Source organism: Nyctibius grandis, chromosome 4 (assembly GCF_013368605.1).
Source record: "Nyctibius grandis isolate bNycGra1 chromosome 4, bNycGra1.pri, whole genome shotgun sequence".
Classification (NCBI taxonomy): Eukaryota; Metazoa; Chordata; class Aves; order Nyctibiiformes; family Nyctibiidae; genus Nyctibius; species Nyctibius grandis.
In genome coordinates this window covers 37,199,194-37,343,372 of record NC_090661.1, presented here as the reverse complement: position 1 = coordinate 37,343,372, position 144,179 = coordinate 37,199,194, and the positions used below count along the sequence as shown (strand labels likewise).

Sequence of the window (144,179 nt, the reverse complement as noted above, 5' to 3'; positions counted from 1 at the left end):
TTTATGCATCCACTGATTGTTGTCACAATAATATTTCTTCTATGCGACAAAAAGTACAGTAGCACAAAGAGGTATATTTCATATCTCCTTCAGCACCTCATCTTGCAGCTTTACATGTTTTACATCTTTTGTGTACTTAACACAAAATGCACACTTCATTCTTTGTTCTCAGATCCCACCCTCCCTGCTGAGATTTGGTCTGTTTCACATATCCACCCACTTCCACTGGACTTCTTTTTCACTAGCATCATGATAGATAATGGGGCAATTTGTAATAGGATGACCTTCTGGCTTATTTCATTACTTTCTTTTCCGTGATGACCATTTTAAGAGAGACACATTTCTTCCTCTCTACTCACAGAACTTCTTCATACCTAGATGTTGTCTTGTGTGCTCAATCACTTCCTCTCTGTGGTAAATTTGTTAGGCACAGATACAGTCACTTATGATATTTCTTAAATTCCGTTGAACATGTATTTCTGACAAATGCTACGTGTTCACTCCAAGGCATGATGCAGTGTTAGTCATCTTTATGTATTCATACTAAAAATAGTCAACCCCACAGCCAGCTACCTCTCTGTTAGTGGAAGCCAGCTCTATGACTGTGGAAGGGTGACTAACTCCTAGAGCAAACATTCTCCAGAATGCCTCCGCTTAGTCAGCTCAGCTAGAACACTTCCTCCATGCTCTGGATGATTAATGTGCTAACCATTGTCTTAAACATTAGCTTTGTATTGACAATGGTAATGAGAAACTTTTAATGTGAAACTTTGCTCCAAATTTAAAAGACGCTCTTTAGCAAGTTAAAGGGGATATCTTTATTGTTGGTGCTGCCTCATGTTCCATTTTTGCTGAAGCACATGAGATCAAAGCATGCCCTAAGGCATCTTACACCCCTGCTGCAGCTTAAAAACTGTGCATTGGCCAGTAACTAGCAACAATTGATTGCTGAGCATCCAAAGCCATGACTGGATCACCCTCTTGCTATAAAACTAATGGTGTTTTTTTAACAGCTTTGTGGAATCAGTTGCTGATTGTCACCACTTTGCATTTGTCCCACAGAAGACTGAAGAGATAATTTGACCCTAAATACATTGGCTAATAAAAAATTAAATCTGGGTAGGAAAATGTATAGCGTTTCTTCACAACTACTTCTGGGAAAAAGCAGAGTAAAACAATAAAACTAGAGAGGATGTTTGCTAACTTGTAAAATAGTTCAACTTGTAAAGCAGAGGGAGGTCTGTCAGATTTCACCAGGCACCACAGACAGGGTCAAATTGATAGAAAATTTTAATATCTGTCAAGAGAAAGTGAGAATCTTCCTGGGAGCAGAGAATTCAGCTGCTACAGACTTTTCTGTTCTGGACTAAGCTAGATCTCTGCAATGCCAAGTAATGGTTACAGTAGTAACAAAATGTAAATTGTCACGCCTATTATATATATATGCATGTTTGTATACATAGATATACACACACATATGTTTGTGTGTGTAAAATATTTTGATATAAATATATATAATATAGATAAATCCATATACATAAAAGAATGTGAGTACGGACAAAACTCCACAAAATATCTGAGGTTCTTATAAATGTTGGTGAAAACATTTTTAATCATCTAATTGAGCTGATATGTGTGGTCTCCAGCTCTTATCTATGGCAAACTACATTCCAAGTCCTAATTCTGAGCCTAGTGCTATAGGTCACTATTTAGCTGAAACATATTGTCAGAATCCAAGCTAACAGACGTCAAACCAAACTGATTAAAAGAAAACACCAGTTTGAACTTTCATCCAGAACTTTGACAGACCTGAAGCACTAGCTGTAGGATTAGATACATAAAAATAAGAAGTTCAGAGGAAACAGATCAAAAGTTATCCTACATGCAGGAATGTGTTGATGAAGGGTGGCTTAAAAGATGCCAGCATGAAAAGAGGACTGAAATTTTCATCCTTACGTTTAAAGCTAAGTATCTCTATCTATACTATATTATTATTTGAAATGAAGGCTTGTCCACTCCATGAATCTTGAACATTTTCCTTCCAGAATTTAAACAAATAGAGACAAGGAGAAACTGTTGTTAGGTTATTTTGTTTCAGTGCTAGCAGTTCTAAAAACAGTTATTGCCACAAGGACCTCAGAAATTAACAATTACTGCTTTTTCTACATCTTCAAAGTAATTATTTTTTTATTGTTTCTAAGTGTACTTTTTGTCAAGGACACACCACTCTTGACTAGTTTCTGGACTGCAGCTGACACAGCAGAGATCTAGAACAACATTAGCATGACAAACAAAAATAACATCAAGGGGCCTGATATACAAAATAAATTACTTGCTTTTACCTCGTTGACTGCCCAGAATGTCTTAATAAGTAGTAATCTGGCTCCCATTCAGCTCCCTGCTTGTGGCCCTAATGATGTCAGAGACTGTGTTTCAACGTATATACTGAAACAGATAGACACTCAAGCAAAAAGAAGTTGGAGATCAGTATTTAGCTGTCTAAACAGAAATAATTTCATTTCTAATCTGGCCTTGAAAAGAGGTGCAAAAATATCCCTCATCTGGTATGTACAACACAGTTTTAAAGTAGTATACTCCAGAGGACCAAATTATTCAGGCAGCAGAAAGAGAGGCAAAACAAGCAGCCAAGGATTTTGAATAAATACTACAGCTGTGGGAAATGAGTTGCAGAAATAAAAGGAGGAGGGACCAGCTAGTTTTGAGGGTAATAAGCATATGAAATCTAAAGGAAACAGAGCAAAACTGACTCTGATTTATACCCTAAATAACTTCATTGAATTCATTAGAGTTCCATATGATACTGAATACATCATCTCAGAAATTGGTTAGTATGTGATGGCTGTGAATAAGAAAAGGGAATTCTGCAGAAATACCACTCCTTTTGTCTTAAGATTTTTATATTATACTTTTTTAGAAAACTTGGAAAGTGACGGTCTCAGAGTGGTAGCTAGCGCCAACAGTATTGCAAGCAGGTGTTACACAACTCCCCAGCTCCCACAGCTCTAGCACTCTGCCTTCATCCACAATTCCTCTGCCGCTCTCATTTTGGATCGCTCATGAATAGCTCTGGGCTGTTAATTCTGTGATGAACTGGGTAGTGCTTTTGTTATGCATACAGATGTGGAGCACTGATTAGGAACAGATCTCAAGATTGTTTCCACTTTAGATATGTTGACCTTCTCTTGTCTGAGCCTTTCTGCATTTCCATGCTTTCCAGTCCTCCGTGTTTGTAAGGTGAAAAACAAAATGGGCTGAGCCACCCAAAAGTGATTCTCACCCGGGGACTGTTTCTGTTTCTGCAATTCTGTTTCATGTACCCTTCCTTCCAATTGACTTTGCTGCTTTGGACTCCCAAGCTAGTTATCTTACTGCCAGAGAGAAGATTTTGTTGCCTTCCGTAAGTCTTACCCCACACCATCCCCATGTAAGTATATGTTTGGGCATGACTAGGACATGAGTACTTCTTCATACAGAACCTTGCCTCCTGTCTGTCACAAAAAGAATGCATTTCTCTCTTCATCCAAAAAGCAGAGAAACAAATAGTTAATCCCAATTCACAAGGAAAGCATGTTTTATTTAAGATACTTTGTGTCTGAAAATACATACACAGCAGCAATTGTGACTTCCTACAGCAGACATAAATGTCTCTGTGCCTGAGCCATCCATCTGAAGTGGTCCTTTAAAGTTTTAATTATTTTAATTATTTCCTATAAGCTTCTACAATTTTTCCTAGCTTTAATGGAGACTGGAGATGGAAATCTGACATAATCCCAAAGGAGGCCTACCATTCGGAAGGATCAAGAACTACCTAGGCTTATTTTGAGGTGTTCTCTTACCTGATTGTTAAACCAAAAAGGTGGAATCTGTACGAAAGCCCCCTTTTCTTGTTCAAAAGATCTCTTGGTGCAGCTTCATCACAATCCTGAAGTCCTTCGTTACATTGTATTTGTTTTTTGTATACAACTCAAGCCAGGTTCAACTCTCCAAGGTTGGTTAAAAACTAAAAATACTTCAGGAAAGGACTGTATAGAAATAAAGCTTGGCACATTTTCAGCCTGTGTCCTAAAGGTTAGAAAATGTTACACAGTTTATTTGAAAGCAACAGTCTTTCAAATAATGTTGTAATCTTCAGTCTACCTCAGACTGGATACCTCCAGAAGTTCCTGTGTTTAGAAATATATGGCTACTTCAGCCTTATGGTATATGTCATTTGAAAGCTCCAGGCAAATTTATAGGGGTATTTTATCAAAATTGAGAGCATAAAGTTTTTTTTTTTTTTGAAAAAAAATAAATCATTAACAGGGAGCTAATCACTGGGAAAACAGACATAGTACCTGAAGCATATCCCAATCTTTCTGGATATGGTAAGGCTACGCTGTCATTTGTATTAAGAACAGGCAATAAAAATAATATGTTGCCTTGGAAAGCAGGGTTGGGGAGGACATACAGTGGGAGACATTGTATTGTTGATGAAAGACATAGGAAAAAACCCACGAGGATGAGAATCTGAGAAGTCATATTATTACTCGTCCTACTGCTATTCAGTGGCAAAACACTTTTAGCTTTTGCTAATTCCCTTGAATTTCAAAAAACATTCAATATCTGCAAAGCAGACAGGGGACATACATACCTAGGATGCCTGGTTAATGCTGGTGGTCCAGGTATTTTGGCCAAAATCCACTACTGGTAAGTCTGAGAAAGGCTTAAAATCAGATGTTTCTTACTGATTCACGCTGCTGTTGTATTTACCACTTGCTGAACACGATGTTCATGAATATTGCTACTTGTAAAAATCCTCTTTTCTATTAGTCTGGCTTTACAACACATGGAGTAAACAGTGGGGGCAGTAGGAATGGGCTAGTGCAGGGAGGGAGACTTCACTGCTAACATCGGGCAGTGCCGATAGTCAGCTTAAACTGTTATCATTTAGAGTACAACTAGTCCACGCAGGAGATTGACTCGGCTTCAAGTGCCGAATGTACTGCAAACAGAACCTAAGTCATGTAATAATGTGTTGACTTTTGCATGCAGTTTCTTCAGAATGGGAATTAACTCCATATGCGATACTTCAGTCCCAGCCATAAATACTGGGAGTCCAATGTGTTTGGCACTCAGGGGAAGGGTTAGCAAAAAGAACAAATTAAAATAGAGGAAAGGATAAAGAAAGAAATGTTTTCTGCTTATCACCCACATTTACAGAAGATGAGATTTCAATAAAATGCAGTGAAAACATGATCTGGAAGGAAATTTTTTCCTCACTTGAGCTATTTATTTTCTGCAATAAACTGCTAGAGGCAATATCAGTAGCATTAGGATCCTAGACAGCAGGCAAAACAAGCAGTTGTAAAGTGAGCTGTTTAGGTGGGAAGATCTTTTCAAGAAACACCAGCAATCCAAGACATTTGTCATTAAGGGTGGAAATCAACATAAGGGATGGAAAACAGTATTTGGTGAAGTATCCTTTCAACGCATATCATTGCAGTGACCTACTCTCATGAAACCAAGATTAAATCTGTAGCAACAATGAATATGCAGGACTTTTAGGTCCTTACTTAGATGCTTAAATGCAGAAATACAGCTTTGAAAACTTCATGTTTTTTACTATGATTCATTGAAAAATATCGTGGATATACTTGGAAAGCTGATAGACAGCTTCATGCCACTGGGTTCTTCCACACATCTTGTGACATTTATCATCTTTAACTACAGGTCTCTTTATACAGCATTCCATCATGACTTTGGGAGAAGGCGAAGACACCAATTTTATCTTCTTTTCCTTCCAGGGGCTTCTCTCCCAAAGCTGGATGTGGTCAGTATTTTGGCAGAAGTTGCCAGTTTCTGCCTGGTAGGAAGGAAGGAGGAGCCTGTATCACATGTATGAAAGGAAGTTATAAGAGCTTTTTTTTTCCAAGACCAATAAATGTAGGGTTTCTTTTGTTATTCTTTCTTATGCTGCCATTTTAAATATTATTATTAAACACACACATACATGGAGGAAGTTTACAGTCCACACATGAGAATTTGTTCATGGACCTCAAAAAAAGGAGAAAATACTACTGTCACATCTGGCAGTCATTTGTTCATCACAGAATTGTGCATCTGAAAGTATTGCATAATAGATATGCAGGGCCAAAATCATCCTGGGTGTAACAGTGCTGACGTCAATTCCCTTACACCACAAATGAATTTTTTGTGCAGAATGCAAACTGTTTTCATGAAAGATAGAGAAACAGTTTAGTGTGGCCACTTCTTCTCTTTATTTTCTTTAAACAGCTGGCAGCTGGTAGACACTGATGTTCTGGCCAAGTGCAATAAATGAGACGGACCATGAAGGAGAACAACTACAAGGAAAAACTAAGAAGGTCACTCAGATAGGAATGGGACTGTATGGAGTTTTCCTGCTAGGAAGGAAAAGGAGAAAATGGGAGGATGGTGCAGAAAAATGATAGCATCTCATCTTTTTTAGGAAGCAATTATAAAATCATGTTTTTCACCACAAACAGAAGCAGATTGTTAGAATCCATTGCAGCCACTTCCAGACTAATCTTTTTCCTCATGTGATCATACAAATTAGTGCTAATGCCCCATATTGTTTAACATCTTCATAAATGATCTGGATGCTGGGGCAGAATGTACGCTCAGAAACTTTTCAGATGAAACACCAGATGGTTGTGCTGCCATTAAGAGAGATCTCAACAGACTGACAGGAATCTCATAAAGTTCAACAAAGGGAAGTGCAAATTCCTGCACCTGGGGAGAAATAACCCCATACACCAGTACAAGCTGGGGGCCAACTTTCTGGAAAGCAGTTTAGCAGAAAAACACCTGGGCATACTGGTGGACAAGTAGTTGAAGACAAGCCAGCAATGTGCCCTTGCAACAAAGAAGTCCAACAACCGACATCCTAGGCTACATTAGTAAGATCACTGCCAAAAGGCCGAGGGAGGTGATCCTTTCCCTCTACTACGCATTGTTGAGGCCATATTTGGAGTGCTAGGTCTAGTTCTGGGCTCCCCAGTACAAAAGACATGGGGTTAGTAGAGCTGGCCCAGCAAAGGGCCATGATAATGATTAAGGCACTGGAGCATCTGCCATACAAGGAGGAGCTGAAAGAATTGTGATTTTTCAGCCTGGAGAAGAGGAGGCTCAGGGGGCATCTTATCAATGTGCATAAATACTTGTGGGCGAGGGGCAGTAAAGAAGACAGAGCTAGTTTCTTCTCAGTGGTGCTCAGTGAAAGGGCAATAGGCAATGGGCAAGAACTGAAATACAGAAAATGCCATTTACACATAAGAAATTTTTTTTTTGCTGTGGAGCAGGTTGCACAGAGAGGTCATGGAGTCTCCATCCTTGGAGATACTCAGAACTCACCTTAACAAAGCCCTGAGCAACTGCAATTGTTGCTGTAATTGACCCTGTTTGAACAAGGGGTTGGATGGGATGATTTGCAGAGGTCTCTTTCCACCTCAACCATTCTGTGACTCTACAAGATTCTGCTAAGGTGTATATAAGCCACTGAATGGCACAGGGGATCATTACAAAGTTGTATGGGTGTGGCCAACACATAATATTGGAAGAAGATTTTATTTATCTTAGACTGAAATGTACAGCTGGATCTGGGTGGCTGCAGTGTTAATCATGATTAATACTGACTCTTTGCCAGATAATGTTTTTAGCTAAAACTGTATTCTTATCTTACCTATAGTTACCTACAGTTTTTGCCTTGAGAAGGTATGCATTGTAAGGGGGTCAAATGACACACAGAAGTCAAACAACCATGTTTTCTGATGCTTTGTATCTTTAAATAATCATTAAATCTTTCTGTGCTTCTGTTTACCCAAGTTGTACTATGAGGATAATCATAGCTACCTGTACTTTACAAAGCAGTTTGATTACTGCAGGTTTGTCTGAAAATACAGAGTACTCTCTTGTTAGGCATGTGGAAAGGTTTATGAATATCTCAGAAGGCAGGATTTTCTCATCTGTATATTATATGGAGTTGATATTTGACATTTTGACATTCAACAGCTGACAATTCTATTCGCTTTATCATCCTCAGTCCTCACTCCTGAGGCCTTCTCTCTCCATTTAACGTAGGTGACTGAGGAAGAGTAGCCCTATGTACCCCTAAAGTCATCTTCTGTGAGCATGCCCCATAGTCTCTGCTAAACAGTTGACCATTTTGATTAGGAGCAGAGCTAGATCTCCAAACATCACAGGGTTCGTCAGTAGCTGAAAGAGGCTAGAGGCATATGGATGAGGAAGAAAAGGTCATGGCATAAATCTGAAACAAATGCAGTGGAGCAGCTGCCTAAATTGGGTTTTGAAAGAAAGCTGACAAAACAATTCTGATTTGTTCAGAGCTAAAGTTGTTACCAGTAAGTGGGGAGACCAAAAAGGAGCAGGAATATGGAGAATAAACCGAGAGGATTTGAAATACTGTGTGTATTTCAAGGGATACTGTTTCAGACTATCTCTAGACTGGTCCCTTGAATTGAGTACATACTATAAGCTGGAAAACACCAGGTGTGCTCCTGAAATGCCTAGGATCTTCCCATAATTAACATGCTTGGGTCTCCTGGAAACATGGATCATTTCCTACTAACAAAGGGTAGAATTTTAAGGAGTACCTACGTGACTTAAACAGCAGACATGTACTCTTGAAAATGGCAGGAGCAATTTGAAATTCTTATCTGTTACGTGGATTTTATATCTCCAGTTGTATCACCTCCCTTGTTTTTTAAGGTTGATGGTCCTCACTGCTTGTCAGCAGAGAGGTTCCTTGGAGCACTCCCTAACTCACAGTGTTAAAAACAGACAGACTACTTTAGCTAACACTTGAATTTACCTCCTGGTTTTGCCTGATGTGGACTAGGAAGCACCCCTGTGAACCATTCTACTGGTAGAGAAGCAGGAAGGAGAAGTTCCTGCAGAGAGCTCATAACAAACTTGGGAAAAATAATATCTGGGAGCACTGACTGTTGGCTGCAAAATTAATATTTCTCTAAGTTTTCTGATGTTGAATTCTGTTTTGGAAAGTCAGAGTTTTTGTGGGCAATCCTTTGTGTCCTAAGAAAGGTACGTGTTGTACATCCTACTAAGAGCAACCATGCTGTTTATCAAAAATCAAAAAAATTACAGTAGAAACAAATAAGACATTATATAGGTGTAGGCTCCACACACATGACAAAATTATACAAACACTTATTAATCACACATGTCAGTAAACCTTAGCCACAAAATTTCAGGGTACCTTTGTGGCTTCAGTGCAATAAATAGAATCTTTGATAAAAACAGAACTTTAGCCTTAGCCCAAAATCCATTTAAATTGTTTCATGGCTCACCTATGCTTTTTGCAAATAATGCCTATAACTTACTAACTGTATTGTCCTGTGCAGAGGAAACAGCATGATTCTGCTTCCTTCCCTATGCCTTTGTGTCTCTGTCCTCCTGATCCTGCAGAAAAGGAATTCCCGAACTTCCTTGAAAAGAAGCTGCAATTGTTGCTGGTACTTACAGTAGCCACAAAACTGAGAGGAGGTTATGGCAGTCACAGCTTAACCCAAAATGCTAAATCGGGTCCTTGCAGCTAAGAATACTAGCAATTTAAAAAGATTTTTTTTAAAGCTGTATAGGTCTTTTTAAAAGACATCATTTTAAATGTACCCACTGAATAACTTTTGTGTGTTTTTCTTGAACTTCTGTTCCTTTACAGTGTTCTCGGTTTGATTCTATTTAGCGGGAAGAAGATCAGGATACAGTATCTGCATCTGTAGACATATATGTAAAGAATATACTAAAGATATATCCTTAATAAAGATTATATTGGAGTTGGCTGTGAATTTATATTTTTACATTGTTCAGCTAGTTTGCTTCAAGAGAAATTTAACTGAATTAAATTGAGCTACAGCAATATAAACTAGTCACCAGAAAGTTGAAGGAAAAACCTATGTGTTCGTGTGCATATGCACAGCTTTGAATTAAAACTGAGATTATTATTTCTTTAATTGAGCAATTTCAGACTGCAAAAAACAATGTTTGCAACTTCAAGCACAAAAGAAAAAACAACATCCTCAGTCTAGTCACAGTTAACCACATAGTGACTAAATATAGCATCAGCTAGTCTTCAGGATGTGTCCACAATAACAGATTACTCAAAATGTTCTGCTGCTATTCCCTACCTAATATTATGCCTACAACAAAATGTGGAAGTTTAAAATATCTCTGTAATTATGGTAAACAGACAACAATCACTAAAATTGCAGAGTACTGTCTGCTGTTCCTAACCTACAGGCTGTATATAGAAAGCTAAATTAAACAATTCTGCCTGCCACAGGTAGTCAAATACATACTAGATTCCAGGTGCTGGTGAAGCATAGGGAAATAATATTTTGAGTGGGATACAAACTCTAACCCAGATTTTCATTAAGATTTTTAGACAATTTCTGATTGTGAACAATTAGTGTTTGTTTCCTTACTAATTGTGTCAAGAATTTTCACAGATATTTTAAAATGTAGGGGTCATTAGATATAATGACACTATTTCCTCTTACTTTCTTACTTTGGAATTGGGATATTACTTAGTGTCCAAAAACCTTTATGCTGCACTCATTCCTCTTTGAACTGAACACAAGAAGAGGCAGGTATCTTCTTTAAGCATCTCTCCTCCTGTGTTTTGAGGAAAGCAGCACTTATTTCCGGGCATGGCTTCCACCCCTCCCTGCTGGTGACCCCACTGATGACCTTCTGCTTACGTATGACAGCCTTTGAGTGAGAACAGGAAGAGGCGAATCAAGGAAGCAGCTGTTCTCTGAATCACAATCCTCTCTGGATTTCTGTATAAAAAACTAATAGGAAGATAATGCAGAGCGGAAGCATAATATTCCTTGAAGCTACCTCTGCAGCTGCTATCAAGAAGACTCACCATCATGGTGGTAAAGATGGATGCAAGTGCATGCAAAGAAGTTTTGTCTTCACAGATTAAAGGTCTCTTTGACTTATGGTTTGCACAATCTACAGGGCTGGATGGCTACAAATTCAGTCATCTGTATGAACGATCTATTAGAAGCTGCCTTAGTTTAGCTCCAGAGGTTTCCTTTCTATCCCTCCTTGAATAAAGACTTCCCAATATGGATTGATGGGAAATTTAACCTAATAATTGACGGAGAAAAAATTCATTATGGATTTCTGTGTTCAGTGATGAAAGGGGAAGTCTGGTTTGGTAGCAATTCATATTCATCTTATACAGGAATAAATGGCCACACTTTACATAACAGAGAAATAAAATCTTGATTCTAGCACCTCAAGACTGAGCATGCAATATATTGTTGGTAAGACTTCCATATTTACTGACATATTCCATATTGCTCTGTCTAGTCATTGGTAGACATTATCAAAAAATATTAGGGTACATTTATATGTGGAGAGACAAATTCCTGGGTGTTACATGTGCAGATAGCATCCTGTTTGTGCTTTCTTGTAAAATTTTCAGAATTCTTCAATGATGTGGTAAACATACATGACTAAAAGCTAAGTCACACAAACACTTGATCTATGAAGGATGTATAGGAGACATGAAGGAGTACACAATTCTGGTTCCTGGAAATCCTTGAGGTGTGTTACGTACTCACTGTACTGCAGAATTTTCCCAACACTTTCTTAAGAGGCTCCATTTTCAATATTTTCAAAGTTTGTATTTAAGAAACACCTCTGTCTTAGCTATTCAAATACAAATCCATTCATCAGTCTACTTGCTTGCCTGTTTATGTGAGCATGTAGAGGCCAAAATCTAACATCAACAGCTGTGAACAGTTTTCTGTCAAGACACCTACAAAAAATGTATAGACTTGAATAATTATTCTTTTGCAAATTTAGGAAAATCTGTCCTTTTTCATTTTAGAAGAGACCAACTTGCACTGTGTTCTTCTGGAGGCAGATTATCTGTTTCTTAATTACTTCAGATGCTTATCCTATGAATGGGGCTGTAAGATATACTGAATTTCAGAGTAAACCTTTCTTTTGTCTTTCATCTCACAGATGAACTAGACCATTTCTGTACCAGATACTCTCAAGTTATTTGTAAAATAGCCAAAAACGTGAGCCATATGTTCTGAAATGCTTAAAAACAGGACTGAAACTGTAATCTACAAAAATGGCTCAAGTTTTCTGGTCTGAGACCTGAGCTTCTGTTCAGGTTTTACTTGGAATTTTATCAGCAATTAGAGGTAGCTAGCAAGAGCTAAGATAGCAAAATGAATGTAAGCACTCCTACATTATCAGAGTTATAAATGATTGTGCTTTTACGTCTTCCTCCAGTAAATTGTACCAAAAATTGACAAGTACGTTCATTCACAACTGATCAATTCCCATGCAAATTCCCGAAAGCTTCTTAGACTTAATTCCTTCTCTCAGCTGCCATTTCCCTTGAGCTATTTTGAGAAAAAAAAAAGCTATTAATGGCTCTCCTTCCTGGCTCATAGTTCCTTCCTTTCTTCCTGCCCTTGCTGAGAAATTATCTTCTGCGTGATCCTCTTGAAAGCTAGAAACTCAGTCTTTATATCATTATGTATAAAATCAGATGCAGACTCACTTAGAATAAGAGATTTTAATGTTCCCTAGTAGTGCCACTTGTTATGTGCTTCCACAGTACAGCCACATACTGAAGTTGTACATACAGTCTCCCTCTTTCCCATTTAACTCAAGGCTTTTTTCATGGTCTAATACATTTTCATTAAAGGAATCCAGGAACTCCTTTCAGTGGGTCAATATGAAGAGAACTTCTAGAAAGCAGGTACTCAAACTACAGGAGCAAGTTAGTGTACAATGACACTTAGTTTAATAAATCCCTGACACTTAATTTAGCAGCCTCTTCAGTAAAACTACATTCATTGTGCCTTCTTGCAAAATCTTTACATATCTTCAATGAAATAATAAATGCATATGACTAATAGAAACAGTTGCATTGTAGAATACTTGTTCTTTTGAGCACACAGAACGGGCTTTTTACACATTGAGGACAAAGTTTGGCACTCACATTTTAGATTTACAGTGTCTGACATGAAACCAGAAAAATGTGACCACAACTTACTTGCAACATGTTCATGGACAGCATGTAAAATACATAGACTTCATCGGATCAGGGAAGTGCCATGTTCCACCATGACTAGAAGTGAAAAGGAAAGCAGTGATACCTAGAAGATGATGAAATTGGACATTTGCTACCTTGTTGCTTATGGTCATTAAAAGTCACCATGGACCTTTGGAAACCTTTACTCCCCACTCACTGTGTTTTTAAACATGGATATTAATAAATTTCATAATATAGAAGATGGTGAAAAAACAAGTCTCTCTGTTCTGATACTATTAAAATTGTATTTTAAGTTCCCATTCTGGTAATTTCTGTAGACCTTTTCTCCATGCATTTTGCATGCAGTATTAATATGGGTAGAAAAAAGCCTTTCCTACAAGTTTAGTTGGTGACCTTAGATGACACTTTACATTTCAGTGTGAAAACAGTCCTAGTTAATTACTTAAAACATTTATTTCCTTGATTAAACATCTCAGGAATACATGACACTAATTTTCATTGGAATTTAGGCTTCTGAATGGAAAAGAGCTTAGATGCCTGACTTGGATATTTTTTGAAAATCATCCTTTGTTAGGGTTAGCATTAAAAAAAATGAAGCACACATTCCTGTAATATTTCATCAAGTTCTGACTAACAGAGAATCAGAAATGTTCTAAAATGTACAATTACAAACTGGCATAAACTTTGAGACATTTTTGTGGTTTCAGAGAAAACTGACTTGAGTACATACGTCTGGAAAGTCCCACCAAGAAGCCACTTCTGTATTTTCAGGAAATTAAGCAAAAGGGCCTACTGCAATTTTTCTGTTGTCCTTTGTTTATTTATTTTAAGCCACATAATAAGCAGAAATTTGTGATCATAGGTACACTACTTAGACCAAAAGACATTGTTTGAAGATAAAAATGTTGTTTATATAAATAACTGTTCTTAAAATTTTTGAGACCAGTTGTAATGGTCTTATATTCTGTGTGACTGTGAACAGTGGGGGGGTTTCAAAACTTTGCAGCTGTGGAACCAAGCCACGCTCACAGTCATTCTCCTAAGTACTCTGCTTTTACTTCCTTTTTCTGGAATTCCCCACAGAGATTACTTTACAGATGAAAAGTACTAGGATATACCAGAAGACACCTCTGAACGGTCGTGATAAAAAAGGTGATTGGAAGAGTAGCATCCTGAATTAGATTGCTGTTCTTGAGCATGAGAACAGCTATAGTAGATCCGAAGCTCCATGTAGCCCCACATCCTGTCTCTAGCACTGGTCAACAGCAGGGACTTACAGAAGAATATAAGAACAGGATGAGTATATTGTCAACATTCCCTGGTATTTGGAAGATCCTTCTTTACATAAGAACAGAAGAGCCTAGAGTCTGCCTAGCCCCATATTCTATCTCCAACAATGTCCATAACTAGATGCACAAACCCAGTAAAAACAGATCAAACATACACTCTCTAGCACTCTCCTAGCCTCTTGATTCTTTCAGATTGGAAGAGTTCCTAAGCCTGATACCGTTTGTCCAGTAATCCATCAACAGATCTCTCTCCCAGTTAGACAACATTTCCCTGAAATCCTGTAAACTTTGTGCATCCACAGTGTCCTTTGGTAACAAGTTCCAAAGGTCTACTACCCATTCTGCTTTGAACTTGGCTGCTAATACCTTCATTTGATGGCCACTACTTCTTGCATTCGATAGACTGTAAACAGCTGGTCCTTGTTAATAAATGTTGGAAATATTAAAATTACAGTCAGTTGGATTCTGATGTAGCTCAGAATCACATTTTCCCTTCTCAAAAAGCAAATGGTTCCACCAGGTGTACTTCCTGCATTGACAGAAAGGACAGTCTCTTTCCTTTCTCTAAGAAGGTTTTCCAGATCAAAGGCTCTTCCCATTCCTTCAGAGTTTCTGTATTTCAGCAGTGCTTTCTGTCTAATGCCCCTGGCAATTCAGAAGCCAGGCTGTCTGCTTGAAAGATCGCAAACATGAGTAATGAATCTTCTTCTGATCCTGAGAAAACAGATCTGGAAGACTTGGAAACAAGACTTTTTTGTAATGATATTGATATCAGAGTGTTAGAGACTCACCACTGTCAAACTGAAGTCTGATCATTGAGGACACTTTGACTCTGTCCCAGCTGACCCCTCAGCAACACTGCAAAGCCCTGAGACTTTGAATGAGCCCTAAGCTGCAGTTAGTGATCACGATGGAGGGATCACAAGGTAAAGCATTAAAAAGGAAGTATCCATTTCATATAGTTGCTGTGCAATCTTTGGTACTTTGTGGTGAGGAAAATGGGAGTTCTGTAGAACTAACAGAAAATGGAAGGAAACAAGAATATTCTTCCTAATGGCATAACAAGTACCACTTTAGTTCTGCCATGTTTCTCTCACTGAAAGAATGATGTGGTTACATACTTCGTACAGTCACATCATACGCATGTTGTTGAATGTCCAGCAGCAGTTAATGACATCGTTGATTTGTTCAGCTGCTTCTTTGGTGTTGTGAAAGCAGCTGTCTTCTGATAATGTAGGATGCTTTTTCATATTAATACCTTGCACTTAGTTCTTGCTTTCTGTTTTTAGGAAAAAGAGCCCAGTGTCTTACCTTACTAAAGGTAAAAGGCTGTATAGAATAGGCATTTTTGTAAGGTTTTAATTCTGAAAAATGTAAGCAGTGACAAGGATTTACAGCAGAACCATCCTGTCATACTCTACCCTGCTACTCCCACATACAGCGCAGTGCTGCGTGCAGTGTCATGTCCTCAGCTCACATAAGCCTCCAATCCAATAAAATACGACAGCTGAGCTTGCACACACTATTATGCTTTGCTGAAATATTAGGGTTTGTTGTGCGTAGTGACATGCTGATAAACTCTTAATTAGCTGCTGTTTATGAGTGTCTGCTTTTACAGTAGTTCCTAATTCATTGGCCTCTGCCTATACTATGTCTCTATATGCCAAATATGGATTATATTGCCACTGGCATCCTCTTGTGTATGCATATACAGAGGATGATTAGCTGTAAAGCCTTCTGTGAGACATTTTATATGGAAAACTACTTACAAAATATATTGGGTTGCAGCAGACAGCTGCCTAAATTCTGGAATTAATATCTGCTAACCAATTATATGCCCAGATTGTCATATCTGCTAACCATTTATATGCCAAAATTGTCATTCACAGTTACTTTGTAACTGTATCCAGACCACTAAAGCAAAAACATTATTTGGCAAGTACCATTTTTCTGATCCACAGTTCCACTGGTACTAAATAGTATACCAGCCTAACACAAGCATGTTATTATGCTTTTTCCTCACTTTACCAATCTCTGTGGTCTACCATGCCCTCACTCGAAATTTCAGATGTCTGTTTCTAATTGGATGCTTCCTTTTGTGATAATAAAGATGATTCATATAGTGTTCTAAACATTATACAGGTTTTTTTCAGAACACAGTGGACATTTTTGCTTTAAGGCCACTCAGGACTGTTCCATAATTACATGCAGTTTTCTCAAAAATGGGGTTGGGAAAGGCTGTACTTTCCTGAGAACTCCAAATAACATGATCTCTAAAGAGATCTATGTGAAAAAGATATAAATATAAATTTGTTCTCTTTGCAGTGGAATCAGTGAAAGCACTTCTGACACAATTCCTTTTGTGACAGTACGTAATATTCTACAGTGTCTTCCCTCTTTCAAGGAAACGTGACTTTCTTTTAGAACACATTCTTCTGTAAAGATGTTGAATAAAACTAGGCTGTACTTAGAAGCTCTTGGTGGCAGAGATACCTGTTACATTCTCTCTTTGAGCAGCAGTGAACACAGCAGGAATCTGTGCCTCCGCTGGGCTCCCTTGTAGCTCCCACAATAAAAACAAAAGTGACTGTGCTGAGTAGATGTGACCACTAATTTTATTTATACTTGTATTTAAATTTCTCTCTGCTTTAAACTTCTCTGCCATAGGTCATAATTTATGTTTCCCCAACCTGTCTTTTAATTTGCATCCCAATCATAGTAAAGCTTGTGAAAGAGAACCCTGTAGAAATAACAGAGAAACAGTGCAGGCTGTTTCACTAGAACAAGGGAATTTCTCCCTCCAGATACCAAAAGGCTTTGTCTGTGAAACTAATGGGTGGCCTTATCTCTAAAAATTTACAAATACACTGAACTCTTGATTTCTCCCACTTTAGCTTTAACAAAGTAGAAAGAGTCATCAGATGATCCTTGTGGCTTGTGATGTAATTTATCTATCCAGTGATTTCTCTCAGGACTTGAAAGGACAGGTAAAAATAATATTCACCTCACCTTACCACCCACCTAAATTGCCCTTTTTTAGCTCTGTGCAGCTTTTCCTTGTCTAACGGACACGGGAGTGATTGCAGAACTTCCTTAGTTCAGCTGCCAAACTCTCTTTTCTTGTGGGAGTTGGGACACCTGCTAGTTAAGGTACCTTCTGCATATTCAGAATTGAAGGGCATTATCTGGCTTTGTGTTCAAGATATGCGGTAAGCTTAGTGCTGCTAGTATGGGATCCCTTCTTTGAAGCTTTAGCCCAAAAAGACACCATTTCCATTTGGCAGCAGTATCTGATTCACATGTTCACTGAAGTCAGGCTTCCTCTTTTGAGAACTGGAGGAAACTAGATTTATCATTTGAAATGTCAGCAGGCTTTTACATAGCAAAAAGAAAGAAAAAAAAAAAAGCATGGGAAGTAAAGCCAGTAGTTTCTACTTCTATTATAACAGTGGCAAGATCTCTGAAAACAGGAACAAGAACAGGTCTTGGGATATTTTAAGTGTGGTGCCAACTTAGTTTCAACCTGTATCTATTAAAAACTACAAGTCATCAGAAACATAAAACACTGTTGATTTATGTTCCTTATTCTTCTTCCAATGCCATATTATTCTCATTATACAGTTGGCTTTGCGAGCTCCAGCAAAGGACTGGCATTACCAAGAACTATGGAAGGCATTGTATACCTACACACACACACAGGGAAAAGGAATGTCTCCTCCCTAAAGAGGAACCTTGCCTATTTCGCTCAGTGTGAGATTGGAAACTGTAATGTACTCAATATTGCCAAAATATGCTCTAAAAAGAATCAAAATTCCACACAGAACTGTCTTTTATTAACTATTTTGCAAACAACTTGAGGACATTATTATCATGTGGACAGAAAATCAGTTTTTGTCAGAATAAAGTTAATTACAAAATGTAAAGCAATATTTACATATGTACAAGCACAACTGCTTAATGGCAATGCAATAAACTTCTGTGGGGGACAATTTGTGATCTGTTGTCTATTAAAATGGGATCATTTGGCCTGTTCTCAGGAAATCTGCCTTGAATCAGGTCAGCAGTCTGGTGACTTCACCCATTACAATCACATTTTAGTGTATCCACTGCAAGAGACTGAACACATGAGACAGACAGACATGAAACTGAAGAATCAATAAAAATAAAATCTGTGGAAAATGTAGTCTGAAAGCAGCACTCAAAAAACCAAGGTGAATGAAATGTTTGTAGATATAGGAGTGCCACTTCTTTGACACAGGATGGCAGATGGGTAAAGGCGTGATTCACAAGCATTTACTGAATAAAGAATTAATCTTAATATTACAAGTGAATTTGTGCTGCAGAGGAAAGTCTGAGACAGACCATATGGCTTTAAGTCATGAAAATAACAGGTTTGCTGCCTTTTAAAAAAAAAAAGTTGTCTTAGTGAGGTATGTGGTTTTGATGGCAGATTTAGAACATGATTGGCACACTATAATAGATTGTAATTTTAAGACCTACTGAATTATCCTACATTGGTGGTACATGTCTTTTATTGTATGGGCTGAAGACTCAGCCTGGCTTTAAATGTTTATGTCTACTCGAAGTGCTCTTTTTTATATTCATTATTCATTTTTTTGCACAGAAGATATTTTTGTTTGAAGAGATGTGTCAAATATCATTCAATTTATCCAATGAATTTATCTTTATTTATTTGGGAGACAGTATCTAAAAGCAACTTATTTCCATTTGGAAATGTGAATAGTTAAGAAGAAAATTCTGCTAGTTGGACAAATTTTGTCCAATTTTGGAGGTGAGATCACTTTCCTTCACAATACCTGGAAAAAAGAAGGTGAGGGAAATCACTAATTTATTCTAAATATGTTCAGTGGGAAAAATATCTAAATTGCATCCTGTTAAGTATTCATGGAAACTGGTGATGACCACTTTCAAACAGGAAACGCATGATAGGGGACAGAACATGACGAAGTGGCTTCCAGGAGTCATACCTCAGCTGCTCAAGTGAATTTACACTGTGTTTTGACTAGAGAACAACCAGACAACAAATGCATTTAGTCCTTTCAATGGAGAACAGCCACATTGCCGCCTTCTCCAGTAACAGTACCCAAAATCTGACGGAGCTCCAGTTGTGAAGTTGGCCCTGAGTCAGCCGGCTAAGAGTGTGGACCCACAGACAGCAGCATTGTGTGGAAGAGCAGAGGTATGAGGGTACAGTGTTCAATGCTCCCCTACCAGAGGGCATTGCCAATCCCCGTGCTGCTACGTTTCCTGCTCAGCTAGGGCCCCGTCTCTCCTAACCATCCCTACACTAGCAACAGACCTGAGCAAATCACATGTGGGAAGTCCACCTTTAAGCAGAATCCCGGAAGCAATAGAGACATAACTTGTGACGCATTTTCTCAGTAATTCACCCGAAAGCAGACCGACCAGCTGAGGAAGAGAAATGAGCAACAGCAATTCCCCTCAGAACATTTGCATCGTCTTCCCAGTACTTCCTCATGTTCCTCGTTGCCATCTTTTCTTTCTGAATATAGAACTTCAAATATATGCATGCATAATTCAATTCTTTATTACACAGCTTCTTCTGTGATTTTTCCTGCTATCCTTTTTCTGCTTTAGCAAGAATCTTTCCATGTTCCTCAAACTTGGGACTAATCAGAGCCCTTTTTTTCTGGGAGTAACAAGGAAAAATAAATCTGAAGCACTTTCCAGCAATTTTGGCATTTCCAGGATGACCTTCAGTCTTCTGTGTAGCTCTGAAGAGCCTTTATCTAGTTTCTTAAAATCTCTTTTGACCACTTCTATAAATCTACTAGGGGCACCAACTTGAGCCCATAACAGCAGTCCTAAGTGCCCCTAAATTACCTTCAGAAAATACCTGAGATGCCTCTCTTTCATTTACATCCCTGATTAAGTGCTTATTTGCTATGTAGAGCAAAGCTCTTGCTTTGAAAGTTCTGTTTACTTAACAATTATCTTTTCGAACCAGAGCAATGCTAGAGGTTTCTACTCTGGTATTTCCAAATCCCTCCTTGGCATGGTTAATCAACCCAAAAGTCTTTTTCTTCTTTAAATAGAAGACTGGATTTATGAAGGCCACCAGGTTTCTTTACTTGATGTAATAGTTTGAGCAGTCTCTGAATTTCTTATTCATAATAAGAAGACACTGACCCTCAGGCCAGCTTAGAAGCTCTGCGCTAGTCCAGTGAGACAAAACAGTTTTAACAGCTGATAGGCTTTATATAAAGAGAATTCTCAGGTGGTCAGAGAGTAGCTTCAGTGGCTACAACATCTTCAGCTTTCCCCTTTTCCAAAGACTTGGCATAAACAGTTCTATGGGAGCAAGTGGGTATGTTCCTGTCAGACTCATCTCTGCCTGAAATACGGTGTTTAAGAAGTGGTCCTTTAACTTCTCTGAATGAAGTTTTTTCTTTGTCCACTCTTTGTCCTTTTCCAGAACCACTTCATTTGAAGGAGAATGCGACCTGTCACCTTCTGGTGTGACTGGGTTGTATTCTAGCCCCAAAATTTAGTAAACACAAAGACTTTTTTTTAGCTGTGTTCACCTCCCTCTTAAGCTACCCTCTCTTCTTTGCGATTTTAATCATGTTTCGGTATCAGCCAATACATGAGACACAATATGTATATTTTAATTCTTCCAAAAATAGCCAAGTATTAAATAACCACAAATCAGTCAGAGACTTAGCTGAGATCATAACTCAAAATTCCAAAACTCAAGAGTTTGAATGTCCAAAAACCAGTCCAAAACCCAGTGTTTGAATCTCTTCTATGCAAAATGATATAAATCCCTCATGGAAGTGGCTAAAGTACTGCAACATAGACAGCTTCAATTGTTTCCTGTCTCTGCTTAGCTGTTTTCACAGCCTCAGACTTGTCACTTCATCTTTCTCATACTCAGTTTCTCCAGCTATAAAATGGTGTTAAACTTTACTTCTATGTAAAATATTATGAGATAAACCAGTGAAATGTTTCTACAGTACCTGAATTTTATTATAGTGAATGTGATCAGAACTTGATTTTGAAAATATACTACCCTAAAGATTGAACTGAATATAAGCAAAAGACTTTTGTTCAGAGATGTTGGTTTAAAAAAACAACCTCCTCTGGACTCAGCCTAATGACTGTTCCAAACTATTATTTAGGTAGAAGGCAACAGATTTTTAAAGCTGGATATTTTGTAAGCTTGAGATATGTACAATATTTACTTATGAAGGTAAGAAGTAGGATGCCAACCATACAAGAAAAGAAGAAACTTTTTTGATGTGCCATTCCTCATAGGCACAAAAATAAAGCGTTTTTGTGGGTGTCAAAACTGGCTGGACTGCATTTGTTGCCCTCCCAGTAATTACCCATTCAGGAGTGATAGACATACTTGCTAGCTGATGTATGGCATGGAGGAGCAGTCTATCTGATGAGTTCCAGCAAAATGGGTACCCTTGTTCACCTTTAGTCTGTGATCTGGCATATAAATGAAATGTCAGAGGATTTTAAAGGTTTCCACATTTGGTATGTATATTTGTAGGATTAAGGCTGGAATTTGTCAAGCAAAGCATTTTTTAACCAAAAAGTACCTCTACTTTAAAAGGCAACATGCAGTTCTGGCAGATGCCTCTCAACACAGGACAGTGAATGAATCCTTCGCTGCTTTGCACGTGCACATCATTGCCAATCATGTAAATAGCATAGATAAGAAACCAAAGAATCTTAGACCAGGCAGTGATCTTTACTAGGGTAAATAATTCAACAAATATAGAAATAAACAACCTTGGAAAATTAGGCTTACTTTTTAAAAAATACCATTTTTGTGGTGAACTCAGTTACCCAGTCCTTGGATCATCTTGCCTTACAAATTGGCCACACAGTCATGCCGACCTAAATTACTGGTTTGTAATTGGACACAACCTTTGAAAAGTCTCTCATTTAGGATTGAACTTTTTAGGACCTGCACAGAAAACTTCTATTTGAGAATAAAACCACAATTTCAACTGATGCGTTTTCCTCGTATGGAGGCAAAAATTGATTTGCGAATTCAATTTACATGGAGGTCATTCCAGAAAGTGTTTTACAAACAGGACAATAACAGAATGCTTTTCTGTAACTAAAGAGTTAAACTGCCAGGGGCCAGCAGTTGAATATGGCCCTAAAAAGCATTTAAAACATTTTCTGAACTTTTCTTTTGGCTTTCCTGTCCTTTCATGCTATAGGAGATGCGTAAGAAGTCCTTCACCTAGGATTTCTGTGCAAAGACAAGGCCACCAGCCTAACTGCTCAAATTGGTTGGTGGAATGGGCTTTGTCCCAGTGATAAATTAGTGATTTGCTAAATAAAACCATTCTGTGCTGCAGATTTACTTGCCCGTGCTGGGTTTATATATGTGGACAACAAACCTGAAAATGTGGATTTTGTTGTAGCAAGACAAATCTGTATTTGAATGTGTCCAGTTTATAACCTGACAGCTAGACCCAGACAAGCTCACTATAGGTAATACCTACTCTGCCTGCAAAGCAGGAGTGCAATGGGTGGGCGTTACTTTCCTTACAGCTTTTCTTCAGGATGCTCTCTCAGGATGGTGTAGAGTGTCGTTAAGATCAAAAATCTGCTCAGCAGAGTAAGGGTGACTCATATAAGCAGCAGTTTGCTGAATCGTGCATTTTTACAGTTGAAGGGCTTCACTCATTGTTCTTCTTGCATAGCAATTGCACAAAAGCAGCCCAAACTGGGTATAAAAAGCTCCTAAATGTGGAGATGCTGTTTTACACTCTCTACACTCAGTTCAAGTGTAAATCATTACTCAAGATAAAGAGCAAGGGAAAACAGGAACTTCAAGAAAAAAAGTCAGAGTAAGTATTATTCTGGTTACATTACACGCTCTATGGGATAAAATACGTACAAATTCACACACAAACAAAGGATTTTTTTACTGTTATTTATTTTATAGCTTCATTATTTGTCATGTTGCTTTGGGTCAAAGATTCTATTAATTAGGGTTTAGAAAGAATTTTATGCTTATGAAAAAAAGAAAAGGAACAAATCCGAAATCAGTTACAAGTGCTAACTTAGCTTTAGAAAGATCCTGTTTTGAAAAAATTTGAACATGTTCACTTCAATAGTTTTTTGTTAGTAGCATCATTTTTGAGTTGTAAGTGTTCCTGGTAGCCAGTACATGAGCCAGAACTTAGTTTCTTCTTCTTAATTGACTTACAAAATAGGTAGAAGGAAATCATGTTTCACAATACCAAATGATCATCATAAAAGTTTCATTATTGAAAGTAACTTCTATCTCCCCTCTGCCTTTTGCATAAAAACTTCAAGGGAATTCTAAGGGACTGTACAAATATTCTAAATTAAATCTTACAACCCTAGCATGAAATACTGATAATAACGTGGGTTCAGGGGTACAGAAAGAGCACTATGAGATACTAGGTTCCGTGTTCATTGTTGTCACCAAAACAACCAGAACTGAGAAGAAAACCATTTGAAGACTGCCTTGTATCTGGAAGTCAGCAAGGAAAACATCAAGGAAGATGCCGAGTCTAGGTTGGCTGGATTCAAGCTTACAGCCTTTTCACAGTTGTAAGTCCATGCATCTCAGGAACCATTTTCACTGCTGGAAATCTTTTGTCATAGATCAATGATGCATGTTTTGCATTTGTCTATTTTTTTTATTTGTTTATTATTCTTTCTTTCATGTGCAAAATACCAAAGAGTTTACGAGTACCAAGAACACCCAAATGTTCATGGTCCCAAACCTAAGAAAAGTTGGGTTACCTGACGAAAACTAACCCATACTGACTTACAGCAGTGTGGAAGCGCATAGGTTACTGTGGTTACAGAATTACCAAAACCTTGCTTGGTTCTTCGACTTTTGTTGGAGGAAAGTACCTTTGCAGGTTTCTGTTTAGAATAAGCCTGTTACCAGCAGCAGTTTTTGTAGGATATATTTCCTGAACTCTGAAAAATAATGTTCTCAAGATAAGTGCTAACACATTAGCAGCCAGATGCTGCTCTTTAGGAAAGAAGAGTGACTAAGCTGGAAAAGCTGGCAGGTATCAGAGCAAGAAAACATTCTCTCTCTGTATTTCTTTTCTTGTGGGGCAACGTGATTGTTTGTAAAGCTCCATTTCAGAAATACATAATTAGTCAGGCAATAGCTGACAATATATTTGTGTTTCGTTATAAAATATGACTGATTGTACTCTAAAACTCTGAAATGGCTTTTGCTTTTTTACAATATATTACCAGCCTGAATTTTTTTCATTCATGAATAAAATCAGTTACCCAATTTTCCAACCTTTAACCAAACCTAAGCACTTTTTGAAACCCTTGGTAACTGCGCTACGTTCATCACTTTATTCCCTGTGCCTAAGTGGGGAAATCTGCTATTCCAAAGTTACATGATACAATTACATTGATTCTCTTCTCCTGAGCACTAAAAATAGGATAATTCAGGTTAACTGTGAGCATAAACTCTCTACAGCACACAAACTCCTTCAATGAATTTGTCTAAATCTACCTTAAGGGGGGTTATTTGAACATTCCTATCCCTGTTGTAAAAAATATACAGTCAACACAGCTTCCTCCATTATGGCAAAGCTATAGACAAAGCTTTTGCATTGTCCTTAAGATAATCTTGTACACAGGAGTCCTATCAAGTTACTTATTTACAAGTTACTTACAACACTCCTCTCCATCTTTTACTGTATACATGCATATGTGTGTGTGTGTACAGAAACACACACATACATACATTAAGATGAAGACTGGTAAATATGCACAGATATCCAATCCAGGAATGGCTCCCCACATTTGTAACTCTTCAAAGTACAACCAATCTGACTGATAGTTGTGAGGAAGCACAAGTTCCAGGATAATAATATGACACACAAGCAGAGTTATTCCTTGCTTACTATATGAAATGTAGATTTAAAACTTAGGAAATCATTACTATATATTTTAATACACTTAAATATAGTTAAAGCCCTTTATACAGCAAGATAATTGTTAATGAAATTATCAGGTTTCATTTCATTTAATATGTGTAATATTTCCATGATAAGGTGTTACGCATTTCATTGACTTTCTTATACTTAGCCAGAGAATATGTCATGCAGAATTAATGAAAGAAATTATATGATTTTCTCTGTAATGTTTATTCCCTGTATTACCACCATATGATTTAATTATTCTGATCAGTGTAGGTCTGACTATCATTACACTCATGCAGAGAAAGGGCAAACATTCAGAACTATAATGGTAATACTTTAACCACTTTGCAGGAAATTATAGACAATATTTAAACTTCCCTGCAAACTTAAGAATACTTTTGGCCTGGGAACACATTTGTTAGTTCACGTTTTCATGGCTTGGGGTTTGCTTATTTTCCTAGTAAGCAGAGTTATTTCTAAGTTATTTGAGTTCCTTTAAAAATTAGACTTTTGCATGCATATAGAGTTGTTCTTGAGTGTCTAATAAACAGCTTTGATTTGGAAACTAAAACCTGGCAATTGATTAGACTGCTCTAGAGCACAATATAGCTCCCTGCACTGATCAGAGCTATTCATATTGTTTTTACTGATATAAGGAGGTGCAAATTGCAGCTTGTATACAAGCACCTTTCTTAGAGGGCTAAATGACAGATACTTGCCCTTTCACAGACTTGAACTTATCTGCAACCAATAACACAAGTGATAAAAATCTGGGTAGTAAAAGTGCATTTGCTTAGATTTCCCATGGTTTGTTTGAGAGCTAATCTTCACCTTGCTGAATTTGCTGGTAAAATTCATGTAAAAATCAGTTGGATGTTTAATCCTTTCATGGGTTAAGAAGTTCTTGCCCGTAAGTGGAGATGTCAGCTATTGGCCCACCTGAGAAAAATCCTATATAACAAAACATTAACAAGCCGAGTCTGGATTAGATGGCTCCTTCAATAATCATACCTGTGGCTTAGGGGAGGAGGAGGCTATCTGTCACAAGATACAGTAACAAATTATTGCTTTATACTTACTGAATAATTCACTAAAAAATGAATAGTGGAAGAAGTGTGCTTAATACTTTACTCAGTTCTGAAAATTTGATTAAAATGTGTGACTGAACCAAGCAGAAGCTTGGCACGAAATCTGCTTATTAGTACTGGCACTAGATATGCCTTTTCTAAGAGGAAGAAGATCAAAAGAGCTGGAGTATTTTGATTTGAAAATTGGCAATTGTGATTGCCTAGGGGGGTGGACAGGGATAGAAACTGTCTTATTGAGCAGATGAGAATTCTGAACACAGCAGGAAACATAATCTACAAAGCTTTCCAAAAATGCCATCACTGATATTAAACATGTATGCCTCACCCCATTTGAGTAATGAGAGTACTGCAAGTTAAATTTATTTCTCATAGTGGGGAAAAACACATACCACACAGATATGATAAAACACCAGAAGAACAATGAGACAACACGGAGGATGAACATGGTGCTGGTCACAGTGCAGCTGACCTGTGCTGTGCTACCAGCCAGTCAGGTCCCACAGCCCCTCCATCCGCCATCCCACATGCCTGTGCCAAATTGAATCCTGAGGAAAAGACTGTCAGCAATGTCTCCCTCCCGCACGACTCCTAAGCTAAAGTTGTAGCTCATGAGAGCTAATCGCAATGGTATCAAATATTTAAGCACTATTTGAAAGCTAAACACATGAATTCTAGGTTGTTTCATACCTACTGCTCACTTTTCCTTCCTGCTCCCAGGGGAACTGCATCAAAGGGTCTGTCCCTGTGTTTCACAATCTTTATTTTATAATCCAAGACAATTTGGGATACTGTGAACAGCTATGGTCAGTGGGAAAATACCTCATCAGTCTCTCCGTAACTGCAAGGTCCATTTTCTCGAGCTTGCCTGGCCCAGTTCCCTAAACATGGGAACGCCTACCACTTCCCCTGGGCAAGCTCAGCATGGCCTCGTGCATGTGCACCTTCAGCAGGGGAAGCTTACCCTGATCCAAGGGCTCTCACAAGGGCTACGTGGTTTTACTACTGAATCTTTGCCAGGATCAAAAGAAAAATTATGTTGCTCAAAGTACCCCTCTAGGTGCCACAGGCAAGCAGAGCATCCTGCACAGTAAGCAACACCCTATGCTCTCTTGTCCTTCTCTCCATAGACTCTATATTAAGCTATAATTTGAGAGGACTGGAGGCACAGCCTCTCCTTGAGTAAGAGGAAAGCATTTGTATGCAGTAGTCTTTGGTGATTTATTACTCTTTAAACAGAAATATGGGGAAAGCAACCATCAGGAAGTTCAGCCAGGGCAACATACTTGCAGTTGCATCTCCCTATGCTTGGCAGATGACAAAGGCATTGAACATCAATAATTAGACCATACGGACTAAATTTTTTACCCTCTCCACTCCCAGCTCCACACTTTTTCTTGTGGCAAAGTATGGTTTTGGCATTTGATCTGTGCTAGTCACCCCTCCCATCCCTTTGATTAAATTAGTTGCATTGGGTTTTGTGTGTTTTATCATCTCAGATAGCATCTAAGCTGCATTTCAAACAAGAGGAAGAAAAATGGGCACGCATTACTTTTTATCAGTGTGTTTCACTGACGACCTCTGACAAAACATAGCACTGGTCTCCTCAGACTCCTCTTTTTTTTTCCTCTTTTTCATATATCTTGAATAGCTTTTTGTGTGTTGGTTTCTGGTAGCTCACCCTCCTCTATGGAAAATACAAGTACTGTAAACAAACAAAAAAAACTGAAAAAAATACAAATGACATTAAGAAAATAGCAACAGGCAAAGTGTGATTCCACACCATTTCCTAACTTGTGGTATATGAGGAGGGAGTGATGGACTTCATACTGTGAGTGTTTTATAACTACACTTAAAAATTAGCATTTTATTGTAGGGTTGCTTCAGACCTCAAAAGCCTAATGATGGTCACGCCAAAATAGCACAACATGGAAGTGGTAAAATAAACCCCAAGCAGATTCCTCATAGGAATATTCTGTACTGTATGATTGCATGGCTTTACTGGAGAAGGTTTTCTCATGCAAATAGTCTGATGGAAGTCTAAGGCACCATTAGTGTACCTGCCAGTCATGGTGGACATTTCTGTTCTGTGTGAAGACATAATTCCTCTTTCTGGGACTTGTTTATTCATGTATTTTTGCATTACAAAACCTGACAGATTTATATATCATACTCAATACACTAAATCACTAATATATTGCAGAGGAAGTGTATCTAAAGTTGAATTAAGATCTTCAGTGAAACTATTATGAAAACATCAACATTTTGTAGCTTTTTCAGGAGCAATTTTCACCAATTCTAGTTTCCATGTAAGAGTTATTGGCCACATTTGCTTGGAAAAAAGGATGTGTAGTACACGTGGAAAAATGATTACAGAAGATAGGGCAGAAAAAGAAGAGAGAGAAAAATCAAAAACCGGGAAATGGATGGGATGGGAAGAACAGAATATGAAATCAGAGAAGTGTGAAGCCAAGTCAGGGACAGTTTTGAAATCTATCAAGAGAGCTTTCAAGCAGAAACAAACAGGAGTAGAAGAAGTCATATCCTGTTGTCCTGGTTTCACTGGGGTTTGGTTTCAGTTTGTGGCCAGCCAGGGTGATCAAGGCCCTTAGCAGTTAAATCTGGGGCAGCTCACCCTGGCTGGCCCACAGGTGTATTCTATATCATTGACATCAAGCTCACTATAAAAGAGAGGGTTTGGTGGGAAGAGGTGGGTTTTTTCCTGCTCTCTTTGTCTCTACTCCCTCTTTCCTGCTGTGATTCCTAGAGCAACCTGCCAGTGATCTGTGGATGAGTATACTGTTGTCTGTTTTGTGTTGTCATGTATATTGATTTTCTTAATTTCATTTAAGTTAAATCTGGTTAACTTCATCCATGAGTCTCCCTCTCTTTTTCCCAGTTCCCTTCCTCATTTGGGGAAGGGATATTGGGTGATAGAAAAACTGCTGTTGTTTAGCCCTGATTGTGGGCTAAATGAAGATACCTATATAGGGGATCTCTCCTTAAAATAATTTTTGCAGAGAAGGTGATCAGGAAAGGGATTTTACTTTAAATGCTGGTCACACTTTGTAAGGTGCAGCCTGAAAACCATGATTTATGTAAATAGCTTCCACATGAATAACTATACACTTATTCAGTCTTGTGTTAAAAATGTAGTATTAATAATAAAGAAAATTAGTTGAAGTGAGAGAAAAATACTCCAGCTCAGTTCTTCATCACCCTGGCTGATGAATATCGACTCTCCTGCCTTTTGTGTATTGCATGATACCAGCTACTGCTTTTTTTCAGCTGGTGATTATTCAGTCAGCAATAAGAAGAGATGGCATAATTTCTATTATCAGGGTGGTAGTTATGAGATAGTAACAATCTTGCTCAAAAAGATTCAGTGATTCATCCAAAATTATGGAATGGGGTATCCTGATCAATCCAAAGGTGGCACAAAAAGAGCTGCTGAGTCTCTGTGGGTTTTGAGATGAAGTAGGATTTATTTGCAATCGTTCAGCAAAAGAAATGTTCTCAGAAGTGTTTCTAAGAATAGCAGGATGACTTCTTTAGCAATCCCATGAGTAATTTGAGAGCAGCATATATTGTGTGTTTCTGTATCCTATGAGAGCATTTTAATCATAAATGTACACAATTTTACATCAGCATTTTTGGCATCTGACTTTTTTCATTTACAATAGCTTGACTTGGCTAAGAAATTTGCTGTGGTCTACAGTGTTTGAAGAGTTTTTGTGGGATTTGGAAAGCAAGAGCATGCATCAACTCTCAGACTTCGCATTTCTTTGCCTTATCTGTGAGCAAATGACAAACGTCTGTGGAAAACTAAGTGGTAGATTTGAAAATGAAAGATCTAGGAGCTACAGCAAGGCAGCTGAACCACAAGAGAATCAACCTCAGAAGATTCATTAAGATGCTGGCAAAGCTTCTTCCATGTGTTTCATTTAATATAAGTAATCACTATACAGTAGCTAGCATATATATATATAAGCAGTGAAATATGGTCAAGGCCAACATAGGAGATAGTAATGGTCTGGCAGTTTGGGGTAATCCCAAAGCAAAAGTCAGCTGCTCACCAATCCTGAAAGCCATTGATTATGACTCTTTTACTAATGGAAAATAAAATAAAAACCAACAGCATTGACATTATTGTAGGAAGGAAAAAGAGTTGTGGAAAGATTAAAGGCCAAAGGAAAAACAACCTGATCTAGCTGAACCTAGCTGAATGCAGTTTAAATGTTCAGATGATTATTAGCGACAAGAGACTGCTCCTTTTACATTCTCCAAGTCTAGAAGTTGTGGGTTCCAAGGTCCGATTGCTTCAGGGCTGCCTTAACTTATAACTAAATCACGAGATCAAAAGAGTGTTTTGATAGCAAATTATTGCAAAACTATATATTGCCAGCAACAATGTCTTTCCTCCAGAAATGTCCCTTGCACTGCTGGGTTGGCAGAAGATGCCAAAGAGGGTATTTTCTGTAATCTAGAACAGTGTTTTCTTTATGTTTCATATACACTTATGGCTGCCATAAGCTAATGTTTCTCCTGTAATATAATTTTACATTCTCACATTAGGCAGAAATTTGATCCCAAACCCTTTGTAAGCCACACAAAACACAATAACATTTCTAAACGCAAAAATGAAAACGTACATGCAAACATATGCATATTTGGCAGTTTGAATATCTCTAACATTTGTTAGAAAAGTAATACAGTGGAAGATAGAAAATTCCTGCCAGTAGGATTCATATGACATCGCACTTGAAAACACATACAGGAATAGTAGGCCATAGACAAATATTGCCTCAAAGTCCAAGTTAGCTGTTACAGTCACTGTTAACTACATAAATGCTAAACTAATAAAAACCAGCAAAAACTTACTGCTAGGTATTGCATCCAAGTTCTCCACTGCAAAATACAGCAACTGATCTTTGAAAGCTTGTAAGTACTAAATAAGAGATTTAGCATCAGACCAAGAAAAATGCCCTCCTTCATTCTTTCTACTATGTCTTTGTCCCGGTTTGTCTATTCCTGAACTTCAAAAAACTTTTTAACAAATACATTTATCCTATTGGACCATTAACACTGTGAAACACACCACAGCAAAATCTTTCTGGTGGTTTCAGGAGACTAGGGGACATAAAAGACACAAATGTGCTGGATGACTGTTTTTCTTGATGACTCCTCATTCCTGAAGATAAATGTACTTTTTTTTCTATTTTGAAACCTGAACTGTGGTTATAGGAGTGCTGCTCAGATGGTATTTGCTATTTGAATAGAGGTAATTGCTAGGTTCATTCAGGAAGGCATATCAGCTAAGAGATGGTATCTCAAGACTTCCTTGACAGGAATCTAAAAAGACAAGAGTACAAAGAACATCCTCAAAATGTATTTTCCGCTGGATAACCCTTTGCAGCTCCCCATGTAGTCTCTGTCCTGTGAACAGCAAGTTTCTTTCTAGTCAAGTGACTGAAAAAACAAAGGTTATTTGCTTTTACATTAACAATTGCTCTTGCACACTAGGTGGATTTGAGTTCTCTGTAAAATATATGTCTATCAGCTGCTCTCTCTATTGACTTCCAAGAAAGTTTTGCTCTCTGATTCTCTCTTGGGGCTTTTAAAATTTCTTAATTTCCCAAAATGCTTTACCAATCTACTTTTAGTATGCCACTATTATTGTTCTAAATTGATTCATGGCCAGTCAAGCCAAATAACAGTTCCCAGCAGTCTCAGATGCACAGCGTTTTCAGGTATATAGTTTCTAGTAACAGTAGAAGAATAATGTGCGGTTAATATATTAGACCGAAATCAAGAGATCTGGAATCAATTCGTGCTCTCACCACAGAGACTCAGTACAACATTGGGCAAATCACAGCAGGAAAAAGTATACAACACACATCTTCAGGCATATGACCCAGGTGCCTCAGTTACAGTCTAATCCCCCTATCCATCTCCAGGCAATGGACAGATAATAGTTGTAGGTTCCTCTCATTTCTGTCTGCAAATACTATTGGACTTCCATTCTTTATTGGATTATTCTTCTCTTTGTGCATATTCGAAGGCTAGCACAATGAAGCCCAGATCTTTGAGCCATATAGACACTGTGACACCAGCAGCATCAAAGCTGGCCAAGTAGGTATAATATCATGGAAGAAAAATAGCTGAAAAGGTTTATTAATTTATAAACACTTCATTTTTCAGGAACAACTGAGATATGTGTTCATGCACATGTATGCATGTCTGTGCACACAGGTGTATGTGTGCACGGCTATACATGCGTGTGTGTCTGTGAATGAGTGTGTATGAAAGACAGCTCAAAAACAAGGGCACTTCACAGACATTTAGGATAAGATTGATTTAGCGATGGAAGAATTCCACCAAAAACCCAGAGCACTTTTCCAACCACGTGTTCTACATTGTACTTGCCTGCATTTCCCATCTAGAATGAATAACTGGAAACACTCTGACAGCACCCCAGATCACAAGAGGAGCAGGATGCTTCTTGACTACCACACATTTCGTAAAGGAGAAAAGGCTGTTTGCTGTAGTGTAAGTCAGATCAGGCTGAAGAGAAGCAGTTCTGTCTCTTCCTCCCACACACAGACAATTTACACCTGCACGAAGCTGTGCTGAAGCATTTTAATCAATCTCAGAAAATCAAGAATAGGGTTTTAAATCCCCCTCTCCTCTTATACAGATCAGAGGAGGAATGTCATATCATACATGTTGCAGCTTATGTGCACAATGAAAAGAATTAAAAAGTTTCTAAAATCTGACTAAATTATTTTGTATATTTGTTGGATTTAGTCATTACATTAACTGAACACTGCTCTTTGTACAGCAAATATATGTACTTTGTTATTTACAGTGGAAGAATTTTTTTTAATCTTTACAGAATGTGGAGGCTAAGAGGAAATATGTAAAGCGTTACTATTATCCATGATTCATTGACACCAGGGCAGGTTTTGTCCATACTTCTTCAGAAATGGTGTTTCCTACAATAGTGCCAACTAAGAATAAGAGAATAAGAGCCTATTTTTCTAAGCACTATGGAAACAGAATAATCTTAAAACTAGCCCTACCTCAAACAGTTTACAATCTAAGAAATGAGAGAAAGCAGATAGTAGGTGTTAGTTTAGTCTTTATGTCTTGCCTTGTATATTGAAACTGTAAAGAATTATATAAATTGTTGCTAGTTCTGATGCAGCTTTGTGATTTGCAGATTAAACTGAAACGGTAAGTATGGTTTCTGCCTTACTGTTCCAAGATGTATTTGAATTTCTGGATCTGAAGGAACCTAATGACCTTTCTCACAAAGGTTTTAGTTTTGATTTCACAGTTTTGTATCAAACTTGGATGAAAGGGGAGACAAGCTGTAGGTTTTCTGATGCCTTCTAATCTGAATTCCAAATCAAATGAAGCATCAAAATTAGATTATACTTCTTTATACTTAATCTGAATATTAATATTGTTTATTTGCAATTAATTGTTCTGAAGTCCTTAAAATGCTCTCATAAACTAGTGAACTGCCTGCAAACGTTAGCAGTCTAGGGGGGCAGGGGGAACTTTGAAGGACTGAAATGGCTTCATGGCCTATGAGAGGTTCTAATCTCTGATAAAAAAAACAGTTATCCTGTCTCTACCTCTTCTGTTCACAAAATGCAATTTAAAATCTCATTTAAACATGCATGCAGGAGCAGTGGTCTACATGTCACCTTAGAAAGTGCAGATGTTTCTCATCAAATGTTGAAAGCAAAGCATCAAGCTGGAGACAGGCAGCTAGTGAAGTTCCTCAAGCGCTGCTCTTGGGATCAGTCTTATTTGCATCCGGACAGATGCAGAAAACATCTGTGGTTATGAGATGGACTGACAAAGCAAAGGGATCATAACAGAGGAGGATATCACACTGGAAAAAATGGATAACACTGCGGACTGGAGTAACAGAAATGAGGTGAAATTCAAAGGCCAAAATCAAGCATTTAGAAACTAAGAACAAAAATCTTACTATAAAATCTGAGCTCCTCAGCTAGAGACAACTCAGGAGTAGAGTGACACGTATACATTAATTGGAATCAAAACTGTTTGATCTACCAGTCTCCTATAACCAAAGAAAAAGAGAAATGCATTCATAGGCTCTAACAGAGACATGGAAGGATTAATACCATTAGTGCAGAGCCCTGGCAATACCTCATATGAAATATTCTGCATAATTCATGTGTTTCATGTTCAAGAAGGATAAATTCAAGTTAAAGCACTTGCAGAGATGGGCTGTTCAGATGGAGAGCCTGGCACATGGGAAGAAAATGGAAGATCATGGTCTGGTTCATCTAGAGTATGGGGACTGATATGGTGGACTATAAATATATCAAGGAGGAAAATAACTATTTAAGCTAGCAGACAATGTTGGCATGAGAACACATGGGTATAATCTGATCATGAATAAATTTAGGTTGGAAATTAGGATGTTTTCTCCCAATTAGGGAATGAAGATAGAGCTCAGCTTCCCACTGTGACTATGGAGGGGAAACTAGTTGGGCTGTTCTTAACACGAAATTTGGTTACTACAGAAGAAAATCTATATAACATAGGAGTTCATGTCAGCGGAGCCACATATGTCAAATTAATGTCTTGCTCCTTATTACTTTATAGAACACTTGTAGCTTATCTAATGCAAAACTTAATTTTAAAATTGAAGTGGTGTTTCACCAAATGGACTGAAACTTTCAAAAATTATCTATACACCCAACTCTACTTTGAATTCATGCAATTAAAATATATGGGTTAAAACATTGGGAACTCAAATATTTTTTCCCCAAAATTATTTATGTAAGCCATACTGTGGTGTGGAAGATAGGGAGAAAATTTTTTCATCAGTTGTCCAAAAAGGCTGTGATATTATCTTTAATAACAGGGCTTTCCAGGGCCCCCCAAAAGACAGCAGCTTAGTTCTTTCCTATTTGGTATGTTTACCATCCATTGTATAAAGATCATCTGTGTAAATGTCACTGTATAAAGAAATTTGTTAGTTTTATTGTTTACACCCTGGAGATGTCAAATATTCCTAGACAGCTGGTAAGCAGTCCTTTTACTGAGAAATAAATATCACTGAAATACATTGAAAGCGACTAAAATTATTTTGGCTATTTGCCCCTAAACCTGTGTGTCTGCGATCTTTGCACTAACAGATACTGCCTTAACACCTGATAGACTACAGACAGCTTCAACATCTTTTTCATTTGTAGCTGCTTGTGATGTCTTAAAATAATTAATTTCACTATTGATAACTAATCTCTTTCTTGAGAAAGTAGTGAGAACAATGCAAAAATACTTTTTGAGTCCACTCTTTTTCAGACGGATTTAGTGTGTTGTTTTTCTTTACAATTTAGCGCGCTCTGAGATCTGAGAGTACCTTTTTATGGTTCACAAGTTGTTGTTGTAATCAACTTGGCTGAAGGCCCAAAGCAAGCTGTGTGACTCAGTGACAGTTGCAATCAGTGCAACCAGGAAAAAGACAAAGAGCCGATACATTTGGAAGCCACAGCAATGGATGAAAATGTTTGGAGAGCTTTTCACGAAGTCTATTGGTTGGAGAGCTTCAGATTCATCTGAGGTTTAAAATATTAAATATTACCAAGGAACATGTATACAACATCTACTACTGCCAATTTTTTATTTAAAGAGCATTAAGTTTCAATTAGATATGGTATTGTTAATGTCCCACAATAAACTGTTTCACTGTGTTGCTGTGCACTACGAGACTTTTGTTTAGGAAATGCTTAGACATGTTTTAATACAGGCAGCAAATTCTATTATACTAAAGCCGCAAAGTGGTCAAGAACGTGCTTACCTTTATGCATCTGCTTAATTCTCAGAAACATCAGTGAGATTTAAATATGGGCTAGAAAGAAAATACTTTGATTTAAACATGACCATTTACCATCCCAGAGCCTAATACATTCTCATGAAAAATAACAGGTTTCCTATCTAGGATTTGAAGAATGCTTTGCAACCAAAGATGTTGCTTCAACAGAAGGTATCTAAAATTTTTCTTCCTATAAATGATAAAATCCCCTGCTACAGATCCCTTACATAAATTCTTTCACAAGCATTTTGGTAGAATTTGCGTGATCTTCTTGTGAGCACAACCAGGAAGCCACACTAGCTAAACACTCGAGGGAGGAGTTGGATCTAGGGTGAGATACGGCCGATGTTAAATAGTTACACCTGTTCTGCCCTTTCTGTGAAGAAAGGGAAAATGCACAAAGCATATGAGAACTAGTTAAAGAGATCCTGGATAGCTCCAACTTATGTAATAGTACTCCCACTTTCTCTGCTAGCAATTCATTACTTCTTCATGAACAGCAATGTACTTAAAAGTCACCCACAATCACACATATGAATATAGTCCCACTCATTTGCACATTTGTATAGCGATTCCTACAATATTACCTTGTATCGAGCAGCTTTAAAATGAACTTTTAAGGAAGAACATACAATACACGTTTTAAATAGCCTTGGGAACTCGGCAGATATATCAGCGAGAACCATGACACGTCCTCCTGTCACAAAGAGCCTTCGGTTACATAAAAATTGCCAGATTGGCTCAGATTAGTTGTCCATTGAGTGTCGAATGCTGTTTTTGAAGGTGACAAGTACCAGATGCTTCAGAGGCAGGTGCAAGAAACGCCCATACTGAACACTTATGTAATAGAGAGGGTTCTTCCTAAAATCAGGCAGTTGGTGGGTGGCTTATGCTTCACAGCAGGAGAGTTTATAACACCACGAAATGTTTATCTTCGTTATGTAACCGTGGATGCGATTACCCATCCAGAGTCAACTCAGGCAAAAAGTGCCACAGGGCTTTTAATAAACACTGCTCATCAGGACCTTGTTTTATTTCTCAGATGAGGGACATTAGAGCAATTCAGGATCTGAGAGACCCTACAGCATTATAACTATTTGCTAGACTGATCATTTTTTAAAGTATAGCAAGCACTCGCAACTAGGGTTCGTTTAGCCACCAAAAAGTTTGGTGTCTGGTCTAAACTAGTCACTAAGCCAGAGACAGATACATCCTAGTCCAAGTGCTGATACCCAGAAGCAGTAAGTTTCTAGGGTTACACAGGATGAGCTTGAATTGGGGAAGTAAGCAAGAGGACTTTTTCTTTCAGGACATTCTTGGGCAAAAGAAAAATCTCTTAGGCAATTGGAATTAAAAATAGCCCAGATCTGAAGTACACTACAATTCAAAAACAATATTCATAATCTCTATTCTTTAAGAAGAGAGACAGTGGTTTTTCAAATAAATGGATGAATTTGCTTCATCGTAAAGAAGGAGGAATGGAAACACGCAGTATAAATACCAAAAAACCTTGTATACTGGATGCCTGATTTTTAAACTAGTTTATTTTGCTGTTTTAAATTGTTACTCTCCTTCCCTAAGTTAAAGCTTTTCTACAAGAGGCAGCATGCACGTATAACAATTTAATTGAATTTGGCTGATGGTATAATCATGCTATAATTTAATTTAGCACCTCTCTGTGTGGGTCCTAGAAATAATGGCACATACAGCTTAGCTGTCACACTGGTTTGTGGCACAAGCCCATTTGTAGGAAAAGAAACAAGCACAACACAAAGTCTCAGGTTTTAACATTTTTTTAAATTAAACAATTTCAATAAAATGGCAATGATAACCATGGTGGAAGAAGACACTGGAGTAACTAGGCACCTGAAGTGCTGCAAGGCAAGTTCTCTCTTTGCAATCCTGGTACCGTGCCATCTATTTTCTAAAGTGAAGACTATGTGCCACATTCACTTGCGCTTGAGCTAACACTCCATTCAGAGCTTGCATATCCATTTTTGCTTCCTTTCTGCTTCTATTGGAATGGAAAAGCTTGAGAGAGTTATGTATCTGTTCGAATCTCTGAGGCACCTTTAAAAACATAGTGGGTATTTCCATCCTCATTTCTAGAAGTGAGAGAAATTAGGGTGGAGTAAGAATTCTCCTCCCATGGAAGTTGAGTGATGTAGGAACCTACTTCCTCATGGCTGTACGTATTAAATGGTTGTGTAAATGCTCCTTCTTCATTTTACTGCAAAAGAAACAGGTTTGCTTTAACTCCGTGCAGTGGTAGGTTGAAATTAATCTCCCTGTCATGCCCTGAAATGAATCAAAAGTCTGCATACAATTGACCACAGTGTCTCAGCTGAAATCTCTTCCACTACATTGCAAGCTCTTGTTCAACTGTGTTATACCCCGCAGATTTTTAAATGAATTGCTAAAGATCGCACAACACAGGGGTGGCAGGGCTGGGAGGAGAACCAGAACTGCTGACGGGTCATTCTGTGTTCGGCGCAGTAGACCACAGTTTCCCCTAGGCAATACATTACTGCACATGGAACAGAAATGTGTCTCCGGTTCCTATTTTATATAGACTGAAATGACTGCAATGGATGTGTACCCAGTTGCTGGCCAGCAGGTATCACTGTAATTTCTGAATATATTTGGGACTTTCCCTTTGGAGGATCTTGGGGCCTGATTTTCTAGGTGACTATTGATAATAATGAGCCAAAATATCCAAAAAAATAAACATATGAAAGATTACACTAAATCTAGAATGAGATTCTAAACAAGATTTTTGCATGTTCTTCACAGAATATTTATGTCTTAACATAACTATTAGCAAACAAATGAGATTGCAGTCATTTTCAGTGTACTCACAATTGCCTGTTTTCTTCCTTTTACTCATCCTAATTTTGCAGTAGTTTACCAAGCCACAGTGTAGGTTGGCACAAATCAGCACTGTCTCCATAAAAAGTTTTGCACTGCCACCATTTTCTTGCTCCTCCCTCCATGTTATCCATTCTTGGGCAAGCATGGGTGTTTCTCCAGTTACATGGTTAACGGGAAATACTGAAAGACTAATCAGTTTTTATTTCTCACATTAGTTTTAATCTGGGTGAATTTCCCAGTGCAGTTCATTGCTCAACACACAAATATTTGGGCCACCTAAGTAAGGTGCAAGACACAGGAGGGAGCAGAGTAGGAGGAAGGTGAGGCTGCTGCTTTCAGTGGCAACGCTGCCCTAGCAGGCCATACCTTAAGGGATATAAGGTATCACAAAAACCGAACATATGCTTACCCCAAAACATCCTGTGAGCATGCTCAAAAAGGACAGAACAAAGTTACTGCACAACTGATACCATAGATCACCACTGTGATTGCTGTGCACATCAGCCACATCAAAGGTACAACAGCTGACACATCTGAGAACACACAAGATGTCCCACCTCCCATCCTCCCTCCTGGGCCTCCATTTTTCCAACACGTAGCATGAATTGCTAGCATTGTTCTATCTAGTATAAATGGTTCTACGTTATTACAACTCAGTAACTGGAATAATTTATGAAACTCTGATATTCCGATGAGTTAGATCCACTTTGAATACGTTGGTATTGATAAAGATTTGACTCTAACATGGTTTTGTATCTTGGTGGAAAACATGTTTTGAGACAGTAGCATCAAGTAGAAAAAACAACTTTTTTATCCTGTATGCAATAACAGGATTCCTCGTTAGAACTTAACAAAATCTGACTTTGCTGAAATGCTAATATAGATTTAATCAGCTCAGTTTAGCTAAATCCTTATTAAGACATGCACAATGACCACCCAGTGTTTAACTCACACTAGGAGTCTGAATGAAAGCTATTATAAAAGAAATTGCAAAATGACCTCTAATAATTTTCCTCAAAATGGCAGAAGGTCCATCCAGCCTCCATTTTTTGTAACTTTATCATTAGCATCTGGATACAAATATAAGCATCACTGTGCTTTGTGGAGGCAGAGTTCAAAACTTTTACATTTAGGAGTTAAAACCTCAACTAAGAATTGGTCACTTAAATTCTGCAACGACCGACTAATCTGGATGGCATTACTTAACTTCCACTGATCCTATTATGGATTTTAAGATGTGAATGCCATGCCGATCAGAATTATGCAACCTAACGCCCTAACCATCTTCTATACATAATTCTCCTGCCACAGACTGAGTCCTGCTACACTCCACGGCCACTCCTGACCAGCTCTTTCATCAGAGCCATTCACAGACACACATGGAACCATTTCAAGGAATGGTGAATAAGCACCTTGGGCCAAATGTACACTGGCTCTACATTCAGTAGTAGTATATGAGAAGTGCTTTAGTCCCGCTTAGTCAAGTAAATATATTTCATAACACAGAGCAGCCTGCTGCCTCATCATAATTACTCCTGGTTAACTGAGCATTTTTAAGACTAGTGTTAAGTCACAGAAGGACAAACACTGATGACTTTTGGATGCATACATGCGTGAAAATTACAAAAATACAGAAATTCAGAATACAGGTTATTATTTTGCTTACATAGATTTCTTATTTTATGTTACTTGGCTTCCTAATTATATACATTGCCTTCATTTTCCTTTAGCAGTAACTGTTGCCTCCCCATTTCTCATTTAAAAGGGTCTCTGGAAGCGAGGCCAGAGAATATTTGCAAGAGGTCCACAGCTATCAAAATGTTACAGCGGAAGAATGGCATTGACATATAAATTAGTTTTTGTAAACTGCAACTAAAGTAGGCATTGGATGTAGGAAATCAAAAGCAATCGTAAAAAAAAAATCATTATTTTTAACCACATCATTGGCTCCATTCCATACTGGGCATATCTTGTCTCTAGCTAAGGAGTCATCCCTGTACCTACACCAAAAAGTGAGTACTTCTGAAATAAACCATTTACATTGAAAACACCTGATCACTTATTTCTGCTCCAAAAAACAAACCTGGAAAGCCTTGAAACCAACAGCTGCTTGGCAAAAGGATGCCAATACTCCAGGATTGTGTTTTCTGATCTTTCCAATCTGTGCGGAAGTAAACAAACAAATAGGATTTCAAAATCAAGATACAGGCCAGTGCAGATTTTCTGTCCTCTTTATGATATTCAAGTGAAGGGAGAGAAACTGCTTCCAAGACCTCTGCTACACATACCGCACCATGAGACTGCTTGCAGAAGTTGAAGAGCCACCACAGGTGAAGAAGCAATGGGTCTTTCTCCCCTCACCTGAATCACAGAATCATCTTGGTTGGAAAGGATCTTTAAGATCATTGAGTCCAACCACCAACCCAACACTACCAAGTCAACCACTAAACAATATCCCTAAATAATATCCCTAAGTACACATCTACTCATCTTTTAAATACCTCCAGGGATGGTGACTCAACCATCTCCCTGGGCAGCCTGTTCCACTGCTTGATAACCCTTTCCATGAAGAAATTTTTCGTAATATCCAATCTAAACCTCCCCTGGTGCAACTAGAGGCCACTTCCTCTCGTTCTATCGCTTGTTACCCGGGAGAAGAGACTGACACCCACCTCGCTACAACGTCCTTTTAGGTACTTGTAGACAGCAATAAGGTCTCCCCTGAGCCTCCTTATCTCCAGCCTAAACAACCCCAGTTCCCTCAGCTCCTCGGAAGACTTGTTCTCTAGACTGTTCACCACCTTTGTTGCCCTTCTTTGGACTCACTCCAGCACCTCCATGTCTTTCTTGTAGTGAGGGGCCCAAAACTGAACACAGTATTCAAGGTGCAGCCTCACTAGTGGCGAGTACAGGGGGACGACCACTTCCCCAGTCCTGCTGGCCACACTATTTCTGATACAAGCCAGGATACTTTTGGCCTTCTTGGCCACCTGGGCACACTGCTGGCTCATGTTTAGCCAGACATCAATCAAGACCCCCAGGTCCTTTTCCACCAGGCAGCATTCTAGCCACTCTTCCCCAAGCCTGTAGCGTTGCATGGGGTTGTTGTGCCCCAAGTGCAGGACCCGACATTTGGCCTTGTTGAATCTCATACAGTTGGCCTCAGCCCATCGATCCAACCTATCGAGATCCCTCTGTAGAGCCTTCCTACCCTCAAGCAGATCAACACTCGCGCCCAACTTGGTGTCATCTGCAAACTTACTGAGGGTGCACTCGATCCCCTCATCCAGATCATTGATAAAGATGTTAAAGAGAACTGGCCCAAACACCAACCATTTTTTACCCACCGAAGTGTATGCCCATCCAAGCCATGAGCAGCCAGTTTCTCCAGGAGAATGCTGTGGGAGACTGTGTCAAAGACTTTACTGAAGTCCAGGTACACAATATCGACAGCCTTTCCCTCATCCAGTAAGCGGGTCATCTTGTCACAGAAGGAGGTCAGGTTAGTCAAACAGGACCAGCCTTTCATAAACCCAAGCTGACTGGGCCCGATCGCCTGGTTGTCCTGTACCTGCCCCATGATAGCACTCAACCTCCTCCACCCAGACAAATAAAAGTTGCAGGATGAATCGCCTGTTCTCAGTTGACAACTGAATACATGTTTTAGTCTTAAGAAAGACACTCATGAAAACCTTAAGGAGACTGAAATGATTTGAAATTATTTGTGGTATATTACAAAACAGTTCATTTTATTGAATTGTCATGATTAAAATCATTTCTACATTAAATACATTTAAGGAATTAAAAAAACCCAACAGAATAACAGTCTTTCTTGTCATCATCATGTCTCTTCCTTCAGGTGCAGTGAATAGAGCTATACCACCATCTGACAAACTGAGCCAATTCTTGAGCATTCTTGTACAGGATCATATTAATCAAATTACCTTAATAAAACCATTAGCTTACAGAATAAACATTTCAACTTTGAAGCCAGTAGAAAATGAGAATTAAATTAGCAGGAAGTCACACTATCTGCCAGTCATAAGACAGGAAGTTCTCTGAAAGGATTCTCATTGCTATGTAGACTAATACTATGTCCCCACAGCTGGCGGGATTCTAGGCAATGCTCAATTTGATTTATGTGAATTGTAAAATTGTGCAAAAATTGGTTTGTAATGTATTTTTAGCATTTGGATGAGGTTGTGCCATGAATAACTGATGCATTTTTGAGTGTATTCTTTTAGAAAAAAAAAATTGTTTTTACAAAACAATTGGAAATTTACGCCAAAAGCCTCCCAGACAAGGAAGAAAGCTTTATTACTGCAGCTTTGAGATGTGTCATGCTTGAAACATGTTATAGGGCCTTTATCAGAGAGAGCGTGACAGCAGTTTACTATAATTGTTCCATTATGTTTATGGCAGAACATTTTTTACAGAAACATGGAATTTCGATCCGTAGGAATATCGCAACAAACATAAACTATCTAGAAACAAAATGTGCCTTTTCTTTCCTGCTATATAAAATAAAAAATAGGTTTATGTTTAAAATGTTTTAACTAACCACTCCCCAAAATAAAAACCTGATTGAAACTGAACATGCTTTTTCCTCACTGCAACATTTTCTTACAGTTTTCAATACCATAGAAAAAGGAAAAGTTTTCAAGAAAAATCTCTGGGCATCAGTAAGACCCATAGACAAAGGATACTTTGAACCTTAGATGAAAAGGAAGAATTTCCTTAACAAGTACCCTTGATAAATGCAATACTGGCCTGCCTCTGCACATTCAGACAATGCAGGTTTGTAGCCTGGCCTATGATGACGTGAGGCGCTCCAGGTTCCCTTGAAATGGTGAAAACTCAACATCTCCTGATTTCCCATGTTCCAGTCTCTCCCTTCCTTGGGAAAAGCAGACAACCAACGGTAGTGTGGGAATCAGACACGTTCTTATTGCCAAGGGAGCTCGCCCCATCTTTTTCAAACAGGAAAAGAGAACAGCTCATCGCTGCTCCTATGACACCACCAGAGTTGGAAAGAAATCCCACAGTTACAGGAAAAAACGAAATGGGATTAGTGTTAACAGAGAAGGCTCTTGGAGAGCAGCTGTGAAAAAGTGAGGAAGTATGCGAGAAGCCAGGGATAACGAATGTGCATTGGGGAAGTGATGTCTCTTACAGTAGCACCACAGTATTTTCCTCCATAAATGGTGGACAATGAGATGTATCAGTTGGCAAGCACACATACAAAGACTAGGCAGGAAGAAATCAAAATCCAACCGACAAAGACAACCAAGACAAAACCACAACATAATCTTTTATTATAATCTAATTTACTTGGATGGTCTGACTCATGATTTCTGAGTCCTCAGGGTTTGCAGCACTGCTCCGCTTTTCCATCACATCAAGCCGCACATTTACCTTCTAAGTTCCTGAAAAGGGATTTGGGTTCGGTTGCTGCTTCTTGATTTCACCGCTCACCTGGATCAACTACAAACGCTTGTTTCAGTGTGCGTTTATCAAGAGAGGCCAAGGCAGTGTTTCATACACCCCCCGTGCCATCGCCCACCGAGAACCGCTCCCAGATGTACAGTTAAGGCCCTAATTCCCAAAGGGCTCCCCTGCACAGGGAGCAGGGAACCCGCGCACGCCTTCCGAGGGGGCGGACTGCCAAGAGCCTCTCACACGGCATCGCCCCACGGGCAGAAGATCCACGTTAACGTGACCGCATTTCTCCGCTCGCCAGGCTGCCCACTCCACCAGCCCGCTGCCGCCGAACTCGGCGGGTAAGGGCGGGGATACCGGGAACGGGACGCGGGGATCCTGCTTCACCAGCCCTCACGCTCCCCAGAGCCTACCGCACACTTAGGGGTCACGTTCACTTCGGCTTAAAAAAGCAGGAAAAGAGCGGATGGAGCCCCAGCCCGCAGGCGGCGGCGCGCACGCACGGCCCCGCGAGGACCCGCCGCGCTCAGCCGCCCTGCCCCGAGCCCCCCGGCCGCTGCAGGCCGCCGCCGGGCGGGGCCCCTCCCACCACGCCCCAGCCCACGGCGGCGGCCCCGGGGGGTCTGCGCAGCCCCGCGCCGAGCAGGGACCGCCGGCCGCGCTGGCCCTGCGCCCCCGCCTCAGGCTGGGGCCGGCCGGGCCTGGGGCAAGACCGGCCCCGGGGCAGGAGCGGCCCCGCGGGCGCCTCGCGCCCCCGGAGCAGGAAGGAGGGCGATGCCGGGGCAGCCCGCGTATCCCTCCGCGGCGCCGTGCGTGTGCGGCGGCAGCTCCTCGAGAAGCGCGTGAGGCAGCGCCGGGGGGAAGGAACTACTTTCAGGAAACTGGAGCGCAGGGCGGGCGCCGCGGGACCGGGGTGGGGGGACTGCTTTCCGCCCCGCGCTCGCCCCGCTCCTCCCGCCTCCCTGCCCCCGCGGTTATTTTGGATCAAGCTGTGGCGGCGGAAAGAGCCTGAAGTCAATGCTTCCGCCCAGTTTTCCTGCGAGGAGGAGGCGGAGGCGGCTGCGAGGAGGAGGCGGAGGCGGCTACGAGGAGCCGAGGCGGCGGCCGCTAATGGAGTTGCTGCCGGGGAGGGAGCGCTGCCGCTGAACTTCCCCGCGGGCCTTCTCCCTCCTCTCCCCCTCGTTCTCCGGCCGGGGGCTCCTCTCTCGCCCTGCCAGCGCCTCTCCCCCTCCCTCCCTCTCCGCTCCTCTCCTCACACAAACAGCCGTGACGCATCCTCTCTCTCCTCCGTCCCCCCCCTTCCCACCCCCGGGCTGGTTTAAAACGCCTCCCTCCCCCCGTCACCAGCCTTCTTCTTGGGGCCGCCTCGTCCACCCGCCGCAGCGCCCGGCGTCGCTTTGGAGGGGGTGTGAGAGCCCAGCCGAGCCGCTCTGCCCCCCTTTCCCCCTTCCTCCCCCTTCTCCCGCCCGCCCCGGCCTGTGGCGGCTCCGGTGTCTGGAGGAATTTCTGCCGCTGCCGCCTGCCCCGGCTGGGCGCGGGAGGCGGCCGAGTAGCAGGAGGAGGAGAAGGGCAGCAGCAACGAAGGCGGCTGCAGCGGGAGATGAGCTGCAGCGGGAGGACGGTGCGGTGCAGCTTCTTGCGGCTGGGAGCCTTCCCTTGTCTCCACCACCGTGTTCCCATTTAACTGGGAGCAGCTCAAGAGCAGAAGATTCGTGGTTGTTGCTGCTGTTTCCACCGCTACCTTCATCATCTGTAAAGCCAGGGGAAAATACGCTCCAGCGCTGGACAACAGGATTTCGTGTTTCCAGGATAAAGATCGCTACCCCCCCCCGCTTTTCCCCCTCCCTCTTCCTCACTTCGCAGCGCTGCCCGTGCCCTGGCCGGGGAGGGCAGGCCGGGGGGGTAACAATGGTGAAGTTTCTGGTGAGTTCTGGCTGCGCCCTGGCTGCGTCGGTGCTGCTCCGTCTGCCTGTCGGCTCGCGGTGAGGAGAAAATGAGCGAAGAGGCGGCGACTTCTAACAACGAGTAAGCGGCCGTTCCCCCCCCCCGCCGCGGCGGGTCCTCTCCCCTCCGCCCCGGGATGGGGCTGGGGCTCGGCGCGTCCCCCGGCTCCGCGCCCCACGAGGGCCTCTGCCCGCGCACGTATGTGTCCTGGCCTCCCCCTGCGCCTGCTGCGCATTTCTGCTCGCGTCCATGGAAGCCCAGAAGCTCCCTCTTTGTCAAGGAGCTTGCTTTAGAAGGGCTGCGAGCCAGCGGCCGGGAAAGCGAGGTTTGATTAAAGCCCGGTAGAAAACGGTGCAGGTAACGATGGTATCTTGGAGGGGGAGGACGGGTTTTGAATGTCCAGAGAGGCATCGGCACGTACCTCCTCTGATGTTATCCTATTACTTGTAGATATTTCATATGGAAACTAGTGTGTGGGAGCTTCATCCTCCAGGAAACTGCTCCTGAATTTTAATTGGATGAGTCAGTCAGTGTAAATACAGCTTAAACCTACCCTAAAGCCTTTTTTTTTTTTTCCTTTTAATAAGCACTTGGGACTTTTTTTTTTAAAAAAAAAGAGGAAGGGGACAGGTCAAGGATCTTTTAATATTTTTAATGTGGCTGGTTTGGAGGAAATCCAGAGGAGAACGTGTATGTGCGGCTGTATCACCCTGCATGTAATCTCTCTTTGCAATACATTTTGAGTCGGAGGAGATAAATATTTGTCAGAAAACATCCGAGTTCTTTATGGCATTGAAAACCAAATATAAAGTATTTTGAAAGTTCTTCTGCTACGGGGAAGTTTTAAGGTTGATCGTTACAGCTTCCGAGCTTTCGCGTTACGGTTTGCGATGTCGGTGTTTGCTGAGACTGATTTTATGAATGATGCGGTGCCGGCCGCGGCCATGGCGATGGGGAGGCAGCCCTGCGCCCGCCGTGTCCGCAGGTGCGGGCGGAGCAGCCCCCCGCTGCCGGGCTGCCGCCGGCTCTCCGCGGCAGGAAAGGCGGGTTTCCCCCGTCGCTGCCGGCCTCCGAGCAAAGCCTGCGCACCTTCCCGGGCTGATCCCCAAAACGCGGCGGGCTGATCCCCGAGGCGCGGCGCGGGCGGAGCCCCGCTGAGGAGCGGAGCCCCGCCGGGGAGGGGAGCCCCGCGGTGCTGGCCGCGGCGCTGAGCCGGGCGCGGAGTGGGCCGGGCCGGGCGGGAGCCGCTGCGGGGCTGGCAGCCGGGGCCGCCGCCATGTTTCCTTTTTTGTGAATCGCTCTCATTTGCATACCACCATCTCCATTCATAAAAAAAAAAATAACAAAAAAAAAAAAAAAGACTGTCATCAGCGCTGACCTGCGGCGGGACCTGCTCTGCCCGGCGCCCGGAGCTGCTGCGTGCGGCCTGGGGACCAGCCTGCGGCCCGCGGCTGGCGGAGGAAGGTCTCCAGGACCTGCTGTATTAATATGTGCTGTTCGCTGCTTGTTGACACAGTTATGTGGGAAATATCAGCTCGGGGAGGTTCTGGGAGCACGTGATCTGCTCCATTCATAAAATACCTGGCTGTCCATTCACTGCGCAGTACAGTGTCTGCATTCACAGCCCGGCAGCTCAGACCTGCGTGGCGAGGCAGAGGCGGCCAGGCCGGCAGCCTGCTCCGAGGGGGCAGCAGGCAGAGGGCTTACGCCTGCCAGCGTGGGCAGTTACTGTAAAGATGGGGGGGGGGAGTTGTCTCTATGGCTCGTGTTTGTCCTTTCCCTGTAAAGGAGCATTAGTTCAGAAGTCCCTTCTCGCTGTACCGTCGTAACGTTTAAGCAGGGATGAGTTTTATCGGGAAGACATTGAAATATTTTCCTCTTTAGAAATACTAACTCAAAAAATAAAATACTGAAAATAAAATTCATTGTTATGAACGTGTTTTCAAGACAGTATGTTAATCCATTTTGGGTAATTCACATTTTATTGAACGATACTGTCTTATATCTGCAAGATACCAACATAGTGTAGAAGGAAGTGGGTTGTACCTAATGAGGCATTTGAAAATGTTGCCTATTATCAAATACAGGTAACGGCGAAGACCGAAGAATTGATAGAAATCAGCAATACAGTTCATTTTTTGTCTGTTTACGTTGAGAATTTTACAGCAGATTAGTTATTGTCATTCCTCCTTAACCTGTGCCGTGGCTGAAGAGACCTCTGAAATATCGCAATAACAGATAAATGTTTTTAATATGGCATAAACTGTTTAGAGGTCAGTGTATTAACTTTGATTTTAAACACTTTGAAATCTTTCAAAAAATAAAATCGAATGAAACTTAGTGCTGAGGGATCCCTGAAGCAGACAATGTATTTTTTTGGTGTAACAGTTTTGTGGTTGCCAGTGTTAAAATGGTGATGTTCACTGCTCATGAATACACTATTTCATTATCTTAACAAATTACACTAAGGTGATCCTTAATTACACATTCATGGAGTGGACGAGGCTTTGTTGTTAGTGCAACCTAAGAGAATACCTGAAAGATTACTAATCTTTACTTAAAATGAGAAAGAAAAGCTCACATACAGTATTTGATTTGAGCATTGTGTATAGAGCTAAATGTGTATAACCTTACAAAGGACTATAAACCAGTGCTTTTTCTCAAAGAAAGGACTTTTTTTACTTTGGTTATTAAAATATCAGAAGAAAAATCTTTCTCTTCTTGGTTTCATTTGCCTTTTTTGACAGCATTTTTGGTGAGGCCAGAGTCATCGTTCCTCTTCGGTTGGTTTTGTACATAGCACAAATGTGTCACTTTAAATGACTGGGAAATATGATTGAAACTCCAAATAAGCTGTTTGTGAAAATAGGACAGATCTACAAATTGAAATTCATCGTATATTAAAAGTTTACTGTGTTGAATTTTATTGGTATAATTGATGATATCAATGGCCTTGAATTCATTAAGTAATCTCTGGGTACATAAGGGCAAATATGGGTACTTTGCAATGCATTTTATGTCATTGTGGCTACTGGGAATATTCTGGTAACTGAGCATTATTCTTTGTTTATAAAACTTCATTTTATGGTGTAGTATATAAATATTTGCGGTGTCTAGAGTTTGAGCTTGGTTAATGATGTTAAATTCTCGGTGGTGGGAAACATTAATTAAAAAGCTGCATTAAGGACTACTAGGTTTCTTGTCAGTCATAAACATATGGAAGGCAACCTTATAAAATTCCGATTGCCAGGGATGAATCTTCGTTGGTGATTTTTACATTGTTCTTGTAATGATGTACTGTATTTGTCAGGTATTAGTTAAATGAGAGTATTTCTATACCTCCAGATAATGATTTCCCCCCTGCCCCCCCGTCAGTGGTGTTTTGCAGTCAGTGTGGTCAGCATGAACACAGTGTGGTGTTCACAAATACTAACAGTTTTTAAATGAAGGAATTAGTAGGATTTGTGGACTTGTGGGTCAATTCGCCGTTCATGCAACTTAACACAAATGTCAGAGCAGGCAGGTCAGCAAGCACTGTACCAAATTCCTGGTTTGATGGCAGACTTTATTGCTGTCTAGAAATGCTACTGAATTTCAGTGTTAGGTAAAACAGAATAATTGTTACGTTACATAGTCCCCATTCAGTAGGGATGAATGATGACAGGCTTAAGATGGAGTCTGAGTTGCTGTTGGAGTCTGAGTTGCTGTTGTTGAAAAGTAGGAGCACTGCTTTATTGGCTTGTTTACTTTCCTCTGTATTGCAGGTGGGCTCTCTTTTTCAGGGAGTGCTTGTGCTCTTGAATTATATTGAGTTGTTTTTCTGTACTGTATTTTTACAGATTCAGACTGTTACATGCTAATTGTTTTGCTACATAAATATAAGTAATCTTATACTCATTTTCTGAGATAATTTAATTCAAGAGATTATAAATTAAAGAAACACAGAGTGTATACTAATGCTGTATGTTATCAGCCTCTAGATTATGATGTTATAAACATCCTCGAGTGTTGATATGAAAAAGTAAAGCTGAATTAAATTTTTAAAATACTTGATACCTTCATGTCTTCTTTCAGTATTTATGAAAATACTGTTTATACTTCATTTGTGCTTCAAAACTCCTTGTATTACAAGCCCAAATACTGAAAGATGAGCATGAAATTGTATCACAGAAAATAAAGCCAACTGGTTTGGTTTTATTAGTTCTGGGAGGATTTTAACACTTTTCAGTAGGCTGTTTTTCTTTCTGCTATTTAGGGCATATATGGACTTTGGAATTATTCATCCCTTAAAGTCAGGAATTTGTAAAAAGAAGTAAGAAATGTTTTTTTTAAGGGAAGCGTCTGCTAAACCAATTCATTATATGAAATCAGTGCAATTCTGACATATTTTGTTTTGGGGGAACGGTTCTTTTAGAGAGTCCTGAGGAGGCTTTTCCAGTCTTATGAACTGCTTCTTGCTGTCTCTTTGGCTTATATGTTACATGATGCTATTTTGAAGGTGAAACTGAATTTGCATGTTACATAATCTGGAAGTCAGGGTTTTTTTTTGTTTTTGTGTTTTTTATTTATTTTATTTTTAAAAAATTCACCTTAACAACATTCCTTGATTACTGTGGTATTGCAGAAAAATGCTTTCTGGATGTTTCAGCATAACTGGAGCCAGTGATAATACTCGAATTAAAAAAAAGACGAGTGTTTACCTTGTTTGTTCATTTAAAATTTATTGTTCTTGAAGTGTTAAAGTGGCAGTGAGGACGTCAGCATATGTTTCGAATGTAGAGACATTTCTTGAAAGGAACGTATCTTGACAGGATCAGAAGTCACAGGATTAAAACTGAAGGCATTCCTGGTGGTTTTTAGGCTAAACACTGTCATTTTTGTTTGCTATTTACCCGTTATTGTGTATATCTGGAGAAATAGTATGCACTCGTGATGACTTGATGGGATATGACAAATGCCAGAAACAAAAAATACTTTCGAGAATATTGACACAAGTTTGAAAAGGAGGCAAAGGAAATAATTTTTTTGGTTTTTACTCCCCTGATTCAGAAAAAGTAACTATGATACAGCATACAATGTATGTTGTCTTAAATGGTGGTGTTCTAACATTTAAATGTCTGCTCTCTCCCTCTTCTTTCTTGATTGGAACATGTTGCAGTTTCCTTAAGGAATTTGAAAGATAGCTGGGAGTTGCCATGTTGAGGATCACAGTTTCTTTATGGATATATCTTTGTCTTTTTCTCCGTGTTCTAATGTGCAATAACATTTAAGCAAACAAACTTTAACCAGCACAGTTTGCACAGTTACTGAATGGCTGGAACTGGTTGTAAACAAAAATTAAATGGTCCCTGGAAATATAGAATTTGTTCCTCCTTTCTCTCCCTTGAAAATGTTAATTCTTCTTTCTGAAAGCCCTTCTATTTGTGAAGTATTTATTTAATTATTGGTGACTAATGTGGTACAAATATTCCAAATTAAATTCAATAAGATGTAAACATATTTGCAACATTTTTATGCTTTCTAATAATTTGTTAGGTGTATCTTCTAACCAGTCTTGGTATTCAGCAGAAATAATCTTCAGGGATGCTTGTTTTTGAGGGAAGGAAGGGGCCTGGATGCTCTTTTGGTATGCTGCATTAACATATATTTCTAGACTTAAGACAATAGCAATAGATACTTCTGTTGCACTTATTGTTCCTGTACTCTGTAAGAGAAGATTTTTTTTTTTTGGATTATGATCTAGTAAAATCTGTTGGCTGGCACAACTCCATGTGGTTTTTCTCATACATGAGGTGGTATCATGTTGTATATGGTAACGTATTTTATGGTATATGGTACCAGGGTAAACATGGTATCTCTCCTACTTGAAAAATAGGAATCAGTCTCTAAGACTATGATGGTATTGAACAGCGCTTACTTGTAGGAAGTAAGCAGCCATTTGAAGTGCATGTGTTTTCATATCTTTTCAGCTTATCTTTTACATAATGTTCATGCTGGTATCTGTGATACCAGTTTGTTAAAAGAATATATATTCGTTTATTTATATTCAGTGCTTTATATTCACTGTTTTTCTCCTACATATGACAAGAAAAGAATTAGAACAAAACCCAACAAATCTTTAGATATGCTGAAGGACAAAAAATGTACATTTGAGTGCTTTCAGTACTAAAATTGTTTATAAATGGGGCTCTGATTAAAGTGCTCCCTTCTGATTCCCAGTGCTCCAAATAAGGTGGGGGGAAAAAAAAAATAAAAAAGTCCCAATGTAATGATGATAAATGCATCTATATATGCAAGGAGATCACAAACATTTTTTTCTCTTAAGAACTCACTGTCATATGACAGTAAATACTTCAATTGAAACAGGGAAAATAGGCCATAGAAACTTCAGCAGTTACTGTGCTCCATTCTGCATTGCTGCCTGATACCAAACTTCCATTCAGAAGCAAATATTTTTCATGTGTGTGCTACACAAGAATTCCCCAAATGTGTACTGTTGAAACATCTAAACTGTCTTAAAAATGAGACTGTAAGAATCTTTTTTTTCCTTCTTCCCGCCGCCCCCCCCCCCAATGTATTCATTCTTCTGTTTGAAAATTTTGACTGCTGCTGTTTGTGGTATTTTATTTAGGTGAGGAATTCTTGTAATCTGTACTTCTGCTACAGAACTCACCTCTTCAGAACCCCTAAAGAAATTCTGTGAGCCGATGTTTGGCTTGAATGGTTTGCGAGAGCAAGCATCACTGAAGTCTATGGAAGAGTTGTCCTTTTTTCCCCTTTTTTTTCAGAAATGAAACTCCAGAAAAACAGTACCAAATAAACAGGTCTTCCCCAAGACCATCTGACAACTGTTGACAATTACCCTTTTTCCTTGACTTGTACTGATGAATTGCGACACAAACTGAAGTTTCTCAAAGCAAAAATGAAACTAATTTGTTTCAGTTTTAGTGAAGTCAAATGCTGTGAATAACGAAGCGTAGCAACAAGAGGTATCAAGAATTTCATTAATAAAACAAGTCATTACTGAAAACTAGTGTGAAGTTTATTCAAAATTGTTACTGAGGCTGCCTGCCTTCCCTAAATAAACACAGAACTGGTAAGATATAACTCTTAGTGAGGATTCCTGCCTGGGATTTTTTTCTTTCAGAAATTGTGCAGAACTGTTTTGGTGAGGTGGTATAAACCTTGAGGGCAGAAGTGATTTCTCTGTCTTTAACCTTTTGAAAGGATTAAGTAAGGGTGGTGAAAGGTGGGAGTACAGATCCTGCTCTGATTTAGGAATTTTTATGTAGCTTCCTAGAAACTTTTCAGCCTCTCAGATGTGATGAAGTACTCTGTGCCCTGCGTGTTTCTTTCTGTGCATGGCGTGCTTACTCTGGATCCTCGCACAGCATGCCTTAATGTGAAGCCTGTGATTGAGGCCGATACATGTTAAGCCTTAAACAAGAACACGTTTTTGAAAGGTGTAAAGAAGCTAATTCAGGATTTAGAGTTGAGGCCTGTACATTTAAAATGGGAAATCCTGTTCTTTTTTTTTTTCATCTGGCTGACCTTATGTACCAAACCTGTATGTTTTTAAGCACCAGTTAGTGTTGCTAATCGCTAGTCTTTGCTCCCTTTAGGACCAACAGTAGACTGGAAGTTTCCTAGTAGGCTAGACTTAGGATAGGTATGTTTGTGCCCTCTTATTGTCTGTCTCATTACAGGTTCCACTTGTAGTTCAGATGCTACTGATCTGTGCCACTGATACTATGCAAAAAAAATCTGAGGTTGCTGTCTCCTACTTTGATTCTGCAAGATTTTAAGGGGAAAAAAAAACTGTAGAGGAAATTATGGTTGCTAGTACCGATGGTACATAATGAGTGTGCCAAGTGAATGCAAAGTTGTAAAATGAAATGCTTGAGAATTTTCAGTCTTGAGAACTGAGATTGATTGTGTGAATATAATCCATGTGGCCAGGGGGTATGAATTTTGATGATTTTGATAATGAGACAGAGACAGGAATATAATCAGGTTGCCTGGGTTCTGCTCTCAAGCCTTCAGTATTTGGAAACACCCATTTTCTTTTTTTCAGCACCTTGCCTCATTTGCTGCTCATCCTGTGCCAGAGAGGGGAACTACGCCTTTTGATCACGCACAGGTGGTGCTGTGTAATTGAAAACTGCATCTTAATAAGCCTTAAAATTCTATAAATACTAATATTGAAAAGTAAGGCAATGTTCTAACAGTTTTATTAGGGGGTTGGTTTGTTTCTGCAGTTTAGTCTGGTTTTAGTCTTTAATCTTCCGATTTCAACTATGGGAGTATTTCAGATATTGATAATATTGCTCTAATTTATCCAGACTTGTAGCATCCTGTTTCTTATATTCTTTCTGCGAGCATGATTTTTCTTAATCCTTATCTGAAAGTTGGGGTTTTGGTGTTGGGTTTATTCCACCCAATTTGGAAGTGCTCTCTAGTGTAGTATGTTACTACTACTCTAGTGTAGTAGTGTAGTATGAGAAGTTATTTGAGGGAGTAATAAATTTGTTATGTTGCTTCTGGTTTGGTTCTTCTAAGGCAATAATGATGACTGTTATGAGAAGTCATTCCACTGTGGGACATGTACACCTAGCAGGCTAGTTCCAGAGTGCCAGTTAGGCTGTTGACATGTATGGGCATATTTGCTGTGGAGGCACCTAACCATATGGATTACCATTAAGCCTGGGTTTCTGTGGTGTCACTCGTGTATCCTACACGAGTAGTGTCATACTTCAGGCATCTAAGTACTTGCAGCTCTCATTGCAACAAAAATGCCAGTTGCTTGTCATTTCTTAATCAGTAAATATGTTTTTCTAATTAGATCTTTTTTCCTACATCTTTTTTTTGGCAATTGGTAGGTAAAGTATATTGTTTTTAAATTTTTTTACTATGTTCTGCTCTGTGGTTCCTGACGAAGTAAGAGTGTCTAAAATCAGGCTGTTATTACACAACTGTTCTTATACATTAAGGCACATAAATGTCCTGACTGAATCCTGCTTCATCTTCTACTTCTTTCAGCCTCCAGAAAACTTTTTAATGGATGTGTAACCACTGCTTAAACAATCCTGTGATGATCTCTAGCACAGTACTTTCATGCTTTCTGTATTTGTACTGAACGGGTCTAGCTTAAAATATCTTGTATTGTCTTAGCTGTACTCAACTTGACACATCCTCTAGAAGAGCCCCCATATGCACCTTAAAATGTACGTGCTTTGTTACTATGGTGATAGAAAAGAATCGTGCATGTTAACAGCCCCGCTTTAGGTAATGGAGGATTTGCAGAAATCAGTTAAGCAGTTGCCTGGGGCACTGAAAATTTTGTCCATGACCATACCTCCACCCCAGCCTCTTGGCTACAGGCAGGCTGAGGGAATCTTGTTGTGGGTGTTCTGGTTTGGCCCAAACCAGGCCAATTAGTCTTAGAGAAACCAAGGTCACTGCTAAATTCCTCACTGCTTATGAGTGAAGAGCCAAAGGGGGGTCGCACCTGCAGGGGGGAGCAGACAGGGCAGGTGACCCAAGATTGACCAACGAGGTATTCCATCCCACACACGTCATTCTCACTTTCCTATTTATCACTAACCCACTGCCTCCTGGAGGTGGGGCCCAGGAGGGAGGGGCCCTCCTGTCTCCCACTGATTGGTACCAGCTTTGCCAGTTTCCAGTTAAAAGCCTGCAGGTGTGATGGCAGGGAGCTACTGCCTTTTCCCCTCTGCCTGTGCTGGGGGGAGCAACTCTGCCTGAGGAGGATTTCCAAGCTCTCGATCTTGGTTTTGTACATATTTGTATATATTTGGTTATTTCTATTATTATTGATATTATATTCTTTTTCATTATTATAGTTTATTAAAACTGTTTTAACTTTCCAACCCATAAGTCTCTCTCCCTTTTCCCTTTCCCTTTCCCTTGGGGCGGGGGGGGGAGAGGGTTAACAGAGAGCATCTGCCACCTGGTTAATAGCTAGCCCAGCTTTAAACCTTGACAGTGGGATTAGATGCTTCTCTGTTTTCAGATTGTTTGGGGGGTGAAGAGAGGTTTTTGGTAATGTTCTCAGAAGAAGCTGAAGTAGCATTGCCTTATCACATGCTTTTAAGTACCTTACGTCATATACTTAGGGTGCTCTGCACAGTGTAAAGCAGATGCTTGTGCAAGCATGTTATATGTTTGTCACTGATACAAAACCAGTTTTGTTTTTCTTTGAACTCCCTAGCTTGACAGTGCAGGAATTCACTACCTTTTGTTTCTCTGTTATGGCTGCCTGCAGGTCCTGCAAAGGGAGGATATGTCCACATTTATTCCCCTGAAGCAAGGTAGAAAACGTGAACTCTTCTTCATCTATTAGTTGAATTCTGGGTGAAGAACAGGTCTATTCAAGGAAGCTATTCCAGAACAAGACATGAATTTAGAGTGCTATAGTTCAGTATAGTGTAATTTGCTGTGGGGGGCCTTTTATTCTCCTCCTTCTGGAGTAAGTTGTGGTTAGCTAGGGGAAAACTGATATGCTTAGTTGTCTAATTAGAGAAGCTTTTCAGGTTCTCCCCTCTCTTTCCTTCTCTGCTGTACCTTTTCAAAACTGAAGTTTTCTTGCATTAGTTTTGTTATTTGTTTTTGTTTGTTTGTTTACTGCTGAAAGTGGCATACCTTTTTGTGTTTTGAAGTGTGTTGGCTTTTGGAGAGACCCGTCCTTGTAGGTTTCGTTATGGTTTTAGCGTTTTAGCAAGCATTTTTCTGAGCATTTCTCTGCATTAGTGTTCTCATACAGTTTATCCTGAAAAGCTTCTCCAGAAAATAAGACACTGGTTAGTGTCTCTTTGAGACATTTTGACTGGCCCACTGAGCACCCTTACAGGTCTTAATACCAGGGTTTTGCCCTTGAGCAATGCTGGCAAGAAGCCTGTCTTTTTGCCACTTTGGGAAAACAAAAACATAACCCGAATAAAAACATGTGCTTCCTTTGCTGTAGAAAGACAGAATGCTTCCCACAGGCTATGAGTTCATTCTTCTGTCAGCAGTGAAAGGAGGAGACATTAGAGAAATGTTGAAAATCAATGTCGAGTGACTTCTCTGCTGCAGAAAATGCAACTTTTTTTGACGTTTGTGAACAAATCTTCCTGAAGTAGAACTACGATTATATGTATAGCTTCTTCTCTGAACAAATTCAAAATGTATGGATTAGACTTGTGGAATAACAGGAAATAAGTTTACCAAATCTGTTATTTCAGCTGTTTTTTTAGGCCTGAGCAGCTACTTGGAGGTATAGGATTGGCTTTTCTATCTTTTGGCAAATCTGTGCTGCCTGAGCTTGATACCCGCAACTGAAGCTCAATGGATGAAATAAAAGCTTTAAGTAAGCTGTAAAGTCCTCATGCTCCTTCCAGCTGGAGGGTGCAAACAGTGATCTTTGATCAATGTATCATCCCAAATAAGGCATGATGATCCAAATTTTTGCCATGTGCTTCAGGAAAAGATCATTTCAGTAGAGAAGGTGCAAGAGATATCCTACTTAACTTTCACATGTCAAAGGAATGAACAAGTGTCACTTCTCAAAGGCAGGAGTAATTTTGGCCAGCTTTTCTAAGGTTGCTTCACAGTTTGTTTCCAAAGCAATCACAATCAGATGGTGCAGAAATCACAGTATCTTACAGTAGAAAGGATCTGCTTTCTACAGTTTTTGTTCCTTGTCTAACTTACAGTTAGGTATTTTACAGTGGAGAATGCATAATTGTTATTTCCCAATTACAGCATTAATATCTTATGATCTACGGTGTATTTGGGAGAGGGGATTTTTTGCAATTTTGATACTCCTTGGCTGAGACAAATATTCCTTTATTTTGTCTATATAATAAAATGGTATATTTGATTCCAGAGAAATGCAGTCTTAACAGTTAAATTGAAAGATGCTGTTCAAGCTTTTATCATTAACCAAGAAAATCGGTTTGGTTATATTGTGTTTTCAGTAGGATGCAACTTCTGTTGTGTTGACTTACACTGGAAAATGGTGTTCTCCAAAGGACTGTTTTTGCTTTCCTCCACAATGAGTTCTTACTATAGCTCAGCAAATAATTTTGTCAGGAATTGCTTCTGTTTGACTTTGGGATATGTCCTTTGGCAATAAAAATGCTGATCAGAAAGAAGTTCTCTTGGTCTAACCCTTTCTTCATGTGTTGTTGCAGTAGATCACAAGAAGCTCAGATTGATACTTCTCAAGATTTAAATAGCCAGGTAGTACTTGTATGCCTTTAACTTCCATAGAGAGCATGATCAGAAATTGCTCTAATATTTGACAGCAGAACTAGGGAGGATTATGCATTACTTCTGTTTATCATTTTTTTAAAGTTTGTTTTTTCCTAATGATAAAACTTCTGTTCATTCATGTTCAGTTTCTTGAACTCCATTATATACCATTTCCTTCACAAAGGAAAACGTTTTGTGTGTGGCTTACTCATTTCAATATGTAGCCTTGCGGCAGCAGTTGCCCAATGTGGTGGTTGAGGCTGCTACCAAGCGAGGTTCTAAGATCCACAGGAATTAAGTTGAATTCAGTATTAATGATGCTATTTGGGATTGCATGAAATTATCTGTCTGTAGCTCTGGAGATCTGGAAGTTGATGCTCCTTTGTATAACTATGCAGAAAAGGATATTCACAAGCAAATCTTCATAATTCTGTGGGTGTTTTAAGAGATGTAAATCTGAACTTCTTTTTAAACGCCCCCTCCCCCAAATGGTATGAAGTTTTGTAGTGGTATAACAGGTATGTGCTATGGGTGGGTTTGTTTTAGTGGCTTTTGATAGACTATTTACATAATTTGAAATACTTAACTCTTCAGAATGGGTTTGGGTTGTTTTTTTGTTTTTTTGTTTTTTTTCTGAATCCTTTCTGTCAACCTGTGAAGTATTTCAGAATAAGATAAAGTTGCATAAGTGCACAAGCCATTTGAAATAGAAATAAAAAGAATTCCATTAATGTCCTGCATTTTACCAACACTGACAAATCCAGTTTCACTAAATAAATATCACCAGTGCTGTCATTTTGACACACAAAATAACTTTGTGTAGTTAATAGCCACCTCTTAAAGCATCTAAAGCAAATTTACAGTTGAGATCAGTTAATGAAGGGAGAGTGGGAGTAGATTTATTTAAAATCCACTGAATTTAACTGCTCACTTGTTTGCTTTTTAGTGGTAAAGCAGATCTGTGGTTTGAAATGGTTTGGGGAAGTTTTTGTGACAAGGCAGATGATGGTTCAGAACTACTTGAAAACTACGAAGGGGTCAGCTACGGTTTCTCCTTTCTGGGAAACTGGAAATCTGCCTTTGAAAATGTTCAAGAAACTTGGTAACTGAGATATTGAAGATCTTCAGAGATGCAACTAATACCTGCACAAAGCGTTCCAAGGACATCACAAATTAATAATGATTTCATACTATATTTTATTATCTTAAGATGTTAATGCTGCTATTACCTTAAGATATTAAAGCTTTACATAAAAATGTGAGAATTGCCGTAAAGGATCTGGCAAAAATTCTTGTTGACATCCTTTCTCTGACTTTTCCACTTGCTATACTTCATTAAATTTCATATGCATCTGTTTCCTCATCAGGAAGTTTGAGCTGAAATAAGTTATTTGTTTCTTGATTCTTTGGTAGAAAACTTTACCATGTGGTTGTTTGGTAGGACTTCATTTTACTTTAGCAGCAATTTAGTTTTGGATGGCATATCTCTTCTTAATGCAAGTGTTGTGTTTTTAGGCGTTCAGAAGTTGAAGCAAACTGAAACGGCTGTGCCAGAGTATTCAGTTTTAATCTTTTGGTATAGTTTGCTGTTCATGTTTGCATGTTAGAACTTGAAATTAGTTTTAGTAGCTAAATAGAATATTTCAGAACATCGTATACTGCACGGGTGTTACTTCTCTTGACACGGTTTCTCTCACAAGAACCATGTGAATAAGGTGATGAGATGAAATGGTAAGCACGATGTTCTAGGGAAGAACTTAGCAATGCATTTTTGTTAGGAAATGCATTGAATTTATGGTCATGTCAGTGTCAACTGCTTGCTTTCTGACACTAAAGTAGTATTGAAGGAGAAAGGGGATTGGGAGGTCCTGGTGCTCTTGGGCTTTGGCCTTGAGCAAGGACCTCATGAGGTGTGGAGGGGATCACCTGTGTTGCGTTCTGTCAGGGCTGGCTCATTAATAGTTCAAAACTGTTTGTTTGGGTTTTTTTTAAAGATGCTACTTTAGATACATCTAAGGTTCAAACAGAGGATTTCTTGATTAAAAGTTAGGTAAATACTTCAAAATTTATCTGTGTTCCATTTACCTGTAGGTATGTTTGTCATTTTTGTACACAAATCAAAATGTGCTTAATAGAAATCAGTTGAATGCAAGGAATTTCTAACTGGTTGTTTGGGCCAAGGCAATACAAACTGTAAATGTGAAATCATGTGGGTTTGAGAGAGCTGCTGAGTATTTTAAATAACTTTTTTCCCCTCATTGCTGTTAGTGTTGTCGGACTTCTTGCAGACAATTTCTTAGAAGTAAATTACAGCAGGGCTGTTCCCGTTGTGTGCAACGCTTTCTCAGCTGTAGAATCTTGATGATGTATTGTCAGTGAAACTGTCTTGTTTTTTCAAGGTGGGATTAGAGAGATGAAGGTATCAAATGAAAATAAGGGTGAGGGGCAATGGAAGGGCAAAAGTAAACCTGCTGTAAGAGCTACTTATGTCTACAAAATATATCAATTCCTTTACCCTTGTTAGAGCTGGGCCTTCTGCCAAGGCAGATCTGCTGTTCCAGCTGGGGCTCGTAGCAGCGGTTGTGACTGCAGGAGGTGATATATACCATTCTTTTACTTCTCAGTGGCACTGACTGTTACCAAAGTTCCCTTTCTTTGCTCAAGTTTATCCTTGCTAGAAGTTAAAATGAAAGGCAATAGAGACAGTAAGACAATGCTGAAAAGATAAAGACGACTGACAAGGAGAGAAATCTAAGGCCTAGTTTAGGTATGCATTTAAAGGTCAATTAGGCAAACTAATGGCATTAAGTTTCTAAAATTATTTTAGATGCCTGTCTTGCTATTTGAAAGCTCTTCTTGTAGCAGATTTTTAAGCCTTTTTATTGAAGTATAGTACAGTGAACATTAGAGTCCTTTATTAAGGCTGCTTCTCATATTGAGTTATTTCCCTCTCACCCAGTGCATGGGGTTCTGGAAAAATACCTAGTAAACTCCACAGCCTAACTGATGTACTTTTGGAAGTGTTGGAAGCTATAGATGGTTTGTCTGAAGAACTGCTTCCAGTCCTACCAGTGGTATCCATGGCACTAGTAAGAAAGCATTTCTAGGCAATTCTTATCAGCTTCACTTGTTAGCTTTCTTGCTAGTTTTAAAGAATGCCCAAACGCTATTCTGAAACTTGAAAGAAAATGCAAAGAGAAGTTTAAATGTCTCTGTGGGGTATGCAGCTGACACTCTTTATACGAAGAATGACAGGCTTCACCAGAATGGCTGGTTCTTAAAGCAGAAGACCATGATGCTGGAACACATTAGAGCAATGTTATTTATATTCTGCCAAAAGCCATTATCCTGCAAGACTTATAAATATGTGTTGGCTTTTATGTGTGTGGTAAACTCTACAGACTTCCACAGAGATCTGTAGGTCTGCTCAGAGTGATATATTTAAATTTTTGCAGGACTAAAGCCCAAGTGCTTGCAGAAAAAGATGTTTCTAGTTGCAGGCATATGCTGATTATTCAGTAGTGTGACAGAAGTGTTTCTATGGGATTGGTCTGTTAGGATTGGATTGTTATTGTGCCAAAGTAAAGAGTTTTTACATTTAATAGTATTTGATAAAACTTGTTTTAAGAAACCTGTTTTGATGCACTAGTATTTCTTTTCAACAATTTCTTCTAAGCTCCCAGGGGCTCTTATCTGTCCAAGAACCCTATTTTTAATTTCTCTGAATCCTTTACTTTTCTTCCCCGTGAAGATTTATTATTCCTTAAAAGTATCTTCAGTTAGCTACTTTAAGCCCTAAAAGTGCCCTTGTTCTGTGCTGTGTCTTTTCGTCACCCTGTGACAGAAAATGAGCTCCTCTGTTTGAGGGGAAAGGCCTGTACTTTGGATCTTGGCTACCAAATAGAGCAGCTTTTCTGTTCGCCCCACAGCTGCTGTTAATGTTTCATTCTGCAACTGTTAGAGGATGGGCAAGTAACCATCCTCATACGAGACAAAAATATAACTCCATTAGTCAGCTGGCGTGGGTTGTTGAAGCAGAAATGCAGGCAGTATTTTCTCCTGGTGGAGAAAAATCCATCACATCCTATTAAAGTTGCCATTAGCTGACTGTGGGGGAATGTACATTTCCTGAATCCGCGATTGCCTGTTCTCCTTACTTTGATGGCTGTCTACTTTAAAACTTGTAATTTAGTCATAACTATTATAAGATCATGTTACATCTCTGGGGTTAAATCTATTTGACATATAATCTGTCTGAGAAAAGCCCTTAAGAAATAATGGTGCTCGACACTAACTGAACCTTAAATTATTGTGGCGTGAATTAGAGAACCTTGTTCCTAAAGAGGTTCTGTGAGCTTTCTGAAATCTATATCGCCCTGTAGGACTTTTAAGATTTAGTATTTTAACTTTTAGACTATTTAGTATTTTAACTTATTGCTGTTAAAGCAACTTCAAAATCCATGTTCCAGGGGTGGGTTTGTTTGGTTTCTGGTGGTTGGTTTGTTTGTTTTACAGCTGTCTTCTGAAGGTTGAAAATATGATAGGCTAGTGGCATCTTTGACATCCTCTTGCCAGTGTTCATTGTAAGGTTTAAGTGAGGGAGAGTTACAACCCTTCAACTTTTTCACAATAACATTTGAACCCTTAAGGATTTTGGATGTTTAATCTTCATGACATGCGATTATGACATGCGATTATGACATGCGATTATGACATGCGATTATGACATGCGATTATGACATGCGATTATGACATGCGATTATGACATGCGAAGCAGAACCAAGAAAATATAAAGGTGCCTTCTTTTCATAGCTGCTTATCAATGGAAAGATAATTCTTTGTTACTCTGGAAGTGGCAATTTTTAGTCATGTCTAGAGCAGTGTTTCAGTAGAGGATGACTTTTTCTCTCTAAGGCAAATACAAATGTGGTCAGGCTGCCTCTGAGTTTAGTGCTTAGAGATTTTGTTAAGGAATAAGGTGGCCAAGAGATTTTACTTCTTTAGTTGCTTATGTCCTTTTTTTTTCATGAAGGATGGACAGAGAAATGTTCAAATATCTTAAGTTTAAATATTCATCCCTCTCAATTTAACGTGAGGAGTGAATGGCTCGTTACAATAACACTTCTGGGATTATTATATCAAATGTCATGGATCTGTGATTGCACATTACAGGTGTATTAACACCTATAAATTAAAGGCAGAATATTATTCAGTCTTACCCCGTATGGCCCATGTCTGTCCATGTCTGTCTCCGCATTGTGTACAATATTGAAGTTGATGAAGAAATGATGCAATGGCAAACTGTAGTCTAGTTTTGATTTTTATTGTAGTTATATTTTAATATGGGCAGATCCTGTATGTATTTCCAGCTAGCTGGCAGCTGTCTGTCTCTGGTGTTTTTCGTGTTTCTTTAGGGCAGGTAATGGGCAACGCCATATGCTGATTTCAGTTTGCTCCCTTTTCCCTCTGTTAGAGTTGCTGCTTGTTATTGTCAATAAGCTGTCTATGGGGTAGTAAAGAACTTCAGAACGTAGTAGTGAACAGTGAAGTCAAAATAAGAAAATTAGAAGTTAAAAGCTGTTGTAAAATACAGTGATTATTTTGTAAGGTTGAAAATAAAGTTTCTGTAAAAATCTGTTTTAACTTTCCAGAAAAGGAAATGAGCAAGGTGCTATTCCAGTGTATTTGGTCAGACAATCCTAGTTTTACTGAAGAGCTAAACACAACTTTGTGTATCCAAAGGTTGGGCCCTTGTGAGAAACTTATCCGTTCTTTGCTGAGAGTGAGTAGTGGAATTTCTCCTGAGGTGCTGTGTCTGGGGGCTTGTTTTCCTCTTGGATTTTTGCTCTTTGCTGTTCAATAAAACTTCAATATTTTCCCCTCATGAAAGGCAAATCCATCTCCACTACGTTTCTGGTTGGCCTGCCTCCACCTGGCAGCTTCCAGGCAGCTACGGAGGTTTCTTTTCAGGTTTCAACCTTTCTCCTCTTCAGTTTCACTCTCCTGTGAGTAGGCTCATCCTCTGCATGCATTGCTCATTAAACAGGCACTGTTTTTCCTTCAATACAGTAATTTTCTTTATGTCAAAGCCTTCCTGTGTGCTGAGTAATGCATCTGAGTCTTTGTTTTTTCCAGACTACTCAAAGTTGCATGTAGGCAGCTGGCTATTTTGTGTATGATGGAGAGAGAAGCTGGAGTGCGCTGTAAATGCTTGTGTGAGTATGGGCAGGGCTGCTCTTATCTTTGAAGCAACATTTTCTATAGTTCCTACTTGTTACTTTAATATATATATATTGGCAGAATTTAGTAATTGGTCTCCGTGAACACAGACGGAGTGAACACCAGACGTATGAACACTGGTATCTGTAGGCTTTCTCTCTTACCTGAATGTCTTCAGGTTGGGTTGGTAGGGAGTTTGTTTTGCCTCTTATGAATTGAAAGAGATTGCCATATGGTCCAGTATAGTTCATGTACACAACTGTGATCCAGTAGAGGAAAGGCAAACTCCCAACGCGCCCCCCCACCCCGCTGCGGTTTCAGAAAGGAACAGACAGGAGGAAGTAGGAGTGAGAACAGATTTCTGGATAGATGGGTAGGCAGCGGGGTGAATTCTTAGCACTTCCCACCAGAAGTTTTTTCTAATAGGCATCAGGTGTTAACTGTGTAACTGCTGCTTGGGGAGCTGGAACATGAGGATCAAGAATAAATGCATAAGTAGACTTACAGGGCTAATTTCAAATTAAAATGATAAAAGTATTTATTTCATATCTGAAACAAGGCTGTGATGCTTTCGGCCTCTAGTTGTGTGAAGTTAATCGTTGCTTGATTATTTTTGGTTTTAATTTCTATTTTTTTCAAACTTGATGTATGACTAAAAGTAAGCACTACTGACTATATCTGGAAGACACTGCAGGAGCAGTGTCCTGACTGAATGAGACTTCCCTAAGATTCATGCCTGGTGGTGGATTCACGTCTGGTGGTGGAAGTGTGTGTATAATAGATCTACAGTGATTGAAATATGTCAAATGCAACAGAAGATTGTTCTTAATTTCTGGATCTCTTAAAGCAAAGGAGTAATTTTGTCTATTTGTTCCCGTACTGTACAGGAGGAAGAAATTGATTTTTTATGTTGGACAAATGGCTATATTATTGGTCATCAGTTTCAGACTGATTTAAACCAGATTTAAAGCAGTAAATAAAACAAACAAACAAGCAAACTGTTTAGAATTAAAATTTGTGTATGGACTAGAGAACAACTTTTATGGCTTTCCTCTAGATTAAAGATGAATTTATATATAAATGCCTCCCCACCCCCCCAATGAATAATTATGTAAATCTGCATTTCTAATGATGAAGTATAGTTTTGGGCTGCCACTGAAAGGGTTAGTTTGCATTCACCTTCACAGCCTTGGCCTTAGATATAAGGGGCACATGACTGCAGGTGATCTGGGGCAGGGCACTGCCTGAACGATCTTTTGGGATGATGCATTTTCTGTTTTGGTTGCACGACCAGCTCACTTCACAGTTGCATACTGATTTGAGCAAACACAAAGGAAGTAGCAGAATTGTGCCCCAAGTCTGGAGCAGAAGAAAGGGGTAGGACTTCAAGCTGGATTTAGGTGAGCAGGTTTAGTTGCCTTCCCGTTATCCCACGAAATCAAATAATTTTTGCTGCAGACCTACAGATGCTGAATCACTGGTAGAACTCTACATGTATGACTGTTGAGACATCTCCTATGAGTAAAACCTTGCAATTAATAAGCTCACAAAATGCGAGCGCTGTGTAGCACTTTTGTGCATAGTATACTGTACTCCTATCGTATAACTGTTCAATGGAGCATTGCCCTTTAATGTCTCGTGGAGATGCATCGCCAGTCTGTGTCACAATGCTTGCATGAGTGTAATCTGGAAGCTGTTTGTCTTCTGAGTGCCAGTGTACTGGAACCCAGTGTTTAAAGCTTAAAATTAATGGATTTTGTGTTTCCTTGCATTCTCAACAAATACTGAATAACCTTCTGTAAATAATGATCCTTATTAAAGGATGAATAGCTGCAAAACTTGAAGGGTTTTCATGTATTTTTTTCTTCTTCCTCTTTTGAAGAGGAGAGATTTGTATTTCTTCTCCCTTATGTGCTTGGCATAATAATGCAGGAGCACAAATTAAAAAAAAAAAAAAAGTGGTAATAAGCAACAGTGCTTCATGATGCCAGTAGTACTGCAGTTTGGAAAATATGTTGTACCGGTAAATTGACTAGTCTCAATTAAAATTTAAAGAGTCTCCATTACAAATAGTTAGTTAACAATATAGTCACTTCATTGATTTTTGTTATTCTTTAAAATGAATAAATGTTTTGTAGCAGAAAGGGTTCAGTTGTCAAATGAATTTTTCTAGGTTGTTTTTAAAGGCTACTTTTCTATTTTAAAACTTTTTTTGGCTGATATTTCCTTGACTATTGGTGACTGTGCATCAATGAAGATGAGCTGATGAATCACTTCAGACAAATCACATTTGTTTGGTATATATTAAACTTCTTCCAAATGGAGGTTGCTATAACTCCTTTCCAATAAAAAGATCCAGACTGAGTACTCTTAACCCTTGCTGAGTCTTATTACTGTTTGCATTCAGATTTCTCTATATAGTTGAACTACAATCTTTAGTGTTACTTCATTGTAAAATTGTTGTTTTATGATTATAACAGTTTGACCAGTGCTCATTTCTTTTATCTCCTTGTTGAAAATACTAGGGTTTATGTGGATTAATGGTATCAAAATTAAAAGCTACATGCAGGTTACCTGTCCTTATAATTGATTCTCATATTGTGATGTATTTTCAGTTGTGTTTCTTGAACATTGTGGTTTCTCTGCGTCTCAGTTTTCACCACATTGTGGGATAAACTTTCTGCAGTGTTCAGAATATGTTTTCTGTGCTACCAGAGTTAATCCCTTTGCATCTTCTGAAATCAAGAGGCTTTCCCTTTGTGTATTCAGTCGTTACATGGAAGAAATTCAGTTTGTTTTATCAGCGTGTGAACTGGGCTTTACTAAATACAAAGAGGGCCAAAACCTCTCGCAGTAAGAATTTAGAGAAAGAAAATGTACATTTCCTGGGAGGAAGAAAACTATTCATAACTTTGTTACATGTTTGGTGCTCATCATTCCACACGCATGAAGCTAAAAAGAAAAGAAAATTTAAGACTTAAGTTATATTGATGCTACAGAAAGAGATCAAATGTGCCAAACTTTGTGACTTAAATCCTAGGTGCTCACATTGCTAGTTGTGGCTTAATCTCAAACTACATACTACTGTAGAGAATCAGTCAAGCTCCATCTGGGCTGTAATGTGACTGACCCCTTCTTTTCCTGATCCACACAGACTTAAGTGAATGAGAGTTTGGCACCGTGAAGCAAACACTCATACATGTGTTCAGACTGTGCTCTGGAACTCGTGTTGAAGGATCAGATCGACAGAAACACTTTGAGCAGTTACAAGGCAGCCTTGTGACCAAAATCGGTCATTTACTGATCAAGGTTGGATAGTTGTTCTGGATTGCAGTTAACCTTTCTTCTGGATTACTCTTGATTCACATCAGCTTCCCAGGGTTGATCACTGCCAAGTTGCAGAATCGGTGGAGAAAGTGCATGGCAGGAATAAATGGTATGGGCAAGAGAAGGACGGAGGGTGCTTCTGGCAACAGTGCCAAATCATATTACTTTAAAGTGCTTATAAGAATGATGGTAGTGCAGGTGTGAACGTTGCCCTGGACTTGTCAGTAGAAGATAGTGTAGAACTGTCAGTAGTTTTGTATTCTCTCGCCAGTCTCTGTTAAAGGACCTCCTGAAATCAGGCTGGAGAAAGTGGTTACAGGAAAGATAAGAAATACGGAAGAAATCTGATTGCTGTGCATTTTCATCTGTCTCTACTCACTGTGGAGATGCTTTTTAGAACCCTTCTTTCTACTTCTTCATGATCTCTAGCAGTTTTACACCTGTGTTACTTAAAACTATTAATATGGTATAGATTGTAATAAAATAGCTTGTATTTGCTGGAAATTACTTAATCTATATACAGTTAGAAATGAAAAATTTCAGTATTTTACTCTGGGTTTTTTTTTTACCAGTTTAGATTTAGCTGTGAGATTTTGTACTTCCCTTTTAGTGCAGAAGAAAATCACTGTATTCTAGAAAGCCATAGCATAAGAATTGCATGCTGAACAGTGATATGCTTTGTGATTATGCTTCTCTCATACAGTTAAAACCAAACACTTTGTGCTGCACACGTTTAAGAAGGGCACCCAGTTTTTCCTCGTGTCTGCTTCTTGTTTGGGAAAAGGAGATACTGTCTCCTCTCTCTCGCCTATTCCCCTCCCCCCCCTTGGCTTTTTAGTTTCTTTTTATTTCTTAATGTTATTTACTTAGTAGGGAAGAATTTATGCAAGCCATATTCTTCCCCTGGCCCAATCTATTCATGTCTCTGACTTTTGAAACATCTATTACTTCATTTTTGTTACTTGAGTTCTGGCATTTTTAGCTCCCCGTTCTTCCCCTTAAATAACTCTTGGGCAATCTTTTCTTTTTGTGCTTCCTAAAGAAACTACTGTGTCAGCTGTTTTTCTTAAAACATCAGCTTTTTATGTGGAACAATCAATATCTTTTTTTTTTTTTACTCAGTCATTTGTGAAAATGCCTCAAATAAATGATTGTGTTGAGTACAGATCACACAACGCTTCCCAGTCAACACGTGGGTGAAGAAAACAAGGATGAGCTACTTTAGTCATCAGGTAGCTAAAACTGCAGATTGATGGTTCTAGAATCCTTTGACTCAAACAATCACTTTTCTTGATTTTTCTTTTAGTCAGTAAGTTTGTAAAAGTAATAATAAACAAGTCTTTAATAACACTGGGAGGAATGGATAAAAATTACAGGCAAATGAATTCTGTCTAGGAATTACTGCATGACATATTCTTTCTTCCCTTCAAACACAGTAACTTTTTGATGTTTGAGCAACTGAATTCAAGAAGCAGAACCCTCAGAAACACTATTGTACATCCTGTATGTAAAGCTCATATGTGATGAATGCATTCCCAATGTTGGGCTGTGAACAAAGTCTACAGAGTTCTGTCAGATGAACTCTTACAATACAGCCAGTACTTTAGGCTTAAATTCCTAAGTAGTGAAAATTTTGGCTCAGAGATTATTTGTTAGCATCACTAAAGTAGTTACTTGCAGTATGTTATTGATCTTCTGACCTCGCTGTTCAGGATGCATAATAAAATACTGATTGTCTTTCTTTAGCTAGTAAAGCAGTTAATGACTTCTCCTGGCTTATTGGGATTATTTGGACAGTCTCATTGCAGATAAAAGTACTTAAAATTAATTGTTATTTATAATAAGGGAAAATTATTTGTAATTCTTACTGTTTTAATAGCAGACCCTGTGCTTGGGATATGAATAGAGAAGGTCCTTCTGCTGCTGGAATAAGAGCAAAAGTCCATAACAAAACACATGGGTACAAATGAAACAGCTAAATTTAGGTTCCTGTTTATTGAGTTTGATCTTCACCATCTACACCTATTTGTCCATTACACCAGTTTAATTTCTCGTTATATTTATTGAATGTATAATGTTGTCTTCTGTCTCTCTAAGCAGAGATATTTAATTTTCTGTTTGAAATTTTTCAATTACACAATCAGGATTCATTTTCAGTGCTCTTAAATACAAGAACACATATTTGTAGAATGGCTTCATGAATATCTCATTGACTTAGTAAGATTTTACAATTTTTTACTTTATACTAGATTTTATAAACTATTGTATTATACTATATTTTGTGTTATAGAAGTGGCAAATAGTCACATCTTAAAAGATAGCAATCTGTTTTGTCGAGTAGGACTGTCCAACATAGATGTCAGCGCTGCACCAAAAAAATTTGCCTAGTTGTTCCTACATGGTATTTTTGTCTCATAGATTGCCTGGAGCAAAAAAGACCTTTCTTTTAGTCCTTGCTTGGATTCTACTGTCTAAAAACTGTTTTGAGCTTGCATTGTGTCATGTTGTACTTGCTTTCTTGATGCTGTAGTCATATATATTGTGCAGTTTGACTTTGCTGTCTCCAGCACCCTTTTCAGAACTTCCTCCTTGTGGTGAAGTACCACCCCAGACCCATATCTTCTAATGGTATTAATGATTTTGAAAGGTCCAAAGAGGAAGCAACGAGATGTAATCATAACACTAAATCATCTCATGATCTCAGTGTTGTAACCCTTTGTTTAGGACTTTGTCATTGCCCAAAGAAGGGAGATGTAGCTGGTGGATCCCTTTTCAGTTGCTGAGTAGACTAAGAGTCTCAGTGATTATTGTAGGTGTTCTCATGACTAGCTATCATTTATGAAGTGTGGATGTATTCTTATTTTGTTTTGTTACATGTATATATTTTTTTAGGGGGATGCATGTATGCTTTTTGTTCTTTTTCTGTGCAGTTGGTTACAAGTTTTAAACTTTTCTTCTGGAACAGCAGCAAATAATACAACTTAAATATGTCTTTTGAACTGAGGCCTTTCACTGTGCTGTTTTGCTCAATGTTACATTCATGCATGAGCCATGTATTCATTACATACAGCTTTTTGCAGAAACTTATGGGAAGTATTACTTCAGCAGTAGTTGGAGCAGGGAATGTAGTTACACAAGGCTTAGTTAAACTTTTTTGATGCACTTTTAACATTCCTATGTTCTCTGACTTTAGCACTTGCGAATCACTTATTTCTATGCTTGAGACTGCTGGCTAGGATGCTAATTATTACTGAGATTATCAAACACAGATCATAGTTATATACTGGCTATGTAAGTCACATTGTTTATGCTAATGTATTGCAAATATGAAGGGCATACCATTAAAACAACTTGTATAGTCTTGTTAATCTTTAGTTTCTTCTCCTTTGATGGATTATTGTAATAGAAGTCTTCGCATTTGTCTTTCAGTTGTCTGTCTCAGTTTATTTCCTCTATCCCAAATATTCCTGGTTTGTTAAAACTGCAAGAAGACTGATTCAAAGCCCAAAGTGTGGTGCTGCATAGCAAGGCAATAGTAGCTTCTTTTCGGTCACTGAACATAGACCTTTAAAATAGATCTATAAGTTGACAAGCTATCTTCCTTAAGGCTTGTTCAGATTTTCTTTTTTATTCTGATTTTGGTGCTATTTGTTAAGCATTTTGCCGTTTGGCTTGTAGTCTTTGTTTTGTAAGTGTGGGCATTTATGATTTGTCCATTTGTGTGTGTTTGAAACATTCTTTTGGATGTTTGTTGTTTTCTTATATGTTAAAAAATGCAATTTAGCATTAGAGATCTTCCTAGAATATAATTTACTTCACAAGATCACTTTCCTATGGACAGGTTGAAGTCCTTGAAAAGCCACGTCAATGTAAGTGTTGAGACAAGCTTTAGATTTAACAATATCAACAAATGATACTACAGTTTTAATTCACATAGTTCTAAAACTCTATTATACAACATTCATTAGCAATATCACAGCTCAGCAAGACAGTTACAGGAAGATTATTTTTGTAAGTGTGGGTATGCTTTATTGGTTTCAGGTTCTGTTCCTTTTCTGTGCAGACTAAGTGGGAAATGTGTGCCAGGAATGATCTGGACCTTTTATAAATTTGTTTTAATGTGGCAAGATTAAAATTTAAATTTTGTGGTTGCCTGCCTAATATGAAGTGTTGCTTGAGGTGAGTAAACTCAGTGGGACTGATGCTTTTTTGTTCCATAAATGTATTGTCAAAAGATTGAGTATGTAGCAGCTCACCAGCTATATATACTGTGTATATATATACACTGTATACCAACATGCACTCAGGTCTTTATTGAATTAACTCATTCCAAATGGTCCCTGTCCCAAAGAGCATATAGTCCAGGACAAGCTGAAAGAAATTCAGATGTAGCAAACAAGATCTGAGGCAATGTTTTTGTGGTGTGTGAGAGAAAGTATAGCAGGGTCTAATTGATTGTCCTTTATTTTTGCTTAAGTAGGTTCTTAGGTGTGTTAGGAGGAGAGTAATAGCTTTTTGGACATTTGCAGAGCCCTATTCTTAAATGCAAGGAGCAGTGGAATAAAAAGTATGCTTGTGTGTGTACAAAAGGTGCTTGTTTCAAAATAGCATACTCAGTACAGTCTGTCATACCTTCTTAGAGTAGCTAAAATTGTTCACAAGGAATCTTCCTATGGTAGTCCTTCAGTGTATTAGTTACCTTAATCTTATTTTAGTGTCAAGAACTTATTACAAAGTGACTTGTTGATTAATGCATTCACATCTCCTGTTAACAGGGTCTCCAGAGTCCTGCCATCCTTAATCTTGAAGGCTAGATGACTAATAGCATTGACTGTGAGGGTGATCTAATTGTACTTGCATACTTGAGTGATGCTCAGGGAATATGTGAGCATGAAAGACTGGAGGAAAATGGCCCTGAGAGAAGAGAGAATTCTGACTTGTTCAGATATAACTATTACCTGAAAAACTTTCCTTAAATTATGTATCATAAACTGTAGTAATCATTGCTATTCCAAGGAAAATAAAAGGCACAACTCAAATCTGTAAGCTTCATTTAAAAAAAAACAAACCAAACCAAAACAAAAAAAAAAACACAAAAAAAATTCCTTTTAGACTGGATGGATGTTGTCTGATGACATTTACTGGAAGTGTCAAGTTGTCTTAGTTTTGGTGGAATCTGCCTTAGGTACAAACTTCTTGTCCTAAGTTTGCTAAAGTGCTAGAGAAAACTAAAAGCTTGTCTTCCATCATTTCTTTAGATGTTCCTCTGTTTTTGCAAGGTTGGAAAGAAATGGTGACTTTTCCTATCTAAAAAAATAACTCTTGTTTTATTTGTGGGCTTTTTCATCTTTATCTACATGTTTCTATGGTAAGCAAGTCACTCTTAATACATGGCATCAGTACTCAATAGCTTGATTGCTACTTGATAAGAAACAAGTAGTGATTTCACAAAATTAGAAGAGGTACAGACAGTTCTGTGCTATAAATGGAGTGAAGAGACTCCTCTGGATCTTCTGAAATTCTGGGGTAAGGAGGAAGAAACACCTATGAGAATATATATAGAGAGGAGAAGCTGAGCTGGGATGAAGAGTGGGTGTTTCTGGAGTTCATGGCTGTCAGCTTACAAAAATGAGGCAAATTTAGGGTTTTCTGGAGGAAGTCTGTTAAACTTGGGAGGCATATGAGCAGTGGGATCTGACCACTCAAATTCTGTTATCCCATCTGCCTAAAATCAGATGGAATTTAATCCAGGAGTCCCTGGTACCAGCAGTCCTCTGTTAAGCAGGCAGCTGTGGAAGTCATTAGAAAGGATCTTCCATGTCCAGCTCATCTCACCAACTCTTACAAAGGGGAACTACATACTATATACCATTCTTTTAGTTCTGCTACACGTGTCCAAAGCCTGTGGACTCATATTTGAGTGTTACCTTGGTTCTTTTTAACTTCTGTGGGGAAAGGTAGAAAGAAAAATAAGTTTGTTCAAGTTTGTTATTTGCTTATGTATTTGATATCAGATGCAATTTTCTAAGAAATACCCCTTGACCAGACAGTGTTACAGAATTCATACTATTAAGAAAACTTAGGCCTCCAGAAGGCAGATTGTTTAAAAGAGGTGGAATCCAAGTATGTGTTGTGATCATCTTTAATCTGCTAAAATATTACTTCGTTTAACCAATCCTCATGGATGACATATAGAATAGAAACTAGCTACAATTATTAAACAAGAGGAAGCACTGGGGAGTGGGGCTAAAATGTTATTCACGGAAATGTCAAATACCTAGTTTGTGTGTAATTTTCATGGTTTTCGAATCTTGTTAACAGCTTTTCCATTCTTCATGTGCTATGGTGCTTTGCAAAAGCTCTTGCAGTAGTAGCCATTCTTCCTTGCAGCATTGGTTACTTTACACGGTCACAAATCTTAAGTTGCCTGTATTCAAATAGGAATGTGGTTCTAGTGCTGCTGGTTTTTAATTTTTTTTTTTTATTCTGATGTTGCGTCCAAGAGAACACTTCATAACAGCAATATACTGTTCTGACAGTTTCCCGTTCTGGACACTTGTTCATTTGTGTCTCATTTTCCCTTTTGAATTGTAGGAACACTGTCAAACACCTTGTTTTACAAGCCTCTCTTGCTAAATAATAATTGTATAATCAAGTATTTTGGGCTCTTTTGGGATACCAGTTATCCCCTCCTTATGTAATACAGTTTTCCACATAGTTTTTCCTTCTGCCCTTTTGGGTTCAAGCCATTTTGCTTGGTAGTTCAGGTTTCTGTAAGCAGATTTTATTTTTTTTTATTTTTTTTAATTCGAGCAGGAATGTTCCATTCAAGTTTTCTGGCAAAGTCCAAAGCTCTTCAGTAAATCAGTGTGGGTACCAGTATCCTAAATGTAACAGCATTTGTCTGTAGTTCCTCCTGGAAATCCATGTCTTTTCTTGCCGAGTTCCTCACAAAAATACATTTCCTAGGTTTAGTAGCCATGCATGGTTGCTCTACCTCATGTCTTTACTCTGAAGAATACCTTTTGCCTCTCTCTTAAAGGAGAAAATCTGCAAAGTTTTGCCTCCTACCAGCATAATAGTTTGGTGTATATTCTGATTTGCTGGTGTAATTTTGAGAGGAGAAAGGTAACAGTCATGTCAGGCAGAGCCTCATGTAGTAGTTATGGCAAAAAATATATATACAGCAGTTTTCTTTTCATAAAAATTAGTAGGATATGTTGTCACATGTTTTCTTGATGTAAATTATGTTGTCTTTAGTACTCGTGCTATGCATCTCCTGTTGTAGAGAAGTCAGTGTTTTGTGCTAGTGGCAGTCATTCTCTAAACCATTAGTAACAAAGGGCTTTGTATCATCAGTAGTGTACCAATATGTTCATGTGATACTGGTGAAATGAATTATTTTTTATAAACAGAGTCAATACTCAACAAACGTTATCTGCAAGTGAAATAGCTCAGTGGTCTGCTACTCTGGGAATGCACGTACTCATGAGCACTTATCTAGCTGGGAATTGTAAAATCTTCTGCTGAGCTGTTTGGATAATAAGAGCCATAAAAAGCCAAGTGTGGTTCATATATGCTCTTTGGGTGAGGCTACAAACACATACATATATTGCACCAGAAGTGGAGAGGTTAAAGTACATGTATAAAGTGCCAGGCGAAGGTAAAGAGCCTTGATCCATGACCAGTTCACATTCAGAGATCAGCCTGGAGCTGTTAGTTGTGTGCTAGCAAAGATAGTGTAATTTCATAGCAGTGTCACGATTTTCAGAACGCCTTTTTTTTTCCTTAGCCTTGTTAGAAGTATTTGAATAGCAGTTGTGCATAGTGACAACTCTTACTTCAAAGTAGCATGAATTCTCATAAATTAACCCATATTAGTTATATTTATGAAGTTGTATTTTATTAAGATTGCTGTACTTCGAAATACGATATTAAGTAAAAGAAAGAATCACAGAATGGCTGAGGTTGGAAGGGACCTCTGGAGGTCATCTTGTCCTCCTGCCTCCGTTCTCAAGGAGGGCCACCTAAAGCAGGTTACCCAGGACTATGTCCAGGCAACTTTTGAATATCTCCAAGAATGGAGATTCCTCTCAGCTCTCTCAGCCTTCCCTCAGATGACAGATGCTGCAGTCCCATAATCATCTTGGTGGCCTTCGCTGGACTCCCTCCAGTAGCTCCATATCGCTCTTGTAGTGGGGTGCCCAGCACTGGGCACAGCACTCCAGGTGTGCCCTCACCAGTGCTGAGTAGAGGGTAAGGATCACCTCCCTCAGCCTGCTGGCAACACTTCTCCTGATGCAGGCCAGGATACCATTGGCCTTCTTTGTCTCAAGGGCACATTGCTGGCTTATGCTCAGCTTGGTGTCCACCTGAAACCTGAGGTCCTTTTCTGCAAATCCGCTTTCCAGCTTTGAAAGAAACCATAATGCTAAATATTTTTACCAAAGCTAAGAGGGTCAATTTCTCATATGGTTCCGTTTATAATTCCACTTGAAGATCCAGGTTTCTTGATGGTGATGGTAGTAGGTTCATAGTACTAAAACATAATTTTCAATGGCAGTACAATTGTCTTAACAAACATTTCTGAGATCAATGTTATTATTTTTCAGTCCTATATTAAAATAGAAATGTGCAAAGTGCAATACAAATAAAAACAGTAATGCTTGGTATGAATCTAGGAGAGGGAAGATTTGCATACTGTTGAAACTGGGTTAAAATGTTATGCAACAAGATTCTTCTTTGTCACTTCTCCCAAGCAACAAGCAATAGGACAAGAGGAAATAGCCTCAAGTTGCGCCATGGAAGGTTTAGATTGGATATCAGGAAAAATTTCTTCACCAAAAGGGTTATCAAATATTGGAACAGGCTGCCCAGGGAAGTGGTTGGGTCACCATCCCTGGAGGTATTTGAAAGATGTGTAGATGTGGTGCTTAGGGACATGGTTTAGTGGTGGACTTGGTAGTGTTAGGTTAATGGTTGGACTTGATGATCTTAAAAGTCCTTTCCAACCAAAACAATTCTATGATTTTAAGATAGCTCTTTTTTTTTTTTTTTTTTTTTCCTTCAACATCTCCTCCCCTTTTTCTCTGGCAAAAATATTTTGGCAGAAAATTCTTAACCATCGTTCTCTTCTGGATCACTAATGGAAGAAAGGACAAATTTTGTAGTAACGTTTGGTATCTTTAATTGGCTTGAGTATGTTCACCCCACTCCAGCTTTGGATTTTGTTACAAGAATTATCTTCATTTGCTAATATTTTTAGAATGAAACTTTATGCTATGCTATCATAAAATGACTTTGGGTTTCATAGGTATACCATTCAGACACATGCTGTACTCTTCAGTAGCTCTTAACTACTAGGGGAAAATAACACTGTAGAGAACCTTTTTTTTATTTTCCCCCTGCTTCATCGCAATTTATAACTCACTGTAATCACATAAGAATACTGTACTCTCATCTCCTTACCTGAGGCACTCAGCTGTTAGACAGAAGATCTGTTTGCATAGTTGCTAGGAGTTGATCTTGGATTCTGATGTGGTTGTCGGCAGTCTTCACTTGTGCTCAGCACTGACTCTTGGGAAGCAGCATGCTCCTATGGACAGAATCCTGTATGGCTTTTCCTGTAAACCTTGCTCTGCCTTAAGAGTTTCCAGTGTCCACAACCAAAATCAGGAGGTCTCAGGAGGTTGGATGTGATACAACAGGTTTGGGTCAGCTGTGCAATGCTGCTCTTCATGCTACATTTCATGTGCTTGTGGTAGCTCTAGTAAAAGGTTTCATTAGAGCAATGCTCAACTGATTGCCCTGTTTGTTTGGTTTCCTTTTGTTTAGCCGTTCCTGATAGAGCCACTAAACATGCAAGAGTAGGTAAAAATGTTAGGTTGTAGGGGTGGTGCTGGAAAACACTGGAGCCTGGTCTGCCCTTTTTCCCACAGCTAAACTACCTCGGCAGTTTAGCAATTTGTTCCGAAATTCCCAGAAGCAAAGGGGGCTGTAATGCTTAGAGATACAAGACATCTGAGTGGTTTTGGGAGCATCAGTAGTGAGACAGGCAGATGCTGTTTTGTTTGCAGAGGATTCTGGAAATGGAAATCACTCTTAAGTCCTGCTGCTTCTTTGTGGCTGATTGCAAACCAGCTTGTGTTGTTACTAAAAATAGCTATCATTACCAATTGCAAGTTCCTTTAAAATATAAAAAATAATATTAAAACCCAAAAACGACAAAAACAAAACTAAGCAATCTCTTCATAGTCTTTGGCATTGTTGCAAGTACAGTAATGAATTTGTCTAGTTAATTTACAGGGTGGTTGTCTGGAAAAACTTTTGTTTCAATTTAAGAGGCTATTCATTAAATATTACCTGTTGGGGAATTTTATTTTGGCTCTTGCACTAATGCACTGGCTTTGACAGCAGTTTCTAAAATATTTGAAAGGATAAATGTTGTTTAAAACAGCTTAGAAAATATGCAAGCAAAACACAAGATTGTTAACTAGGCATCTCATAGGGAAGTGGGGGGAAACCCAACACTGCCAGAAAACTTCTGGCAAATGGAAGTAGCTAAGCCATTGAGGTGTGATATGTATCCTCCATCTTTGCTTCTCCTTAGCAATTCTTAAAAAGAAAATGGATGTGGAGTGTAAACTTTCATTTAAAAAAAAACCACAACAAATCATCTGTGGTAGTGCAAGTTTTCTAATGTACCCTTAGTGAAGTTCTGTGATATTCCTAAATGATGCTTAACTGAACTCTTGCTGCAGTCTGTTGGTATACAAAAGAAAGCTCTGATATTCATATTTACAACCAAATTTATAGAATAAATAAAGCTAAATTTGTGGTTGACTTGAATGGAGAATAGCAAAGAAAGCATGTAGGTTTAACCAATTGGTGCCTCCTATTTCTTACTGTTTCAGGGGAAAGTCCTCGTGTTCTCAGTGTCTGTCAGAAGAGGCTCTTCACCTGAGAGAAATGAGACAAAAGACCACCTGTGTCTGAAGTGTACAACTACAATCTGAACTTCTCTCTGAGTGAAATACAGTGATAGAGACCAATGAATGATTCAACTTTCAGTAATATTATTAAGCATCAAGATACAGCCATTTTTATTTGCAGATATTAGAACTGATAGATGCATACAATGAAGGATTGGATTTTTCTTGATTATATTTGCCTGCTGTGTGGGAGGAGTTACTAAAAATGTTGGTACAGAAATGGTGAGAAACTTTGACTGAACTGTCATTTTAACTACGAGGTTTAGGGGGAGGAGGAGGCTGGTTTTTGCTTGGAGGGGGGCAAACAAAGTCTCTATAAGCAAATTCACTTGCCTATAAGCTAAAATTGGATAGTCTTGGTTTATTTCCCATTTTGTAAACCATTATGTATTTAAGCTTTAGATGCTTGCAGGAAAATTCTTTTTTATATATATAAGTGAATCATATGTGTGAATCGTGCGTGTGAGAACCTAATATATTAATTATGCAAAAAAAGCCTAGCTTCAGTTATTTTGGGACATTTTGGGGAAAAAAAAATAAAGCAGTGATCATTTTAAAATATAAGTTTGGTGAATGGTTATATCACAAATAATTTTGTACAGAAGGAACAACTTTGTCCTCTTCTAATATTTCCTATTCTGTCCTTAAATTTGACGTCACTAATGCTGACTGGCATAAATGCTTAAACCCTCAATCAGAAATACGATAAATTTATCATGAAGCTTATTTCTTTTAAAGCGTTGAAATGTTCATTCATAGACTATTACATTCATGCAGTAAACCATTCTTCAAATGTAGGATCTTAGAATATCCTTGGTAAACCATGGGATTTTCCAACTGATGTAGCAGCAAATTCATAACCAAAACTAAAACCTGTCATTTAATTTAAAATAAACAAATAAAAGCTGAGAGAAAGAGAAGATAACCAAAAACACTTTTTCTGAGACTCTGAGAAAGGAATTTGGCTTTTAAGTAATGAAGTGATAAACGTTTGTTTATTTTATAAAAATGCTAAATGATGGAAGAAGCTGTTAAATTGTAAAATGCAAGTAATTTTCCACACACTGCAAATACAGGAGAGAACCAGCCAGTAGACACTGCAAATACTAGGTTTTAAGTAGCCGTAACTGGTTCTGTTGTCGAACCCCACAGCGTGTGTGTCCTGACCTACCCTTGCAAAGGATGGGTGATGTGCGTAGGGAGGAGGGATGGAGGGACGAAGGGGTTTTTGGCTAGAAGCCTGTTCTTGTTTAGATTTCAGTGGCAGAAGGCCTGACCTCTTTCTGCTTTCTTGTTCTCCTTTCTGTGCAATTTCATGGTGGCTGACTGGCTCCATGATTAGTCTAAAATAAATCGGGAGTGGATTCTTACTCTCTTCCCGTCCCTGGCCCTCTCTAGCTAGATCGCTGACTGTCAGGTTTTTAGAAGAATATCAGTTTTGACTCTGAGGAACTGTATTGTCTGGTTAAGTTTCTTTACAAGGAATTGACTGTAAGCTCCAAGAAGTCCTAATGAAAGCATAAAAGTACAGAGGAATGTTTTTTAGAGGGTCATCTTAGACTGGTTTCTTCTGGGTGACTGTTATGGAAGGACTGCACCTCCACAACGTTAATTATCATGATCTTGGTTTTGGGTTTGTTGTTTGGTTTTTGTTTTGTTTTTTTAACTAAACTTAGCTGGCTTGCGTTTATGGAAAACTAATTTCTTCTTTTGCATCTCTTCCAGTAATAGTTATGCACGAGTGCGAGCTGTGGTGATGACCCGGGATGACTCAAGTGGTGGATGGTTACCACTTGGAGGGGGTGGACTAAGCTGTGTCACAGTCTTCAAAGTCATTCCCCAGGAAGAGAATAGCTGTGCTGATTTTCTTATCCATGGAGAACGACTCAGGGATAAAACGGTAACAATTTACATCCGTTTAATGTTCCTATTAAAACTACATAGGACCTAAGAATAGATGTTTGCTTATTGTTGCTTGTAGACTAGAAAGTAAATTTATAGTCTCAGTGTAATGCTGTTGCTGAGCTTTTATCCATATCAATGATTATATACCTAAAGAGCTAAATATTTGGTTTTGGAATAATACCATGCATTTCTAGAATTAAGCATGTTGATCTTTTGGAAACTTTAAAACATTTTTATTTCATTGCAGATTTCCATCCATTTGGGGAAACATTTTGCTGGTCAGTTTTTTTTTCCGGTGGAAGGTTAAAGTTAAATCTTCTTGTTAACCTGTTTGTGCACCGATGATATGTGTTTAATAGGAGTGTTGGAAAATGAGAACTTGTTAAAAACACAAAATCTGAAGGAATTTTTCAGTTAGTTGAGGAATTTGGCTATGACGAAAAGTAGCCGTTTCACATGAAAACAGCTTTTATATTGGAAGAAAGCATGAAGCTGACAGGTCCAAGAATTGATCTGTTTTGATGAACACAGGCAGTATTCATTTATCAGCTACATTAAATAAAATACCAGTAATAAACTTGTCTTAAATAGCATCATGAAAGTCAGCCTCACAAAAGGAAAACTGATGTAGGATCTCAGCAGTTTCTACATGCAGACCTATGGAAGACAAAATTGGCTTACAAAGGCTTGCTTGGTTACTTGTGTGCCAAATAGGTTTGTGAAGGGGGCAGTGTCTTACTCTGTAAACAAAGAGAAGTGGGGAAAGCACAAAAGCTCCATCTTAAAGACTTTTATCAAGAACTTACTCTTTTTTGTCAATACTTTATTACTCCTGTGTAAGCTTAAAAGGTAGAATTGCTTCTTATACCATACTGCTGATTCTTTCTCGAGCATACCACTTTCTCCCTTGAGGCAGGACTGCTAAGTTTTCTGCCTTGACTGTGACTTGTAGGAAGAGAGCATATAAATAGAAATTCTGCTGACTCAGTTGTTTCAGCGAGGCATAGTGCTGTTAGCAGAGTACCCTGTGTTCCTGCACAGCTATGTGCACCTGCAGTTCCTTCCTTGCTTTGCAGTAGTTCCCTTTAAACTTTTTTTAGCCTTATTGGGGCTGGTTTTGAGGAGCTTAATTGCATTTAGAGATACTTGTCAATTTTATCTTAATTCTTAATACTTTCAACGTTTACAGCTTGCCTTCAGAGTCTGAGTGTAATAAAATGCTCAGAAATGAAGTCTGGTTTAACGTTTCTCCCACATGCATATAAAAATGTCACAGCCATCAGCATCCTTATCTGTTTGTGCTTTCTCTCCTGCTTCCCCTGGGCAAGCCTTGTTTCGTTTCCAGTCCGGGTAGAAGGCTTTAAATGTCTCTGCTCCTCTTCCTGTCCAAAATCAAGCTCATGTTAGTATGAATATGTTTTCCAAACCTTTATTGTCCTTAACAGGTTTTTTTGTGTGTGCGTGTCCCATCCTGTGGCAGTCTGTTGCCCCCCTACTGCCCCTAAATGTGACGTCCTAGTCTGTCAGGGCAGATTTTGATCTTACTGCAGTTTTAGGAAGTTGCTGTTAGAAGTCAGACCCTCAAAAACACAGGATGAAAGATGGAAGAAACGCAGCTGGGAAGAACATTTATCCAGCGTATGTTGAATAAAGCTGAGGGAACTAACAAATACAGATTTAGACTGTGGGGAAGAGCAGTGATGCTTTGGTAACAGAGTAAAAGGAAGCTGTGTATACATGTATTTCCTCAGAATTCAAATAATGCACTTATAAGCAGCAGATAATGTGTAATGAATTAACAGCAAAGCTGCACAGTATGTAACAAGACCCCTGTTGGCATAAAAGAAACAAGATCTTGCACCAAGGTACGTGAGGACATCATTAGGTTGTGATGCTTTTTTGGAAGGACTGTAGCAGGGACTAGAAGAGAAATTCTGTTGGATGGGGATCCAGTCACTTGATTCTAAAACTGTTCTGATCCTTATGCTTTAAATGTAGTTAATGGTCTTACATTTGTTCTTAGGGTATTCCTGTGGATTCACTGTTCAAGCACTATTTTTAACCTTTTCTTTAATGAAGCCAAACAATTGGGCTTTTTTTAGTCCAAGTAGAGTTGACAGGTGACTATTATATTTCATAATACAAAGAAAAGACCAAGAAAATCAACACCAAGCAGTTGAAATGTAATTGTTTGTTCCAACTGAAAGAGTGGAGAAGGCTGTGTTCTCAAAGAGGCAACCCTGAAAAGGACTGTTGAAGATTACTTCAGTGGCATAAAATGCTATTTTTTATTTTTTCTTTAAAAATAAAGTGAAAGTGGAAGTTGCTATGAGTTTATCAAGTTTGCTGTTGAGTAGGGACCAAATATTTTGATCATCATCTGATTTTGAGTAATAGTTATACTGAATCTGCTGTTTCTGTGCTCCAGCATCGCTCTAATCTCATTTTAGAATGGCCTCGATGTGTAGACCTGTATACCTGAGTAATCTTTGAAGTTAATCATACAGTGTTTAGTTGATCGCTCTGCCGTTGTATTTGCAAAGAGAAAGTAGCAATATAGTTTTAAAAAAGCTTCCTAAACCACTTTGAACATTTCAGTTATTCAGACTTTGAGCACATGTGTCTTCAGTAATGTTTATTGTAGTATCTAGAAGTCATCATGGCTCGGTCAGTTGGACCGTGATTTCCAGTTCACTCACTTTTTTGCAAGTTACACACAGCCATTTCTGAAAATACCTCTGTGGATTAAAAAAGAAAGTAATCCTTACAAATGGAGTTCTCCTCCCCAAGTCACATTACACACCATTAAAATACCTTTGTAACTAGATTATATTTTGATTTCCTCTGCCCAGTAAGTCTTTCTTTTGTGAACTGGCTCAGCTTCCAGAAAAGGTGCAGAAATTCCCTTATCCTGGAAAACCTATAGCATGGAACTTGGAGCACTTTTCTGGGACACAGGGAAGCATGAGTTTTGAAATACCTCAGGTTAGAGAGCAAATGGGATTCATATCTATGGCTTTTACCTAAGATATATGGGAATCATAAAGCCAGTATTACTGTTCAACCTAGTATCAGTAGAAAGGTGAATTTATTCCAAAGCAACTTGAAATCCGTAGGTGAGGTATTTGATGGCGCTATCTTCCAGATGCATCTTAAATGGTTATGCTCCATAAGAATGAGAGATCTTTTATCTCTTCTTTTATTGTTTCTTGTAAACTAGCTTTAGTTGCTGCTTCTCCCAGTACTGCTTCTGACGCTACATTGCAATTCCATTCCAATGTGCCAGATCTCTCAATATATCTTATAGGATATGCGGGCATTTAATTAGGACTATCGATCTAAGTCTGTAAGTCAACCGTATAAATTAAATACTTTGGGACTGAATGTCTAAATATTGAAGTTCCTTGTTGGGGGCGTTTCTCATTGTTCCTTTATATACCTGAGAGTTAGGTTACTGTCAGCCCTTTTACGAACCAGCTTCAGGCTACATGTAGAACTTCCAAAATTTTTGTGCAGTGCCAAGCTATTTAAAACATCTCATGGGGTTCACAAAAAGCATCCTAGTTATCCGGGAAGAAAATCAGTTGTGGCACCATTGAATTCATTTAGGAGAGGGAATGCTCCCCACTAGTTTGCTCAGGTTGTTTAGATCTGCATTGGAATGTAAGGGTATTTCGGGAAGACTTCAACATAATTACATGTTTCGTCCATTATTATACTCACCTTCCTAGGTCTGGCTCCAGCCAGTCTGCTTGGAACAATGGCAGTCCCTCCTAACTTGGTCAGGTCTGCTGCTCTCTTTTACCGTGTTTACAGTAGCTCTCTTCTGTCTTAATAGCACTAGTGTTAAACACGCATTAGGCTCAAGCTTACACGTTTTTAAGCTTTGGTGAATTTTACATTCTTGAATGAAAAGTCCAGTAGACTTCTCTGTTCTGTTTTATTTTCTTCTCCAGTCCTTTGCCATGCAAGTTTTTACTGCAAGAGGAAAAAAAGGGGACTAGTATATTTTGCATCGTTAATTAGGAGTGACAAATCAAAGTTTAAAATTTTTCTTTTGAAGAACAGATAATTGTGTAAAGGGAGAGATACAAAACTGAAACTGAATATAAATACTCCTCTAAAAATCTGCTGTTCAAAAACTTAATTTATCATTTACTTTTTAAATTGGCTTTAAAGTTTGAGAAAAGATTGATTCTGATGGACTGCAGTACAGTCCTTACATCATCTTACTTTTTGAATTGAAAAAAAAAAAAAAGCACATAACAGAATAATCATGTCACAGTGGCACTGGGGCCACATGGTCTGTAGCATGAATATACTCAGGTCATGCTGCTTGATCCCAAGACTAGACAAAAGCCTTTGATTCCACTTAGCAGAAAAGCCATTCAGAAGTTTCATCAAAAACTACTATGCTTATGTGTTTGTAGATTTGACCTGGGAGTGAGAAATTGTGTAACTATCTATCTGCATGTAATGTTGTAAGCTGTTGAAAGTACAGCTAGAAACCAGAAAAATAGTATCTAGTATCTAGAAATGTTCAATTATGGGGTCTGTTATCAAAACAGAAATTTATATCAAATGCAATAAGGTTTTTTTCATACTTGTTTCCAAAATAAGCCCTAGATAATGATGCTGGTATCTTAAATACTGATTTTTGTTTAAAAATATTTGGTTTTGAAGTGTTGAGGTTTAAAATTGCTGACTTCAGAGATTCAGCTTGTCTACAGAAGCCGAATAGTTTCTAACATCTTTAAAGAATGTAGCTTGTAGAGGTGAGACAAGAAACATGTAGCAAGCAAGTATTTTTGAGTAGCTGTGAACTCATTAGTGTTGCACTTAATGACATCGGGATATTAAAAGGATTTTTTCATTAAATAGTAGTAAGTAGACATACAGCCCTATCTATGCTCTGAGAATTTAGAATTTAGATCTTGATCATGTGGATCTGGAGTTCTTCTGTCTTGAGTCTGATAACTGCAACATTTCCCATTATGTGCTAAACCTTCAGAACAGTAACCCATGTTTATTAAAAAATGTGATTTTGTTAAGCCATAGTCACTTAATTTATAATTTTGCAGGTTTTTGTTGTGTGTATCACTGGAGATCTTAGGGAAGGTCTACCTAAAAAGATCTGGGAAGGCAGATTTTTGGTAACCATGTGGGAGAGTATGATATCATCTTGACATACGATGTGGAGAGTTCCAAACCATAGCAAAGTGCAGTAAAAAATAATGTGAGTTTTGATGTTTGAAGACTCTGAAAAAATATCTGTATTGCTGAAAGCTTGGTTTCCATTTCTGGGCTTTGGAGATATGTGTATGAGGATACTTCCTCCCCAGCCCCAATGCGGGTTTGCATGCTTCAGCATAAAGAAGCCTTTGACAGCATTATGTTTAACAGGGAAAAAATATGTTGTTGCTGCAAAGCACAGCAGTGTTTTGGGGAGGAAAAAAAAATGCTTTAGGGTATGGTTGATATGGTTTTGGTTTGGGTTTTTATTGCATCCAGAAATATTAAAAACTATTGAAGTCTGGGTATCTATAGATTTGTGTCCCACTGCTAATTTTCACCTGCGGTTCTTGCCTTTTCTCTCAGGTGGGACAGGCATAAAGTCTCAGCTATATGGATTCTTATGTCTGATAACACATACACTTTTTATGCAACTAATTTTCCCTTTTCAATGCCTTTAACCACTTATATCTACTGTGTTAACTGGTCCGTTTTCATACAGCTTTAGACTGGAAGGATCAGTGTCCTCCTGGCAAATTTGTTGTTTCCTTAAATCAAGCTGAAAACAATTACGGTGTTGGATAGGATGTTTGCTTATTTTGTTAATGATTGCCTGTCTTATAAAATGTTGGGAGGGTTGGGGGGGTATGGTAAGTGGTGCTTCTGGGTTGAGAGGTGTTGGTTTGGGGGTGTTCTGGTTTGGTTTGGGTGTCTTTGAAAATCATAGCTTCTACTCAGTAAAGTTTTAATCCAGTAGTTTATCTCCAGTGGTACTATCTCTTAAATATTTGTCATCCAGGTATGAATTTTCAGTATAAAGTAATGTGGGTTAACTCCTTTGGGAGCAGGTGTTCATTGAGATGCTATAAAATCAGTCTTGTGGTACGTTTTGTTGATATTTTAGGTGAAACTGCACACAAAATATAGTGTGAAAATAGTTGGTGTTTAATATAGTAGAGATCCCACGGAAGTGCTCACAGACCTAGAAGATGCAGTGATGTGAGAAATCTTCATTTTTAACTCCTCTTTTTAGGAGGAAGCAAGTTTTAAAAATAATCAAAAGGAGCAAAGAACGATCATTTAATACACCTTAGAACTGCAAAATTATACTACTTTTTTTTTTTTTTTTTTCTTCTGCAGCACCTTTTCCTGCACATCTACAGCAAATAGTTAGATTCTTTCCTATGCTTTCGCGTAGGCAGTTGTACCTACATATTGTTGACCATTTAGGGAATTCCGAGTGGCGTAACAAAAATTATTTTAATGCTGAAAGAGTTTGTATGTGCAGAAAGAATGTCATCATTCTAGAGACAAAGCTAAAAGGCAGTAAAACTCAAAAGGAGATGATTAGTGGTGGGGTGTAGGGTAGGGGGAATAAATAATGAAGAGCAGGAAAAAAAAAATCCTGTTTACCTATGTAATAATTATACAAGAAAAGGAGAGGAAGAACACAAAGGACAGGTAAGAATAATTTAAGTACAGACAGAATTTTCTTAAATTTGGAGATTTTTTTCCTCAGTTATGTTTATAATTAACCTAATTTTTCCACAGGCTGTAAGAAATTTTGTATTTTCCTCTCAAAAAGCTGCATATGTAACAAAATTAAAAATGAAAATGCTGAAAATAATGTTGAAATGATAGAATATTAAAATTCCTCATTCATCTCTCAGTGTAGGGTTTCAGAATCTAATAGTAATACAGAGATACAGGTTGCCTTGCTGTGCATTTTATTATACCAGAGCAGATCAGTGTGTGTTCCTCCGTACTTTCTTGAATTTTTTTAATCATGAAACATTCAGTGTAACAATGTTACATAAAATAATTATTGCAGTTAAATTAAATATGCAAATATATTTTAAAAACCAGCCAATTTAAAGTGGGGAAACGATGCGAAGACTGTGACTTTGCTTCATAACTGAATGTGCATGTATCCCTGTAATGGTTTTGTAGCCAAATAATTCTGTTAATTCTTCCTAATTACTGTTTTCATTGTAGTTAAACATGAGCCATAACTACATTTATGTCTAGGTACAGGCAGTAATACATTAAAAAAGATTTTAGTTTTGATTTACTTTCAGTTTTTAAAGCGATTCTCCTGTGTTATTTTCTCTTGTCTTTCTGGGAGAAAACTGATATGGCCTCAAAACAGCATAAAGTTAGTCCAGTGATCAAAGATTTTATAGAATAAGTATACAAATAAAATTTCCAGTGATACAGTAATACCTGATATCAGCACAGTAATGTTTTTTTTCGGGGTGTGGCCTGTTTAGTTTGTTGAACATCTAACAAGTCTGTACTGACAGAAGTGCTTGCTGCAGGTATGAGATACTTTTGAGTCTGGGAAGATTCACTTCATATAAAAATAGTGTCGTTAACCCATATCACCTATCATCAACTGTTAGTGAATAATTTGGCCATAATGGAAACGAAGTTAAAATTACATCCTTGTAACAGGAAGAAGTTTAAACAGAGACTTTTATCTGCTCTTATGATGTATGTTTTCAGGTAATTCAGGAGGACTACCTTTCATTCTCTAATTTGATATATTGGTCAGTGATATCTTTCCCTCCTGTCTTCTTTCTGGAAGGTGGTCTTGGAATGCACATTAAAGAAGGACCTTGTTTACAACAAAGTTACTCCTACTTTTTACCACTGGAAGATTGATGACAAAAAGTTTGGCCTCACATTTCAGAGTCCTGCTGATGCAAGAGCATTTGACAGAGGTATTCGGAGAGCAGTAGAGGATATTTCTCAAGGTAAGTATTTCAGGTGAAGGGGTTGGCAGGGCAGGGGGATGGTGTTGAGTGTTTAGTAAATGAGGTAAGTCAAAGCACTTTGCATAACAGAATCACAGAATCAATCAGGTTGGAAGAGCCCTCTGGGATCATCGAGTCCAACCATTGCCCTGACACCACCATGTCAACTAGACCATGGCACTAAGTGCCATGTCCAGTCTTTTCTTATACACATCCAGAGATGGTGACTCCACCACCTCCCTGGGCATCCCGTTCCAATGTCTAATGACCCTTTCTGAAAAGAAATGCTTCCTAATGTCTAACCTGAACCTCCCCTGTCGAAGCTTGAGGCTATGTCCTCTTGTCCTATCGCTAGTTGCCTGGGAGAAGAGGCCGACTCCCACTTCACTACAACCTCCCTTCAGGTAGTTGTAGACTGCACTAAGGTCACCTCTGAGCCTCCTCTTCTCCAGGCTACACAACCCCAGCTCTCTCAGCTGTTCCTCGTAGGTCATACCCTCCTCTGGACTCACTCCAACACCTCAACATCTTTCTTGAAGTGCGGGGTCCAGAACTGGACACAGTATTCAAGGTGCGGCCTCACCAGTGTCGAGTACAGAGGGACGATCACTTCCCTAGACCGGCTGGCTATATTATTCCTAATAGAGGCCAGGATGCCATTGGCCTTCTTGGCCACCTGGGCACACTGCTGGCTCATGTTTAGCTGGCTGTCGATCAGCACCCCCAGGTCTCTTTCCGCCAGGCCACTTTCTAACCACTCTTCCCCCAGCCTGTAGAGCTGCATGGGGTTGTTGTGGCCGAAGTGTAAGACCCGGCACTTGTTCTTGTTGAACCTCATGCTGTTGGTCTCGGCCCATCTATCTAACCTGTCCAGATCCCTCTGTAGGGCCTTCCTACCCTCCAGCAGATCGACACTCCCACCCAGCTTGGTGTCATCTGCAAATTTACTGAGGGTGCACTCAATCCCTACGTCTAGATCATCTATAAAGATACTGAACAGCGCCAGCCCCAGAACTGAGCCCTGGGGAACACCACTAGTGACCGGCCGCCAGTTGGACTTTGCCCCATTCACCACCACTCTCTGGGCTCGGCCATCCAGCCAGTTTTTAACCCATTGAAGAGTCCACCCATCCAAGCCCTGGGCAGCCAGTTTGTCCAGGAGGATGCTGTGGGAGACAGTGTCGAATGCCTTACTGAAGTCTAGACAGACTACATCCACAGCCCTGCCCTCATCTACTAAGCGGGTCACTTTGTCATAGAAGGAGATCAGGTTGGTCAAGCAGGACCTGCCTTTCATGAATCCATGTTGGCTGGCCCCGATGCCCCGATTGTCCTGCATGTGCCGTGTAGTGGCACTCAGGATGATCTGTTCCATCACCTTGCCTGGCACCGAGGTCAGGCTGACAGGCCTATAGCTCCCTGGATCATCCTTCCGGCCCTTCTTGTAGATGGGCGTTACATTTGCTAATTTCCAGTCAGCTGGAACTTCTCCAGTTAACCAGGACTGCTGGTAGATAATAGAGAGTGGTTTGGCAAGTTCGTTTGCCAGTTCCTTCATTACTCTGGGGTGAATCCCATCCGGGCCCATAGCCTTGTGGGTGTCCAATTGGCACAGCAGGTCACTAACCATATCCTCCTGGATTACGGGGGCTTCACACAGCCCCCCATCCCTAACTTCAGGCTCTGGGGCCTGAGTCTCCTGAGGACAACTGGTCCTGACATTAAAGACTGAGGCAAAGAAGGCATTGAGCACCTCTGCCTTTTTCTTATCCCTATCCCCTGACACTACACTACCCTCCTCATTCAGCAAGTGGTGGAGGCTCTCCTTGACCCTCCTTTTGCTGTTAATATATTTGTAGAAACTTTTTTTGTTATCTTTGACCGCAGCAGCCAAATCAAGTCCTAATTGAGCTTTGGCCCTTCTAATCTTCTCCCTATGTGACCTAGCAACATCTCTATAGACCTCCCAAGTTACCCGACCCTTCTTCCAGAGCAAATAGGTTCTCTTTTTTTTCCTTAAGTTGTAGCCTAAGTTCTCTGTTAAACCAGGCTGGTCTTTTTCCCCAACAGCTTGTCTTCCTACACACTACACATTAATGCTGACAGTATTTAAGGATACGGATTGATCTATAGCATATTGAGATTTTAACAGTTTTAAAATAGTACTTCTGGCATTTCTAAAGTGCCGTTCATCCAAGGGTCTTAACTTGTTTCACAAACACTAATAAGGTAATTCCCCGAAACATCCCTACATAATAAAACATTGTCTCTGTTTTTTAGAGATGAAGAAACGGAGGAAGCTAGAGTGTTACAGTGTCTTGGATCTTCTTCTCAGAAGCTTATTACAGCTTCTGTGTTCTTAGAGGATAAGCTATGAAGTTGAATTTGAGACCCCTCCAGTTCTCTTTTTATCTGCACATACTTTCAGTTAATAGTTTTATTGGTCTGCTAACAGCTGACAGAATAGTTGTGAGGGCACGTTTATATGGGACGTTAGAAGAATTTACTCTTAATATTAATAGGGCTAACTGGTTCCAGAGCTTCACTGACCTCATGGAAACTAGTGAGCAAACTGAAGATCATCAAGCCTCAAGCTGAAAATATAATAAATATATTGTTGGATGGGGAGAAGGAGGCAGGGAGGAGAACAGGTGTCTCCTGAATGAAAAGAACCTCTCTTTCAGGCTTGTAAAAAGTAACTCAAAGGGAGAAATTTAAACAAAATATTCTGTCCTGTGATGTGCTGTAAATTTAGAGATTTAGTGTGTGTTATATTAGCAAAGGGAGAAACATGTTTCTGAAGGGAAATGCTTTTTGACATACTAGAATGGCTTCTTTTGAATTGTGCTGATATCATCCATCTACTTGCAGGAGAAAATTAGAGAACATATGAGTCCTTTTCTCTCCTGGGGTTTCACAGTTCTAGTTTCTGCTGATTTATAGCAAAATATAGCACAGCATGCATTCATGCCAACCAAATGTATTTGCCTTTAATTTTCAAAATGCTACATTAACAAGAATATACTCCCTTGCTTCTGACTTCTGATGATACCTTGAAAATTCTTTTACAAGGAAGGTGTGAACAAGAGAGAGGAATGTGGCTAGGAATACTCAGTATGTAAAATACATAATGTAGAAATGAATAGTACTTGTTAAAATCAATACTTATTAAAATCAACTTGAAATACAGTTATCTACTGGTTAAAAAAGTAAACAAGCATATTTATATCATCATAGCTGGATATTGAAGGACAATGTGGACTACTGGAAGCAGTAAACTGTAAATAAAAAGGCAGTAACCTTGTCTATTTTGTTTTTTTTTTTTTAACTTTTTCTGTAGGTTATCCACCTTCCCAAAATGATGTTGAAGTGGCAGAAGACTGCTTTCAAGTGAGTATTTAAATTTTTAAATTAATTGTGCAGTTATTTTTTGAAGAAATTCATTGAACAGTTTTTGTTTTCATGAGTGAGAATAAGCAAAATAAGAGCAATAGCAAAATTCAGTTTCATGAAATAAGCTCCAGAACAGTTATCTAGAAGCCTTACAATATTGTCTGTCCTAAACTTAAGTAGTCAATATTTCATCAATAGGATGATTAACCATCCTGAGTTTAATTTTTAAGTTTACAATGTCAGTTCCTTCTTCTGGGAGAAAAATAAGAGTCAGTAATCTTCTTTTACATGCACATCCTATTTGTTTTCCTAGATTTCACTCTGCAGTGATAGACACTTGTAACATTGTATGGTTAGAGTTGAAAAGATGCTGAGATAACAGTTAAAAGAATCTAGTCCAAACAAGGACGGAAGTTCAGATAATTTTTAAAAACACACTGAAGATAAAACAGTCTCGTGTTGAGATTCAAATTTTTATTGGTCCTTATTTGCACCATTTGATTTCTATAGGTCGTAATGGCATAAGAGGTAAAAACTTAGCTCCTACTATACTTCAGAGTTACAATGCTTTACACAAATACCGTATCAAGTACTGTAACACTGATGTGTAGCACTGCTTTGTAATATCGAAGAATCCGTGTAATTGAAAAGCCAGTATAAACAAGTCTTATGAATACACATATACAGTAAATAGCTGTAATATAACTGAGTAAAAACCTACTTGTGTCTATGTGTACTTGTCACCTCTTCTTTCCTATTTACAGTTTCAGGGAAAGTCTTGGCTTTATTCATGCATACGTTCAGTTTTCAGAGTGCAGATATTTAAATTAATATGAAGCTGATACAGAAACAAATTGAATCAGGGGTCTTTGCGACTATTCAGAAAACTGGTAGTGTTCCTAAGTGGTTTCTTGAGGGAAAGAGTTTTGTCATTTATGCGATATTAAATTCTTTATCAGTGTAGATAGATGCCGTGTAGAACCTCTGCAACAAAAAATCAAGAAAATTAGCAGCCTACTTTGAAGATATGGGTAAGAATCAAATTATGATAGGAGACTGAGAGTCAAATATTTAGAAAGGATACTGCAATGCAGTGACAATGCAGAAGAGTCTCCTGACTTCTTTCGATTTTATGGTAGAAGAAATGTATCTCTCTGTATAAGTGTTGGCTGTGCAACCACCTGTTGTTCTTTATTTGCAGTGCTTTATTTTAAGACACTTCAAAGTAAAATTGCTATAAATATTAGATATTTTGGATTTAAAATAGGAATGAGATTTTGACAGGGTGGAGGAAATGTGTGCCAGAGTTAATGCAATCCTTAATCAGGTTTTAAAAAACTTGTTTAAACATGCTTTGTTTGAAGGATTAATAATTGAGCAATTTCTACAGGCCTAATGAGATTAGAGAAAACTAATTACCTCTTGATTATGCTGCCTAGTTACTATGTTTCCATATAAGGATGCCAAAATTGAAGGAAATATCTGTGCTTCTTCATATTTACAAAGTTTTTTATTGTGAAAGTGGAGAAAAGTGTATTTACATCATCTGTTCTGTATAGGTATAAATATAGATGATGTAGATTTACTTTATATATATTAAAAAAAAAACCCCACACATATATTTTAAAAAATACTCTCTATATACATCACTTACAGGTACAAACAATCCTGTTTGGTGCAAACTGTTACATTCCAGACAGGAACACATGTTTCATGACTTCACCACAACACACATTGCCTAATTGTGGATTCATGCTGTGGATAGATGGCAAGAATTACCTCTTTTTTTCTAGAGGCAAAAAGGCTAGCCCATCTCTCTTACCATATCTCTGCATACCAAAGTAAAATAAAAGGTACTAGAATTGCCTATCGATAACAATGCCAGACGGGGGGGGACGGGGAGGGGGAAGAAATGCAGGAAAGGCTGAACCCACTCTGATTTAGCTACGCTTCATCTAAATCAGGTTTATGTAACAGTAACGAAGCCATAATTACAGGGTTATGTCTAGTCATCAAGAATATCTTGGGAATACAAAATAGTGTACATTCTCCTCCAAATGATTAATTCCTTCCCCCTTCCAAGACTGATACTGTTGTAAGTGGAACTTGATACCCCAGGTTTTTATTAACTTGAAAGACTGCTAAGGCCATTTTGTTTAAAGATAATATATTATGTATTTGAAGTCATGCTGACTTGTCCCCCCTTCTTCCAACGCCACTACAAAGACCTACTGATTTTCTTTTTCCACCTGTTTATTCTATAAGCTGTTTTCCCAAGTCTCTAATAGTATTTTTGAGTAAGTTTTGGAGTGTATCTATGCACGGGCATTTTTGAGTGTGGAGAGAATGTTAAAGAGCAGGTTGACACTTGGATATGACGGCAATAGGATGTTTGTTGTTTCGTCAGAGCAACCTTCCAGAATTGTAATCTGTAACCTCTAAGGAATGTACAAAAGATCAAGTAGTGGAGCTACTCCATTTAATTAAAAATATTAAGTAGTCATAAGATGTTTCTAAAATAGCAGAATATCAAAAAGAAAAAACGGTTATTTCACACTTCCTTTTTGTAGCATGTTTGTTAATGCACTTAGATTTTTGTCTATACCCTGTAGTAACTATCATGTGTGTTGGTATTTTTCAGTTTCGTTTCTTAGTTAGTGCGGTAGGTAGAGTGCCCAGGATATCATCAAGATATATTTGAAAATAGTACTTTTGATAGGTCTTTGTCAGTTACATCATCTGCTGTCAAGGTGTTTTGCCTGTGCTATTCCAGTCATCTTACACAGCAGGAATCCTATATTTAGTGCATATTTGAAGTATGAATATAGTATGCAGTTTGTACATAAATTTCATTAACGGTGTTTTTTTTTAAAAATGAAGATGATTAGTGATGTAGAAAGCAAAACATGCTTCATAAGTTGTTATACTGGCTGGTTATATTCGGTGCTATAGAGAGCAAATAAAGTGATCCAAATAAGATCAAAACACATAGCCTTCTGATGTAGTCAGTGGCGCTGCTGTTAAACCTCAATGCCTACTTGTAGTAAGTAGGCCTATATTACTACATTTTATAGAAGTAGCAAGCAGAAATAAGCGTTGTCCAGAACTTGTATGTGCAACTCTTGAATGCAAATCCAAAAATTGAACTCTTACCTTGTGCTTTCTAGGCTAGCATTTTGCTCTCTATACTGTATCTTGGGTCACTAGATTTATTTTTTTTTTACATTCTTTAAATAAAATCTCTCAGAGAAAGCATTCTTCTTACTGAAGATGAAATTTGTCATTTTAAGAAGACATAGCTTCATTATAGCGTCTTGAGATGCTCAGTTGTTCACAAATAATGTTAAAATCGTGGTCTTAAAAAAAAATACCATCACTTAAAGGTGTCTGTACTTGCTTGTAAAGGTTGCTTAAATGATTACAATTACCTTTAGTTGTTTAATGAACATATTATACGCAAATTGTTTATATCATTAAATAAGCCTTAGTCTTACTAGATTTATTTCAAATAGAAATATACAAATTAGTTAATGCAGAGCTTCCTGTAATGTTTGTAAATGGGTCCTGGGAACGTATATATATATACTTATATGGAAATATACACTGGGAATTTGTTTTGGTAGAAGATTTGGGTTTTTTTGGTATAAACCCAGGTGTTTTGAATGCAGTAGACAAGCCGCTTGTTTCAGTCAGTTTACTTTCTTGTTCAAAGATTGGCTCAATTCTTTTCCTCTACCAAGTATAAACTTCTTGCTCCAAAAGTCATCTAGCTTAACTGAAAAAATGTAAAAATCAGAATTTTTTTTTTCTTAGAAGTAAATCTAACTAAATGAAATCTAGAGCTCATGCATTTAAAAGTATTTTTATGTGGGTTTTGGATGCTGAAATGCCCAAGTCTTGCTTTTGAGAACTGAAAAATTAGAGCAGTTGAGTCTTAATTTCTTTCAGGTTTTGTTGATTCAGCCATACTGGTGTTATTTATAGGCTACCAACACATTTTAACAGTTTTGAAGTAATAAGAATTGGAGCACTTATGCTTTTGAGTTTCTTACTGCTGGCAGAAGGCAACTGTCGACTGGTAAATTATAAGCGGAAAAAAAAGTTTGGCTTGTTCTTTCAGAAACAGGTACATTGGGCTTTTTGTCAATATGAAGGGGAAAAGGCCTGCAACTTACATGCATCTTAAGTGGTTTTGGTGCAGATAAGGAAGACATAAATGGTTCATGTGCCTCTTTGTAAATACCCTAGTTAGTGACCTCTTTGTAAATGCACTATTCAGTGACCATTCAGTTTATTTTGTCTATAACAAAAGGTTCGCAGAAGTTTTATTTTACAAAATAACCTGACATTATGACTTGTAAGGAAATGTGGAATAATTTATCCTTGACACTATTGTTTTTATAGAGAAGAAAACATTATATGATAAAACACTAAAGATCAGCAATATTTAGTGCACTCAATAAATTTGCTAGGTGTAGTTCCTAGAACTGAAAGTAATACTAATTTATATTATCCATTTAAAATAAATCTAATAATATAGTGTGCTAAAATTATTTGGGTTTATTAAGCTTTTTTGTGGAGTAGTATTTAAAAAAGAGGAGGAAATACACATTCTTCTTTCTCAGCAGTATCCTTACAGCCTCTTTATATCTTCATCTGTCTCTTATCTCCTGAGTTATGCTTTGTGTTTTAATTTATTAGTTCCTTCCTTGGAATTCCTAAAAACCTCTAGTATGCTTAAAAATATTCAGGTGGAACAGCCTTGGAAGAGGCATGTCAAATGCCTTATTTTTTACTTTAGACTGTACAGAACAACCAGAGTAATCTAGGTAATATTTCAGTCCATGTCAGAAATATATACCTGATTATAATAGAGTTTCTTTGCCAAATATGAAAATAGTTGCTCCATCAGTCTTAGAAATAGCTAAAGCAGAAGGAAGTTATTCAAATGTTTTTGAAACCTGTATCATTTATTCACGATTAAAAAATTGAGGAAAAAACATTTAGCATCAAACAGCAGCTTTTCAGGCCTCAGGGGAACTAAATACAAGAACTGGGATGCAACGGAAATGTGGTCTTTCCTCCATCCTTCTGTGTAATCATTAAATGTACTCAGAGCAGAACATTTTTAAACAATGTTTGCAGAACAATGTTGAATTCTCTCCCAGACTTAGCTCTGGCAAACTGGGAGAAGTAAGGAGAGAAAATTTGAAGAAGAAGGGAAGCTCAGTCTGGTTTTCATTTTCTCCACAGCTGTCATCTGGCTTTGAATTCGGCTGGAGAGCTACAGCTGGAGTCACTTTATTGCTTTACCCGGCATCCTTTTGCCTGCGCGCACAGAAATGTTTTAGTAGTCTTAGAAAAAAATTCAGAGTATCTCTTAGCAACCATAGGACAGTAATTATTATACCAGCAGCTGGGAGCAAACCAGATTTCCGTTGTGCATTAAAAACTGGCGTAGGTTACTTTACCGATGATACTGAATAACCTATGCCAGTACTGTACTTCACAGGCTGTGGTTAAAGGATATTGAATGTGGGCGGTGTAATTGCTTTAGACAGTAGAAAAGGGGAATGTGTGCATCTGTGTTTGTGTGTAGTATTCTGTATATTTAATACACCAAGCTTAGTTCTTGTGGAAAACTTTACATGTTCGCTTTTCACTTAAATGCATTTTCAATACAATAGCATTTTTGTTTCTAAGGCCTCTCCCTTCATGTTGTCAGTGTTTCCTTTACAAATGCGGGGTTTCAGGTGTTTATGACCTTGTCATAAAACGTGACATTGGAGCAGGAAGTGTCATCCAAAGAAAGCCTTTTTGATACTAATAAACGTGTATCTAGACTATCAGTTTAATTAAAAATACAGAGTTCAGGATATTCATCTGGCATTTCCATGCTTCTGCATAGTGAATATTTATAGGCTAAATAAGATCATAACTGACCTGGTCGCTTTTCATTTTTCACAAATACCAGAAGTTAGGATGTGTCCGCTTACCTGTAGTGTCTAGATTGGTAGGCTGAGCGTTGTGCTTTCCGAACAGCTGTCTCACGAGTTCTTGCCTTGCAAAGGTCAGATGCCTTTCTCTGTCTCCTGCCACCCCCAAATTTGTCCTTGAAGTCAGTTAGCTTGAATTGTGGTGACTGTGTTGGACTTTTATAAAAGCATTCCTTTATAATTGCTGCGTATAGGGCACAAAGGCTTGCTTTAAGATTAAGGTTTATATTTCATACATCAGTGTCTGGCACTGCTACTTAGCACCGTAATAGATGATCAGTGTTTGTATCCTTTATTAGATGGAGCGCTTCTTGACTGCCAAGGGGAGCAAGTGTATCTGTCTGTGTGAGCACGTGCATGTGTCCTTTTTGCTCGATATGGTAGGTAGTTTATTTCTGAAGAAAAAAAAGGTGTGAGTCACCTGCAGGGACAGGAAATAATGCAGGCTGTTGCAAATCTCACCCAGGGATAAAGACTGGCTTGTGGGTAGTATGTGTTTTTTCCCTGGGAAGGAAGGAGGAGTAGTCCCTGCAGCTCTCATCCTTCTTTCTAGACCACTCAAATCGATAATAGCTGGGGGGTTAAGGGGGTTAGGTAGTGCTTATCACTGTGGTTTCTGTAAAATAGCTTCTAGATGTTAAGTGTGTTCCTAGCTTAAATAGTTTCTGCTTGTGAGCATTTATAACGTTGCTCAAACCAAAAATAGTTGTAGGCATTTCTTTCTCATTCTGAATGCAGCTCTCCTGTGGATTGAACCAGTGTTCTGGAAGCTTTTTATGTCATTGGGCAATGTACCTGCAGGAGTACCTCCTGCTAGGAAGATGTTTGATATTGCACTAATATTTTATGCTTTTTGCTGTTAAAATAAGTATATATCCATGAAATCTAACTCTTGCCAGTCATTTCAACATTTCTTTTGTACTCCTTTCCCAACAGTGTTTGACCAGAAAATTTAATTTTGACAGCAACAGGGTTGATTGCTTAGTGGTGTTGCCATGCTCAAGGATCTGCAAAAAGTACTTCTTTCGGAGTTTTGCCTGTCTTCAAAATTTTTCAGTGGAACTTTAACCTGCTTGAGCTATTGTCTTTCATGGGATGTATTCTCTCTAGTGTTAACTGAAGCTGATCATTAATTAATTACTAATTTTAATGTTTTTTCCACTCAGGGTGCTTCTGAACAATATATAAATTCTTAGTGATGTGATTATTTTCTTTCTCCTGAAGATGAGCTACAGAACAGCTACTTCCACTTTATGCAGATGTCTTAGAATTTGATACATTAGGCTTTTATGTACATGAGGTGCTAATGTAATCCCAGAATAAGTTCGTTAAGTATTTTGATAAATGAAAACTAATGATTCAGTGTTGGTACTTAACCTGCCAAAACCTGAGGTTTTCCTCTGCCTCAGTAGTTTTCTGCAGTGTTTTTATTGTTTCCCCCTTAATGTTTTCTTGATATATACAAATCCTTATAATAAAGCTGAAACATTCTCATTGCTGGAAGCTGGATGATGCCAGGATTTTCTCAGTGCTATCAGATGATGACAGCCAGTTAACTTTACAGCATCTCTCAATACAAACAAACCGTTGTACAGTACATTTTTTGGCAGCCCAATGGGATTTGTATCAATATGCTTTACTGTATCCTAAGTATATTCCAGTCAGTTAAGCTTAAAGAATGAGAACTGTTTGTTTTTCTCTTCTTTTCAGAAATTGGGTCATCTCACAAGCCAATATTCCACCCAAACATACTTCCTCTTCCTTCTTCTGAGTGACACATGTCCTGCAGATATCTTCTTATATGTTGCCACATGGTCTCATTTTTGTATCAAATTGCCTGATATAACCTTAATTTCAAAAAGACAGTCAATAGTTGTTTAATACACACTTGCTGTAATTAGATATTTTAGTGGAGCCAGTATATGTTAAAACTGACTTTCTGTTCCTTTCCAGCTGATCTTGCTTTTAATTTGTTAAAAGGTCAGACTAGCTTTTGCCGTATTGGTCTCAGAAACTTTTTCCTCCAAGTGTATATTTGTAAATACTGGCAGCCTCATGGGTCGTTAGAGAAACCGTAATATCAGAGACTGGGCTAATCTCTCCTTCCTTAAACAAGTTCCTCAGTCTGATTTGGCAACTGAGTTACAAAGGCATGTATCTCTAATGCCCATTTTGTGTACGCTCTGCAGAGAAGGAACTCTTGTTTTCCAAGGCTGACTCATAGTAAAGAAAATATTTGTCTACTTAGAAGTACTTTAAAAAAGTGTATGTAAAAATACTTGTGTTTTTAGATGCCTCAAACACGTTACATAGAATATTAATGCATTTATGTATGAACTCGGTGGTTTTGGTGTGCTTTTTGTATAAATGCAAAATCATTTCAAGAGAGTTCTTATGTATTCTAGACTACTCAAGAAAATACATCAGGTTCATTAATGAAAGATCACCTTTTCCAACACGAAACTGTAGTAACCAGTGAACCTTACAACAGTGCAAATTTAAGGCCTTCAGCATTTGAGGATTTCAACACCAGGAGAGCCTGTTTTCCTAGCCAACCTAACCAGGTAAGACTACCAAGAAAAGAAGCAGTTCTTACTTTGCTTGCTGCATTAATGGCACTGTACGTAGTTCCTGACAAGAAAGCATTTTCATTCTAAGTCCCTATATGTAGTATTATACTCTCAGATTCTTGAAATGACCAATATAAGCTTTGCAGCTGAAATATTACCACTTTATTATGGCAGAGGTAGAGCTTTGTGAAGTTAATTTAATTGTGCTTGTAGTACAGCAGACTATGTGAGTAAATCTTTCGCTTTCTTTGAAGTCAGATTTCTGTATTACAGACTTCTGTATCTGCAGCCTTGAAAAGCTGTTTAAATTTGTTCAGAAAATGTTAATTTGCCATGAGCTCAATCTCAGTTACATGTATACTAATATTGTTTTGATTAGAAATATTGAAAAGGATCTTCTAAATTGATATCTTGGATGAATTACACAGTGAGGCACTTTTGCTAAATATTTTTAGTGAAACATTGTTTATGCTTTCTAACTGCCTGTTTAAAATATTCTATTCTGGTACAGAAAGGAAAACAGTATATCAGTTATGCATGAAAAGTATTAAGCTATTGGAAAACAGATTCTTAAAACAACAAAAAAAAACCACTAATGTGAGGAAGGCTGAGGTACAGACACTTTTTTTAAGAGGTCATATTTATACAACATTAGATTGGAAAGGCAATGTTACAGCTTTCCTTTAACAATATACATTTTGCTTTTTTCTAAGCCTCAAAGAAGTGACAGGTTTTGTAGACTGTAGAAGTAGACCTAAGAGTGAGATGGATAATAATTAATTTGTGGGTCTTATGTTTAGAAGCAAACACATGGGAAGCTTTTTAGAATAAGCTTAATAACAGAAGTCAAAGCAGAATGCAAGTTCAAGTATTTGTGAACACTTCATCAGAAAATACTTCTGCTCCTTGAAATAAAGCTTTTTAATACACTTGGTCATTCTTGCAAAGAAAGATAGGATTGTATTAAAGTCTTGGATCAACTGCTTTCTAACTGCTTTATTGGGCAAAAGAAGCAAACAGTGTTATCTGGAGAACTAGCTACAGAGCTTGAAATTATGAACGTACAATTTTTAATCATTGATCTGCTCCAATTGTCTGTTTGTGTAAGTCACCTCATACTTTCCTTTGTTCTGTTTATCAAGAGGTACGTCTTTTTCCCTCTTCCCATTTACTTGCAGAGAGAATTTTAAAATTTCTTAGAATATAATAGGTGGGTGATTAGGTTATTGCAGCTAACAGCTACAGTAACCAGTGATGTATGTGCTGCTAGTCTTCATTGAGTTATAGAGAAAAGTGCAGTAGCCTAAAATACCTGTATGTTTTAAGAGCACACATAGAATTGGCTACTGAGAAAATGATCATTTAAGCTGTGGTATACTGGGTAGTGCCTGTCTGATAGAAATTAAATAGGAATTTCTTTGAAATCATGATGCTAGAATTCACTTCTTGTAGACTAAAATTATGGGAGATTCCATGAAAATTTAAGTAGATATTCTTTTAAAATATTTTTCTCATATTGTAGCACCACCTGCATCCGACACTCCATGCTTTTTGCATGGTTCTGTGGTGCACACATTTAGAACATAGGCAAGTCAACAAAATCTCACGTTCAGTATGTGCACACACTGCACTGTCTCTGCTGAACTCCATGCATGTGACCATGTGGCACAGCAGATCTTGAGGTAAATACCTATTTTGTTTCAATTTTGTATAAATAAGTTTGAACATTCTTACTGTGCTTCTAAGTTGAATAGCTCAAGAAGTACATGCTCAGACTAAAGAAGTGATTAATGACAGTTCAGATCTTTACCTGTAATACTTTGATTGTTACTAAAAAATACCCAAGTCCCTCAGCTCTTCAGCTTCTGATACACAGATGTGTGTTGAACTTAAATTTAGTACTTCGTGATTATATATTCAGCTGCCGGTGTCCTCATATTGTGGAGTTGCAAGCTGAGCAAAATCAGGGACATCTGTTTGAGGAGAGACAGTGAAGGCTACAGTACCAAGCAAGTGTCAATGCCATGTTTAAAGGTGCACCCCTTCAAGTAAGGTGTAATACTAGTGAGTTCAGTCATGTCAACAAAAATTTTCTGCTTAATTTCCAGTTGGCTAATTATGTTCATAATGAGATTCTCTGTGGAATTTCAGTTTGCAGTAATATTCTTCCTCCCTTCCTGCTTCAGCTTTTACGCAGAGATGTCACTTGTACTGAGTTACAATTTTGAATGGCTAGAGGACTATGTGCATTATTCTCATTGAATTTTGCTGGTATTTGTACCTAACTGAATCTGGATTGTGTATTGTTCTTAAGGTTTCATGAAACTCATGCTTTGGGACCTTCATGGGACCTTCATATAGGTCCCATAAACACACAATATGTAAGCACTTTATAAATAAAGCTTTTCCAGCATTTCTCCTGTTTGCTTGTTTTTCAGCAATTCCCACTTGCTTTCTTAAAAAGCAGTTTCTTAATATCAGTTGCATAAAGAATGTAACGCTGCCTTGTTTGTAACATGTCAGACCTTAAGCATTCTAGTAGGTGTTTAACTGTGGACTTGGAAAAAAAGAAATGAGTTCTATGTATTTGATGTGTTCTGCTAAAACAAATAGCCTTCAAAGACTGAGGAGAGGTCAGATTGTACAGTCGTTAGTATTTGTAGTGATCTTTAATGGCTATTAGCTGTCTGGGGAATGGGAGGCTGAGGGTGTGTTTTCTGGTTTGAGGTTTTGGATCTTTTTTCTTTTAAACAATGGGTTTTATTTAATGTCTTAAATGCATGCGTAATATTCTGTGTGGACAGTGGGGTAAGGATCCTTTATGCCTGTAACATGCAGAATTGTAATGACATTTTTGATGCTTTTTACCCCTTAAATTTATGCAGTTAATTGTTCAAAAAAGCCAATTAGCCATAGCTAGGTGCTGATGCTGAAACAATAGGCTCTTCCTTTTGTTTGAAAACAGAATAGTCCAGAAGCACTCTGCTTTTAGAAGCAAAGGGGAGGCCTAACAGCTTGTATCCAAGTGTGGGGAAGTATGGAAGAGCAGTGACGTTAGTAGCTGAATAGGATATAAACTTTCTTCACTCTGTATCCTTGAGACCTTCTGGAAGTCCAACTATGTGGATTGGAGCCAAGAAAAAAAATTATTCTTGTTAGCATACTCCAGTTGAAACTCCCAGGGCAAAGCAGCTCTGGTTACAGTTCTGTTCTTAAAATATATCACACAAGGATTATCAAGCAGGGAAGCGATGCTTAGAGCAGGCTACAGATATTCTTACGTAATCAGAAGCTGGCATATTTTAAGAAGCTATTCCTTCCTCTTTCCCAGCTGCCTTCCCTCTTCCCTCCTCTGCCTCTGACCCCAAAACCAGGGCATGCAGACTTGAGTGTAGCAGGAGCATAGGCATGTGCAAAGTGAAATAGAAGTGTGTTAACTTAAAACATTAAGTAGATGAGGGCAGGGCTGTGGATGTAGTCTATCTAGACTTCAGTAAGGCATTCGACACTGTCTCCCACAGAATGATGTGGGATGTTTTCCCACAGCATCCTCGCAGCTAAACTGAGGAAGTGTGGTCTGGATGATCAGGTAGTGAGGTGGATTGTGAAGTGGCTGAAGGAAAGAAGCCAGAGAGTGGTGGTCAATGGGACAGAGTCCAGTTGGAGGTCTGTGTCTAGCGGAGTCCCTCAAGGGTCGGTACTGGGACCAGTACTATTCAATATATTCATTAATGACTTGGATGAGGGAATAGAGTGCACTGTCAGCAAGTTTGCTGATGACACAAAACTGCGAGGAGTGGCTGACACACCGGAAGGCTGCGTAGCCATTCAGAGGGACCTAGACAGGCTGGAGAGTTGGGCGGGGAGAAATTTAATGAAATATAACAAGGGCAAGTGTAGAGTCCTGCATCTGAGCAAGAACAACTCCATGTACCAGTACAAGTTGGGGGCAGACCTGTTGGAGACCAGCGTAGGGGAAAGGGACCTGGGGGTCCTAGTGGACAGCAGGATGACCATGAGCCAGCAGTGTGCCCTTGTGGCCAAGAAGGCCAATGGCATCCTGGGGTGTATTAGAAGGGGTGTGGTTAGCAGGTCGAGAGAGGTTCTCCTCCCCCTCTACTCTGCCCTGGTGAGGCCGCATCTGGAATATTGTGTCCAGTTCTGGGCCCCTCAGTTCAAGAAGGACAGGGAACTGCTAGAGAGAGTCCAGCGCAGAGCCACGAAGATGATTAAGGGAGTGGAACATCTCCCGCATGAGGAGAGGCTGAGGGAGCTGGGTCTCTTTAGCTTAGAGAAGAGGAGACTGAGGGGTGACCTCATTAATGTTTATAAATATGTAAAGGGCAAGTGTCATGAGGATGGAGCCAGGCTCTTCTCAGTGACATCCCTTGACAGGACAAGGGGCAATGGGTGCAAGCTGGAACACAGGAGGTTCCGCATAAATATGAGGAAAAACTTCTTTACGGTGAGGGTGACCGAACACTGGAACAGGCTGCCCAGAGAGGTTGTGGAGTCTCCTTCTCTGGAGACATTCAAAACCTGCCTGGACGCGTTCCTGTGTGATATGGTCTAGGCAATCCTGCTCCGGCAGGGGGATTGGACTAGATGATCTTTCGAGGTCCCTTCCAATCCCTAACATTCTGTGATTCTGTGAATCCTCCTAGACAAACTGGCTGCCCGGGGCTTGGATGGGTGGACTCTTCAATGGGTTAAAAACTGGCTGGATGGCCGAGCCCAGAGAGTGGTGGTGAATGGGGCAAAGTCCAACTGGCAGCTGGTTACTAGTGGTGTTCCCCAGGGCTCAGTTCTGGGGCTGGCGCTGTTCAATATCTTTATAGATGATCTAGACGTAGGGATTTAGTGCACCCTCAGTAAATTTGCAGGTGACACCAAGCTGGGTGGGAATGTCAATCTGCTGGAGGGTAGGAAGGTCCTACAGAGGGATCTGGACAGGTTAGATAGATGGGCCGAGACCAACGGCATGAGGTTCAACAAGAACAAGTGCCGGGTCTTACACTTCGGCCACAACAACCCCATGCAGCGCTACAGGCTGGGGGAAGAGTGGTTAGAAAGCGGCCCGGTGGAAAGAGACCTGGGGGTGCTGACCGACAGCTGGCTAAGCATGAGCCAGCAGTGTGCCCAGGTGGCCAAGAAGGCCAATGGCATCCTGGCCTCTATTAGGAATAGTGTAGCTAGCCTGTCTAGGGAAGTGATCGTCCCTCGTACTCAGCACTGGTGAGGCCACACCTTAAATACTGTGTCCAGTTCTGGGCCCCGCACTTCAAGAAAGATGTTGAGGTGTTGGAGCGAGTCCAGAGGAGGGCGACCAAGCTGGTGAAGGGTCTGGAGGGTCTGACCTATGAGGAACGGCTGAGGGAGCTGGGGTTGTTTAGCCTGGAGAAGAGGAGGCTCAGAGGTGACCTTAGTGCAGTCTACAACTACCTGAAGGGAGGTTGTAGTGAAGTGGGAGTCAGCCTCTTCGCCCAGGCAGCTAGCGATAGGACAAGAGGACATAGCCTCAAGCTTTGCCAGGGGAGGTTCAGGTTGGACATTAGGAAGCATTTCTTCTCAGAAAGGGTCATTAAACATTGGAAGGGGCTGCCCAGGGAGGTGGTGGAGTCACCATCTCTGGATGTGTTTAAGAAAAGACTGGACATGGCACTTAGTGCCATGGTCTAGTTGATATGGTAGTGTCAGGGTAATGGTTGGACTCGATGATCCCAGAGGTCTCTTCCAACCTGATTGATTCTGTGATTATCTTCGGTGCTTTCTTGTTACACACTGCAACAGATTAGGAACATGCAGTTCAGCTGTTGTCCTAGACTATGGAATGGTGACACATTAATTCTCATTAATTTCATCAGTACTAATAAAGTAAACACTCTCAAAGCAACGATACTGATGCCAAAGATGCATTCCCAAATAATTAATGATTCTGGAAGAATTTGTAAGGCTAATGGGTTATGGAGTGATTTTTTTTCTTTTCAGTCTTTTCTGTGAGATGGTTTGCAGGGTGTGCACTTGACAGGAGAAAAAGGCAGAATTTTACTTGAAGCTCACTCTCATTCTGGCTCCAATTATAATAGCCCTACAGTGTAGGCAAATAATTGCCTGTCTGTAAGGCAGGAATACTGAGACATACTAAGACTTTTGCTTATTTGCTGCACTATCTGCTGTTTTCAGGAGCTCCTTCCACACATGTGCTAAATTTTTATCCTGTCATTATTTGTACCTTTTCAAAGAATCATAGAATGGTTTGGGTTGGAAGGGACGTTAAAGATCATCTAGTTCCAACACCCCTGCCACAGGCAGGGACACCTTCCATTACCTTCCAAACCTGGCCTCCATCCAACCTGGCCTTGAACACTCTCAGGGAGGGGGCATTCACAGCTTCTCTGGGCAACCAGTGTCTCACCACCTTCACAGTCAAGAATTTCTTCCTAATATCTAATCTAAATCTGCCCATTTTCAGTTTAAAACCATTCCCCCTCATCCTGTCGCTACATGCCCTTATAAAAAGCCCCTCTCCCGCTTTCCTGTAGGCCCCCTTCAGGTACTGGAAGGCTGCTAGAAGTTCTGCCTGGAGCCTTCTGTTCTCCAGGCTGAACAGCCCCAACTCTCTCAGCCTGTCTTCATAGGAGAGGTGCTCCAGCCCTCTGATCATCTTCGTGGCCCTCCTCTGGACTCTCTCCAACAGCTCCATGTCCTTATGTTGGGGGCCCCCAGAGCTGAATGCAGTACTCCAGGTGGGGTCTTGCGAGAGCGGAGTAGAGGGGTAGAATCACCTTCCTAGACGTGCTGGCCACGCTTCTTTTGATGCAGCCCAGGATACAGCTGGCTTTCTGGGCTGCAAGCGCACATTGCCGGCTCATGTTGAGCTTCTCGTCAACCACGACCCCCAAGTCCTTCTCCTCAGGGCTGCTCTTAATCCATTCTCCACCCAGCTTGTATTTGTGCTTGGGATTACCCCAACCCATGTGCACGACCTTGCACTTGGCCTTGTTGAACTTCATGCAGTTCGCACAGACCCACCTCTCAAGCCTGCCAGGGTCCCTCTGGATGGCATCCCTTCTCTCCAGCATGTGGACCGCACCACACAGCTTGGTATCATCAGCAAACTTGCTGAGGGCACACTCAGTCCCACTGTCCATGTCGCTGACAAAGACGTTAAACAGGACCTGTCCCAAAACCGACCCCTGAGGAACGCCACTCATCACTGGTCTCCACTCAGACATCGAGCCCTTGACCACAGCTCTGAGTGTGACTATCCAGCCAATTCTTTATCCACCAAGTGATCCATCTGTCAAGTCCATGTCTTTCCAGTTTAGAGGCAAGGATGTCACGTGGGACAGTGTCAAATGCTTCGCACAAGTCCAGGTAGATGACATCAGTTGCTTTTCCCCTATCCACCAATACTGTAACCCTGCTATAGACGGCCACCAAATTGGTCATGCACAATTTGCCCTTAGTGAAGCCATGTTGGCTATCGCCAATCACCTCCTTATTTCCTATGTACCTTACCATAGTTTCCAGGAGGATCTGCTCCATGATCTTGCCAGGCACAGAGGTGAGGCTGACTGGCCTGTAGTTCCCCCGGTCTTCCTTTTTTCCCTTTTTAAAAATGGGGGTTATGCTTCCCCTTTTCCAGTCAGTGGGAACTTCACCAGACTGCCACAACTTCTCAAAAATGATGGATAGTGGCTTAGCAACTTTATCTGCTAGTTCCCTTAGGACCTGCAGATGCATCTCATCAGGTCCCATGGACTTGTGCAGCTTCAGGTTCCTTAGATGGTCTCGAACCTGATCTTCTCCCACAGTCGGTGGTTCTTCATCCTTCCAGTCCCTGCCTCTGCCTTCTGCGACTTGGGCGGTGTGGCTTGAGCACTTGCCAGTGAAGACTGAGGTAAAGAAGTCGTTGAGTACCTCAACCTGCTCCATATCCTGGGTAACCAGGTCTCCTGTTTCCTTCTGGAGAGAGCCCACACTTTCCCTAGTCTTCCTTTTATCACTGATGTACCTATAGAAGCTTTTCTTGTTGCCCTTTACATCCCTGGCCAGATGTAATTCTATCAGGGCTTTAGCTTTCCTAACCTGATCCCTGGCTGCTCGGACAATTTCTCTGAATTCCTCCCAGGCTGCTTGCCCTTGTTTCCACCCTCTGTAGGCTTCCTTTTTGTGCCTGAGTTTGTCCAGGAGCTCCTTGTTCATCCATGCAGGCCTCCTGGCGTTTTTGCCTGCCGCCGCCTTTGTTGGGATGCATCGCTCCTGAGCTTGGAGGAGGTGGTCCTTGAATATTAACCAGCTTTCTTGGGCCCGTCTTCCCTCTAGGGCGTTATCCCAAGGGACTCTACCAAGCAGGTCCCTGAAGAGGCCAAAGTCTGCTCTCTCCCTGAAGCCCAGGGTGGTGAGCTTGTTGTACACCCTCCTCACTGCCCTATGGATCTTGAACTCCACCATTTCATGTTCGCTGCAGCCAAGGCTGCCCTTGAGCTTCACATTCCCCAGCAGCCTTTCCTTGTTGGTGAGAATGAGGTCCAGCATGGCTGCTTTCCTCATCGGCTCCTCTGTCACTTGAAGAAGCAAGTTTATCATCCACGCATTCCAGGAACCTCCTGGATTGCTTGTGCCCAGCTGTGCTGTCCTTCCAACAGATATTGGGGTGCTTGAAGTCACCTGTGAGGACCAGGGCCTGTGAATGTGAGGTTACACCTATCTGTCTATAGAGGGCCTCATCTGCTTGGTCTTCCTGGTCAGGTGGCCTATAGCAGACCCCCACTATAATGTCACCTGTCCCTGCCCTCCCTTTAATCCTGACCCCTAAGCTCTTGGTCGGCTCCTCCTCCATCCCCAGGCAGAGCTCCGTGCACTCCAGCTCGTCATTGACATAGAGGATAACACCCCTTCTCGTCTCCCCTGCCTGTCCTTCCTAAAGAGCCTGTATAGGAGCCATCCCATCACGTCTCAGCCTCCTCCGTCTCTGTCTCCATGATGCCAATAAGATCATAGCCCTGTAGGCATGCGCGTGTTTCTAGCTCCTCTTGTTTATTCCCTGTGCTAGATGAGTTTGCATAGAGGCCACAGAGTCGTTGAAGTTGGCCTTCCCCCCCACCCCTGACATGAGGCTGACTTACTGGCTGGAGTGGCTGGAATTGGAATTCCTTTGTGCTGTTCTTCAGGTGCTCTCCTGCTGACCTGCCATCCTTCTCCAGGCTCTGGGCATCTGTTGCTGGCCCTGGTATCAAACTGGCAGGATTGGGATGAACAGAGGTTGCCCTCCCCCAGCAACTTTAGTTTTCTTGGAAGTCGCTTGTGATTCCAGTAACATTTAGTGGCAGTCCACTATCTTACACTTACATCTAAGCTCTGCAGTATTTCAATTCGGATGATTCAAATTTGCCACCTTCAACCACTTTTTCATGCCCTTCATGGTAAGGCAGAATAAACAAGCACTCTATCTTACCTCTCGGCTGTTTTGTATGTGTTTAGAGTGTTCCTTCCTACTTGCCTTTTGAGGTAAAAGGTCTTGAATTATGGTCCGTTCATTACAAGTTGAGAATTTAAAAAGTACTTAAGTATTTGCGTACTGGTGTCCTAAACTGATTGATTTAAGTACTGTATATTAGCGAAGGGGAGATGCATTTAGAAGCCACTGTTACTGATTGATCATGCTACTGAATATTATTCTTCATATGGCAAAATCCTTACCTAGAATACAGCTTTGAGAATAAGTAACCAGAATTCGATACTCCTGTTGCAAAAGTGGAGAGAGTTTGAAAACTTAGAGCAGGAATAAAGGAAAGCTGCTCCTAGATAACATGAGTAACTCAAAGTGAATGTATCAGGGAGTTAATCCGAAAGCAGTGGATCATCACTGACGTGAAATCAGCAAATTCACGTAAGGTGTAACTGGTGTGTGGAATTAGTTGCCACTGTAAGATGCCACTGAATTTTGAGCATAACTCAAAGAACAGTATCAAGTTTTATGGAGATACCAAAATATGCAAAGCTCTTAGATGCTAAAAAGTCAGGAAAGAATACTAAATCTCTCGGTCCTAATATCATGCAAAAGGCTCATTATTGTGGGGAAGTCTGTAAATTGTACTAGTAAGAAAATAAGCTGAAACTTTTATCTTCTGGCAGCAAGGAAAAAAATCCAGGTTTTTAATTTTATGTTCTAAGCTTTACATTGTAGGTGGACATAAATTTGGGACTTCACTATAGTAAACTTACCTTGCTTTGCCATTTCAGGTCCCACTGAAGTCAATCAGACACGTTAGTTTTCAGGATGAAGATGAAATTGTTAGAATAAACCCTCGTGACATTTTGATACGTCGTTATGCAGACTACAGGCATCCTGACATGTGGAAGAACGACCTGGAGAGGGATGACGCAGACTCAAATATACCATTTTCTAAATCAGACAGTAAAAAATCTGACTATTTATACCCATGTGGGGATGGAACTAAGCTGAATTCCCTGAAAGACTCAAAGAGTTCTGTGGTATTTAAAACTCAGCCTTCCTCATCAAAATTTAAAAACTCAAAAAGAAGAAAAGAGGATGGTGAGCGTTCCCGCTGTATATACTGCCAGGAAAGGTTTAATCATGAAGATAATGGCAGAGGAAAATGTCAAGATGCGCCAGATCCTATTAAAAGATGTATCTACCAAGTTAGTTGCATGCTTTGCGCGGAGAGCATGCTGTATCACTGCATGTCAGACTCTGAAGGAGACTTCTCTGATCCTTGCTCGTGTGACACTAGCGATGACAAGTTCTGCTTACGCTGGTTAGCGCTGGTGGCACTCTCGTTCATCGCTCCATGTATGTGCTGCTACCTCCCCTTGAGAGCATGCCATCACTGTGGTGAGGTGTGTGGGTGCTGTGGAGGAAAGCATAAAGCTGCGGGATGAATCAGGCTTGTGCCAAACAGAGCTGAAAAATCTTTGTTTCCAGGAAGCATCTAACTTGGATTTGTGGAAGCTTTTTGGCAAGCTGAAGGAAATCTTCTTTCATGTAAGAGATGCTTGATGTGGAGGAAGCAACAAGACTTGTCAGACCTTGGCATTTTACAAGTGCTAGCCATGCCTAACTATTTCCTTTGAGCGCGTGGCATTTGTTGCAAGTTGTGAAGGAGATTTTGCAAAGGAAAGCCTATTCTTATTGTTGGCTATAAAATGAGTATATAAACTATGGTTATACTAAAAGGGATTAACTTTTGCCACTTTGTACGTTCATGGTTTAGGTGAGGGGGCTCTTTTAAAAGGATTAAAACTTACCTGAGGGGAAATTTTAACTAAAAGTGCACTAGTGACAGTTGATTTAACATTAAGAAAAGTTAATACTCGGCAAATGAGAAATGAAACTGATTTTAAGTGCAACTAAATCACTTATTAATAGTTTTTTGGAAGCGACTTTATGTATAAATAACAAATGTTTATATTTAACTAAATGTGTAAGGTACGAATTATTACATGTTAAAACTTTCCTTCCCTCTGATACGGTAGGTATGGACCATATCTACTGTCACATTCCATGGTAGTATTTTAAATATTTAATTAGTTAATTTAGTCGCATTTTTATTCCAGATGGACAAATTGATATTTTCAGTCCTGTTTCCCTTCAGCTACAGTTTGTGTTGAGTTGTATCCATACATTCTGATAATCTAAAAACCTTTAAAATATTAATTATTCTAGTCTTGAGTGACCAATATTTTTTTGTTAAGCACAGATGTAATTGTCTAAAATGTTCTTGTTAGAACATAACATTTATTTTTATATATAAATTACTTTGATTTCAACATAATAGCAAAAAGGAAGTTGTTTCTGTTGCTCAACCAGCAAGTTGTTTTCTTTTGGGGTGTCCTCCGAAAATACTTTATTGCATATTCAAATGTTCATTAAGCAAAAGGTACATTACGGCAGTTGTAACAAATTGTCATCAGTGTTCTTGTTTATCCTTCTGTTAAACTAGGATCCTGTTCAGCTGTTTATCAAGTGCTATGATTAAAACAAAAGATTAATAACAAAAGTGAAATTGTTTTCATTATTTTGAACTGCAACTTTTTCTTATTTGAACGGGCAAGAACAAAAGTACTGTGTGTTTTGTTCAAAAACAACAACAGAAGCCTTAGCTTGAGAAAGAAATGACAGCCCAGGCAAAATTGGAGTGAACTTCTTAATGGAGGAAATTTGGAGAGAGGATGGGGGAGGGAGGGAGCGAGCGAGAGAGCGAGCGAGAGTGTGTGTATGTGTATGCACAGTGCTGTGTTGTCTGGTATCTGCTATGGCTTCATACTTACTAAGTGTTTAAGATAAGAATTAACCGATTAACCCATAGTGAATTTTTCAAAACACTACATGCTTTGCTCTGTCATGAAGAAAGAAACATTTACTTCTCATTCAAGATATATAAAACACTAAAAACAGTCCTGGCTGGAGCTGGACAGACTGTCCTCAGCATACCCTTGTTATTAAACAGCTAACCTGGTTGTTTTAAAAAGATGCACATGGCTGACTTTTCTCTCTTCCTATGCATTTTTTCAGTATATTTTGTGTAATTTTTTCGTTCTGCATGTATCAGTGCCCTTAGTTTTCCTTTGTAGTCCAGAAGTAAAATGAGCAAATGTATATATCCTCATCTGTCTGTAAAATATTTTTTAAAAGAAAACATTTATATTTATATTACAGCTTAAACTGACCACCTTGTGTACATAGATCATCTCAAACTATTATTTCACATTGAAAAGAAGACAAATATATTGATAACTGTAGAAGTTATGGAAGAGCTTCTAGTTTTGTATTAAGAGTTGTTTGGATGAATGAAGTCCAAGAATATGATATGGTAGCAGCAGTCTTGGTTTTTACTGTTCATATATTTGAAAGCTACTGCTCTGGTTGATTTTCATGCTTCACACATTTTCAGCTAAACTTGGTTGCCTAGAATAGACTGTTAACTTTAAAAACAACTTTGATTAAAAAATGGTGAAGTTTTTCTAGTGAGTGAGAGGAATTTAATACTTTTAAGTGGTAGGTTCCTAATTCAAGATGAAGAGAGGTATGAACAACCTAAGAAAAGAACTTGCTGGCTGTACAGGCAAATGCTGTAGAACCATATTGTGTATATACTTCAGAAAGAAATGAGTTTAACAGTTTCCTCTGAGCACTATACAACATAGTGAAACTCCTGGTCCTGTACTGTATTTTATATGAAGCATATATGCTTTAATATTTTTATTGAATGTGTGCATTAATATTTTCACCTTGCATTTAACCACTTTGCTGCTCAAATGTTTTCACCTTTTGCTTTCCTCTTTGAAGACTTGATCCATCTGAAAAGGGTTACTGAACTGGCATATGTTCACTTTTTCTTCTTGCGCTGGAAGCGGCAGACTGCATGCCAAGTTTGAGAGCGGCTAAAAGAACTGCAGAGATACGTGGTTACGTAAGGGTTGGTTTTAGTAGGATGCACACATACTTTTTCCTCTGGTGTTGGGGATCTTGCCCACTGTTGCAGTTAGATGAGTAGTGGAACGTGGACATACAGTGAACCCATTCCAGAACAGGCTGTTACATCAATGCATCTTTTAGTTTTGACAGCACGAAACATTCTGTCTCTTCTGAAAGACTTTCTTAAGCATTTGGGAAAAGAGAAATTTCTTCCCCAATCCTTACTCCTCCCCTCGCCCTTAACGTCAGCACTGTAGTTTGTCAGGCATGGAGTAGCAGAGCTTTGTGTTGCTTGGAGCAGGGAGACCCCAGCCTTGGGAGAAACCATCATTGAGTATGAAGTGCCTCGCTTGTTGAAAGCCTCAGTTACTGTGAAAGTTATGTCCTCTTGAAAGTGGGGGAAGAAGTTAAATGATGGCAGCACTCGTGCACCATCTACTGGGGGAAAAACATTCGGCAGCATTCAGGCACAATATTTGATTACATAGTAATTTAATTGGCTTACTGCTTAAGCTACAAAAATATGTTAAGCTTTAGTTATGAATTTACAAAATAGTAATTTGGACTCTTACTGTGATTCTTTATCTCATCGTGCTTCTTAAGTTTCATTATTAATATTGATTGAAAGTAAAAATGCTTTAACCATCTATTTTGTTAGGTGTAAAATAGTTCTGATGGCCTATTACACGAGCATAAAAATCAGGAATGAAATGAAAATTCTTTTGATTGTCACTGCGTTCATAAGAAAGATATTTTTTTTTAATCATTATTTTTATTTTTTTTTCCCCTTGAAGTTCTTTCCCACAGCAAAGTGATGGAGTTTTGATGTTCATGCAGAGGGAATCTGGCCTTTTGGCTTGTGATACGAACCAAGTTTTGAGTATGCACAGGTGGGTCTGTGTGCTCGCACATGCGATTCAGTAGATGTGAAGGGTATACCTACAGCTGTGTGCAAGAGTAAAGCAATATTCCGAGAATAATCTACAATTACTATGGTAACTATTTAGTAAACAGCAGCAAATGATGGCATAAAACTTGGATGCCTTTCCAGAGCTTCTGTAAGGGGTGTTCCAAACAGTCTTAACCAATGCAGTTTCCTCTAGAGAAACAAAGGTATTTTGAAGAATGTCTTAATTTTGCATGTTGGAATATAACATTCCCATTTCAGATGTGTTCTCCTCAGAATGATCTGTTCATGTGTACCTGGAGGATAATGTTGAACTCCCGTGTAAATAATGCACAGGATTACATTAGACTCTAATTCTTTTCGGAGCTTATGGCACAGTATGCAGACAGTACAATGATACATTCATATTAATAAAATGAAGATCAAGGGTGGTGGCTGGCAACAAAATCGTAACTTTAAAAAGATGCCTTATGGTGCTGTTAGTCCAGCAGCTGGATGGATAAGACATCCATTTCTTCTGTGTGCTGATAAATACAAGGAGGGGTTGGGGAGGTTGTTTGGATTTGATGTTGGGTTTTTTTTTTTTTCCTGAAAGCTTCTCTTTCTTAATTGCAAAAGTTGTGGCTCATTTAAGAAATCAAAGCATTTGGTGAAGAAGAAGCCTTCATGTTCAAAGCTGCAGTATACGCTGTACATAGTTTTCCTTCTTTCGCTTGGTGCCATTTGCTTTCCACCCTAATGACCTCAAAGTGCCTCATGTGTGCATTATTTCCATTAAACCTCAACTGCTCTTTCTTTCTACTAAATGATGTATAATTTAGTTAACTCATCCCATAGGTGTTTCCTTTATGAATATGAATATAGCTTGTTACTTTGAGTATATAATGTAAACATGCCTTTAAGTTTGTAACTGCTTTGTTGCATCATATCCTTGTAAGTTGACAGAGCAGATAACACCATAAAAATTGTTTAAATGTTTTTTCCTGTACTTACCTGATTAAAACTATCTTGAAATTAAACAACTGACATGTTTTTCCATTCTGTGTTGGGATTACTCAAAACAGTGCATATGAAATTCAATGTTGCAGCTCAAGAACAGAATAAAAAGATGTAAATACAGGTAATCATTTTGCCATAGTGTTTTGCTTACTAGTTAAACAAAACGTTAATTGGATCATTTTATGATTTTAAGACTGGTCAAACAAACATTGTATTACCTTCAAGCTACAGTATCTTTTATTGTAAGAACCATTTTTAAGAGTTGCTATAATGTTTTAAACAAAAATATGCCTGTACCAGCTTGCTTTGTATCTACAGCAGTACTTGGCCTTGACATCATGCTACGGAGGTCAAGATTCCTTCATACAAACCATGTTTATTTGAGCCCCCACTCAAGCCCACCACAAAAATGTTTATCTCTGAATACAATTCTAAGCTTTGTGCAAGTTAAAGAATAAGGTATACACCAGAAAAGGAAGGAAAACTAATCAGTTCATGAAGAAAAATGAAGATGAACACATAGAAATCTGAGACTATAATTTGAAAGCTCAGTGGTCAGGGTTTAGGATGGATTATTCTAAATTGAATTGTATTTGTCTCTAGCTTTTGCAAATGTGTTCTTATTGGTTACAACTGATAAAGTAATTCTGGCTGTTCATCTGATCAGTTTCTAACTTTGAAGAATTTTATTTTTGCTGGGTGTAATCATTACATGGACTGTTAACTGTTGATACTTGAGCCTTTAACTGATGATTTGAAAATGCAGCTTTACCAGAGAAAGGAAACAGGCAAATGAATTAAGTGACCAACAAGGTGAGGGGTTAATAGAGAATGTTGCAGGACTATGTGAAGATCACTTTTGAGAAAGTGGCTCAGCATTAAACATGGTTTCATAAAAATTAAAAACCTAATGCTGGATCTTGGACAAATCCACCTTAACATCATAGATAATGCACAATCTTCTGGTTTTGAACAAGAAAAAAAGATAGGTTAGGGGCTCTTCTTTTTCTTTTTCTTTTTTTTGACAGGTAAGTCAAACTCAATTGGTGAGGTTTATAAATTAAATCAAAAACTGAAGTTAATCCACAGACTACAGTCTGTAGACCACAGACCTATGGTCAGTTTCTAGAGAGAGTTCATAAAAATATCCCAATTAGTCCTTGCCATACAGCAATTAATACTTAGTATTTTGTGTCACTGTTTCTTGAACCTTTTGGCTTACTGTCATGGACCACTATGCGCTCCCGTACCAGAACAGAAAGACTTTAGTCTATAGGGTTATATTGTCACTTCCATCATTTGGGAACACTGAGCTATGTAATGTACTTAATAGCTTGGAAACGGACATAAAAAGTAAATGGATGAGAATAAAAAATAATTCCACATTTCATACCTTTAACTTGACGTTGGAGAGTGTGTGCGTGCACACAATATGAGATCTAATGAAATTATGCTTTGAGTACTGTACAATGTGAAAGACCAGCAATGTTTCTTTCTGCCTAGAAGGAAAAGAAAGGAAGAGGTAAGTCAGTTCTTCAGGAAGGTTGTAACTCCTGATATCCATGTCCTGACTTGAGAAATTTGGGAATATTTGAGAAGATAATGACTGTCGCTCACAGAATAAGTCTCTCAGATGAATTGTGATCTCAGCTAAGTGGTGATTTGACGGACTCCAGGCACATATCAGTGCCCACCAAATTATATCTGATGTGTTTTGAGCAATGTACGGTTATTTATATCAGTTTGAAGTACTGCACAGGAACAATTATTTCATGTTTGGCATTTACTGCTTTTTTAATTTATTTTAAAACCACCAACAAAAAACCTCTTCTGCATTCTGATTTTGAGTAATATGTATCGGGGTAAGGTAAGCTGACCAAAAAGCTCAGTGTTTGGTGGGAGTGTGGGTGGAGAGGGAAAAAAACAAAACAAAACAAACAAAAACCATGACCCAGAAAGCTCACTCTAGTTCCTACCCAGGCTTACATGGCAGACAGTGAAACAACTCTGAAGTGAAAGCTATTGCAGTATGATCTGCTGTCTAAAAATGGAGACTTTGTAGAAAGACAGATTTAGCTGCTTTCCATGATAATGAGCAACCTTGCTAAGAGAGCGTTCTGATTTTACCGTGAAGGACAATGTGCAGATGTTAATGAGCTTGCTAACGATGGAAAATACTGGGGGGTTTGTGATGGTAGAACCATATTTAGTGGGATCAACAATAAATGTTTGAAAGAGAAGGAATTATCCTTTTAAACATAGATCCGGTATTGATCAATCAAGTCTGTTTCTCCAGTCAATGCTACAAGTAGCTGTAAGAAAGCTTGTTCAGATGATTAAACTTCCTATTGCGTGCAAATGGCCCTGAATTATCGGGTAATCTCCCCTACTCCAATATTACAACTGCCAAACCTGTCTTGTATGAGCTCTCTCTTTCCGCTACTACATTTGTAGAAAACAAATCCATTTACTTGTATTAAAGACCTGCTGGCCCCCAATGTAGGTAACTTCCCATTTTGTATCCCATGTATACAGCTTCTGTAGTGAACTCTTTTCTTTCAAAGTGAGGATATGAGAGGATTTTCATTATTTCTGAAGTAAAAGGGGGTTGTGAAGACATATTACTGCTGTCAGCAGCTATCACCTCCCTTTGCCAGAGCTGTCTGTCCCTTCGTACCTGCCAACATGCTTAGGTGCTTTTCTGCTGCTGCTTTATATTGTCTATTAGGGAAGTGTTACAGTGACTTGATCTTTCCTATGTTCTTTCTATAACTCGTTCCTTTTTCCTTTGATGTTGTCTGAAGTCGTCTTCAGCTTTCTCTGCCAGCATATAGAGTTTTTACAGGCTGTGCGTGCAGACTATAGCTGCTGATCACTGAATGCGCAGTACAGATAGTATTTAAAAGTTGAATTGCAAGGGCCAAAAGAGTATGAAATATTGCATCTCTCTCAAATGTGGTAATGCTGAGAAGTTTTCTCTGTTATGTGGGCATCCAGCCGCAGGCTGATCAATCCAAAGAATTGGTTTCCGAGTCTGATATCGTTTTACCTAAATTTGCATTTGTCTCTCGCCTGTTTGCTTATAACTGTCTATAAGATGGGTAATGGGATGAACTCTCCAGTACATTATTGAGCAACACTTTCCAAGGGGAGGGGAGAAACCAAACCCTGAAGCTCTAAACAACTCTTGATTTGCTCTCTTGACCTAACAATCGCATCAGTAATATGGTTAAATAATTTTAGCTGTTGTTGGAACTATGTTGAAACCAACATGGAACAAATTAGCTTGTGAGGGTTGTCACTGTTGGCCTTCAACAGTACTAGAAATACTGTTGAATTACCAGCTGTGCAGGGTCCACCCTTCTTGTTTTCCATGACGTTGCAGCTGTGTGTTAAAAATGTTGCTTATGAAGGAGAGAACTCTTTTTCTTTCAGGGCTACTTCTGTCATGAGAATGATGAAATGACTATTCCTTCTTCCTTGATCTTGGCGATCTTCAGTGAGTTCTTAGAAGCCTGGAAATTGATGGAGGTATGAGATGTGAGAATGGTGATCCCTGAGCTGAAGAGGTACAGTGTGGGACAGAGGTTAAGTTTTGTGTGTGTGTAATGATGGGAATGGAGAGGGAGAGCAGAGGAAGAGGAGCATCGTCTGGGCCCTGTTCACAAAATTAACTTCTTCAGCATGAGTTGACAAGTGATACAGCATTCACAAGAGATTTCAAACTTTCTGAATTCAGCTATGCACCTTCTGACTTCCCCAGGGCCTTTGAGCCTTGTGTACCTGAATAAATACGTAAAGTTTGTTACAGTCCAGGTCCTGGCTCTTCCATAATAGGCACTGTCTGTGAAATCCACCAAGTCATAGGACAGAACACTTCTCTTTGTAAATAGTGCTTGTCTGGGATTTGCACAGATAAACAGCTAATTGATTGATATTGAAGGATGACTGCGCTCCAGACATTTCAATTAACACCTTATTCTAGAGCGGTGGTGGTATTCAGACTTCTGAATAATTTTAGCTTGTGGCAGACTTGCATAGACATTTCTGTGTTAGCTGTTAGTAAAGTAAACTTGCTCCTTCACAATCATGACTGTAGAAACGTATCCAGAAGACTTTAGTGCATTTGGAGCTGGTTGCCCAGAGAGGTGGATGAGTCTCCATCCTTGGAGACATTCAGAACTCACCTAGGCACGTCCCTGAGTAACCCACTCAAACTGACCCTCCTTTGAGCACGTGGGGTTGGACTAGGCAGTCTCCAGCAGTCACTTACAGCATCAGCAATTCTGTGGCTGCTTTTTCAAGAAAATGAAGATTTTGGAGAAGCAAGAGAGCAGTCTCGGAAAAGTGATGCAATTTTGTGCCTGCAAAATCTGGTCTCTGATTTGAAGGCAAATCCTACTGTTAATGTTTGAATGTTTCAAGTACCATAGAAGGATTGTCATTTTAGTCATGTCATCATTATACCTCAATATTTTTCACTGACAGAATTATTAAAATATGAATATGTTTCATGAACAAAGGCTTCAATATAAGTAATAGGTATTAGCATAGTATTGAGGTGAGGGGGAAAGCTATTCCAACTGTTAGTAAGCTTAAAAATATGCACAGGTGTTTGCATAAGTACTGAACAGCTGCTTCACATGCTTTTTTGGCACAGAAAATGTTTTCCCAGAGCTGCTAACTAATTTTAAGATAGTTTAGTAAAAAAAAAAAATTAAAAAAAAAAAAATCAGGCTCTCTAAACCTTTTCCAGATTACCGATCTAGCTTAAAAGCATCTCTAAAACCTGGCTGGAATCTGAGGCAAGTTTCCTGAGCAAAGCCAGGCAAAAATGCCTGAGCAGAGTGTACTTGGAAGGCGCACACACATGCTCAGACTGAAGCATCAGCAGCAGGGTGAGACTGGACAGGGGCGTCCTAGCGCCGCAGAGCTAGCAGCTAGTAATGGCTGCGGCTCTGGGACCCTGTACCTACTACAAAATTTATCCTGTGCTCAGTAGCCAGAGCCGAAGGATGGGTGGGGAGTTGAGAAGACTGAGTCATTCCCCTTCACGCCTCTCCTAAAAAAATCAAAGTAATGTTACTGCACGCAAACATCCATCCCATTTTTAGACAGACATTTGTCTCAAGTGGTTACTAGAATAGATTTTAACTATATAATTGCTAGTTCACATTTCTTAGTCCTGTTTCTCTCATACAAAGTTTAGAATAATGACCTATTCTAAAAACCTTGGCCCTTTTTGTGTTTCCAGAACATTCAAAAACACCTGAACTGCATCGTTTGCTTGTCGGGTATCTTGTTGCCTATGGATGCCTGCTAGCTTACCTCCAGCCTGTTCTGAAGTGGTAGCTCTGGCTCATAAGCTTACTCAGTAACGTACTGATCATGACTCAAGTCCTTCCTGCACTATCTTTGATGACTTCATGCTTTCTGTAGCTTTTCTCTCCATTCATCTACCAGTCTTCCCAAAAAACGCTTAATTTTTTCTTGAAGTCTCTCTTCCCTTTAGACCTGTCATGGCTTTGCTTTCCTCTCGGTCCTCGTTTTTTCAGCCTGATACCTCTGAACTGACTCAAATATTCATGAGTGTGGCAGCAGTTCTGACCACTGACAGTATTGTCTTCCTATATTTATTAATTGCAGTTTTCATTACTTGGTAAACATTGCCTTGAGGCCTTACATTAGCGTAAGTAAAGTAGAAGGTTTTTGCCCCAAGATCAACAAAAAAAATCCATAAAGCAATTCAGTCTCTTCTTCCAGCGAAGTGGGAAGTAAGCCTAGGGAAGGTGGGAGTGGATATGTTGGTTGAACTTTTCCATGCTGTCACTCCCCAATCTTGCAGTAATATACCTTTGGGCAGGAGGAAAGGTCACACACGCAGCAGTTATGTTTGTCAGCCACTGGAGATGTAACACTTACTCTGACTTCACATGCTGAATGTGTGGCCCATATGTATTTACTGAAATTCCTTTATTGCAACAGTTATCTCCATTCTCTCTTCACCTTCTCTGTTTCTACCTTTCAATTTCTTTAACATATACATTTACATTTAGAGGGAAAAGTAGGGTGAGAATGCTAGCAGATTTGTATTGTAACAGTATGTTAGGACAGTTACTATTATTTAGAAGAATTCAGAAAACAGGCTCAACCAGTTGAGCTTTGTCCTTTCCAACCAAAACGATTCTATGATACTTCTAGATGACTTAGAGCAGTTTCAGATCTTCCAAACTAACCTTTACAATGTGCTTTGTCCAGTGCAGGTATTTTCAAGTCCCTGATACCTTGATTTGTATTTTTCACTCTCTTCCTAAGCACCTGCACTTGAAAATATAGTTTTAATCTCCTGAGGATGATATAGAAGCCTTCCCCTTCATGGAGCAGGCAATCTTTAGGTAATACAGTGGAGTCTTCTTGTAGACCTGGACAGAACACTGTGTGGGCTTGCTCTTCAATTCACAAGTTGCATGTACTAAATCCGTGATGGTTTGTGTTACTATCATTTATCCACAAACCTTTAACAAATGTAGGCTTCCTTATCAGGCTGTTGACTAAAGAACTGTCCTTTGCAAGATATCAAAGTGATGCAGGTTTGTAAGTGGTCAAACTAGATCCTGCTATAGGTGTGGACCTCTTCTGGCATAATGTGCCTTCTGAAAATTTTGCATGTGTGAAAAATCTCACTTTGTGCAATTAATGATTATATTATAGAAAAGATCTTTAAGCATGCCCAGTTCAAAACTGTGTGTGTGGTAACTGGACGTAAGAACATTTAAATGAAACTGCTCCCATGTGTTGCAAAGGTCATTTAGGAAAGGTTGACATCATGAGTGATTCATGTCTGCAAAAACAGAGCAACTGACATACTATCACAACATCACTTGAGATGAAAGTCTTGGCTGTCAGAGCATTTGGTGAACACGCTGGCAGGACTTGGTGGAACTTCGACATCTGTGATGCAGCCCAAGGGGAATTTCAGTTTGCATATTTACATGGATGATCAGATGGCACCTCATCAGCTGCAGTCCATCTTGTGATGAATTTTTTTTTCTATTTCCACTACATGGTGTAGTTAGGGCTTAACTATATCTCTGACTTGGAAGATCAACTCTGCTTGCAGTAATCTCATGAGCTGCTGACATGTTTGGATAGTCACTTACCGATTTTAAACAACTTCTGAAATGTGGCTGGTAACAACATGCTAATATAATTTTTCAGTGAGTTCTTTGCTTCCTTTTTTGGACAGTAAGTAGCTTGTCAATAACACATCTACAGTGACAGTTTAAAGAAGATCATGAAAGATTGTCAGTTCACTCTTGATTTGTTACAAAAGTGGAGAAAGCTAGTCAAGAGGAGGTAGGTATCAACAGGTGCTTCTCAGTGTCAGTGGACATAGCTAGAATGGAGAAGTGTTCAAAAGCCTGCCATGTCATCGTGTATCATCACAATACCTGAAATATTAGTGTCTTACCTTTCTCTGTTTATGATACTGACATTTAGATGACAGTTGACAGTAATTTGTGATGTCAAATCAGGTCTGAAGCAAAGATTATTTCCAAATGTTGTGGGTTTTTTTGTAGCATCCTCCAAGTGAATTAAATGTTGGAATATAGCAACTTATAGTGGTCATAGATATTAGGCACTCAGGATGTAAAATTGCTTAAAAAGTTAACTGGGCTGACATACAGTGTGGTGAACACAAAGAAATGCTGAGTGCACAGTCTTGACTTCTTCCAAAAACTTTAGCTTGCTGAAGACTTTTACGTTCTGTAGCTATGTCAGTGAGCAAGCAGCAGTTTACCAGTCATCTAGAAAACACTGTAGACAGTGTCTTAAAATGGCTTGTCAGCCTTCTTCAGATGAAATAGCTTCTGAGGAGTTATTGAGCGCAGATGCTAAACATCAACTGTATAAGGTTGCTTCTATTTTTTCAAGCCATTAATGGACTAGAATGAGAAAGCTGAGATGGGGTTTACCTTGGCAGCTTGATATTCAACCCTGCTCAGTCGTTGCATTAGTTCTGCTCTTGCATTCAACTCAATCACAGCCATTCCAGCTCTTCTACCAACACAACTATCTCACGCAGCATTCTGCAGAGGCATGGTATGAAAAGTTTCTTTTCAGTGGGGCAAAGCTTAGTGAACCACAGCATGTCCCCAGGAACAACAAAAATATCCACTCCCATGTTGAAACAGATTGTTGTATCTCAAGGAAAATCTCTACATCCAGGTGATTCTGCTCCTCTCCCATCACCAAGTACATACCAGTAAAGTGGGTTTTTTGTTTTGTTTTTTGGGGGTTTTTTTGGGGTTTTTTGTTCTCAGTCACTTGTTTGCTTACATACAATGTCCCCTGAGCAGCAAATGTACATGGTTGGGCTCTTATGCTATTTGCCACCTGTAGCATTAGAAGGACATCAATTTTGGGAATGTTTGTAGAAGTGTCTCCTCTATATGCATGCTGCTTTAGAGTCCTTTTGACAGGGTCACGGCCAGCTCTTTAGGAGATCTGTTATGAGCTTGAATCTTTGACAACAAATATCAGACAAGAACATGATTGATACCACTTGTAGTCTTACAGGTTCCTGTGGTGTGACTTGAAGCCTCCTGATGCTTTTTGTTAGGCTAGCAGTGACAGCATTACATTTCATCAGGCACCCCAACAATGAAATTGCAATCTTGTGCTAAAATGTACAGACCATAACAGTTTTCTACCAATCATCCCCTAGGAACAAAGAGAAAAAAACTTGCAAAAAAAATCTCCTAAACAATGTTTCAGGAAAGAGAAAGCATATATCAAGGTTTCCAACAATAATATCACAAAATTCTTTAGTTATCAGTGTACCTTCAGCTTGAGGTCCCAGCAGAGGAAATTGATCCATTCCTTTTGAAGTGATGAGGTCTGATTAGACGGGCTCCCTGGTCTAATATTGTTTTTTTACACCAGCTTTTCTTCTTGCATCAGAACTTCCATTGTGACCCCAATCTATTCCCATTTAGTGTTTTCATTATTTAAGTACATTATTAAGAACTACCTGCACAGCTTCAAATGCTGCAGGGCTAATCTAGCCTTCTACCGCTCCCCCTACGTGTACTGAAAGGCCAGGTGGGAACACCTCACCTGCTTCCTGTGCCACCAAAGCTCCCAAATACCTAGTTTAATCATTATAAATTGAATCACTACATAACAGCCTGGAAAGCAGCACTGTCAATGTGTGACCCTCCTGGGTGTTGTGTTCCAATGGCCTTTGTTGTGCTCTATTTTTAGCTCACTTTCAGACTGTGATTGTCCCAATTCCTCTTTCTGTCTTTCTTTGGTCCCGTATATCCATTCCAGCTGGTAAGGGGCCTCAGAGTTTGTCATTGCTCAATGAATGAACCACATTGATCATGTTTTTATAGGTTGCATGGAGGAACCCTGTTGTGCTTTTCCTCCTTTACTCCCTCTGCTGTAAGAAACTTGCATAAATTTTCGTGTCAGCCACACATGAATAAGTCTTTCAGTGCCCTGAAAAAAAATGTCATTGAAAGGCCAGTTATGAAAACCACTTTAATTTCCCTTAAATCTAGTAGAAGTTGCATATATTCATTTTATCTCTGGATCAGCCCTTTAGCTAGTAGAACTTCTTATTTACGTGCTGTTATTTTGCTGTACATTTTGAGTGAATACTTTTTTCAAGCAAAACTGCATAACTGCATGGATTTCAATGTATGGATTGAGGAATGTCAACAGAGGAACACACTGAATATTTCCAAAATTGTTTTAACCCATAAGTGGTTAATGTTAATATTTGTCTAGTGCCAATAAAGTTAAATTTATGTGGCACGTAATTTAGGAAATTGAGTAGGCAGAGAGCTGGTGGATGCCTTCTTAACTAAAAAAAAAAATGTTCACTTTCCATTAAACGCTCACACACATTTGTCATAGCAACCTTGAAGGTGGCCATAATGCTAAGCAAAATAAACAGTGCTAGCATAATGTTCACTGTAATAACATGTCTCATGAGCTAGTTCAGTACTCCTTTTTATTACCTTATTTTCATTGCTCATTCACTGTGTTGGAGTTCTGTTTTGTGGTTTAATCATTATTACATCATTTTCCTTTCTTCATTTAAAGCTGCTGCCCTTTTCCTGTCATTCCATGCCACCTCTTTACTACGTGCACGTATCCCTCTTAACTTGCTTTATTTCTTAATAGTGAGTTCTCTACTCTGTTAGTTGCCAATGAAGACTAATAGTTGTATAAATTTTGTATAAATCTAACTAGACCATGCTTTGTCATTAGGAGAAAAAAAAAACAAAACACAAAGGACTAACAGGAAAAGGGCAATACAGTTAACAAAGTATGACAACACAAAAATGCATGGGAAGGTTAATCATAGTCACATCTATGCAAAACAAAACAAAAAATTCTGAAGTTTATAGCTAATGCTCATTGAATTCTGTAAATCATGGTCGAAGCACCCAATATTTTGCACAAATCCTGAGTTTAAAGTAGAAAAACTGTTCTCTCTTGCAGTCATCTTCTATCTCTCTCTTCCTTCTGTAGACGAAGAACCATATGTAAAATTGAGCATGTTTACAGAACAACGTACCAGAGATTTCTAGCAGATGGACAATTGCTACTCTCTGTGCCTTCCCAGTCACTCCTAATATATGTGGCAAAATCTCTGCTTCCCTTCCGTGGGAAAGGCCACCTGCCAGGTCAGAACTGAAGAGGGACAAGGATTCAGGGCTGGCACTCTTTTTTATTCCTTTTACCCTTTTACAACCAACATAATGAAATAACTGAACTGCTTATTCTTAAGCAGCATATGTGTACTGTATGAAGAGAAAAAAAATGAAAATACTCTATTACCCTTTTCCCTAGGGAAAACATGCTATTTCATCATACTGGTAGCTATTTTTATTTGGTAATCCAGACGAATAAGAGACGAAACTCTGTTCACCTCAGGTGGCTCATGTAGAGGAAAAGAAATACTCACCTTCAAAAACCCTTCTGAGTCCCATTCACTCAATTTTATGTAGATGTGGGAAAATAGGCAGAAGGAACCAGCAGGATGACAAGAAATCAAATTCAATGATACATTATGTATATTTGCTTTATAAAACCCCAAAAAAAAGTCACAAATCCTTCGCCCCAACCAAAAATAGAATCCACAGAAAATATACTTGTTTTCAGGAGCTTTTCCCAGGTGCTGATGCTTCACCTTCAGTGATTACTGATGCAAATGGTGATGTGCACCTAAAGCAGCAAAGTTGCTCTCATTTAACTGCCTGCACTGAAATACACTACCATTATTATCGCACTAGTTGCGTGGTTTCTCTCTTTTCTCACTAATCCCCGTCTCCCTGTGCAATGCTCATCTACCAGAATAATGGGGAGGAAATGCCATTAGGCAAAACTCGTTTCCAAAGGTCTATCTACATGAGTAAGGACTTGCTTGCAAGAGTGCAGATTGAAAGTCTGTGTCAAATTTGGCTAATGCATGATAGCTTCATTTTAAACCAAACCAAACCAACAAACAAACAAAACCTTTCTTATTCCAAATGAAAAGGAAATCCATATAAGCAACTTGCTATAAACAGAACAAAAGGTCTTTACTGATACTTTTTCAGCAGTACAATGTGACAATTCATTTATGGAACTGGGTTTATTTGAGTGTATACGCCCTAACCTTTTCATGCAATGGTATTCTGAAGAAAATAATAGATTAGCCAAGAGCTGATGGGCTGATGCTGTTTGTCTTCGTTTTATGATGTTAATTAGGTTTACTTGATTGTCTGCCATTTACCTCAGACCACAGTATTAACTGAGTGCCCTTCATATTAACTCTCTCATCAGATAATTATCATTGCTTTTTCCATGCAGTATTATTACATACAACATTTACTTTATTTTCCTCCAAATATTGAATAAAAAGTGTATTCATTATATAATGTATTTACTCTTAGAGTCATGAAGTCATGAACTCATTTTAAGGACTGAGGAAAAGAAGCAAACACAAAATGATTATGGGCAAGACATGCTGTCTGCCTCGGCAGTCAGTTTAACATCTATCATGGAGAAATGTATTTTCCAAGGCCAATTGTGGCACAAGTATTTTTAACTTGCCCTTGCTTACACTGGTTTAAATCTGGAGTAACTCACTAAAGTTAGAGAGTAGAAGCCTGGATGAATTCCACAAAGTGAGAAAAGAATTTGGCTGCTAGCATATAAAACTAAAGCTGTTAATCTTCCTTTTGATTCTAGAGTTGGTCATTTGTTTATAAATGTTTACTGCAGTTGTTGTATCTAGGAAGAAACTTATTTAACATTTTCAGCTGAAAACGTATTTTCTTCTCCTGGAATCTATATCTCAAGAAAGTGTCTTATTCTATCAAATACATTAACCTCCTTCCCTTTATGTACAGCTGTACTGCCTCTACACTTCTCAGTCTTACCAAGTGGTTTCCTTTACACTACTTTCAGGAAGTAAGGATGTGATAGTTTTCCATTTCATGGACAACCAACTGAGTCTCTTAGGGATTGTGGGCTAAATTCAGAGCAAGGATTTTTTCCTCAAGTGTCTCTGTAGGCACTTACAGACACATTCGGTTGCCTTATCTGCTCAACACTGAAAAGACACCTAAAGTCACTCAATATCTAATATTTCATGTGTGAAGTTATATTATCTGTTGGACAGACATACAGGTGAATCAAGTTGCAACCATATCAACCAGCTAGCTGATGAGCAGCTCCGGATCTCTGCCAGGATTCACAAAACAGAGGTTCCTCATCCTTTTTTATCCATGATTCTTGATTTACTACCTAAATCTGGAGTATAAATTCTCCAGTAAGATGGGCATACAAGGTGGTCCCAATAGTTCAGCCTGTCTGAGTAACCCCTTGTGCTGTGGGTCCCAGGCTTGGTCCCCATCAGCGCTGGTGTGCTTGCTCCATCTGCCAGGTGCTCTGACAAATTTCTTTAGTGGTGTTTGCTTTCTATAAAACACATATTCACTGTGCCAAAAAGGTGCACTTTCAAGGCATGCAGCTGGGCAGGGGAGGACTGGGTTCTAGAAATTTCTCTGTGAAACCAATTTATTCATAACTGACAATCTTCAAGAAGTGGGCTTGTCTGAGAAAGCCTCAGCCTGTTGGCTACACAGTAGAGATTTGAATTTAGATCTCCCACAATACACAAAATGCGGGAAGAGTGAGTTGAAGTGTACCATCTCCAGCCTTCTTTTCTTAGCTATTAAAAAAAAGAATTTGACTGTTACTTAGAAGAAGAGCAACACTTAGACCCTTGCCCACCCCTCAATGTGTCCTCCTGGATAACCAAGCTATCTCCTGCTCAGATCACTCAGTCTTATGAACTTCACCTTTCGACATCTAAGTCTTTTCATGTTTATGGAGTATAGGCTGGGCACTTACATCAGGCCATGCATTACAACTGGTAGCATACAAAACCTAGCTGAAGATTTGAGCACCTCCATTAACTTGTCTGCAAGAAGACTGATAGAGCAGAAAACTGATGTGGAAACTCTGCTCCAGCATGTTATCCTGATTCCTTCTTTCTGTCCACCATAGTTTTCTTCTTGAAACACAGCAGTGTCTCAATGGAATCAAACTAAAATCATCTAAAAATACCTTTTCACTACCTTTATTTTATCTTTATGTTTAGAAAGACAGCAAGGAGCACCAACCTTGTGTGAGAAAGGAGTGGTGAAAAGATCCTTGGGTGCCCACATGGTGTACTCAATTTTTCTTAGAGTAAAGAAGCTTTGCCATTGACATCATGGGACTCGAGTGGGCCATTGACAACTTGTGTACTTTGTGTGTGCTGTGATATGTAACTGTTCCCAAACAAAGAGCTTCCTGTCTTGCAAGATGCTGAACTCTTCATCTTAGTAGAGCCAATAGGAAACAGCATACCTCAAGGTTTGGTCATGTCTCAACACTACTTATTTTTTTATTCGTATTTATGATTTGAAATTTTCTAGGTAGTCTGGTGTCTGAATGGATGTCTATATTGTAAAAAATAAAACAAGGATGAGCAAAAGCTCCTACAAGAGAGCTCTTAAATAATACTAACGTCTGTATAGGTGTCACCTAATGATGGAAATAAGGGGAATGATAATTTTTGAAGATCAGCATCAAGAGCTAACATAAAAAGTATTGAAAGTATTGTTGCTAAAATGGGGGTTTTGAAAGACTGCTAAGGAATATCTTTCTCAGATAAGGACCTAAATGGATCTACATATGGAGCTACATGTAGCTGTGTGTATGGGGGTTACAATGAAAATCAGTTAAGTTGTGAAGTAAACTTATTTACTAGTTTGTTTTTATTTACTATCTTATATGCTGATGCAGAAGCCAGAAGATCTGCTGAAGAAAAAATCCTCTAAGAACACACCTGAACAGAAAGATGAGTTAGGAAAAAAAATAAAGGGCAAAAAGTATATTTTTAAGTTAATATAACTAAAATTATAAATAACTTGAATTTAATATACTTTTTCTCCCCAGAAGTCCTTTCCATTCCAGTAAGGGAAAGCTACATAATAATCATTGTCTATAAAAACCACTCAGTGCACATATGTTGTATATATATAGATAGTATACAGAGCACCATCTACTGACATACAAAGAGTATGAAATATTCTTCCTTCCCAAATCGTCTTCATTGCAGCTCATAACTGTTTGTGATTTTAGTTTTGTTACACCCCACAATCTGTCCTTCATTTAGCTATGTCTTCCAACTCTAATTCACACTATAGCATGTCAAAGGACTGTGAGGCAGATAAAAATATGCTGGGAAGTAATCAGGCTAAGGACTTGCTCTTCCTATGTCTCCAGCCAGCACATGTCCTGAATGTGGTGATTTCTCTGAGTAATCACATAATGTATATAGTAATAAAAATGTGGATTTTTAAAAAGAAAAAAAACACTTCTTGTATTGTCAGGGAGTAAAACATGCATTTGCAGAGGCCATAATCTCTCATTCATTTTCTCAATCTGCATAATTTACACCAAACCCCAGCTTGAATGAATTCATCTTTCACAACAGTAGTCTTAACTTTGCTTGCTTGTGGGAAGAAACAGTAGAAGGCAATATATTACTGGGATCACTGTATCTGCCTCTCCAGTTAAGCTGAGTTTAAAGGTTTTAGTAGACTATTTGAAAGCTGTTGATTAAGTACCGCCGTCCTTACTTCCCTTAAACAAGAGGAAGCGCTGTATTTCGCAGTTCCTATTCCTCTGGCTTCCACCAGACACACTGAAGTTGAAATTTCAAGACTGCTCGTAGTGGTTTTACTGCTGTCACCCTCCAAATATGAGCCTGTGTCCCTGAAGTGGCTCAGATAACAATAGTTTGCTGATACGAGATAGTGCAGCTAAGTGAGAGCTGTATAGAGCTCTGTGGGCTAAGTGTTCCTAATGTAGACTTTTTGCCCCCCAGGTTTATAGAAATGAAATGCAGCTCCATAGAAAGAAGGTATGAATGACAAAAGATGTCTTGGAAATAAAAAGGAAGTTAAGTCTTCCTTACTTCTCTGTTCCATAGTATATTAATTTTTTTTTAATCAAACAAAAAACTAATAAAGGGAGCAAGAAACCCAGATACTTTTCCCTGTCTGTGTAGATTAGCCACTAGTTACTTGGTGTATGAATTAGCAATGCAAACAGTGAAAGGGAGAAGAGTATTTACAGAGCAGCTGGAGGATTTGTGGAAGCCGTCACGCATGCATGGTGACAGTGTCTTGGTTTCACCCACATTACTCCCTCTTCTCAGTTACAGAGCCCCCAGCTCTTTGAGGAGCAGCCCTATGGTTAAGAGAGGGGAACTGATGCTGCACAGACAGGATTTGGTTTTTTTTCTGCGCTTTCAGACAGAGATCTCCTTGGGGACAAGCTGGGCTTAGGTGGTTGCATAATTTTGCTGCATTTCCTAAGCAATTTGTTTGCAAGATGCTTTTCAAAGGCTTGCACAATTCTACTTTTCTTAGTTTATAATCTTGTCTTTTGATTTCTGTCTTAATAACTCATGTGGAGGTATGCTATTGGCAAAAATCTGTCGTTTAACAAAGGCAGTCCTTCACAGCATAGCCAGTATTTTAAAGGATTATACTAATATTAAGAGGACACACACAAAAATCCTGCCAGATTCTTTCTGAAGAATTGGAAAATTTCTGAGCTTCCTGAGTATTCCCCAAAGGCATCTAAAAAAAAAAAAAAATCATTTGTGGATGACCGTTCTGATTTCATCTCACCAACAGTATGCTGAGGTCATCTGAGATTTCTGCAATGCAGACATTTGGGGAAAGGGAGAGGAAACTATTCTTAAAGAGCTCCAAGGGTGCTAACAATTACTGTCATATGTTAGCAGTAAGCTCAGAAATATATTAGAAACCTTCTAAGAGCATCAGCCATGAGGTTATCATTTAGAATCGGACCCCCAAAAAGGAAAGCATAAGCAATAAATACACTGGAAGGTCAGAGGAAGAATTTGGCACTGTCAGAATGGACTGGGTCTAAGCATTTTTCCTGATGGGGAAAAACAGCCATTAGAAAAATGATTGTTGCTATTTATGAACATCAGGTTGCTAAGTGACATCATGTGATGTTCGCTGCTTCATCGGCCACCCACAGTTCTCAAGGAATAGTAACAGAGGGGGTGAAAGAGGTGAAAGAAAACCAAAAGGCTGAGTTACTATTAAAAAAAAAAAGGCCTACAGTTCAAGGCAAAGCAAAATAAGCTTTCTAAAAATACCCTTCTTTCTTTTCCTAGGCGAATCCAATAGAATCAGGTTAAGAACTTTTTACACAAGCAGTACCTAGGTGAATCATTTGGGAGAGCCTGAGAACGAAAACCTAACCCCAACCTCAAATATAAGTTAGTGACCTGCTTTTACATATACAAACGTATATGTTGCTATGTGTGCACGTATGTGTGTTTGTATTAAATTTTCCATGAGAGGAAGACTGTATGCATTAAAGGCCACATCATACATTTTTTAATTGCTTCTAATATTGTCAGGCTTCAATCTTTTGGCTCAAATGCTTCACGCTCCTTTAATTTACTCAATTTTTTATTACTTCAGCCATGTTGGCTCAGCTGCTTCACATAGATTAGATTATTTAAGCAACCATTTCACTGAACCTTTATCACTTCCCGTGCTTTTCAGTCTCTTGAAATTCATGAGAACTGGGACAAGGACAAGATTGAGATGAAGAGAAGAAAAAGTCTGAATCAAACGCCCAGGAAAGCATGCATGAGAAACTGATGAGCTTGGATGTAGAAACAGAAAATATGGAGAAGAGACAACAGACTGGACAATTAATTTTTTTCTGTTGTCTCATAAGAAAACCTCTATGGTATGGGTTGGAGGCCAGCATCCAAATCCTCACCATTTCCTATTTTGGATATTCCTTGCACTCAGTTGAGAGGTGTGAGGCATAAAGCAAGCATGCTCAGCCTTTCTAGCCAGTGTATCTTTTTAGCTGTTAATATTTAGTAATCTTTTTAATACTTTTTTTTTTTTAGTCACCTCTCCCAATATGATTTCTCTTTGATGGCTTTTTGAATGCTTTACTCTGGACCACAAGCATTCATCTTAACTTTGTTGATACTTTGCTTTAACCTTTGATACTAATACATAAAATGATCAAATACATATATACACACCCCCCCTAAATGTCCCTTCTCCCACCCTCTCACAGCCTCCTGTTGCCTCTCCCTTCTTCAGATTCTTTCAGTCTTGTTATCCACAAACTCGGGCAGTTTTCCTTTTTTACTGAGTGTAAGTACAACAGGTTATTAATTTGATGTCTGTTGTCCAGAGAAAACCATTTAGGATATTGAATTAATTTTCTCTATTCTCACATACAGTGATTAGAAAGGAAAGGCAATTTGGCAGTAGTGAGTGCTGGGATAAATGTGTTAGCCAGGCAGGTTCGGGGGAATGTTTGCTGGTTTTTCCCTCACAACATGATTATCAATAAGTACCTATTATTGATACATCATTATTGACTTTCTGAGTTAGTATGCACAGAGGTGAGTAGCACAGTTACAGTTTCAGAATCACAAGTTTATGCTGATTTACATGCAGGTCACACTTTGATTTGGAGCTTAATTCCCTACCTAGAAGGGAATTTCTGTCAAGAGAATGCAAAACGCTGGGTTCTAATCTTGCTTGTTGAAGCCTTTGCATTACCAGGCTCCCTGAAAACTGCTTGTATAGCACTACTGAAGCCTTTAAATTAGAAGTGTGTCTTCTTTCAGAGAGCAAAAAGCAAGAATTTCATTTCATGCACACTACTTTGTTGACATTTTCATTTGTGCTGTTGAAAAAAAAAACCCAACAAAAAGACAAATATGCCCTCAGTTCATTTTCCTGTGCTAACAGAGTAGCTTTTTTTTCTGTGGCGAACACACCTTCCAGACAGGGAGTTGCTTTTGGACTTTAGTGGTTCACTCCCTTCCTGTTTAAGACCAATTACGCCTCATTTGCAATATCATTAGTCAAGGAAGTGGCTATCCTGAGGTCACTCCTCAGCCCACCCTTCCTAAATGGCACTGGTATGCCTTTCTTCCCAGGCACTGGGCCATGAGGTTGGGCCCTCTTTGTGGCGTAGGCTGCTCCAAACGTACAAGCAATGTAAACCTTTCAGGACTGGCCACAACTAGTGCAAGTTGAAATCCTCCAAACTAATTTGAAAGCTGTGGTTTGAAAAATGATGCTGGATATTTATTAAAACAGCAAGCACGATCAGACCAAGCCAACTTGCTGCTTTAACAGATGGAAGCTTGTTAAAAATCTTTATTCCAAATATGTTAAGAATCCAGTTTTGCTACAAATTGTGAAGTATGACTTGTGAGTCAAGCCCCAGTGGAATGGATGTCTCATACTTTGAAAGTCTCAGCTTTACATTCAAGACCCAATATTCACCACGTTATGATGTTTTGATTTGGGGGGTTTTTTTAGAAGTAAACTATTCCCATCATTTAATAGTATCTGATGTTTCCTGTCTTTTATTTTAACTAGGATGGATATTCTGATACTTTACATTTTATCAGTTGAGGAGAGTACGATGTTTATTATTAGTTCTTAAATGTATTAAGTTCTGGTCTACCATCTTTACTACCCAGATAACACTGTTTTTTTACACCTGAAGTACGAAGAGTTTTAAGTGATTTCCCAAGGTCACACTGTGTACATGACTAGCAGAGAAATCATTTTGTCTTATTATATGCAAAAGATCTTCCTTTCTCCAATTTCTGTTCTCCTCATCAGAAAGAAGCTAATAGGGGGGAAAAAATAGAAAATTCACTTAACTGTGGCAAATCCATGGAATAAAGAAACAGGTAGTCATAAAAAAAACAGTTGTGAGCTGAAAGAGGGAGCTTTCGCAAATATATACGCCTGGTTTCCCTACGGAGGCAGCATAGCGCCTGTGGTGCCCTGGCACACGCGCTTTCCTGGGGAACTCTGCAGCCTTCCAGTGTTGCTGACGTAGGTTGTGGGCACTCGGTAACAGATTTCTGATGTCAGAGAATCCCTCTCGGGTAACTCACACACCTCATCACATACCTTCTTCACCATTTAAATATTCAGCATATTTTAATTAATTTGGTATTTGCATAAGAACTACCATAAGACTTTTCTCTGTTGTACTTTCTTAAACTGAAAACAGAGTAAGCATCAAACAGGCACCTATGACTACATCATACATGAGTATAAAAGCTTACAATAAAAGTTTGTGTACATTTATGAGGAGATTAATTTTCAATCAGAAAACCTAAAAGCAGGAACACTGTGCTTGGTTTTTCACTCCTGTAACTCTAGTTTTGAGCTGAGATGAATAAAGGTACCTTTCAGTGATACAAGTGAAAGAGAACGGCTGCAATACATGAAGCTCCTCACAGTGAAGCCCCACCACTTAACTTCTAAGAAGTAATGTCAGTATAAATCATGATGTGATGAATGCTTCACTGAAATGATTCATGCCATATGGTCTGAAGAGCAAAACGGGCACAGTTTATTTTTAAAGGAATGAGAAATATGAACTTGGAATATTCATTGCTTTGTCCTGCCAGGCTGAACATTTGCTGTAGCAGGGACCAGACTTACTGCAGGTCTGTCTTTTTTTGCTCACTTAATATGTCACACTAGTTTGAGGCTTCAGTCTCATTCATAATGGAATAATGTCCACAAAATTATGACCAGTACTCAGCAGCCTCTTCTGCAAACAGATGTTCACTGGGCACCTACAGACTAAATCATCTTCTCACTTTCTCTTAAAAAAATCCATGAGAAACTTCAGAAGTAAATAGTCCTTGCGGTATATCTTGGTAGTGAGAAGACAATTAAACGGAGTCCCCTGACAGAGGTGAAAGGTGCTGGCAATTCCATGAGTCACTCACTTTTCCCTTTTGTAAAGCTGCTTATGGTCAACACCTTTCTTGCTACATTGTTGTGTATGAATATATGTTGTGTATGAATGTGAGACTCCGCTTAAGCAAAAAGAAATCTAGGATCTTTCAATAGTCATAATGCTTCTTTTGTAATGCATCTCTAGAAAAAAAAAACAGAAGCGAATAAATGTAGATGCCTGGTCTGCAAGGAATTATTTGTTTCTAGCAGTGATGCTAAAAGGTATGAGCACATCTCACCGAAATATTTAGGCTCCACACCTACTCCTTCTACAGTAAATGACAAAAATCTCAGTAACTTCAACTATGTGCAATTAAGTCTATAACATTACAGAGCCTTACTCATTTTATTCCAACTAAAGGACAATGAAGAGCCACTGTCCCCTTAGACAAGTACTGGAAAAAGAGGACTAGTCAGTATGATGCAGTCATCGTGCAAGGTGGTGATGACTGCCTGGTTCTGACCTCTCCTCCACCATCTGTGCTGATACACGTGCCCCAAGAAAGTAGTTTGAGAGCAGTCCATTCTCAAGATATTGCAATTTTCATTCTGCAGAATTTATCACTCTGCATAATTTCTCAAAAGGGTTCATTTTGGATTGAAAACTTTGATGCCACTACTTCAGGTGGCTTGGTTTGGTCTGGGAGATGTTAGAACGGTGATTTCCAAATCAAATGTTTATGACGGGAGGTCAGCTTCAATTTCAGTAGGGTAGCCCTTAAATTGATGGGCAGGATTCTTGTAACTAGTATAAATCAGGAACTAGTACAAACAGGAAGAGCTAGAAGCCACTGTACAGCAGGAAGGTTATGATGTGGTTGCCATCACAGAAACGTGGTGGGATGACTCTCATGACTGGAGTGCAGCTATGGATGGCTATAGGCTCTTTAAGAGGGACAGGCGAAGCAGGAGAGGTGGTGGGGTAGCGCTGTATGTTAGGGAGTGCTTGGACTGTGTCGAAATTGAGGAAGATGGTGAGGATGACAAGGTTGAATGTTTATGGGTGAAGATCAGGGGGAAGGTCGGCAGGGCGGACATTACGGTGGGAGTCTGTTATAGACCACCCAACCAGGATGAGCAGGCGGACGAGGCGTTTTACAAACGGCTGTCAGAAGCTGCCCGGTCGCCGGCCCTTGTACTCGTGGGCAACTTCAACTTGACGGATGCCTGCTGGAAATACAACATGGCAGAGAGGAAGCAATCTAGGAGGTTCCTCGAATGTGTGGAGGACAACTTCCTCATGCAAGTGGTAAATGAGCCCACTAGAGGAGGGGCCCTGCTTGACCTGTTGTTTGTGAACAGAGAAGGACTAGTGGGAGATGTGAGGGTCGGTGGCCGTCTTGGGAGTAGCGACCATGAAATGTTAGAGTTTTCGATAGTGGGGGAAGTAAGGAGGGGCAAGAGTAGAACTTCTGCCTTAGATTTCCGGTGGGCTGACTTTAGCCTGTTTAAGAGGCTGGTGGACCGAGTCCCTTGGGAATCAGTCCTGAAGGGCAAAGGAGTCCAGGAAGGCTGGACGTGCTTCAAAAGGGAATTGCTAAATATTCAGGAGCAGGCTGTCCCAGTCTGTAGGAAGACAAGCCGTCGGGGAAAAAGACCGGCCTGGTTAAACAGAGAACTTAGGCTAGAACTTAAGGAAAAAAAGAGAACCTACTTGCTCTGGAAGAAGGGTCGGGTAACTTGGGAGGTCTATAGGGATGTGGCCAGGTCATGTAGGGAGAAGATTAGAAGGGCCAAAGCTCAATTAGGACTTGATTTGGCTGCTACAGTCAAAGATAACAAAAAAAGCTTTTACAAATACATCAACAGCAAAAGGAGGGTCAAGGAGAGCCTCCACGACTTGCTGAATGAGGAGGGTAGTGTAGTGTCAGGGGATGAGGAAAAGGCAGAGGTGCTCAATGCCTTCTTTGCCTCTGTCTTTAATGTCAAGACCGGTTGTCCTCAGGAGACTCGGCCCCCAGAGCCTGAAATTAGGGACAGGGGGCTGTGTGAACCTCCCGTAATCCAGGAGGAGACGGTTAGTGACCTGCTGTGCCAACTGGACACCCACAAGGCTATGGGCCTGGATGGGATTCACCCCAGAGTAATGAAGGAACTGGCAGATGAACTTGCCAAACCACTCTCTATTATCTACCAGCAGTCCTGGTTAACTGGAGAAGTTCCATCTGACTGGAAATTAGCAAATGTAACGCCCATCTACAAGAAGGGTCAGAAGGATGATCCAGGGAACTATAGGCCTGTCAGCCTGACCTCGGTGCCAGGCAAGGTGAAGGAACAGATCATCCTGAGTGCCATTACACGGCACATGCAGAACAATCGGGGCATCGGGGCCAGCCAACATGGATTCATGAAAGGCAGGTCCTGCTCGACCAACCTGATCTCCTTCTATGACCAAGTGACCCGCTTAGTAGATGAGGGCAGGGCTGTGGATGTAGTCTATCTAGACTTCAGTAAGGCATTCGACACTGTCTCCCACAGCATCCTCCTAGACAAACTGGCTGCCCAGGGCTTGGATGGGTGGACTCTTCAATGGGTTAAAAACTGGCTGGATGGCCGAGCCCAGAGAGTGGTGGTGAATGGGGCAAAGTCCAACTGGCGGCCGGTCACTAGTGGTGTTCCCCAGGGCTCAGTTCTGGGGCTGGCGCTGTTCAGTATCTTTATAGATGATCTAGACGTAGGGATTGAGTGCACCCTCAGCAAATTTGCAGATGACACCAAGCTGGGTGGGAGTGTCGATCTGCTGGAGGGTAGGAAGGCCCTACAGAGGGATCTGGACAGGTTAGATAGATGGGCCGAGACCAACGGCATGAGGTTCAACAAGAACAAGTGCCGGGTCTTACACTTCGGCCACAACAACTCCATGCAGCTCTACAGGCTGGGGGAAGAGTGGTTAGAAAGTGGCCCGGTGGAAAGAGACCTGGGGGTGCTGATCGACAGCCAGCTAAACATGAGCCAGCAGTGTGCCCAGGTGGCCAAGAAGGCCAATGGCATCCTGGCCTCTATTAGGAATAATATAGCCAGCCGGTCTAGGGAAGTGATCGTCCCTCTGTACTCGGCACTGGTGAGGCCGCATCTTGAGTACTGTGTTCAGTTCTGGGCCCCGCACTTCAAGAAAGATGTTGAGGTGTTGGAGAGAGTCCAGAGGAGGGCGACCAAGCTGGTGAAGGGTCTGGAGGGTCTGTCCTATGAGGAACGGCTGAGGGAGCTGGGGTTGTTTAGCCTGGAGAAGAGGAGGCTCAGAGGTGACCTTATTGCAGTCGACAACTACCTGAAGGGAGGTTGTAGTGAAGTGGGAGTTGGCCTCTTCTCCCGGGCAACTAGCGATAGGACAAGAGGACACAGCCTCAAGCTTCGCCAGGGGAGGTTCAGGTTGGACATTAGGAAGAATTTCTTTTCAGAAAGGGTTATTAGACATTGGAATGGGCTGCCCAGGGAGGTGGTGGAGTCACCATCTCTGGATGTGTTTAAGAAAAGACTGGACATGGCACTTAGTGCCATGGTCTAGTTGATATGGTAGTGTCAGGGTAATGGTTGGACTCGATGATCCCTGAGGTCTCTTCCAACCTGGTTGATTCTGTGATTCTGTGAAATCCATTCAGGTTCAGTGACGTTAGTATACCCATCATTCACATCTACTTTATTTGCAAGATTGATGTAATTTATGTATAGATCAATTTTAACTTGCAGTTCAGTTCCACAATGATGTAATTAGGTTGATACTGCCTGGGGTGGGTACTCCCAAATCATCCTTAAAGACGAGAAGGAGTTTATAGAAGGATTAAAAGCAATTTAACATTAGTTTTTAAAGCAAGCTATACTTGTTTAAATGTCAGCAAGTCTAAAGAACAGTGCCTTTTTTTAACAGGTTAAAAGAATGGTTCGTACTTTTTTACAGACAGAAGTTGAACAGGTTTAACCTCTATTAGTTTAAACTGATGCAAAAAAATCTGTGTGAAGAAGTTATTTCATTTTAACAATTAAACCTGTTAATGATCTATTTTAAACTCAATTAATATAAGCTTCTTATATTGATTCAAGCATGCATTACGTGCTGTCTTTTCTCAATCATTTTTAAACTGTGCACATAGAGCACAACATTGCACATAGGCAAGCTTGTTTTAGAGGGAAGCATTTATTATGTAGTGTATGCAATTCTTTCTCCACTCCTATGATCCCCTCTAGTGGTCAATAATTGTTTATATAACGGTCTGCTAACCGTTTCCTAGCACTACAAATCATTTATACCTCTTCTGCATTAGAACAAGAGTCTCTTCTCATTTGAATTCAAGAGATCTGGGTTTTTTTATTCCTGTGCTGCATATGAGAAGGACAAAGCAACCGAATCTTTCAAAACATGCAGCTAGTGTATCTGTGGGCAGTTTTACTTTCCCTACTAGGAGCAGATAGATTGTACACACCACGTACAACCAAAAGCCTGCTCTGTTGGCAGTGCAGACCAGGAGGTGAGCGCTCTGCAGTAAGCAGGACCCCTCCACCCCACCCTTGCTATTAGGCAGTATGAGAATGCCTGGTGCCCATTTGCAAGCCTGGCAGTAGGGACACTTCCCGAGCACTTATGAATGGCATAACAATATATGACTTGTCCTATTCACACAAGCAGTTCAGTAAGTGGTTGAGATTTACCTTAGTTTAACGTCAATAGAAAATTAAGTTATATACTTTGGGTCTTAGTAAGGTTACAGGCAACTTGTAATTGTAGAGATTTAATACAAATTGGCAGAAGACCTATCCCCCAAATTCCTGTCTTCACCTTGATTTCAACTCAGAGTACTTTCCAATGTATTTAAGAGAGGTGTAGACAGCCGCAGTTGCATGCTTAATTAAGATACCATTTCGTATTAGTTCAAGTTGATTCAAGTCAGGGCTGATCAGTGCTATCTTCATTGTCTAACTGTGCATTTCTGCTCCTTCCTCGTGCTAGCACCAGGACTTACCTGACTGCTGAGGGAGACAGATAACTGGCAGATCAGTGAAAAAGAAATCCTGACAAAACCCGAAAAGCTCTAGGGCACTGATGACCTTGTTGAAACCACATATGCCTTTCACATGAAAATAATGTCTGTATGGTGAGACCTCTTCCTCTGGTGTTCTTGTTTGTGTATTACAAAGGCCATGGGGCTAAGGCAAAGTCCACTCCCGTGGGAGTAGGTTGCTGCAAAATATTTTTTTAGCCAGCTTTCTCAGGATTTTTCTTCCTCCCCCAGGGAAGGGAAACCCAGGAATGGACATGGAGAAAGTTGTGGACTGAATGAATGGCAAAGTTGTGAGAAGGTGTTAGGCAACCTAAGTACACGATCACAATCAAAAATGTCTTTCACTTGTGGGTCTCAAGACACACAGAAATTCAGACTTGTGTTTCTTCATATATGTAATATCTCTACTATAAAGAAAAGTTAGGATTTTTCAAAAAAATCTTGTGGAATTAAAACAGTGATTGATGCATGTGCTTGGCTATCATATATATGCAATGTTATCAAAAGACAGTAGGAGAAAATACTATTTTATGTGTTGTCCTATACCATAAATTAGCAAAATACATTTATGGCATGCAGCAAAATTTACAGAGAGAGACACCCAAGGAATAATGCTGCCACCTACTTGTACCACACAGTACCTCTTAAATTACCAGATTACTTTTTACTTTTGACAGATTATGCTATGCTAGTTTCACTCCCAGTTGTTCCCAGTTCTTTTTCTTAGCACGCACTGCTGGGTGACATGAAATCTACTCGGTTTCTCAGAACAACTGTACAGTGATGATTCACTGCGGGTAGCATAAAGACACAACTTTAGAAAAGAAATGGAAAGAAAACTGGCTATTTCTGTCCATTTCTGCATATCTTGTTTTCTCATGCTACTAATTGGACATCAATGTTGTTTAAACAGGAGTAAGAGTTCTTGTTTTCAGAATCCCTGCTCTCAGATGCACTCTCCTTCACTTAGAGAAATTATTATGTTAACCCATTTGAAACAAAAGTCTTCTTAAAGCTCAGTCATATAGAGCAAGACACGGTTGAGAGCTGTGAAAGAGACTGCTGAGCTACTGGCACTGATGTACATCATATGGTTGACATAAGCCTATCAGACTTCAAGATGCTCTTCTTTCCACCAACTGCAATAAATGTTTTTGATTTCTAGCTTCTTGTCTGTGCATGTGGGAGGATGTCATGGATGTCCTGATTCCCATTTTTTTAGAGCTTAGTATGCAATAAAGCCACGTCTTCTGCTAGATGGAAATAATTCAAAATAGTTGCTTCAAAAATTGTGGACATTTCGCTCATTACGGATATCTATGTTGTAATTACTTCCATCTGATTGCATGCCTTTACAGGTCTTCATCACAGATTCAGCCGCTGGATTTTCTGAAGGTCCATATAAGACAACACTGGTAAAAAAAAAAAAGGCAGAATTTTCCTTCTAGTTAATGGGAAAGGAGGCTACAGCTGAGCTAGATGAAATCAAAAACTCTGAGGGACTAATGTAGCAGTATTGTTTTAGAGGGAATTTGGGGGATGCTTCACCAGAAGTGGCTGTGAGTGAGGGATAAAACAGGGATAGTTTGAGACCAAACGGACAAAAAAAGCTGACGCTAGTTTATGTCTCTCTCTCAACGTTGCTGTTGCTAAGAAAAGCTTGGAAATGAGAACCCAGACATCTCAAAATAGAAGACAAAAGAAAATCAAAGATCAAAGTCACATGTTTTGGGAGACTTGCCTTTTAGTTTTTCAATTAATAGGTCTAATAGTACTGGGACTGGAAATCCCTGCAGCTCACAGGACTGAAAATTGATGTGCTCAGAGAGACACAGTGGGTCATCCCACTCCATTACATGCAGTACACAATCCCACATAGGCTACAAAGCCATATGATGCTTCTGAGGTCTTCATCACAACAGCCACATCCAGCTGGAAACCCTGCACTCCTCGGGCAGGAGCAGCTGGTTATGCTTATAGCTGGTACCATCACCTGTGTCAGTCCAATGCAACCCACCTATCTCAGCTTCCCTCCAAAATGTATTAAAAATATCATTAACAGCCTGGCTTTTAAGCTCAGCCAGGCTCTGGGAGCTGGTCCCTGCCAGGCCCGCACCCCTGGGGCAGGGCTGAGGTCCCCTCCAGTGGAGAACTGGGGCTATGGGGGCCCTGCAGTCACTGTCTGCACCGCCTCAGGCAGAATGTCACAGCTCGAAATTCAGAGAGA

The 144,179-nt window shown here is 39.4% G+C and overlaps 1 protein-coding gene across 3 annotated transcripts; it reads left to right on the top strand.

The window, feature by feature from the left end:
• The first annotated feature begins 45,966 nt into the window (after positions 1 to 45,966).
• SPRED1 (sprouty related EVH1 domain containing 1) lies at positions 45,967 to 114,030 on the top strand. 3 transcript variants are annotated; one of them, XM_068398780.1, is made up of 7 exons: positions 45,967 to 46,625; positions 79,259 to 79,558; positions 81,062 to 81,236; positions 89,061 to 89,229; positions 92,570 to 92,619; positions 101,024 to 101,182; positions 111,437 to 114,030. In XM_068398780.1, exons 2-7 carry the CDS (start codon positions 79,542 to 79,544, stop codon positions 112,094 to 112,096), a joined length of 1,230 nt encoding a protein of 409 aa, XP_068254881.1. In that variant the 5' UTR covers positions 45,967 to 46,625; positions 79,259 to 79,541; the 3' UTR covers positions 112,097 to 114,030. The 3 variants fall into 3 exon arrangements, with proteins under 3 accessions (XP_068254881.1, XP_068254880.1, XP_068254882.1); XM_068398779.1 differs by lacking the exon at positions 79,259 to 79,558; XM_068398781.1 differs by lacking the exons at positions 45,967 to 46,625; positions 79,259 to 79,558 and adding an exon at positions 46,859 to 46,901.
• Positions 114,031 to 144,179: the final 30,149 nt, after the last annotated feature.

Coding starts and splice junctions, on each gene's coding strand:
- SPRED1 (XM_068398779.1), top strand. CDS start 46,594: ATGAGCGAAGAGGCGGCGACTTCTAACAACGA. Junction 89,230..92,569: donor AGTAGAGGATATTTCTCAAG/GTAAGTATTTCA, acceptor CTTTTTCTGTAG/GTTATCCACCTTCCCAAAAT. Junction 101,183..111,436: donor TTCCTAGCCAACCTAACCAG/GTAAGACTACCA, acceptor TTGCCATTTCAG/GTCCCACTGAAGTCAATCAG.